Source organism: Peromyscus maniculatus, chromosome 19, assembly GCF_049852395.1.
Source record: "Peromyscus maniculatus bairdii isolate BWxNUB_F1_BW_parent chromosome 19, HU_Pman_BW_mat_3.1, whole genome shotgun sequence".
NCBI lineage: Eukaryota > Metazoa > Chordata > Mammalia > Rodentia > Cricetidae > Peromyscus > Peromyscus maniculatus.
Window position 1 is genome coordinate 33,695,196 of NC_134870.1, and position 144,179 is coordinate 33,839,374.

Here is a 144,179-nt window from a genome sequence, read left to right on the forward strand (position 1 = left end):
GAGTGGAGACAAGTGTTCCACACAAAAATTAGGGGATAATGTAAGTTAGTCCCCAGGAACCAGTGACCATATATCTACAAACAGCCTTGTCTTCCCGGTCCCATTGTCCACACTTCCTATTTCACAGTGAACAAAGATGGCTCCCAACTCTCAACAGTGTGAGCAGCAGGAATTTGCTCCACGTTTTTACACATGCTGTTTTTTTTGTTTTGTTGTTTCTAGAAACTTTGTATGGATCATATGAAAGGTTTCACGAAGATTTAGTTCATCTTTTGAACCCAGGTTAGCCAGTAAACCAAATTATGTAACACCTAAGATGAAAAAAAAATATATCCATTTATTCCTAGCCAAACCTGGAAGCTTGGAAAATCTCCTCACTTTCTAAGGCATTCATGTCCGGACTCAGTCCCATCATACAGAGTACAAATAATCATGGGTCAAAAGGTGGTAGGTGAGCAAAAAAAAGCAGTATGGTTGAATATTACAATAAAGTCAGCCATGATTTGGCCTACGATAGATTTCTAACTATGATAGTCTGAGTGCCTTCTAAAAATCATCGCTTCTTATTTCTGCATTTGGTCAAGCAGAAGCAGTGTCACTTAGGTGGAAAATGAACCAAGAAAATAGACTGGAAGAAATATTAATTCCTCTACAGATTTTTAAACAGAAATGCTATAGAGTCTTCTATCTTTGCTTACTTCTTTTAAAAAAAAAAAATCAGTGCTTTTAAAAGACCAAAGGGGGATACTTTTGAGTTAATATGTTTGTAAATAATGTTCATAACAGGGGTGTCATGCAGAAAGTCATTATGGAATATGGGATAAATAAATTCTAGCTACATGAAATATATAAACAGATAAAAATGATTGCACTAGAAAATGGACACTCAAGGACATCCAAACTTTTCATAGCTTTGTTCCAAAAAGTTAAGAGTATCCAAAAAAAATGCAGCTTCTGTCCTTAGTTTCTTCTGTAAATAGAAGAGCTGTTGAGGAGCTTTCTGTTGGCTTGTGTCCTGGGTTTGTGATGCGTGACATTCTGTGCAGGTTACTTTGGAATGCCTCTTGCCTGTGTGTTGGCATTCGCAGCCCCACAGGGGCTTGTTCCACAGTTTGCCTCCTGGTAAAACCGAGAGGAATTTGTCTATGATAAGCAGACTGTGCCTTCACTGTTGGGTAATTTTCAGAATTGTAGGACAAATTTCACAGATTGCATAGAGTTGGGAAGTTCTTGTCTTGCATTCTCAGACCACCTGACAAATGGAAAAAAGCCAACAGTAGCACCAGCAGACCTATACAGTGTCCCCTAGGGCCATACCAGGGCCAGGGTCTCTGTTCTGTCCAACTCACACAGCTGGTGAGTGGATGCAGCTGATGGATGTTTAATATCAGTTATTATCTGTCACAGAAACATCTAGTACTGGATAATGGTGCTCATAGGGAGCACAAGTTTTCATCAAGTTCTTTTTCTTGGCCTTGACAAGTTCTTTTAGAGAAAATCATGAGTTGTGGCCCAATGCCATCTCCCTTCAGGATTACTCTGTACTATGTGCAAAGAACTATCGTATAAATCCCGTTTCATGTTCTATAATCCCGTGGTAGATACAGTGTTTTCAGAGCCCTGAGTTTGACCTGTCTGGACCTGTCTCTGATGAAACACTAAGTTTGCTCTTTGCTGATCAGAAGCAGCAAATGGGAAAGGGGCTCCCTAGGGGAAAGGTCCACTAACACACACCCTTTCTATAGCAGAGAGGCAGGCTGCGCCCGAGTCCTGGGCATGAGCCGCCATCTTCATTTTCTTCAGACCGGATCGGTTGTGTGAAAGCGCAGAGGTTACTCCAGGCTTCCTGGCCAAAGCTAAGTACGTTGCCAATTTGAGCCCATGAAGCCTGGTATGTGTTTTAGCGTGAAACAATGAAAACAGGGTATTTTCGTTTCACCATCTTCTCCACCGCGTCTGCTTTTTTTCCGTTGTTGGTTGATCACAGATTAAATGTCGGCACGGATCATTTAATCTTTCCCCAAGAGGTCCAGCTCCTAGCAACTGCTCTGAGCATCCAAAAGTGATTTTGTGGAAATGATTAGGGACAGAGAGTTGTCGTGGTCACATGTCTCTTCACAGCAATAGAAACCCTAAGACAATGACTATCTTATATTTGTAGTAAACTGTACTACTTTCTATTTATAGTTGGGGCATAAAGTTTCTTTACTGCTGAGCTATCTCTCCAGCTAGATGTAAACTTTCTTCTAGAATTCAAAAGGAAATTATTGTATACATGTGGATGTTTTGCCTGCATGTATATCTGGCAAAGGTGACCATGAAGAATTCACCTCTGTAAAAAAGGTTCTGGTCTGAGCAACCATGTGGGCTTCAGGGGCGACGGGGCCTTGGGAAGGTCACTTGCATTTCCGGGGCTCAGGCCTCTTTTCTGAAGTGTTCATCAAGAAGAAACATTAAGGGCTGAATAACTCAAAATATTCAGAGCACTTTGAGCTTGTTAGTGTTGGGCCATTGAGACGGCTCAGTCAGTAAAAACACTTAACGTACAAGCCTGATCATTTAAATTCCATCCCTGTAACCCATGATAAGACTCCCCAAAGTTGCCCTCTGGTCTCCAAATGCACTCCATGGCACACGTACACCATGAGTGAACATACAACACAATACGCAAGAATAATAATTAGCACAATGATTTTTTTTGAAATCAGAGTTTTACCCCTTCACAGTGTTTGCTACATCCCACACCCAGCTATGCCATTAACTTACTTTATTTGGAATGATGGCAGTTCTCCTGAGTTAGTCCTCCAAGTGCTGGGATTGCAGTGAGAACTATCATGCCTACTTAACTGACTCCATTTTCACGGAGAACTTAATTTTAAAAGAAACTTGACAGGCCTTGAGAGATGGCTCAGGCATGAAAGCATTGGCCCTTCCAGAAGACCCAAGTTCAATCTCCAAGCACTCACATGGGAGCTCACAACCATCTGTAACTCCATTTCCAGGGGGTCGGATGCCTTCTGGCCTCTATGGGCATCAGGTATACAAATAGTATGCAGATATACATGCAGGCAAAACACCCACACGCATACAATAATTTCCTTTTTAATTTTAAAAGAAAGTTTACATCTAGCTGGAGAGATAGCTCAGCAGTAAAGAAACTTTATGCCCCAACTATAAATAAAAATTCATACAATTTGCTACAAACGTAAGGTAGTCATTGTCTCAGGGTTTCTATTGCTGTGAAGAGACACATGACCATGGCAACTCTTATAAAGGAAAACATTCAATGAGGTGGCTTACAGTTTCAGAGGTTTTGTCTATTATCATCATGGCAGGACATGGCAGCATGCAGGCAGGCATGGTGCTAGAGAAGGAGCTAAGAGTTCTTACATCTTGATCCACAGGCAACAGGAAGTGGTCTGTCTCACTGGGTATGGCCTGAACATATATGAGACCTCCACAGTGACACACTTCCTCCAACAAGGCCATATCTAATAATAGTGCCACTCCCTTTGGGGGCCATTTTCTTTCCAACCACCACAGCCATAAATTATCAATAGTGTCATTATTGGGTAACCAGCTATTACCAAGCTCATTAGGTTTTTTACCTCTACTTAAAAGTCGTCCCACTATTGCTACATAGATGGGCTCATTCTTGAAATTGCTCTTAGGTAGCTCATTTGGTTTCAGGGCTTCTAGCTAAAGTCCTCTTAGGGATTTTCTAGTTAACTCATTATGCAAAAGGTACAAGGTTTAATTTTCGCTTGTTTTTACTTTTATTTTATTTATTAATTAATTAATTAATTAATTTATTTATTTATTTATTTTGGTTTTTCGAGACAGGGTTTCTCTGTGTAGCTTTGCGCCTTTCCTGGGACTCACTTGGTAGCCCAGACTGGCCTCGAACTCACAGAGATCCGCCTGGCTCTGCCTCCCGAGTGCTGGGATTAAGGGCGTGCGCCACCACTGCCCGGCCTGTTTTTACTTTTAATATATCTTTCATCTTACCCTTACGGTACTTTCTCTATAGTTCCTAAAAAAAGTTTCTTTCTCCAATCCTTCTTTTGGTTTGGGTGTTTTAGTTTATGATATTATAAACTGTTCCATTTGTGTTTATTAGAGCTAGGTTTACTTCAAGGTGTCCATTGGTTGTGAAGTCTTCTGGGTGTAGACCAGATGCTTTATGGAGGTTAAGGTATGCTATGATTATTATAAGCACACTTTGCAGTATGTTTACCTTGTTATGACTTATCTCCTCTCATAAACTTGTTGGCTGGTATTATGAATTTATGTTCCATTCATTTATACCCCCCTCCCCTCCAAAAAAAGCCAGGCAGTAGTGGCACATGCCTTTAATTCCAGCACTTGGGAGGCAGAAGCAGGAAAATCTCTTGAGGACAGCCTAGTCTAAAGAGTGAGTTCCAGGACAGCCAAGGCTACACAGAGAAATAAAAAAATAAAAAATAAATAAATAAAAACAAAGGAAGAGAGAGAGAAAGACAGAGAGAGATAGACAGAGAGAGAACTAGTGTATTTACTGAGTCCTTAATGCTACTCACTCCACACAGTACTACATGGCTTGACTTGTAGTGCAGGATATTGGCAGGACCATGTTTCCTCCACACCTCTGGGCTGGATTCTCCCTTGCCTCTTCCAGCTTCAGCATCCCTAAGCAGTCCTTGCCTGGTAGCATCATTACTTCAGTCTCCCCCCCAGTCTTCATGTGACTTCACACGTGTGTCTCTACCTCTCCCTCTTCTTTAAAGGACACCTGTCATGCTGGATGAGGGCTTCACCCAGTTGACCTCATCTTAATTTCATGACATTTGCAAAGACTGTTTCCAGATAAGGTCTCCTTCACAGGTACCAGGGGTTGGGCTGCAAGCTATATTTTGTGGAATGTAGGAGAAGCAGGAAATACAATTTAATCCGCAATGTTTGCCCAATTATGATTTTTGAGCCTGGAGCAAGGAGCCTGCAAGTGTTGGAGAAGAGTTCAAGATCAGCACGGACTTCAGACTTTCTTCTTGTGCAACTAAGACTGAAGGAGCTGGGCCAGGGGAAGGGCAATGGCTTACTGTTTCAAAGACATGGGTGCCTACTTAATCACTGATACATCAACATCACTGAAAGTGGATTGATACAATAAAGATACATGGGAATTTTTCTAGCCTCACAGTCACCTCTCAGGAAAGGATGGCATCAGAAAACTAGGTGAAAAGTCAACCTCCCAAAACCCAGGGTACTGAAGGGACACTAGAAGGTACTGTGCAGAGCTGGACCGAAGTAGCAGAGTCAGAAAATACTCAAGACCTCAGGGGAATCCACACAGCAGGGGCAGCGGTGAGTAAATCATTTATTCTATTCCAGTGAGAACCTAATGAATAAAAAAACAATCTAAGACAGGTTGGAGAGGAAAGGGCGGGGAGGGAGGGCAGGAGTGCTGTCAAACCAGGGTGTCCTTGGGTGCTTGCACTGCACAGATTTCGTAGAGCTGGGGGGTTCTCATCTTGAGTTCTCGGGCCACCTGACAGACCGAGAAAGGCCAGCAGCAATGCACCACCATCCAGTCTTCACAGAGTGTCCCCTAGGGCAAGACTTGGTTACTATTGGCAATGATACAGGACCGTTGGTTTCTCAAGGGCCTGAGTAAGGTTACCTGCTGGCCCATCCCACCCTCTGCTTCCAAGATCCACCAACTCCTTAAGTCAACACTTAGGACACTGGAAAGCCCAAGTGTCAAGCAGTGGCTGGCCAATATCTGCACTTCAGAGCCCTGCCCCTTCGATTTGTGACACGTGTTTCTTACTGAAATCTCTGATTTTTCTTTTTAGTGTCTCTTAGAATCACCATATTTATCTTCTGTAGTAGATAATGAAAGGAAAAGTATCAGCTCAGGACCCCAAAACTAAGTTCTCAGCACAAAGATTTGTTTGGCCCAGAGGGACAGAGGACAAGGAATAAGAGAAAAAAACAAAACAAAACAAACAAACAAACAAACAAAACAAGAGATAGAGACCAGGGAGAAGGGAAAGGGAACAAGGGAGAAGGGCAGGAGTATTTATCCCTGGGGAGGGGCACAGACAAAGGACTGCCACTGGACAGGGAGAAGACAGACGTGACACATAAGAAAATGGCAGCTTTTAAAGGTAAAATGGAAAACCCCGTGTTAGGGTGAGGTGTTTAATTTTAATTGAGCACGTTAATTAGATGAGCCAAGGGGGCTTTTGATTGCTAGACTTCAATATTTTCAAAGCTGGACCTTGGTGGTCAGCCTCAGGAGGAGGAAGTGACCACATAAGGGAACAGACCTTGGCGGCTAGCTTTAAGAATGCAATCTAATGGCTTTTAGCAAGGCAGAGGGAATCAGGGAGAAGGGCAAGGCCTGCCAGAGCCACATACTCTAGTGGGCTAGTGTCCCTTCAGGTAATAAATAGAATGGTCCCAAATCCCCATAGTAAAAAGGTGTGAAAGTGAAAAGAAAATCTCCCCTCTCCTCCCCCAGAGCTGTCCCCAGCCACTCAACTACCTGCCTGGGGACAATCATTGGTTACCAGTTACATTTCCAGGCAAACTTTATCAGCCTAAACATATACACATATCATCCTTATGTGTGAATAGTTACACAAGTCTGTGTCTTGTTTTGTTCACATAGAAAGGTACTGTAGAGATCACCCCACAAAATACCTAAATACTAGGTGTGTGTGAGAGAGAAACAAAGAGAGAGAGCATCTGTCTGTCTGTCTGTCTGTCTGTCTGTGTCTGTGTGCCTGTGCCTATGTATCCAATGCAGAAGTTTCCCTCTGTGTCTGTGTTGTCACCCACCTCTCCTCACCCTCTCACAGACTCCAGTCTTGGCTCTACTAGAAGTTAAGGACGCCAAGGAACCACCAGAGTAAATTGTACATGTATCACATGGGCTACACTTTAAGTTGGACCTCACAAGTACTTAGGTTTGATTCCATCTGCCCTGTCTTGAAGTAATGAGACTTGGGTGTGGTTTTATTTTTGTAGATGGGAGGGAACAGTGGTTACAACCTCCTCTTTCTGTGCATCAAAGTATATCCCAGGAAGTGTAAGTTAGCCCGTGATCTGACCAAACCTGTTGACCAACAACCAGCATTATTATTTCTTTTTGGAAATATCCTTCATTATACAGCATTTCAGTTAAGTAATAACTTCTGGTAAATAATGAAATCAGAACTTTCATTTACCACAGTTTTCCATTAAATGTGAGATTTTTAGGCATCTTCACCACACACACACACACACACACACACACACACACACACACACACATTATATATATATATATATATATATATATATATATATATATATATATATATATATATATAATCTCCCCTCTCTTTCCCAATCACTTTGGGAAGTCATAGGTTTGAAAAGCATCTAAGTTCTCATAAATATTCACACATGCCTCAATTGCCCTTACCTGTATCTTATGTCTCTCTCTGGTGCCAATTCTCAATGCAAAGGTAGACCCTGGTAACAGTGGCCAACAAAGACACTCTCCATAATGCCTGGCAGTGTCACACTCAAGACACATGGGACAAAAGAGACCACAGAAACCTGTCAATTGCACATAAAAGGAAACCAGCATTCTCAGATATTCAGGGAATGACTTCCCATTTTAAACAGATTCGCAACCCTGTGCCATCAATTCAACACTGCATTGTCTGCCTGTAACCAGGGACAAAGAATGAATAACAATTCTCAAAACTTGGAGCTAGAAAATTGCCATTACCAAGCCACATCAAAACTGTGTTCTTTTGTTAAATATTGCCAAAGCTGAATCTGACACAATTCTGTTAGTGTTGATTATGGCAACTGGATTTTTTTTCTGTCAAAAACATTAAGTAATTTTTGAATCATAACTGATACTTGTATGCTTTTCTATCCAATTTAATCATGGACCTAGAACACTAGACTATTCTTGGATAACAGATATCCCTTTCTATAAAAATGATAGAAAAACTTTTGGGGAGGCACTGAATCTGCTTCCTTTTCTTACCAGGTTTTTATCCTATTTCTCAAGTCAGAGGTTATTCTAATTTTTTGTTAGCTTCACAGAGCCACTGACATTTGTCCATTTTAATCTGTAAACTATTAGGCAACTGGACCCTTGAGTGTCCACTGGAAATGGTTTCCACTTATTACTTCATTCACCATTCACTATTGGTATGGGTTGCTACACAGACTGAGTGGACTTTCTAACATGGATTCTATCTAATGATGTTTGAGGCCAAAGAGCCTTTTGGGAATATAATGGCTGTTATCAACTTGCTCCAGAAGGGAAAAGAAAATACACGCACGTGAGCAGGCAAATTGTGCATTCTTTTTCATGGAGTTCATAGAGTCATTGAAAACTATTAATGGGGCACAAGTTAAGAGCTCCTGTCATGCAGTTAAGATGTTACACCACCTGAAACTGCAAAAAGATGACAACCCCGATGACTTCAAATAATCAGGACTATGAGCCAACAAAAACGCCATGATAACCAGTCTTGGGAAACATACTGACTTATTTAGGGTTGTCATTGCTGTGATGAAACACCATGGCCAAACCAATTTGGGGAGGAAAGTGTTTATTTGGCTTATGTTTCTAAATTTTCTTCACTGAAGGAAGTCAGAACAGGCACTCAAATAGGGTAGCAACCTGGAGGCAGGAGCTGATGCAGAGGCCATGGTCGGGTGCTTCTCACTGGCTTGCTCCTCGTGGTTTGCTCAATCTGATTTCTTATAGAACCCCAGACCACCAGCACAGGGATGGAACCATCCACAATGGGCTGGGCCCTCCCACATCAATCACTAATTAAGAAAAGGCCCTACAGGCCTGCCTACAGCCCAATAATATGGAGGCATTTTCTTAATTGAGGTTTCCGCCTCTCAAATGATGTTAGCTCATGTCACAACAACAACAAAAAAAATGCAGCATACATGCTAAACATTTTAATCAAGGGGAATTTTATATATGAAAATGCACAAATCTTAAATGTTCACTATGGGTGGCATTAATAATCGCATTCATCAATATAATAGGAAATCCCACCCTTACCACCCCTACTTCTGGGAGAAACACAGCCACGACTTCTATCCCTATAAGTAAAGTTTGCCCTCTCTCAGCTCAAGAGAATCACATTTACTTTTGTAACTGTTTTGTTTTGGTGCAATATCATGACTTTTTTTAGGTTTACTCATGTTGTTATATGAATCTGTAGTTTTTACTGTTCAATAAGTAGCATCTCATTGTATGAATATTCTACAATCTGTTTGTTCTCCAACTAATCAACATTTTATTGCTCCATTTTTTGATATCAATACCACTATGCATACTCCCAGGTAAGACTTTATTTGGACATACCTCCAATTCTGTGTGTGGTTATATGCCTTAATTTTATTTGAGTAGTTTCCTGAGAGTGGAACTGCTAGGTCATATGTTTAATTTTACAAATATAGAGAAATAGTTCTCCAAAGCATTTGTACTATTCTGTACCCCCTCTGGCAACGTTCAAGACTTCCAATGGAATGACATCATTGCCAGCATATGCTATTGTCAGAATTTTAATTTTAGCCATTGTAGCATGTGTGAAGTGTTAGTCACCACAGCTTCCGGTGCCCCAGATACAAAGGTATGGTAGGTACCATGTAGCTCAAAGTATGGCCTCAAGTAATTCTGAGACATTTTAACCTAAATTAAAAAAAAAAAAATTCTGACTGGGGATATGGCTCCATGGTAGTGTACTTGCCTAGAATGTACAAGGATCAGTCCCCAGCACTAAAAAATAATTCCCAAGCAGAACAGGAGACTCTGTCCAGCACTGACAACTAGCCTGAACAATTCGGAAAACAGCAAAAGGTCTAGGAAATTTGCAGCAAGCACAGAGGGCTCCCAGCACCTGCAACCTTGAATTAGGGCAATTTGAAATCAATGGCACGTTCTGTGAAGATTATGAAATACCGTAAATTCCTGTAAATAAAGCAATTAATAAAAATTTGCCTAATTGTAAGGCTGGCAAATGAAGCACCAGATCAATTCTGTTCACACGTCTCTGAGCTGTACCACACCCTGTAAAGAAATTGATTGTGCCGCAGCATTTCTACACCATGTTAGGACCCACATGCCGGGTTTTTTGTTGGTTGGTTGGTCGGTTGATTTTTAATCTTTCTGTCAGATAACCATGCTATGTAAGTGTGCTTTTTAGATTCTTGTCTTACTTTTCTACTGAGGTGACAAAACACCAGGATTGCAGCAAATTCTAAAAGGAAACATTTAATTGGGGGCTCATGGTTTCGGGGGTTAGTTAGAGTTCATACCCATCATGATGGGGAGCATGATGACAGGCAGGCAGACATGGCACTAGAGCAGCAGCTGGGAGCTTACATCAGATCCACAGCAAGAGGCTGAGAAAGAGCTAACTGCGAATGATGTGGACTTTTGAAACCTCAAAGCCCATCCCTTAAAAAAAAAAAAAAAAAACTGGCCGGGCGTTGGTGGCGCATGCCTTTAATCCCAGCACTCGGGAGGCAGAGCCAGGCGGATCTCTGTGAGTTCGAGGCCAGCCTGGGCTACCAAGTGAGCTCCAGGAAAGGCGCAAAGCTACACAGAGAAACCCTGTCTCGAAAAAAAACCAAAAAAACAAAACAAAACAAAAAAAAAAAAAAAACTGACACCTCCTCCTACAAGGCTATACCTTCTAATCCTTCCCAAACAGTTCCACCATCTGGGGGCCAAGCATTGAAATGTGAGCTTATGGGGAGCATTCTCATTCAAACCACAATACTCAAATTCAACCACCTTGAACTAGAAGTCAGCTGTGGTTTTTTTTTGTTTTTTTTTTTTTTTTTTTTTTTTTTGGTTTTTCGAGACAGGGTTTCTCTGTGTAGCTTTGTGCCTTTCCTGGAACTCACTTTGGAGACCAGGCTGGCCTCGAACTCACAGAGATCCGCCTGGCTCTGCCTCCCGAGTGTGGTTTTTAAAAAAAAAAAAAAAAATGTATGAAGCTCAAACTTTTATTTCACAATAGCTAATGTTTATAAAGAGTTTGCTATGTGCCAAGCAAGCTCTTGCTGAAAACATTTTGCACATGTTAGTTCATTTAATCTTTGAAATAATCATATAAACTAGGCACTTTTTCTTTTGTTTAAACATTTTGCACATTAGTTCATTTAATATTTAAAATAATCATATAAACTAGGCACTTTTTCTTTTTCTTTTTTCTTTTCTTTTTCTTTTTCTTTTTCTTTTTTTTTTTTTTTTTTTTTTTTGTGTGTGTGTGTGTGTGTGTGTATTGCTGGCTGTCCTGGAACTCACTATGTAGACCAGGCTGGCCTCAAACTCAAGAGATCTGCCTGCCTGCCTCTGCCTCCCGAGTGCTGGGATTAAAGGCATGTGCCACCACTGCCTGGCACTTTTTAGATCTACATGATATCCTGCCCCATAACCACAGTACTTGTGGTACTGAGACAGTAGGATCATGAGTTCAAGGACAGCCTGGGATACACAGGAAATTCTAGAAGAGCCTGTGCTTACTAAGACCCTATCTCAGAAACCCAATCGATGCATAAAATAGGTCCTCTTACTAGCCCCATTTTATAAATGACTTCACATACTCTCCATAACTAAGTAATTGTCTCTAAGTTTATTAATATTATTAGTGAAGGGCAGATTTGAACTCCAGGAGACTGATACCCAAAAATCGTAGTACTATACATATGTCCATATGTTCTCACATTTTACATTTCTTTCCTATCATAATGCAAAAGGGTTTGTGTATTCCAGGACAGTATGCCCATTATATTTATCCCTGTGGGATGGTCTCAATTCATGTGAATATTTTCAGAAGGACCCTCTGAGCCAAGTGTCACTGCTCTGCATGGGGAGGAATATGGTCGGAGATGAGAACACTGAGACTAGACCCCAAGAAGGGATGCACAAGAGTAGAAGGATGGGATCCTTTTTCCGAAGGGGAGGCTCTGCAGTGATAGCGGAGGCCAGGGTAAGCATCTAGAATGTGGGAGGCACTCTTATAAATCCATAGATAAAAGAAAACAGAAGAGAAAAAAAAATGGCACAGGGCATGAGTGGGTAGCTTGCTGAGAAGGAAATACCAATGGCCAACAATAATGTCATTAGAAAGGCATATTAATACTATCAGAAGCCACTTGCTACTCACAAGAATGCCTCATTTTTAATGTATGTTTGAGGACATAAAGTAACAATACATGGATGTGGAAATTGGCCTAACCACATTAGATGATAACTTTGCTCAATCTATTAAGACTTAAAACACTCCAGGAATGAATAATTTCACTTATCAGTGCCTAGAGCAATGCTTATGCAATTGCACAAAAAGACAGCTGCAAGGATAGTCACTGCAGCACGGTCTGGATCACAAAATCTAAAAATGTAAATGTATGTCGGTAGGCTAAAGAACAAACAGAGCATGAGCAGGCAACCACTGAGAACGTGGTGAGAGGACTGGAGCGGTGGCTCGGTGGTTACAAATGCTTGCTGTGCAACCATGAGGACCTGAGTTTGGATCCCAGCACCCACGTCACAAGCCAGCATACATACCTGAAATGCCAGGACACAGAGACAAGAGGAGTGGCGGGGCTTGGTGGCTGCCTTCCTAGCTCTAGGTTCAATGAGAGGCCCAGTCTCAGAGGAGTGTAAAATGGAGTCTAATAGAGAGGATATCAGATGTCCTCCTCTGGCCTCTGTCCATGCACACTGGTACCCACACCTGCATACACCACACACACCACACACACACACACACACACACACACACACACACACACACACACACTTGTTTAAAAGAATGATTTTAAAAAATCAGTTAAGTACCAATATAGCTAAGCCTCTAAGACTAATTTGAATTTAAACAAGTCAAATTGCATAAGGGGTACAGTTTAATACCATTTACACTTTGCTTAAAGAATTATAAAGCAGTAACATATATTGCTAATGGATACACAGGTAAATACAGAAAAAATACCTGGAAGGGAATGTTCCCAACTGATTCTTGTTGCTGCTCTTGTTTACAACCCCAAATTGGTATTTACAAAGAGACAAGGATCCTTTTTCTGTAACATCTCATTTTTTATAAGGTGAATGTACCAACAGCATATTAGTCATATATTTTCTTCTTTTACGGAGCTCAAGGTCAATAGGGATTTGTGGCACACATTCAGTCTTTTCCTTTACTTCCACAGCCTACCTAAACCCAGGCCTGTTCTCTACCCTTGTGTGTGGAATGCCATTCTTCCAACTCACAGGCAAGTCGAGACAAAGACAAGAAGCCGTGGTGTAGAGGCCCAGAGAGCAGAAGTAAGCAAGGCGGGTGGAAACTTGAGCGCAGCACATTTCAGATCAGTTATTGCAAGGGAGCCGAGCCTTCCAATAATAAGATACTCTAGAGAGGAACAAAGCTCATGCATGCATTGCCAGTGGGAGTGTAAACAAATTCACCTTCTAGAAGGAAAGCCACTCAGCAACGCCTACCAGAATTTAAAGAGGCATGTTCGGTTTGGTCAGCAAGTTTACTCATTAGCAATTACCCAAGACAGATATCCTCACACTATGCAAAAATGGCATCTGAACAAGGACAGTCACACAGCATTGGTTTGCATAAACCACATAAAGGTCCACCAATAGGAGTTTCTGCATAAATAAACTGTGGTACAAAGGGATTCATAAAGCAATTTAAGAAATTAGCTCCAGATGTGCGTATGTGGTGGGATCACCTGAATGTGTGTGACATTAAAACAAAGGTGTCTAGCAATGTGCATTTATAATTCTTCCATTTATGTAAATTATGCATAAATATAAGGGGTCTGGGGAGCCGGTGCGGGGGAGCGGGGAGCACCAAAACATCCACACCTACAGATACTGTTCTGTCCTTTGGTTGTCTTTTTGTATTTTTCTTTTTTATGATCATTAAATGGTGTTTTTAAATTTTAAAGTATATTTTCTTTTAAAATCTCTCCATAGCTGCCTAAGTATGTGGACTCTATCTAGACTCTTACCATAGGAGTAGCTGGCTCCAGGGAGAACAGGGTAGACAGAAGGCAGGACACATACTGGCTTCTCACAGGTTCTTGGATGGTGACACCCAGCAGGTGAGATAAACAGAGGCTCAGTGTGCCTTTGCTCTGAGCCAGAGGTCAGTCCTGAAACTAGAACTTCTTGACAACTGAACCAGAGCCAGAAAAGGCCTCAGTCAACAAAGGAGGTTGTTAGCCTGCCATCTGGAGACATCTGCTGTAAATAATAGTATTTGTATCCTTCTATATTTTTCTAAATGCTTTCACTTCCTCCAGATGGAACTTGATGAACAATTTTGCACTCACTCGGCTTCTTAAACCCAAAACCATATGCAAGCCAGGTGTGGTACCATGCATCTTTAGTTCTAGCACTCAGGAGACAGAGGCAGGTGGATCTCTAAGAGTTCCAGACCAGCCTGGGAAGCACAGTGAGACCTTGTCTCAAAAAATAAATTAATGAATAAAAACAAAACTGTATGCCGGGCGGTAGTGGCGCACGCCTTTAGTCCCAGCACTCGGGAGGCAGAGCCAGGCGAATCTCTGTGAGTTCGAGGCCAGCCTGGGCTACCAAGTGAGTTCCAGGAAAGGCGCAAAGCTACACAGAGAAACCCTGTCTTGGAAAACCAAAAAACAAAACAAAACAAAACTGTACACAAAAGATCTTTTTATTCATTAAATGTACTCTACTACATGACTTTTCATGTAGTAGGTGCATAATAATTCAGTGGATGGATGCAATATATATGCTGTTCCAAGCTTTGCTACAGTAACCAATGCTTCAGTGTTAATGTTCATGGTAAATGTTGCACATAATGTATTTCCTCAGACTAAGCTCCTACTAAGAAATGTAGTTATCAGGTAAACAGCTACTGTAACCCTTGCTATTTTCTATCAGCTCACACTCTCCTATCTAGTGGACAAGGGAGCTATATGTATTTTTGCCAATAATGGATTGTACCATTTAAATTTTTAAAAAATCTTTGAAAATAGCAATTGTCCTGTGAATGGGTCTACATTGTTGAAAACCATGATTTTTTCCCCCTCACTCAGGAGTAGGCTTGAGACACCAGACTAGTCTAGTTCAACTGAAATCATTTACTTTCTGACCTTGTGCTGGGGTAGCTTTCCCACTTACTGATATCTCATGGGAGAAAATGGTAAGAAGGAGCGTGAGTGAAAAGGAAACCCGTACAGATTTTCCTATCTCTGCAGACACTGAAGAGGCCGGTGCTCCAGTCTCCACCAGTCTGAACAATAGCTGTGACCGTGGTCCTGCCGCTGGCTCCGCGGATAGGTTGCTTCACCACGGCACGAGCTGGTACTTGGCTCCTGGAGAGTCGAGGATGATGATTAACTTGTTAGCAAAGATGCTGAAGAATGATAACCATTGATCAAGACAGAACAATAAAGAAGAGATCAGAGACCCATGGTGCCAAGAGACTGATACATAATCCAGGCTGACTCCATCAGCCCCCTCTTTCAGCATGCCTTCTCTGGCTTTTTAATTTTTTTGGCCCATTAAGGACCAACCTGTCACTCAAGTTCAATGTCCAATCTATCACCTCAATGTTTGCCAGGGCTTCATAATAGCTAAATCCACAAACTTGAAACAAAGAGACATCAGGTCAGATGCCAGCATGTCCCTCCCGGGTGACATGGCCTCAGCTAAGTGGTTTACGCTCCTACTTCCTGTCTCTTCAGAAGGGAACACTATCTCATGGAGCTTATTGTACCAACTGAAAGACATATAATTAATTTACTGTCTCCAGAGGGTGCACCACAGGTGAAGTAAGCTATAACCCAAGAGTGGTGAGCATCTGCTAAAGAAAGAATGATGGGGAACTGAGAGAGCAGCTAGAACCGGGACTCAGCTACTGGAGCTGACATGTGGATGGCCCCGATGCCGAACACCCCACAACTTTAACTTGGAGCTGATTTTCCCTGAGGAGAATGGATGCTTCCACTTTTCTGCGATTCTAGGTTAGCCAACAAATGCTCAAGGGACTGGGATGCCACAGTGAAGGGAGGGAAAAACACGCTCCTCTTTCTGAGGTGGAAAGTCTGGCCTGAATCTCAGTCATGGAAATGGCAACTGTCATTTCTGTCGATGAAAGTAAGCTGCTTCAAGGTTCATGGGAGAGTTGGGTCAACTTGGAGTCCGTGGGGTGTAGAATGAGTCTGAGCCTGCACCATGTTGTCATTACCTTGTTGTATGACTCTCCTACAGCAAGCCTCATGAAACATTTGCACCTGATCTCTGATGTGCTGTGGAAAATTAAGGAAGGAACCTGCCTCACATTCACAATTAAATGAACAAGACACGACACCATTTCCCCAGGAACCATTGTTGCTGTCACCAAGTTCTAGATGCCCTAGAAGTCAAAGTGAAACAAGTCTGACCAATCATAAGATTGTATTGCCCTGGGGGTAAACAGCTGGGGAGCCCTCCAGATCCAATTTGGAGCAATAAAATCAATGAGATGTTATGATATAGTATGTCTTTTTCATTCCATTCAGTTCATGCTCTTGTTGTTGTTGTGTTGAAGGTCCCCAGCTGGTGGTGTGATTTGGAGAGGTTCCGGAAACTTTAGTTGGTAAGGCCTATTTGGAAGAAGTACTTCACTGGGATCACACCTTTGAAGGTTTTGCCTTATGAAGGGGGCTGGTCATGCCTTTGAAGGTAGCCTTTAAAGGGGCCAGAGAGCAGGCCCTCCTCCCTCCCTGCTTCCTGTCTATCCTACACTATCTTCCTTCATATGTTCCCACCACCATGATGAACTCAACATGGGCCCATAGTCCATGGGGCTGAGGAATATGGGTTGAAATCTCTGAAATCATAAGTCAAAGTACATAAGTCTTTCTTTCAGTTGTTTAGATCATGCATTCTGTCTCAGTGACAAGAAAGCTAATAGCTTGCCCAAGCATTACCGAACAGGACAACTTGTTGAAACAAGTTCCAAAGCCTTGCCCCAGACCAACTGCATAGGTCTCCAAAGAAGTCCAGAAGTTCCTACCATAACAGGTTTCCAGGGAATTCTTAAGCAAGCATTCTGCTACCACCTGACACCTGGTGGATTTGGAGGCCACTGGTGACTGCACTAGCTTCCAAGTCTTCACCAGCTAGGCGGTGTCTCTGCAACAGGACAGCAAGGAAAACAGAACAGGAGGTAGGCAAGAAGGGAAGATGCTTGAAACACACCTAGTCCAAAGACCCAGTGGGTCATCAAGATCCTAAACAAAGAGCTGGGAATGCTACACAAGAGCTCAGAAGGGAGGCTGGGCTGGAGTCTCGGCGCCAGAGCACCCCTCGTCTTTTTATCTGTTAGGCATTAGAGATAATACTTAGGATCTAATTACCAATTTAAGATCTTATGTGCTCTTAAGACTTGGAAAAACATGTAAAACAAAATTAATGCTAAATCAAACACCGAAAGTTAACATTATGTCCGTTTCAAACTTATGAATTCTGTTGTTGTTTGGTGTGTTTTTGTTGTTCCATTTTGAGACAGACTGATGTAGTCCTGGCTGGCTTGGAACTCATAGAGATGAACTTGCTTCTGCCTACTGAGTGCTAGGCTAAAGGCTTATGTCACCACACTCAGTCCAACTCACAAGTATTTTATTGTATTTGAAAATACGTTTAAGGTTTTTTTGTTTCTCAAGAGGCATGGTTGCTGAGAAGCAGCAGCCAGTGGCTAATCACTACTTATAACCAGATAATTTCAAAATACAATTGTAAAATACCCTTTTGTTTTCCACTCAGATGTATGTGAAGAAAAAGAGAATTATGGCACATGTATGTGTTGATGCCTGTTCTGAAGTGAGTTAGGGATTATTTCTGTGGACTGACAGATGTTCCCTGAAATCATATTGAGTCCCCAGCCCCCAGTGTGGCTGTATATGGAGATGACTCCTAGGAAGTGAAGTTCAGTGGGTCAGAGGGATAGAATCCTGAGTTAATGGGACTGATGAAGAGACACCAAGCAAGTACCCCGTGAGCCAGGTGAGGCCTCACAGAACCCAACCGTATTCCCCCAATCCTAGACTCCAACCTCCAGAACTCAGGGAATTAGTTGTTACTAACTCCACCTGGCCTGGGGTCTTCTGTCATAGCCATGTATGAACATTTGAAACTGGTCCTGAAGAACCTGCTTTCATACTTGTCCTATTTCATCTCCTTTCACGTGAGCTCCTTATTGCCAGGAAGCACATACTGTTGTTCCTCTTTGCATGCCCAGCATCCAGCACACTACCCTGAAACTGAGTGAGTACTTGATAAATATTTGCTGATTGGATCAAATAGATTCACTGTCTCTTCTATTGTCCTCAAGTCTTTCTCAAATCCAGCTCCTCTGGGCTAAATTACGCAACTTGAACTGCGTTTCAATTCTGTAGTAGAGGACATAACTCTCGGGTGTGAACTGATGAAATAACAGCAGAGGGTAGCCTAAAAGCTTTCTGCATCTCTACACAATCCAAGGCATTTCCTTCGCGGCATGATGCCTACCAGTGAGGGCTTCCATCATTATGCTAAGAGCTTCAATCATCTTTGATTTTAGTGAAGGGATTTCTGAGGGCTGAGCACCTGGAAAGATTTTTCCTCCCCGAAATGAACCATTTACAGCTTGCAGCCCTAGACAAGAATTTTCTGCTTCTATCTTAAAATTATGTGCATAGCACCTTTTATCACAGCAAGGAAGCCAGTCTTCTATCTACTCCAAATCAAATAACTGAGAAGCTAACTTTTACTTGTTGGAAACAATTACGTGTGTGTGTGTGTGTGTGTGTGTGTGTGTGTGTGTGTGTGTGTGAGAGTTTGCTTAATTTTGAACTCAATAAGAACTCTGTTCTAATACTCTGAATCTTTGGTGATTTATTTTTATTAAAATGTTTAGATTTATAAATGCAAAGATGTTTCAGTTCAAGCTTATTGTTCATCTGTCATGCTTAAAATAACAATGCCAGCCCTTCCCTTGGTACTTTTTATGTGCCAGGCATTTAGTAGTCCCATTAAAAACAGAAAGATGACAAGGTGTGACATAGCACACCTGTAATCCCAGTACCTGGGAAAATAAGGCAGGAGGATTTGAGACCAGTGAGGCCTACAGAGCAAAACCCTATCAAAACAGAATAAGAATGAGAGAGAGAGAGAGAGAGAGAGAGAGAGAGAGAGAGAGAGAGAGAGAGAGAGAGAAGGAGAAGCAAGAGCGGGGTGGGGGGGGTAGGGGGATGGCCTATCTTAATCTGGGACTGCTATAGATGAGATGAAGTAGTTACTGTAACTTCTTGGCAGCTTGTCTGCACATGACCCCCAAAGGATGCTTATGCCACCATGAAGAATAGGAACAAGCTCGGACATGATGGATACAGAGGATGCCACAGAACTGTGCCAAATCAGAGACGCTGTCCATTCACAAGCAGAAAGAGCAGATTTGTCCACACTGAATTTCAAATCCAACTCAGCTGCATTCTATTCTTTAAGCTTAAGAAAGATCCCATCACTGCCCTCAGCTCTGGTCTCTTCTTCCTCCTCCAAAAGCGTTTTAAGTACTCTAGCTCTTGGCTGCCATGAGCCTTCAACAGTATCATGTACTTGGTACATGGTAGGCATGCAGTTGATGGCAGCTAGTGTTAAAATGACTTTAACATCCAGTGTGTGACATGGGCATTCTTTACTTTTCTGGGGAACAAAGAAGGCAGAAACACCTGGTTCAGTTTTTTTTTTAAGCCAATATATCTTGAAATGCAGTCAGGATGATCCACCACCTCAATTTTCCAGGATAGAGGAAAGAGAACTAGGATAGAGAACTTTTGGTGCTAAAATCGAGATGGTCCTGAGAAAACCAAGGGAGATGCTCATCAAAAGCAGAGGGAAGCTTTAGTGGGAAACGGGGATGACAGCAGCCAAAGTCTCATGGGATTCTCCTATCTAGGAATGCTTCAGATTGGTACAATACACCATCCCTCTTTCTGGCTTCACTCTGTCCTAACTCCCTCTCCTAAAAAGCCAGGCACCCTCCCCACCAAATGTTGACGGTCCTCACTTTGAATGCGTCAGTCTGGGCAGTTTCTGTTCATTCTTCAATCAAACGGGCAGTGCTAAGAATTTATTGTACCTTCCACTCAGGCCTCTTTGTTTACTTCAAATTCTTAATCGAAGTCAAATCTCTGATATGTTTATGTCAAAGGCGTGGAAATCACAGGCAGTCACCAGAAATAGAGTTCTACTTGGCCAGGACAGGACAGTTTAAACTAAGAATGAAGAGATTTCCTTTAACTCAAGCGGTCCTTCTTTCACGAGCCAAGCACGGTTGCCACCTTTCCAAGTACACATGGGGCTAGGTAACTCCCACCCTCGCCACAAGCCGCTGTTCTTGCCTGGGCTCCTTTCACAAAGAGACTGGCTGGGTATTCCAACTAACAGCAAAACCTGGGAGAAAAGTCATCCAACTTCCTACCTCAAGTCGGAGATGAAATGCTCATCTTCAGATGACATGAGTGAGAAGAGTGGCATGTGTGTCCTGAGCAAGGAACTGTCCTCGTGGCACCTGGAGAGGTGATGCCCGAGCCAGCTCATCCTGAGAAGTGTCTTCTTGTCCTTTCCCTTGGACAACAAGGAAGACTGGTTCTCAGCTTGGAGTCACACCAAAGTGAAGCATGCCTTTAAAAGAATGTTGCCTTGATGTTCTGGAACCTGAGGTCATAGCAGTCTGATAGAGAGACACTGTATCTTTTTAAAGATGAGCACATGTCTAACAAAGATCCTCTACCTTTTTCTAATCTGAAGGGAGACTAATGGAGATACAATGTAAATACAAAATTTAAAAAAAGGGACTTATCTTTGATAGGAAAATCCTTTGCTTTAAAAGACACCTTTACTAAGTATTTACCTAGTTAAGTGCTACTAAGCACCATGTTGTCACAGAAGCTGCCGTTTTCTACCCTACTAGACAGCAAGGTGGCTTTATCATCAGGACCAGTGGTCCAATCCTGAAAGATCAAACAATTCCATAATATACTCAAAAGCAGGGACAAAAAGGTCTTCCAGCCTGGGGATTACTTATCAAAAAAAGGTCTTCAAAGGATCAGAAAACCATTAAGAAAATGATTGCGGACAGACTTATCACCAATGTATAGAAGTATTGAACCATTATTTCTAAATAACAAAGGGGAAAAAACACATACATGCCTGGAAAAAGCCAAATGTATCAAAAATGTGTCTTTACAATTGAAAGTTCTAAGAGTGTTTTTAGAAAAAAGGGAGGTCACCTGCAATGAAAGCTCCAGAAGTAGTGACTGTGCAGGAAGGAATCTCTGAAACAGAACATCCTGGAAGTTGTCACAAAGTACCATTAACAAGGGGAATTCTGGAATTTTTCAAGTTTAGAAACTGAACAAACTGAGATAATTTACCTTCAAATGGTACAATGAAAGTCATGTTTAGTCTGAATTTCAACAAACCTCTAGACATGTTGCTAATAGAAATACATTCTGAGCCATTTTAAACTCTGTTAGTCATTTGAAACAAAAGTAAACAGAAACAAGTAAACTTACACTTAACATATATGAGATCACACTATTTTGGCATTCAATCTTTTTTTTTTTTATGTGTGGGTGCATGAATGTCTGCACATTATAAGCATGCCTGGTGTCCAAAGGCCAGAAGAGGCCCCTGTGATCAGAGTCACAGACAGCTGTGACCTACCATGTGGGTGCGGAGAACAGAACCAGGTTCTCTAGAAGAGCAGCCAGTGCTCTTAACCACTGAGCCACCGTTCCAGCCCCTTCAATCCATATTTTAAAAATTATGATTGAAATATCTTGCATTCATTTTACATACAAAGACTCTAAGATCTGGAATGTAAACTACAGTTACAGCACATTGGGAGATGATGGCCCAGCTACATTTCAAGTGCTCTGAAGACTCCTGTGGCTAGTGGCAGAGCCCTGAACAAGAATGATGAGAGGAACAAATTACCACCTCCTCTTGAAAACTGAAAAAGCAGGAAAAAAAAATTGAAAAAGCAGTATTGATACTTTTTTTTGCCAATAGGCCTCTCTGCCGATGCAGCAATCCAAATCAGACCAAATTAGAAAAAGCCCAGGTTTAATGGGTAAAGCATTCCCAGGTGATTCCCCAGCCCCCACAGAGAGGAGACAGGGACAAGAGACTGGAAAACCAAGTGTCTGTTTTCTGGGATGCAGCTTAAAAACCCTGTGGGAATGGTCTTGAGCCTCTGTGTTTGACAGGTTTTGAAGGGGAGAGTTTGGGGAAAGCAATGGGGGAGGGGAGTTGAGGCAGATCTTCCACCAGAACAAGTATTTATTTACATTCTTTTTTTTTAAAAGATTTATTTACTTTGTATACAGTGCTCTGTCTGCATGTATCCCTTCATGTCAGAAGAGGGCACCAGATCTCATTACAGATGGTTGTGAGCCACCATGTGGTTGCTGGGAATTGAACTCAGAACCTCTGGAAGAGCAGCCTGTGCTCTTAACCTCTGAGCCATCTCTCCAGCCCTACATTCTTTAAGACCTTTAAATGTTGTCTTCTACCCTGGCTTTTGTGTGTGGTTTTCACCTGCAACTAGTTATTCTCTGTGTATAGTCTATCAGTGAACAACTGGAAACTTAATTATAATACTCCAAGTTTGGGGATATTCTTCTAACGCAATGGTTCTGAACCTGTGGGTCATAACCCCTTTGGGGACTGAATGACCTTTTCACAGGAGTTGCATATCAGATCTCCTGCATATCAGATATTTACATTACAATTCATAACAGTAGCAAAATTACAGTTATGAAATAAATAGCAACAAAAATAATTTTATAGTTGGGGGTCAGCACAACATGAGGATCTGTATTAAAGGGTCACAGCATTAGGAAGGTTGAGAACCACTGTTCTAACGTAAATGTGAAGTTACATCCAAGACACTAAGAAACACAGTGAACAAGTGATTAGTGCTAAACCTACACATTCTTTTTTTTAAATTTTATAATTAATTTAATTTTACGTATCAGCCATGGATTCCCCTTGTCCTCCCTCCTCCCACCCCCCAGCCTTCCCCTCGACCCACACATTCTTAAGAGTGTTAAAGGAATGTATTTTCAAGACATATATTGAAATATTAACAAATTAAGCCAGGCATGGTGCTGCACAGCTTTAATCCTACCTAGCACTTGGATCTCTGAGTTCGATGCACCTGGATCTCTGAGTTCGAGGCCAGCCTGAACTACAGAATTCCAGGCCAGGACTATAGAGAGAAACTCTCTCTGTCTTGAAAAACCAAAAATAATAAAAATAAGTATATATAAAATTTGTTTCAGAAATGTATAGTGACACTCTACTATTAAGTTAAAATACCCAAATTTACCCTGGAATCCAAGAATTCCTAGAAGAAGATCCCATTTAATTATCTGTTTCCAACTTCCTTCTCATTCCTATTCATAAACATCCTATGCTGAGCATCATCTCCCAAGCAAGCATGGGTCTACCATAGTTCTTCTCTACAAGTTTCAAGAGCTGGGAGTGAGGCCCTGCTCCTTCAGCTGCCCCTTCAATCCTGTCCTCGACACCACAGCTCGGCTGTGAAGTCTTCCTGCCTACAGGGCACGTAACATCTTCCGCTCTCACCCAACAGCCTGACAACACAGGGGGCAGACCACATTCTGTTCTCCAGGAACCCGTTCTGTCCACCTGCCGAGAGTGCAGAAGTGAACACAGAACAGGCAGCGAGTGCTCCAATTCAACCCTCCCATAAATTTGTGGGATTCTGAACACCCACTTCCACCTCCAGACCTGTCTCGTGGGGTCTCCTTGCTGCTCACTGCTTCCACAGGTAGCTCCATGCCCCTCTAAGAGCCTTTCTATTTGCTATTCCCAGGCATCTGCTAACAAAAGTGCATCTGCCCTGGAACCTATAAGCTAGCTCACATCTACAAATTCATTCTGAATCTTCACATTTCCAAAACCATTAGCCACATATTCATAAGGTTCTTCACCATGTGTCCTTTCTTTTCAGACTTATTACTTTCACATGTATGTGTGTGCCTGTACCGGTCTCTGTGCACTATGTACAGAGAGGAGCCTGAGTCCAGAAGAGGGTGTCAGATCCCCTGGAACTGGAGTTGTAAGGGGTTATTAGCTATCATGTGGGTGCCAAGATCCAAACCTCAGTCCTCTGCAAGCACAGCCAGTGTGGGTAGTTGTTGAAAGATGCACCCCTCCAGCCTTTCCTATACATTCTTTTTTTAATTAATTAAAAATTTTCATTTATTTTACACCCCGACTGCAGTTTCCCCTCTCGCCTCTCCTCCCATCCCCTCCCTGCTCCTGAGGACTTGCTGAGATACCCAGCGTGCAAATAGAAGTGGAATCTAGCCTAGCTAGGTGACTTCAAAGCCACACTGCCTGCCACAATATGCGATCTTCACTGGATTCCCCAGCAACAGTCACCTGACCTCAGCCTTAAGGTTCCTTGGGACTGTCAAAACCGGCCTTTCCCCATACTGAACCCTTCAAAAATGGAAATATTTTTCTCCTCTGCTTGTCAATGCCTTACATCTTTTCATTATATAAAGACAGATGAGGGGCTGGAGAGATGGCTCAGAGGTTAAGAGCACTGCTTGTTCTTCCAAAGGTCCTGAGTTCAATTCCCAGCAACCACATGGTGGCTCACAACCATCTGTAGTGAGATCTGGTGCCCTCTTCTGGCCTGCAGGAGTGTGTGCAGACAGAACACTGTATATATAGTAAATAAATAAATCTTAAAAAAAAAAAAAAGACAGATGAACACATGTAATACTTTCTAATAAAATAAAATGTTTATAAGTAGTATAATCTTTAAAGCTAGTTAGACTAAACTTTGCTAACTCTATCTAGGAGGAAAAAAATGCTAAACTTACTAGAGATGAAATAAGTTACAAGCTACTGATAGTGTCCCTGAACCTGGATAGTGACACACACAAGGCAGAACTAGGGGCTCTTTAAAGCTAGTTAGACTAAACTTTGCTAACTCTATCTAGGAGGAAAAAAATGCTAAACTTACTAGAGATGAAATAAGTTACAAGCTACTGATAGTGTCCCTGAACCTGGATAGTGACACACACAAGGCAGAACTAGGGGCTGGAGAGGTAACTCCGTGGGTGAGAGCGCTTACTAGCAAGTATAAGGAATGGAATTCAAATTCCCATACAAACATTGAAAAAACCTGGGCATCTGGCCAGCAAGATGACGCAGCAGGAGACCTGAGTTCAATCCCTAAAGCCCACGTGAAGGTGGAAAGAGAATACCAATATAAAAAGTTGTCCCCTAATTTCCATGTTCCCACTGTGGTACAAATACCCACCCACCCCCACACCACACATATACACATAATAACAGTAAATTGAAAAGCAAAAATATTTGCTTGGGCTCCATAACTGCCAGTGTAGCTTAGGGTCAGTGGCAGACCATGTCTCCTGGGAAAAAAGCAGAGAATGACACAGCAGAACACCCAATGTCGTCTTCTGTGTGGCACATGAGCATGAGCATAGAGTTCTGCACACTACATGCACATCTACTACACATGCTCACACCACACTCATAAAAGTAAGTAATGGAATGAGCTCACTCACTATTGTCTTTTTCTTCTCTCTCTTTCTTTCTTTCTGTTTGTTTCAAGACAGGGTTTCTCCATGTACCCCTAGCTGTCCTGGAACTCACTCTGTAGACCAGGCTGGCCTCGAACTCACAGAGATCCACCTGCCTCTTCCTCCCGAGTGCTGGGATTAAAGGTGTGCACCACCACTGCCCAGCTCTAAGCAGTTTAGCTAACTCCTTAAGTGGATATATGATATTATATAGAGCTGTGATGCTCCTTAACCTGCATAAACAGTAAAACTACACTTTATAAAAGGGACACACCGACAACAGGGCACAGTGGGACATGCTTCTAATCCCAGCATTCAGGAGATTGAGTCAAGAGGATCATGAGCTCCAGGGCCAGCCTGGGCTACAGTGAGACCCTGTCTGAAACACAAAAACAGACCAAAAAGGAAGTGGCCTAACAACTTTGTGTAAAGATTAAAAACTCCTAGGAAACAGAAATTACTTGTTAAACACAAATAATGTGGCACAAACCATTTCTCTTGGAGGCCCAAAGGTGAAAAAAATGCAAGTTTATTTTAGAAATCAAGGAGAACTGATATAACTATGATTACATACAGAATCCAACAGTTAGAAATGAAGTCTATGTAGATCTAGCTTGAGATTCTCAGGGCAGAAGTAGCTTAGAAACCATATTAAATCTCCAATTTGCATGAGCTCAGTGAACCAGATAGACCATTGTGTCACCAATATCCGTGCGTAGCCCATTCTCCGTGAGGTGAACTTTCTTGCTCACTAGATCCACATGAAAAACAGCATTTTCGGAAATGAGTGTCTTCTCACTGTGTTCTCTCCCTAGGACTGGAACTCGTCGAGGCCCCAGCAGAGGATCATCAAACCTCATCAGTTTCACTTTGGAAAGATCTAGAGCAGAAGAGAGCACCAACATGAGCATCTGCACACAGTCATTGATTGACACAATCCAGTTGTAAGAGCCAAACACAAGCACTGTCATCAGATTCTCAGGAGCCAAGCTAGCATCCAGTAAACTCATCCCCTTCCAGCTTTACGCCTGATTCCAAACAGTCAGAGAATCTGTGTAACACATCCGGAATGTAACACATCCAGAACACCAAACTAAGAGGGGGGGAAATAGTGGGTTTTTTTTTTTTAAGTGCCAGCCTATGGTTTAAATCATCTTTACATGCTTCAACAAACCTTTGGTGCTCTTGAATGTACTCAGCTGGTGAAGGGACCCTTTTTGAGCTATTTCTAGAGAATTCACTGTGAGAAACAGTACTACCTATTTCTTCTTTTGCTTAAGAGATAAGAAGTGCTTGCAGCACAAGCTGGTGAGAATCAAGAAGAGGAGGAGGAGCAGAGGGAGGCACAACTTTGAGATGAGCTCCAATCTGACCTGCATCTGGTCTACTATTGTGCAAGCTAGTGAAATGGCTCCTGACCAAAAACAACAGAAAACAAAAAACAAAACAGCAACCCAAAACCAAACAAGTACTTGCCCTATGAATAAATTTATGATTCAACAATCTGGTCAAAAAAATTTTATTTAACCAATTCTGAGACGTCTCAACATCAAACAGTTTTGTCACAAATGCTCGCTCTAGGACTATGCCGTTCCGAGCTTAGTGTGGCCAGTTATGCTTCACCTGCCCCTCCCCCAAAAGACATTTCCTACATCACTTCCAAGTTTTTCTAAAATAGATCACTGGGTGGTCTGTGAGCTACATCCCCTCATGGTGTCTCAAGAGGACAAAGCTGAGCTTTGTAAGGGATAAGAGATCAAAGAAGACATTAATGCAGCTGGCAGCCATACCCAGAGTACAAGTCTTGCAGGCATTCTCTTCTCTCTGGGAAACAAAGACTGAAAGGCTGCAAGTTTAGAGAAGAGCTCTCAGGGCTTACAGAGCAATTACCTGCATCTGCCATAAAAGCCAACCCTGCCTGGGGGTGTTCAGAGTCTCTGCAGAAACCAACAAAGCACAAGCCCTGAAACCTAACATAGGAGAGAGGCAGTGAGTCTTCCCCAAGCCTGCATCTTATTTGGGCGAACACAATTCACTGTAACAGCTATTGCAATTTCACCTGTACATCGGCGGCACCAAGTATTTTGCTATAGAAGCAGTAACAAGCTCTGCCAGCAGATTTTATACATTCACAGCAGCTCGCTCTCTAACAGTCTTCCCTCGTCATTTCAACCAATTCTAATTCGAACTATTTCAAAGAAACCTTAACACTCAATCAGCCTTCTAAGTGACAAAACACATTTGCTTTGATGTTTTGCCATGTAGTTCATTACTGCCAATAAATTCATAGGGCTTTCGTAGTGGCCTTCCTATCTATTCTTATCCTAGATCTCTGTCATCACCGAAAATGTTGAAATTTAAGTCTGCAACCACACAAGATTTAAGGCACTTAGAGAAAAGATAAAAGCGATTGAAAGCCCCTAGGGACTGATAACATGAAATGGAGCCTCTCACCTCCAAGTTAGTAGTTCATATGTGGCATAGGTGTGAGTGATTTAAAGTCATTATCATCAAGAGTTGCTCAGTGGCCTTTGTGGAGTGAAATGATGGTTTGAGTCTAGTTCCTCCTGGCCCTAGATCATAATCACCCTCAATACAATTGGCACTAATTGGACTGCTCGCTGGCTAGTGCAGCGGACAGACTATGAAGTGTGTTATTGAATTGAACTGTTTTTCTATCTTACATACTCAATATGCTCGGCCCCCATACATATCAAAGCAACCCGAAAGCCTACGGAAAGTACCAAGGTTAGATACTTCTGTGGATTCTCACGTAAATACCAATTTCAAACTTTGCTAATGCATCTATCCATTTTCCAGACTTAAAACACTATATATTATTCACAGTTTGTATGAGTAGAGAGCGAAAAACTGTACCAGAGGCTCCATGAGGAAAGACAACAAATAGAAAGCAATGCCAGCACAATTCTGAGGAACCCAGGCAGTGTTCTGAGGACCTTTAAATGGAAGTTGACTTAACATCTTAAAAAAAAAAAATTGCCAGGCAGTGGGGGATGCACACCTTTAATCCCAGCACTCAAGAAGTAGAGGCAGATGAATCTGAATTTAAGGCCAGCCTGGTCCACAGAGTGAGTTCCAGGATAGTCAGAGCTATACAGAGAAACCCTGTCTGGAAACCACTCACCCACAAATAAACAAAATTTATTAATTTATTTATTTTATGAGTGTGTGTGCATACATGCATTAGCATGCATGTGTAACTCAAAGGACAATTAAGTTTCTCTTCTTCTAAGACACCATGTGGTGTGGTGGCCCACAGGTGCCTCCTAGTGAGACCTTACTCAAGGTCAAAGAATCTGAGCTTGCTTTACCCAGCAGGGCTGCATAATGGGATGATTTGACCATGGGTCATGATTACCAGGTGTTTTAGAGGGTCTACACTGTACATTGTGCTTTGATCTTGAAAGGGGAAGTCTTTTGCCTCTCCCCTTGGCATTCTATAAAAAGCTCCTAAGAATAAGGGATTGGGCGACCGGGTATTGACCCAGGGCCCTCCTGAAGTATCCTGTGTCGCTCTTTCTCCTCATTGCTATCTTTCTTTCTAAAAGTTCCTCATTCTTCCCTCCTCCACCCAAGAACCCTTAGAAATGTGGGAGCAGAGTGGACATGGACTCCAGCAGACTCCCACAGTGGGGACCAAGGTCATCAGCTTGGCAACAAGTGCCTTAGCTCACTGAGGCATCTCACTGTCCCCGATTTAACTCTTCCCAATACAATTTTCAATGCAGAAACATGTTCTCTAGTATACCATAACCTCATAATAAGGACCCACAGGTCCCTACAAATACCTGTTTTCTTTAAAAGCCACTCTAATGTCTTCCAGGGCTACAAGTTCTTCCTACTACAAAATCTGCTTAAGACTGAACAAAAGCAATACAAATATGAAGAGGCTTCCTAGATATTCATACTTTCAAATTTTCAAGTCCTGCTTATTTGTTCTAAAGGCATACCTACCATTCTAGGCTATTTCACTAAGGAAACATAATAAATGCCTATATGGGCTAGAAAGATGGCTCAGTGGTTAAGAAACTTGCTGTTCTTGCAGAAGACCCAGGTTCAGTTCCTATCACCCAGTTACAGGAGGCTCACAACCACCTGTAACTCCAGTTACAGGAGATCTGACACCTCTTTCTGGCCTCCATGGATGCCTGCACTCACATGGTACACATACATACACTGAAGCATATACATATACACATAAAATAAAAAACAAATCTTTAAGAACATCAATGAATCTTGGAAAACTGTGTGTGTGTGTGTGTGTGTGTGTGTGTGTGTGTGTGTGTGTGTGTGTGTGTATGTGCGTATGTGCATGTATGTGGGTGCACTCACATGTGCATGCAAAAGCCAGAGGTCAATGCTGGGTGTCTTCCTCTGTCACTCTCCACCTTATTATTTATTAAGAACCCGGAGCGTGCTGTTTCAGCTGCATTGGCTGGCTATCTGAACTCCATCTGTCTCCACACACCCCTCAGCTTTGGGGTTACAGACACAGGTCACTGCACCTGGCTGGTTTTTGTTTTGTTTTGAATACAGGTGCTGGGGACCCAAACTCAGGCCTCCCATCTGCATAGCAAGCACTCTCCAGACTGAGCTAGCTCCCCATGCCATCCCACGGGAGACATTTTGCTTAGGGAAAAAGCTTAACAAGAAAGGAAAACTGCTGCTGGGTGAAGTGGCGCACGCCTGTAGCTCGAGCTGCTCAGGAGGCCAGGCAGGAAAACTGCTTAAGTTAGGTCAGGGCCGGATAACAGTGAGGAGTCACGTCTTTTAAGGAAAAAAAAAAAAAGTCTACTAATAAAATGTATCTAATCTTTAAAATAAAGTATAGATACATAGATCCTACTTCTGTGAAGTACCTAAATAGGCAGGGAGGTGAAGGGTGGTCACAGGGACTAGAAGGAAATAGGAAGAGGCAACAGTTACTAGACACAGGGCTTTGGTTGGGAATATGAAAAGTTCTGTGACTGAACAACATGAATACACTCAATGACCTGAAAATGACTTCAACAGCCAAGCATGGGGGGCCCCACTTAAAATCTTAACCCTTTTATATTTTTGGTTGTGAGCCTAGCCTTTAACGGCTGAGCTATCCCTCCAGCCTGCCTTTAATCCCAGCACTCAGGAGGCAGAGCCAGGTGAGTTCGAGGCCAGCCTAGGCTACAGAGTGAGTTCCAGGAAAGGTGCAAAGCTACACAGAGAGAAACCCCATCTCGAAAAACAAACAAACCCCATCTCGAAAAACAAACAAACAAACCCCATCTCGAAAAACAAACAAACAAACAAACAAAAAATCCTAACCCTCAACAGGTTTGGAAGCCCAAGGCCAGCTGAGCTACACAGTGACAGCCTCAGACAAACAAACCAAAAGAGGAAAAAAAAGTACATCTTATGTTTATAATAACTTACTATAATTACAAACTTTTTTTTTTTCTTCGAGACATGGTTTCTGTGTAGTTTTGATGCCTGTCCTGGATCTTGCTCTGTAGCCTAGGGTGGCCTCGAACTCACAGAGATCTGCATGGCTCTGCCTCCCGTGTGCTGGGATTAAAGGTGTGTGCCACTACCGCCTGGCTACAACAAACCATTTTCATAAAATAAAACCCCTTACTAGTCCACTGTGGCTAACCACACGTGTGGTGAAACACAGTGGGCGCTCTCCTCCTCCTAACACATTTCCCTTGCTCTCACAGGCCCAACTAGACAACATTTTCTCCATAATCACCACAGCTGGAGAGCTCACCTCCCCTGTGGCCTGGACTCAATCTTCACTTTTCTTATGGACTCAGTGGTTTCTCCCTCAATTACAGACAAGTGTTTCAATAGCCTAGTTCCCACCCTTTCACTCCAGCTCCTAATCAACAGTGCTCTAAGGAATCCTCAAACCCAGGATCAACACTTGTTCTTACACATACTGCAAGGCAGACTCTCAGCAGACATCCAAAGCGCAGGAAACAACCAACCAGAGCAGAAACAAAAACATATGTTAAAGTGGACTCAAGTCTTCTATTTTAATAGGATATGACCACTCAATACAGTTCTGTAAGTCAGGTTACTGTTGGCATTTATAAATACCGTTAGCAAATTTTTATGCTGGGCTGGTTAGATGGTACCGTGAGTAAAACTCTTGCTGCCCAACCTGACCACCTGAGCTTGATCCTTAGAATCCATGTAAAAGTGGAAGAAATGCCCTGCCTAATCACAGTAACTGTAAAGAAAATTTTTATATTGATTGAAAGTAGGCTAGTTCTTTTTTTCTGAGACAGGCTCTCACTGTATATCCCAGGTTGGTTCCCAGGTTGGCTTCAAACTTTTGATCATCCTACTCCAGCCTCCCAAACGCTGGGGATATAGGTATGTAACACCAAACCCAAGCTAATCCATTTTGATTATTATCAAAAAGAAAAGAGGGCCAGCAAGATGGCTCAGCAGGTACGGGTGTTTGCACAAGCCTGATGACTGAAGTCTGACAAGCTGGCCTCTGACCTACATGTATGTGCATATATACACATACATAATAAGTGAAAGTCATAAAAAATGAGATATAACTCAATGGGAGACACCTTGCCCAGCATGTACAAGAACCTGGACTCAAAACCTGGCACTGCAAAGAAATGAGGGGCTGCAGATGGCTCAGAGGTTAAGAACATGGGCTGTTCTTCCAGAGGTCCTGAGTTCAATTCACAGCAAGCACATGGGGGCTCCCAACCATCTGTAATGGGATCTGATACCCTCTTCTGGTGTGCAGGCAGAAACACTGTATGTACAATAAATAAATCAAAAAAAAAAAAAAAAAAAGAAAGAAAGAAAAAGAAATAAATACATAAAATTAAATGAGAAAAAGACCAATCCTGGGGACACCTGTAATTCCAGCAGTTAGGAGGCAGAAGCAGAATTGTCACAGGTTCAAAGCCAGCCTGGTCTACATAAGCAAGTTTCAAGTCACCTAGGGCTTCATGGAAAGAGCCTGTCTGAAAACACACACACACAGTGAGGGAGAAGAAGAGATGGGAAGAGAGGGAGAGATCGATATCCTCTAAAAGATGGACATTAACATTAGTCAGTCTTTATAATCCTAAAGTACTGGAGACACACTAGCCTGCCGCTTCTCATGTTTACTCCAGGACCTGGCTAGAGTGATGGTTAATCTTCACTAACTTGACTGCATTAAGAATCAAGGAAGCACAGATCTGGATATGTAAGGGCATTTCCACAGAGGTTTGTTTACCTGAGGAGAGACCTACTGCGAATGTGGGTGGCACTAGCCCATGGACTTGGGTCCAGACTGACTCGAAAGGAGAAAAGAGTAAAGACAGCTGAGCATCAGTGCTCTCCCACCTGCTTCCTGACAGCAAATGTACTGTGGCCAGCGCTTCAAGATCCCGCGGCAACAGCCAAGGGCTAGTCTCACTGCCAGGCCTTTGCCACCATGCACTACACCCTCAAACTGGGAGTTAGAATCAATCTTTCCTCTCTTAGGTCGCTTCTTGTCAGGTACTTTTTCATAGCAATAAGAAAACTAAAACACTTGGTACTGAAAGGGGAAGCCACAGCACTCAGGAGGCAGAAGCAGGCACATCTCTCTGAGTTTCAGGAAATCTGGTCTACATAGCAAGTTTCAGGCTGGCCAGGGCTGTATATATAGTAAGACCTGCAGGGGAGGGGAGAGGGTGTTTATACTGAATTTAAATCACAGAACATGTACTCTAGTCTAGATCAGAAATTGAGATTATTTATGTATTTTGCCTGGAAAAACACTGTTTAAAAGAAAAAAATAGAAACTTTGGAGTCCAACAGTTTGAATTCTAGGCTTGTGATTTCCCAGCTGAATAAACTTTGCAAGTTACTTTGTGAACTTCCACTTCACTATTGATACAAGGGGAATAACAATAATACATTGTAATTGTAAAAAGATTAAAAAGCTAATGCATGGAAGACAATAAAAAACTCCTTCTATTTTTCCTCTTTCCCTAGGAAGAGACCCAGCTGGATAACTTTGTCTAGAATACTAAGGGTATATGTTTCTAATTTTGAATTACCTCTAAGAAACATAAATCACTTATTGTAATTTTAGAACCACATAGGATACTGGAAAAATATCCAATCCAGAGCACTCATGACATTGAAAGAAAAGAGAATTGGCTTGGCACTTAAGCGGCACAAAGTTACAACTACCTAACCCCAAACAAGACCAAAAGAATCTAGGTCCCCAGTATGGGGTCCATTTCTCTTCCCACAGCTGCATAACACCGTCCCTTCTACTTACAACTCATAAACACACGCGCCTCTGCTAAGTGGGCGTTTCAAGGACACTATTTTACCTTTGATTCCTCGGTCCATTTTCATTAAGCGTCTGATGATGGACTCACAGCTGTCTCCTTGCCTGACATCGATTTTGGTTGAGAAGTGGCCATTGGATGGCTGGGGATTTACTAGGAAAATTGACACACCAGGCTAGGAGAGTAAAAATATAAGTTATGACACATCAAACTTGAACACTGCCAAAAATAAGGGCAATCTCCACTGTATTTTTTTTTCTTTTTCTTCTTCTTTTTTTGGTTTTCCAAGACAGGGTTTCACTGGCTGTCCTGAAACTTTCTCTGTAGACCAGGCTGGCTTCAAACTCACAGAGATCCGCCTACCTCTGCCTCCTGAGTGCTAGGATTAAAGGCATGCATCACCACACCCAGCCCCTCTTCTACATTTTCAATACCCACTAAAGACATTTCTAATTCTGCATAAAATCATGAGCAAGACACATGAAAGAAAAACTGTAAGTTCATGTTTACACCTAGATGTCTTGGTAAAATGGATTACAACTGTATGTATCAATGCTGGTGACAGACTATAACAACAACAGCATTTTCTCTTCTCACAACTACTATCATTTGTTCAACTTCTCTATTACAGATCAGGCACAGGAAGAAGCACTTTATAGACATGACTTTCATATCCACACAGGGAAAATTAAAGCTGTATAAAACACATTGTTTCATTTATTCACTTCTGCAAGCCACACCACGAGACAATGAAAGAATTATTATAAAATTCAGGTGTGATAAACTCAGGTCTCCATGATATGATTACCTTACTCTTTCAAAATAGACCAGTTTTCAATTAAATATGGTCCAAATAACAACATGTCTAAGTCCTATATTAGAATATTCTATGCAGTCATAATTATAGTCCAAATCTGAATGGATTCTTGGAGACTAAATAGAATCTGTAAGACCTTTATACTTCTACCAATAATGACCAAAAAATAAGGAGGAGGCAATTCCAGCATTAATTAAGATGATGAACCTGCCTGGTTTATACCGAAAAGCAAAAAGCCTTGCATAACAGATAGTTAGAATAAGACATTTGAAAGTTTTGTCATGGTTTAAAAGTCTTACCCATAGCTAGCTTGTTTTTATTTTTTGTTTTTCAGTAAAAACCAGGTTCAAAGCTGGGTGGTGACTACACATGCCTAATCCCAATGCTCAGGAGGCAGAGGCAGGTGGATCTCTGTGAGTTCAAGGCTAGCCTGGTCTAAAGAGTGAGTTCAAGGACAGCCAGGGCTACACAGAGAAACTCTGCCTCGAAAAACCAAAAATAAATAAATAAAGAGGTAAATAAACAAACAAATAAGTAAATAAATGGTCCAGAGCCTCTTCCTTTGGTTTTTAAAACTACAAATAATAAACAACACTACCATAAGGCATAACCAGTACTGCACAAGCCAGAGCAACAGAACACCTAAGTGCAGCCCCATTTTAACCCTTCCTGTTCAATTCCTTCCACCTATGAATGACGATGTTGCTCTTGTCTAGCTAGGCCTAGAGCAATGATTCAACATGACATCTTCAACTTACTTCTGTTCTGAAAACATTAAGCGGCTTCCCAGGACAACATTCTTCCCTGACTTTATCTTCAGCTTCAGAGGCAAACTTGACTTCTATATGTTCTAGCTAAACGGATAGGGAAACAGAAGTCATTAGCAGCACTTAATATGGCTGAAATCAATCACTACCTCATCTCATTAAGAGCAAACTGGTTTCTCCACTTAATATGAAATGATCTGTACAATTTATTGTTTTCCTTACAAACATGAAGTGAAACGTACAATGTTATCAACATTCATTCATCTTAGCTGTTTCATGGCATTGTTCTTTACAGTTGTGTGGGTCACTTTCTATATCGGAATCTGACCTCTACCCACACATAAGAAAGAGGAAAAGCAGCATGAAAACCTTCCACCTAAACAACAGAAGCTCCAAAGTTTATCATTTGAGAAGTACATAAGCAGAATAGTTCAGTAACGAAACACACTGCAGATTCCTGAATCTGACTCTGAGGTGTGTGCCTACTGTCCACGTGAAAAGACTAAAAGGAGTTCCTGACTGTTGAAAATGTATACATGAGCACTTAGAGATACACATAAAACAGATGTCTGCTAATCTTTGACTTCGTGATCAACAGGCCTAGCAGGCACAGGCTCTGGGCTCAAACACCAGGGACAAATGCACAGTGACAATGAGTTCTCGTGGAGAACTCTCCTTCAGCTGTGCTCAGGAAACAGTTCGCAGTCACTCTAAACCCACATGGTTTTCAGTGTCTTCATTATCATTAGAGCCACATTCTGAGTCTTCTAACAGTATTCTGCAGCAAATTAGTTTTCCTTTTGCCTCAGCTAAGGGAAAGCATTTTTAGATTCTGTGTAAGTTATACTGAAAATGGACCAGGACCACAGATTATAATTAAGTCAATTCTGTAACTCTGAGGTCTGAAATTGGGACAATTAAAGCCTTCCTATTATGCCACATTCTAAAAGGCATCTAAATACAAAAAAGTGTCGCTCTGGTTTGGGGCTATGGGTTTTCTTTGTGTGTGTGTGTGTGTGTGTGTGTGTGTGTGTGAGAGAGAGAGAGAGAGAGAGAGAGAGAGAGAGAGAGAGAGAGAGAGAGAGAGAGAAATGTGCTTCAGATTCTCCTGATTGCTTTAAAGACAATCTAGGGAGAATCCCTAGCCATATATAGCCCATGTTTTACATATAAGATAACTGATAAATGAATGAAGTGACAGATCATTTTCTTTCTGCAATTTTTATATCCACTCATTTGCTTTCATCTGAAAAACATTTATTAATTATTTAGTAAAAGTTCTAAAGACTGAAGATGAAGTTTATGGAAAGTATCCTAACAGGCTGCAGAGCTGGACTGGTTTATAGGAAACCACAGTAATTAGCTATGCAATCCCCGGCCCTCTTACCTCGAGAGAATTGGTTAGGTAGACTATGTTCTCCATAAGTACTGCCAGCTCATCAAATTCCAACTGTAAATCCAAGACTCGAGGCCCTTTCTTCTCCATATTTTCCTAACAGCCAAACGGTTTTGAAAAACAAAATCATATTAAAAACATGTTTAAAAGGCTCTGTTTTTCCTAAGTAATCAATCATTCTCTCAACTAATAAAACCTTTACATTTCAGCAGGTAAAGGAAAGGCCTTTGACTCATGGGTTTCCCTTATCTTGCTTGTTAATGCAAGTACTTGCTCAGAATAATTGCCATTTAAAATAAGATTTAAGGAAGAAGGGAAAACACTGGAAGGCTTGGGATTTCAGGCATTGAAAAATAAATGTGGTTTTAAAACTGTGTGTTTAGATGATTTACTGTACAAATGGATTCATGAAAAAAAATTATGAAAAAAAAATCTCTTCAGTTAATTTTTTTAAATTTTCCAAGATAATAGTAAAAGTCCCAAAGATATTCCTGCAAAGCTTAAAGAAAAACTGACACTGTCATGCTATATAAGTATTCATATAATCTTGTGATATTAAAAAAACAATTTCTCATTCTTAGTTTTCTTCAACATTAAACATCTGCTACTCCAAACATAATCTTAGTGGTCCTTCTCCTTAGGTGCACCTACAGCTGTGTAACAATGCGTCACACTCCTGGGAAAGTGGCCCCACATTGTTCCCACTCTGCACAGGCTGCCATCTGCAGTTGACTGGCACCTTTCTATAGGGAGCATCAGCTACTGATCCCAGTGCACTGCGGGTGCTCCTCACCCATCCTTCCCCCGTGGTGACACAGCACAAAGGCAATCAATCGGGCAGGGGCCAGTGCTGCTCTTAGCCTCCCAACCTTCAGAGCCACAAGGCAAAGAAACTCCCGTGTTTATACAAACTATCGTCCAGCCTTGGCTAGGGATGTCACATGGTAGGATGCTTGCCTAACATGTGCAAAGCACTACATTTAATTGCCAATAATACCACAAAAAGAAAGAAAAAATTATCCAGTCTGTAGTACTCTGTTATAGCAGCAGAAAATGGACTAAGATATCACCTATGTTCTGTTTCCTTTCCCATAAAGTACAAGAAAGGCAGTTTCTTTAGAACTGCCTCATTTCCATATAGTCCAGATTGGTTTTCAACTTAATATGTAGCTGAGGAGTGCCTGAAATTCTTATCCCCCTGCCTCCACCTCCCAAGTACTGGAATTATAAGTGTGTACCACCACACCTGGTTTAGTGTGGTGCTGGGATCAAACCCTGAGCTTTGGACACAGTAAGCATGCTCTCGACCACATGAGCCACATACCCAGCCCAAGAAAGCTATTCTCTTATTCTCAGATCCATCGATCATTTTCAACATTTGCAAAACCACTGATTTTTTTGCTTGGCACATCAACAATACTATTTAAGAATATATTACTGCTGGGCATGGTGACACACACCTTTAATCCCAGCATACAGGTGGCAGAGGCAGGAGGAACATTTAATTTGAAGCCAGCCTGGTCTACAGAGCAAGTTCTAGGACAGCAAGGACTACACAGAGAAATCCTTAAAAACAAAAACAAACAAACAAACAACAACAACAAAAAAAACAGGCAGGAGATCTCTGTGAGCTTGAGGCCAGTCTTATCTACATAGAGTTCCAGGCTAGCCAGGACTACAAAGTGAGACCCTGTAACAAAAAATTAATTAAATGAAAAATAAGCAGCCAGGCAGTGGTGACACATGCCTTTAATCCCAGCACCTGGGAGGCAGAGCCAGGCGGATCTCTGTGAGTTCAAGGCCAGCCTGGTCTAGAGAGTGAGATCCAGGACAGGCTCCAAAATACACAGAGAAACCCTGTCTTGAAAAAAAAAAGAAAAAGAAAAAAGAAAGGGAAAATCTGATACTGAGATCCTGAAGAACTCAAGTCTTTCATAACAAAGAACTTACTAGCCCAATACATCAACAGCCACTGTTCTATCCACGAATCTAGCCATAGTCACTGTAGTGCATGCTGCTCAGTTACCCACAGAAATGTGGAAATGTCATTCCAGTCAAAGGATCCACTAACAACACCCTAACATGAGCCAAAGAACGTACTTTCTTCCTCAAAATTGGAGAGGAAGAAAGGCAGAGCATGGGAATAAGTCAGTGCAGCAACTCTAAGCCTAATTTTCTTCTGGAATACATATTTTCATATATTCAGCAATTGTGCAAGTAAATTCAAAATCTGACTGTTCATGTCTCACAACCACTGACTGAAAAGTGCTATTTTAGCATGTCACGCAGGGAATTTGGGAAGGCTTTTCTCTTCCCTTCCTCTGTCCTAGCTAACCATTTCTTAAGTGGTCATAGCTGTCCAAGGTCCATACTCACTCACCTTAATCATGGCAACAAATGGCATAACTTTCTTCATATATTTCTTCAATTCTGGCAAATTGCCTAGTTCACAAGCAATGACTTTGTTATCAGGCAATTTTCCACCGTTGGCCTAAAAATGGAAGCAGGAGAGGAGTGTAAAGAGAAATATTTAAAGATGATGCGAGACCACAGGTATGCCTGCAGGAACTGTGCCAGATATAGAGGGTGGCTGCTGGAGAGGATGCTCAGCCTAGCATCATGTAGTGCAAGTTCAGGGGCTGATGCAGAAAGATCCCTTTCTGAATAGAAGAGGCCTGCTTGTCAGTCCAAATAAGGAACACAAGTGCGGTGCACCGAATATTTGCCTTTCTTAATAAAGGCAGCCCCTCCTGGTAAAAGACTGACGCAGTCTTATAAAGATCTTGTCCTCAAGTTCAAAGATCTTATCATTTCATTGGTCATGTTAAAAAGGAAAGCAATACATTGCTTATATAAAACTTATATATGACTACTTTGGGAAGATTTTTCCCCCATGACTGTGTGAGTGAGAATGTATGCATCTGTGTGTGAGTCTATGTGTGGGTCTGTGTACATGAAAGCAGGTGCCCACAGAGGTGAGAGGTATCAAATCCCCATGGAGCTAGAGTTGCAGGCAGTTGTGATCTGCCTGATGTAGGTGCTGAGAACCAAACTCAGGTCCTCAGCAAGAGCCATCTCTCTAGCCCTGAAATATGATTGCTTTTGAATAGTCTCCTGGGGGGGGGGCTGCGGTAGGGAGAGGATTCCCTAGTTTCTGATGCTAAAAATAGTGTCATTTCTATCTACTCAAAACAAAACAAACAAACAAAAAAAGTTATCACATATCACCAATGGACAGTCATGTAATGGTACACAGACATACACATATGCAGGTAATATACACTTAAAATAATATACATATACATACTATAATCATACAGATAAAAAAATTAAAAAAAGAAAAGTTAGGGTCAAGAGTAGTGGCACACCTTTAATCTCAATACTCAGGAGGTAGGGGCAGGCAGACCTCTGTAAGGGATTGGCTGACCAGGATTAGCCATAAAGATGTTGGAGGACTGAGGAAGTCAGATAGAGAGGGACAGGAAGAGAGAAGGGAAGGTGGAGGGAGATTTCGGGGGTTTTTGGATGGGGAGGATTGGACGTGGAGAGCAGGGTCAGCCGATCACTGATTCCATCCTTGATTCAAGGTGGCTTTCTTGGCACAGCCGATTGACAGTGAGAACAATCCTACCACAACAGTTCTGAAGGGAAACAACATCACCTCAAAGTGACTTCGCAGGACCGACAGGGTGACGTGCTGCCAGAGAGGGTAGTTCTTTGCCACGTAGATGGTGCAGTGTGAGGGCCTCTGTGGTGGTTGCTTGTCAGTCTTCTGCACAGGAGAAGAAAAGAGAAATATGGGTCCTGTGTAAACCAAAGATGGGAACACTCAGCACCTAGACTACCACCCTTAACAGCTGGAACATACATGCTTCAAACATTTAACAGTTAGAACAAGCATGCCTCAGACATTTAACAGTTAGAACATGCATGCTTCAGACATTTAGCAGTTAGAACATACATGCTTCAGACTGCTAACAGAACATACATGCTTCAGACCTTCAACAGTTAGAACATACACACTTCAGACCTTTAACTGTTAAAACATACATTCTCCAGACCTTTAACAGTTAGAACATACATGCTCCAGATCTTTAACAGAACATATATGCTCCAGACCTTTAACAGAACATACATGCTTCAGACCTTCAACAGTTAGAACATATATGCTTCAGAGTTGTATCCATAGTACACATAGGACTACCCATTTTAATCACTTATTTTTCACTAGTTTGTTATCTGACCACATGTCATAAGTAATGATCTTTTTAAAAACTGGGCTAGAGAGATGGCTCAGTGGTTAGGAGCACTGGCTGTTCTTCCAGAGGATTTGGGTTCAATTTCCAGCTTACAACTGTCTGTAACTCCAATTCCAGGAGCTCCAGACATACATGCAGGCAAAAACACCAATGCACATACCATAACATAAATAAATAATTAATTTAAAAAAACAAAAAACATTTGAAGGATAACTTTACCTTCCCTTTAGCAGGCATCATGTAATTCTTGAGACGTAATCTAAGGTCATGTGCTACTTCCATGAGATACTGTGAGGAACGGATCAAAGATTCATCCACAGGACCTGCCACAGGCCATGAGGCATTCATAATTGAATCAGGCTTTAAAAAAAAAAAAAAAAAAAAAAAAAACACGACTGAGTGAGATTAAACACTTGCTTTCCAGGCCTTGCTTACAGTTTCACACCATGGCTACCATCTGTAATCGTGTGCCCCAAGTTCAAACCTGACTGCACATAGCACACTTCTCCAGTCCCTGATCTAATGTTCCCTAGAATTCAAGCTGTGAAGTCTGACTCTACATTCTTAATTAGCATCCATTTGTACAAGCATATTAATACCCACACACATATGCTCACTTTCAAAGAAAATTATGTAATGCTAATTTGCCTAAATTTAATCATTATTATATAAATTATGCATGCTCTCGGTTTTTATCCTATTAATACATCCAATATTAAAAGTATAGCTATTCAGCATATAGCTCACTAGCACACTTCCGCATGTGCTCATAGACTGGAAAACACAAACACCTGGCTAAGGAGGCTGGAAAGGAACATGAATCAGGCCAATCTACTGATCTCCAAGCCAAGGAGAGACAAGTGAATTTATCTTCGTACTATGAATGTGACATAGCATCCTGACATGTAGCCCTATATATGCAAGGAGTTTTATATAAAACAAGAACATTTATGTAAATATACTCTTATATCTTTGTTCATAAGCACTTCATTCTGTTAATTATAGCTCTCTAAAATATTTCCACCTTTTTAACCACAGGAAGAACCATATTACACATGCATGCAAATGTACATCTGAACATATGCAAATACAGATGGGAATTAAATAGTAGACAACATGCACATGATCACATTTCTAACACATACATATGTGTATGTACAAATGCACATATATGATCTCTCTTTCAATCTGATGATGATGAATCTAGTATTATTCCTGAACTTCTCATGAGTAACAGCATTATCACAACACTTATTTACTAAGGCCAAACCATACTACCCACAATATTTAAAACCCAATGATATGTGTACCTTTCCCAGCAGTGTCCAGATGTGCTCACACAAATGTGGACAGAAGGGAGCAAGAAGAATTGTCTGAACTTCAATAAACCGGAACACAAGCTCTCTGTGCATCCCTTCTGTGGCCAGTTCACGGTATTTATCTTTCGAAGCCTATACAAAATTTCAAAATTATCATTTTCCTCACCGTCTTTAAAATAAAAATGAAATGTTCAGTTTCTTGGTTTTAATGCATTAAGTCTTTTAAAAATTCCATAAGTTATTATAAAGATTTCACTTTATTTTTAAAACTCTACAGTATAAAAACAAGCTCTTGTCCAGAGAATATTATATCTTCATATTAATGATTCTCAAGAAAGAATGTAGCTGAGTAGCAAGAGTGCATGCCTAGCACATGCAAGGCCCTGGGTTTAAAACAAACCAGAAAATTGTTTCAATTTTCTTGACTGCAAGAAAAATAAAGAACAAAAACAAGTCTCAGAATTTTGTCTGTTTGTCTACCTGGTTTGGGGTTTCTGAGACAGGGTTTTGCTATGTATCCTACGCTTGCCCTACCTCTATTTTTATGACAACACTCTTTGATCCAGGCTAACTTCAACTCATAGCATTCCTCCTGCCTTAGTCTCCCAAGTGTTGGGATTACAAGCATGAGACCATGATGGTCAGCTTTTTTATTTTTTAAGGTATTTTAAGGCACGTTTATGTCGGTGAGGCATAAAGCTAGATCTCTGCACTGTTTTCTAAGATCAGGCTTTGAGCAGCACCCAGAGCAACACTAACATAAAGGGCTATGAATGCAAGATGTCCACGCTCAGCACTTGGCCTTATTTAACCACATCTGAAAACCAAGTTACATAAATCCCAATGTAACATTTACAAAACTGATTGAGTAAAGCTACATGTGGCCCTTGAAATGCCAAACTTGGAAAAATACTGACACCTTGTGGAGAAACTCAGAAAGCATTTGCTTTCATGTTTATGGCAATTAATTATACTTTTGCCTTCATATTTATCAATTTAAAATGCTTTTGTGCAGTGGGACACAGTGGTACATGCCTATGTGGAGGCAGAAGGACCTCTTCTTAATGCTCCTGGGTAAAATAAGAGCAGAATTTTCTATACTAAGATACCACAGACACAATGTCAAAGAAAACTACTTTAAAATCACAATTTATCAGAAAACTCAGAAACTCACTGAAAAGATTTTCAGTCTGTACTTTGGACATGCAATTATTTCACAGCAAGAAGAAAAAGGAGGAAATACACCATATTAATGCTGACATGTTTTAGATACCAAAATAATAGCATACCTGAAACTCAAAAAAACCTGTTTTCAAAGCTTCTTTAAACATCATTTTTTCATAGTTTTGATCTGTTTTTATAATTCCTGCATTCATTTCACTATTGAATAGGGAAAGAAAATCTATTCAGTTTAAAGGCAACTATATATTTTATGTATTTTAAAGTATTATTGTATACTTATATTTATGTTTTATATATTTATATGACATAGAATTGTACTTATGTATTTTATATATATATATATATAAATATATACATACCTAATACATAGATCAATAACCAGCAAAATGAGTATGACACCAAAAATATTACAAACTGCTCAATACAAGGGCCAGGAGGATGGCTCAGTGAGTGAAGGGCTGCCATACAAGCTTGAGGGCTGAGCTCAGATGCTCAGGGCTCAACTGAAGCCAGATGATGTGAGATGGGAGGCTGAGATAGGGGAATCCAATGAGGCCCCCAGGCAAGCTAGCCTGCTGTACACAAGGACCAATGCCTGAGGTTGTTCTGACTCACACACACACACACGCGCGCTTTTAAATTTTTTGGTCTTAAAAAAAATTGCCCAATATAAAAACTGCTTTGTCCCCCTTAAAACCGTACAGTTCATTTGTCTACCCACTTGTATGCAATGTCGGCCTTCACTATCCAGGGCTCCTATTTATAGTAACAGACTTAACAGGGTTTTTGTTGTTGATTGTTAAGTTTCTTGGTGGAGCTGAGCATGGTGGCCTGTAATCCAGGTACTTGGAAGGTTGAGGCAGGATGATATTAAGCTCCAGGCCAGCCCTAGGCAGTGTGAGACCCTGTCTCCCCAAATACTTCCTCATTGAAATCATTGTTAATGATCCTTAACACGCATGAAAATCACCTAACTAAGGCGGCAGCCAGGATTTACAGATGTTAATAGATACCAGCTATTGGGAAACACATCTCTCATCATTCCAGGTTTAATTTGGCCTGAGCTGGCCCTGATCTCTTTCATGTCTTAGCTCTCACCTACATACACTGTACTTCAAATACCATACCCTTCCCAGAGATTGTATGTGTTTTCTCCCCTCTCTTCAAGACTACTGTCTATTTTTCCAAGAAGCCAGCATTCCCACGTCTCCCCAGTCCTCCTCACTCCTGCTACCGACTTCCCAGGTAGTAGGTGCCTTGTCCTCCCAGCAAGTCTGTGCCGTCTCACTCATCTCTCCCAACAAGGCCAGCAAGCATCTTGAATTTTTTAAAGGTCCTCCTCCTTTTCTCTTAACCTGTTCACCTATCACCATTTTATGCTACTGTCATGGGAAACCGTGAGAGAAAGATTATACAGAGGTTTTGGAGATACAGACAAATTCACATCCCAAGTTTCCTATTACTACAGCAAGGCATGTAACGAAATAACTGCTAAGCCTCAGCTTCTTCATCTGCAAAGCTGAGCCAGCTACACTGTTAGCGCACGAGGTAGCTTTGAGGCTAGAGTCTGATAGAAGTGTCTGGCACAGAGAGGCCTCAACAAACAGCAGTTACTGCTATCATTTAACTTCTTTTAGAAAAAGAGGAGAAAACCAGGAGCACCCGGCCACTCCCAGGGCATAGCGCTGGCCCAGGGTTACCTGGCAAACACACGATCATTGAACGAGCTGGCAGGTCCACTTCTGAGGCTGTCGCAGTTGGCGAGCATTTCTTTGACCCACTCTACCCATGTGTACAAACGGAGGATACCTGCGTCTGCCATGGCTTCCACAAAATTGGCATCTTCAACAGTGTCGCCAGCATCAGCCAGAGCCAGGCGCATTCCTGAAAGAAAACAAAATCGGTCACTTAAAAACATGGTTACTGACTGGGGGTGGTGGCTCACATCTTTAGTCCCAGCAATCAGGAGGCAGAGGCAGGAGAATCTCTGAGTTTGAGGTCAGTCTGGTCTACAGAGAGAGTTCCAGGACATCCAGGGCTACACAGAGAAACCCTGTCTTGAAAAACCAAATTATATATATATGATTACATATGATTACTAAAGGCCAGGCATGGTGGCAAACACCTGTAATCCCAGCACTTGGGAGGTAGAAGCAGAAGTTCAAGGTCATCCTTGGCCAAATAGAAAGTTTGAAGCCAGCCCAAGCTATATGAGATTTTGTCTCAAAAAGGACAAAACAAAGCACACACTCACATTCTAGGAAAAAATTATGCATCCAGTTGGGTACACTGCAATCCTTACATATAAATTAAGAAATAATAAATGTTATATATGACTGTCCTGGATCAACAGCAAAAGTAAGACTCTCAACTATTTACAATACTTTTTGTATCCTTTGTATCACATTTGTCTTCTTTTATACATTTGTATCAGTTTTCACACACTTAGGACAAGGTGTTTCTTCCCCAGGCATGTTGAGATGATAATGGTACTGAGGCATGGTTCTTGTTATACATAGTGAGACAAGCGATTAAGGCTGAGCCTTAGGATTAGGAGTGTCTGTGAAAGGAATCCCAGGTCAGCAGTCTTCATTTATGTGGTATGGGGTGGCATGCCTGCTTGATGAGTGGGGTCTATCACATGAATATGAAGATGCCCTGAAAACAGTTAAAGGTTTGGAGGAAATTTTACAGTCCTTGAGATCAGTGCACAGGAGTCGAGATTGTCAAAGAGCAGCTGAGTTTGCCTGGCCTCTGCTGTGTGTAGTTAGAGATGCATCTGAGTCCAAGATGGCAGCCAAACAGGAAGTTGTTTGTATAAAGGAACAATTACAACAGGAAAGGGAGATGTGGCTAGCACCTCTGTGTTAGCCTCTGATTTGGCAAGTAAATTAGGTAAATGAGAAGATGAGATGGAGGTGCTGGCTTGCCGATTCTTTTTAAAGATTTTATTTATTTTGTATACAAGGTTTCTGCCTGTGTGTATGCCTGCAGGCCAGAAGAGGGCACCAGATCTCATTACAGATGGTTGTGAGCCACCATGTGGTTGCTGGGATTGAACTCAGGACCTCTGGAAGAACAGCCAGTGCTCTTAACCTCTGAGCCATCTCTCCAGTTGGGCTTGCCGATTCTTTTTTTTTTTTCCTTTTTTTTTTTTTTTTTTTTTTTTTTTTTAATATTTGTTTATTATGTGTACAGTGTTCTGGCTACATGTATGCCTGTTCGCCAGTAGAGGGCACCAGATCTCGTTACAGATGGTTGTGAGCCACCATGTGGTCACTGGGAATCGAACTCAGGACCTCTGGAAGAGCAGCCAGTGCTCTTAACCTCTGAGCCACCTCTCCAGCGCCCAGGCTTGCCGATTCTTAAGGCTTAGGTGCCAGAAGAAAAAGTGAGTACAAGTTAGATCTATGCTCAAAAGCCCTTCCTTGGATCCAAGAACTTGGAATCCATGGGAAGACTGAGAGAGTGAGGAGGAAGGGGAGAACATGGTAAAAGAGATAAAAGATACCCCTCAATTCCAACCTTTAATAGAAAAAGCAATAATCTATAATCCAGTATGCAGGTGGGGGCATTAACAATGGTCCAATGCAAAAAAAATTAGTGTGATCAGGACTGTGGAATTCGGAAAGATTTTTAAAACAAGCAATGAAAGAGCCTGTCTCAGGCTGGCTTGGGGGGTTGTGGGACAGTGGATGAGATCAGTCTAAGTGCTATGAAGACAGAATAACTGAGTGATGTAACTTTTCATCCTTTTTTTTTTTTTTTTTTTTTTTTTTTTTTTTTTTTTTTTTTTTTTTGATTTTTCGAGACAGGGTCTCTCTGTGTGTAGCTTTGGAGCCTGTCCTAGATCTCACTCTGTAGACCAGGCTGGCCTCGAACTCACAGAGATCCACCTGTCTCTGCCTTCCAAGCACTGGGATCAAAGGCATGCACAGCAGCCGCCGCCGCCACCACCCAGCTCTTCTCATCCCTTTGAAAGGAAAATGCTGCATAACCTGTGACAGTGTAAGGGAAATCAGTCCCCGATGGATTGGCTTATCAAAGCCATTAGGAAAACTTGGTTATAACTGTCTGAAGTCCCCATAAATATCGGGAGTTGGAGGACCACAGAGGAAGGGCAGACACTATTGAGGAACTAGGAATACAAGAAGCTGTGTTTGAACCCCAGTTCGCTGGACCAGAGAGAACTGTGTTCATGGAGAAATTAGAGAAAAGGCTGACCCAGCAAGGACCTCAAGGATGGTGTGGAGCTTTAGCGGTTTTGCTCAGTTCTTTGGTGGAACAAGATCTTCATAAAGTAGGAAAGGCTCTGGTGGCTCCCCGACTTAGACCAGCATGTGAAAAGTGTCCGTAGAGGAAAAGAACAAGCTAGAGGAAATAAGGAAAATGCAAAACAGAAGGAAGGGGTCTGTCTGGGTTACTCAGAAACAAATGTGGCAAGATGTGTGTTGAGCTGAAGTTCCTAAGAAGAAAGCTGACAGGAAGCCAAATTGTGTGCTAACGAGCTTCTCGGAGGCTTTAAAGCCTGAGGGCAGTCCACAGAAGACATCCACAATGGAACACCACCAGAGAAGATCAAGCCTGTCCCAGGGTGGAGAATTATTCTCCCAGACGAGGGAAGGCTCATTTCCCTCCAGCAAAAGCTTATGCTAGGAGTAGAGATGGTCTGCCTAGTCATGAAACTCCTCTAAGAGCCAAGTGTGGAAACGGGGAGGCTACAAGCCACTGTGCCCACCCAGGGCCACTCACACCAAGGGAGGTAGCAGGTACACAGGGAAAAGCAGGGTCACACTTGTTGGCCCTGCGTCTGAGCAGATTACGTCAGGCCCACTAAGTTTATCAGGTTTGGAGAACTGTAGGAAGACTCCATGGATGAGCTCCAGGCTATGGAAACATAATGGCTCAGAAGGAGCTAATTAGTCTCTCCTATCTAAGCTTTCTACCCAACCTTGATGTGTGGAAGAAGCAACTGATACAAATGGATGGAGCCTTTCTGTGCTGTATTAAGACCTTGCTTATGTTTGACTTTAGTATCTTCTTAGCTGTGAGCCTATGGGGTCACCTGACACTTGCTGAGAACAGGTGACAACAGACTTTCAGAGTACTTCACCAGGGTTATCTTTTAGCCCCACTATTTGTTATGGAATGGTGGCTCGGGATGTTGCCTTGTCCCGCCCAAGGTTTTGTTATATAGATGACACAATGCTAACCTCTAGGGTTTTGCAGATTTGGAAAGCCATTAGAAAGACAACCAGGCATAATGGTACTTCTCACTACTCTGCAAGCCTACTGGGGCTGGGTTAATTGAAATAAAACAAAACAAAAAATTCCAAAAGGATCCTACATGGGTGAAAAAGGACACTTCCAGGGGCCATAAGGTTACTGAATGAAAATTTCAGTACTAAGAGGGGGATACTTTCCTGTGAGTTGTTGGCCAGGAAAGCCCCTCAGGCCCCACAAATCATAAAAGCTATTGCTATTTCTGTTGGTTGTATGCCAGGACTAGACTGTAAGATGTTATTGCCAAAGGCACTACATGTACATCCTTTGACTGTGGGACATGGAGAAATTAGCCAGGACTGAACTAGAAACTCCCACCCTGCTGACTGGCTATGATAGCCTATGAGGGCGCTATGTAGGCTGCTGGTGAAGAACTGTCACCAACATTCTTGTTTGGCTATGGACCCACGTATGCTAAAATATCAATATGCCAGCAAGATGTACCTGTTTGTGCAATAGTTGCTCAGCTATCATGGATAAGGCCAACAGCCTTCCAATTGGATTTAAGATCTGCTCTAAAAAAGGAAATTCACATCTGGTACTGTAAGCCAGGACAAAACCTGTGGCTTGGAAGATCAGAAGCCCCAATGGGGAAGCAACTTCTATAGTTTTATTTGATGGGGGTCGTATGCCTGTCAAACTGCCTTCTAAACACCCACAGATCACCGTTATCAGCCTTAACTCATAACCACTGGTGAAGCTTTTGAGAACAAGTGACTGCTACTGTGACATGTAGCCTATTTCTTAACCATAGGTGGACATCGGTAGTCACCTCCTTCAAGGCTCAGGGATCATTGCAAAAGGGGGCAGAAAGGATGCAAGAACTGAAGGAGGCTGTGGAGTGTTGTTTAACAGTTTCTTGTGAGTTGAAACATTCTATCCTAGAGAAGCTCTTTACACAGGAAAGGGAACAACTCAAAATACCTTCAGGAAGTCCCTGAAACTAACCAGATTCCACTAGGCCCCTCCTGCCAGAGAAAACAATAAAAGCTGAGAGTCCAATCAGACAAACTGAAGCCAAGCTGCAAAGAAGATACTCATAGGAGAAAAGTTGCAAAGATGACTCTGAGACCAGATCAGCTGCCTAGATGAGGTTTAGGCCAACTGAGGCACTTGGGAAGAACATTCTCCAACCTGCTGAGTTGTGCAGGCTGTGTACTGTGCTCCAGGTTCCCAGCTTTGTAAGCTGCCACATATGCTGGGGTGGGCTTTGGTGATAGAGCTGTCTTTGAGTCATTTCTGCTCCTGTAAGTAATACCAATAAACTCATTGGGTCACCAAAATCTAGTTTCCATATTTTGGAATATGGAAGGTATCCACATCTTGGTTTGTTATGGAATCCCTATCTAGAGTGAGCAGATGTGTGTGTGCTGAATCTCCCCAGAAAACGTTTTGTCACACAGCAGGATACATTGAGGGACCTTGTCCCAAACAAACAAATATTCTAGGCCAGGGAAGACCCCACACACACACCACCCCCATTGGTCATCTAATGCCAAGTAGCCAACCCTGAAATCAAATACATAAAGTAACATCACACAGACTAAGCAGGGTATATCTATATATTAAGAAATATGGCCAGGCAGTAGTAGTGCACACCTTTAATACTAGCACTTGGGAGTCAGAGGCAGGTGGATCTCTGTGAGTTCAAGGACAGTTTGGTCTACAGAGTGAGATCCAGGACAGCCAGGGCTGTTACACAGAGAAACCCTGACTTGAAAAACAAAAGAAATATGTATGTAACAACAACTAAAGGAAAGAAAGGTCATGAGTGTGAGACAGAGGAGGGGTGAGGGTGCACATGGGAAGGGTCAGAGGGAGGCGTGGAAAGGGAAAATGATGTAACTGTATTTTCATTTTAAAAAATAAAAACATTACAAAAAAACTGTAGAGCTGTCAAGACGGTTCCATAGGGTAAATGCTTGTCATGCCTGATGACCCCAAAATCCCCAGAACACACATAAAAAAGGCAAATGTGGTGGCACACATCTGTAATCCCAGAATCACTACAGTGAGACGAGAGGGGGAGACAGGAGAATCACCCCGAGTTTGTTGGCCAGCTAGTCTGAAGCACACAGAGAAACAAGAGACCCTGCCTCAAAGCAAGGTAGAGAGAAAAATCAGCTCTGAAAAGCTGTCATCTGTTCGTTGAAGACAATGCTGTGAGAAAACAAAGCTGTCATCTGATCTACACATATGCACCACAGTATGAGCATGCTCACTCACACATGCATCATACATAGATGCACAAAAAATAAACATCTTTATAAACATTGAGTTTTTTTAATAGATTATATCATCAATACTCCTGTTTTAACTTATATACTGTGCTGCTTATCCACAAAGAAAATATGAGTATTTAAATTTCTGTTAATAGCAAAAGAACCTATCTTCTGCAGCCCTATCTGAGTAACAGCAAGGATAAAAAACATGTACTCACCATCAGCTGAAAATTTGTCAACAGCTTGGCTCAAAGTGAGGAAATTGCCCGTAGATTTTGACATCTGAAAAAGAAAGCAGTGATCAGGCATTAATAAGGATATATATAAATGAGCAGGGTGGTGGTGGCGCATGCCTTTAATCACAGCTCTCAGGAGGCAAGGACAGATGGATCTCTATGAGTTTGAGGTCAGCCTGGTCTACAGAGTGAGTTCCCAGACAACTGGGTCTACACAGAGAAACCCTGCCTTGAAAAAAAGAATATACACAAATAAGACAATCCAAATCCAGTTAATCAGACTGGTGGTGAGGAGTCAAAGAACCAAAGCATCTGAATGAGAAGGACAAGGAGGTGACATGACCGAGAGGCAAGCACTGAAGCTGAGGCCATTAAGGATCTGCGTGGGTTCCCAGTCATCAACACTTAGGACAGGGCCTCCCTGTGACCTCCTTAAGGCTGGGTCACAGAACTGACTCGACTATACTAGGGGACACTGGCTGCTTATACAAGGGAGAGCCTTGCTGACCTGGAGTCATTAGAAACAGAATAGGTTCCCTCACGAGGGTAGAGTGAGGCTTTCGTGACCTTCAGCAGCACTTAGAGAGCAGCATTCACAGCAGACCAAGAAAATGCTGTATTCCAATAGGGTCTAACCATGTAGCCCTTGCAGGCAGAGCTCATAGAGAGTGCTAAGATGAAAGGTGGGCACCACTACACCCACCCAAGGAGAAGAACTTCTAACATTCACCTTTCGCTTCTGGGTACTGGCTCTTACACCGTATACTGTAATTTATACCATCTGCTGTTTGTTCAAATCTGTGTCTATTTCCATTGTAACACTTCTAAAGACTGGTTTTCATTTGTATTTATTTATGTCTATGTGAGGATATGGATGTGTGTGAGCATGCACATGCCCAGAGTCCAGAAGACAGCATGAGCTCCTTGGAGCTGTAGTGACAGGGGTACTAGGAGCTTCGAGGTCTGAGCAGTCCTCCAGTTCCTGCTGTAACACTCAGAACAGCAGCCCTGCCTGCCATTACTGTTCTATTGATTACACCAACACTGATTGGTTAGCCAATGAACCTAACTTATTAATTTGGAAGTAAATGCAGTCACTTTTGAAGGTTTGTGTGTGTGTGGTTTCTGTTGAGCAGGCATTAGAGGGACAAGTAGGGAGTCTGCATAGCTGACTTAGTGAGATAAATCCTACAGAGCCAGCAGAAGGGACAATATTCCTAAGGGTGTTGGGAGAGCAGTGTATGCGGGAACAGCATTACATGATACATGAAAACCCCTAGAGCTCCCAATGTTCTTGTTCCTCAAGAGCAGTAAGTCACAGCAGCAAACAAGGAGCAACAGGCATTCTCTGCACGAGGTGAGAGGCAGCAGATGGGTCACAATGCTAAGATCTCTATCTATGCTTCCTGTCCCCCCTCCTTTCTTCAATGCTCTCCTCCAGTGAGTGCCAATACCATAACAAACCTGTCCTGCTTACTCAGAAGATGAAATCGGAGTTTATGCTATTAGTCCTAAAGCGTTTACTCTAATTCATATTGCTGTTTACTTCTGTCCTCAGCTGAAAGCCTTGCCCAGAGCCTCACCTTCTCTGAGTTGAGCAGCAGGTGTCCATTTGCTCGCACAGCCACGGGCCACTTGTCACTTCACAGGCACACGGTGCAAGACAGAGAACAAAAAGTAAAACAGGATTACAGTTCCCCATGATACCCTGAGGTGAATGTTAACAATGAGCAGACTGTTGAGACAAGGCCAAGGCACTGCAACTGTGGGTGGCTTCTGCTTTGACGTTCTAGGGCTCAAAACCAGGGCTTGGCTCATCTCACGGAAGTGCTCCCTGTGCTGTGCTCCTGTTGCCAACAGGAAGTAACTGAAAAGAACCAAAGGACTAGGCTGGGCAGTGGTGGCGCACGCCTTTAATCCCACCTTTAACTCAGGAGGGAGAGCCAGGCAGATCTCCATGAGTTCCAGGCCAGCCTGGGCTACAGAGTGAGATGGAGGACACGCACCAAAACTACACAGAGAAACCTTGTCTCAAAAAACTAAAAAAAAGAACCAAAGGACTAGCTCTGTGAGTTATGAAGACAAAAACAGAGCAACTGTTTTGAAACCATAGGCAAGGCTCAGGTATGAACACAGGAAGATCTTGAAAATATGCTATATACTGTGGTTACCTTTGCATGAATACAAATATAGCTAATTCCCAGAATACGCATAAACATTTGTTCCAAAAGAAACCAGAAAACAGGCAGGTGATGGTGGCATACACCTTTGATCCCAGCATTTGGGAGGCAGAGGCAGGAGGACCTCTGTGAGTTCAGGCCAGCCTGGTCTACAGAGTGAGTTCCAGGACAGCCAGGGCTACAGCAGAGTAGAGTAAGCACAAAGGTGGGTGAGAGGGCATGAGCAGCCTTTTATCTTTATACACTGCATTATGAACTTGTCTTAAAATTGCTGCATTCCTGCAACAAACAGATCACTATCCCTTGAGAACCTGAAATAAAAAACACTCTGTGGGCTGTCAGTCCAGAAAGAAGTGCACATTCCACTTAAGGCATACTGTGACAAATCCAGCAAAACCCTCCATAGCCATTCCTTAAGATACTTGAAGTCTTAAGGTACCTTACTGACCATCAAAAAACACATCCCACCCAGACTTGAGTGTTCACCTTTGTTCCGGCCACATGGCCACATGGTTGTAAATGTAATACGAAAGATGATTTGGAATCAGATCTTTGCCAGAGGCTCGAAGGTCCACTGGATACCAGAACTCAAACTCCTGCTTCAGCTGATCCAGTTTTTCCTTTGGAATTTGAGTCTTAGGAAATGGAGCATCCTTGAAGAACACATAATCCCAAACTTCCTTAGTCATCTGCTGGGGTCTGCATTGAAATAAAGCAAACAAATGAACGATTATTTTGAAAGAATCAGAATTTTCACCTACTCATGAATTGAAGTTTTAATTAGTTACAGTATCAAACAGGGACAAACCACTCCCCTGTGAATCGAGAAGGCATGAATGCACAGGACGGGCTACTTAACCACCTTTATCAGTTGCACAGTACAAAAGCGAAACATCACAAAATACTGCTAACTCCCCCCAAGAAAGACAGGATCGCACTATGTAGCCCTGGCTGTCCACTATGCACACCAAGCTGGCCTTCAACTCACAGAGAATGGCCTACCTCTGCCTCCTGAGTGCTGGGATTAAAAGCAAATGCCTCTTGCTAGCCAAACTGAGAAAAATAAATATGAAAGAATCAACTTCTAAATATGTAAATCAAAATGTCACCGTATGTGCAACTGACCATGTGCATAGTTCTTTTCCTTAACTATGTACCAACCTGATGCCCAGTGGAGACTCTGCCTGCCCTCGCAGGTCATTCCCCTGCAACAGGTGTGCTACTGTGTAAAATGCCATGTAAATAGTGGAATCTGACAGTGACTCAATCAACCACTGCTCATCCCAAGGCAGACGAGTGCCTGCAACACAGAAAGGAAAAAACAATGATGAATGAAGCTAAGAGACGCCTGCCGGAAGGAGGCCCATCTTCAACGCTACTATCTAGGAAGTTCTGCTGCTGTTCGGAGTGTGGGTTATTGCTATTGTTTTGTTTGTGGTGGTAGGAATTGTGCCAGGGGCCTGCACATAGTAGGTCAGCACTCTACCATTGTACTACATCCCCAACCCTAAGAAGCAAAAATTCTACTTTAATAATTTGTAAAGATAAAACAGATAAAAAATAAAAAATGGGTGAACCTCTGGAGTCCTTTAATAAAAATGCCATGGGGCTAGAGAGAGGGTTCTATAAGTAAGAACTTACCTGCCCACACATAAAAACCAGAATTTGGATCCCAACACCACGTAAAATCCTGAATCCCTTGGCTCTGGCACTATGGGGGAAACCACTGGGGCTTGCTGCCTGCGAGCCTAGCTCCAGAAAGTGACAGAATGGGACACCAGACCTACTCCACTGGCCTCCACCCAGGCATACACATTCTGCTCACAAATGTGCCTAGGCCATATACACACACCATACTCACATACACAGGGTAAGTACATCTAACTAGCAGATCATACTATCAAAGGCATGCGGGTTGGACAGGACATACCTAGCATTAGGTAGATTACAGAGAGCCACATCCTAGTTTTTCTCGTCCTCTAACCAAAACCTGTCACTTCCAAGGTAGCAAACACCAGAAGAAAGGGGGAGGGAAGGTGAAAAGTGCATTCTCTATCTAACAAAACCATCCGATCCCAAGTGCGGGAAGTCTGCTCACCTAAGCCGTACGTTCTTGAGCAAGCATGTTCTTGCAGCCAGTCTAAAGAAGCCTCAAAATTCTTCCTGCTCTCCTCGCAGTACCTAAGAACAAAGGCCAAAGCGTGTTTTTTCTTTGATCAGCCTCCACATTTCTCACTCCCACGCCCCTCTCACTTTCTCCCATCTTACGTTTCCATGTTCTTCAAACACTGAAATGTCTCTTTCTTCCAGCTCTCGTCTCCATAGTCCAAGTACCTGGGAGGGAACAAATGAAACTTTTCTTACTGTCAGAAATGACCACAGTGACTGACGGAATCTTCTTGTCATAAGAGGGACTAACCACTGGTCACACAGGGCCACGACACATTCATCTGAAGACCTCGACATCACTTGTTTTTCTGGTTCCATGTAGATAAGTGCATCCCCCTAAATGAAGGTAAATAAAGACATGGCAGATGTCACATCCAGTTCAGCCCTTATTCTTCAGGGACAGAAGCCTTCCCCTCCCCAGGCTTGACAAGGTCTGCTTTTCTGTGCAATACCTGCTTCTGAAACACTTCATCAAGTGGACCACCTTACAGGCTGCTCATCATTTCAGCACTTTCTAATCTTAGGATTTGACAGGTGGGGCTTCTTATGACGCTTCTTATCTTTGTTATAAAAATACAAAGAAAAGCTCCTTCCTTTCTCTCTTCCTCTCTCTCTTTCCACGAGGCTGCACGCACCTTTGCTTTCTCTCTTTCCCTCTTTCTCTCTCTCTCCCTCCTCTCTCTTCCCTCCCCTTTAATAAAAAAACTTTCCACGTGGGAAAAAAAATAAAGAAAAATTTAAAAACTAAATACATAATACCACTGTTTTTAAGAGAAAAATATATAAACATGAAAAATCTTATCATAAGATTTAGAGTCATAAAAAATTCAGTTTCAAATAGAAAACTGAACACAATTTACTTACTTTTGATTTTTTGAGGCAAGTTTTCTTTTAGCCCAGGCTAACCTCAAACCTGCTATGTTGCAGAGGATGATCTTGAACTTCTGATTCTCCTGCCTCTACCTACCAAGTACTGAGTTAGGTATGCAACACCATGTAGGCTCAAATCTCATTTTATTCTTTAACTAGATATAAATACCTCTTAGTATATTGTAGAGCCAAACTCTTTAAGTTAGGAATTTTTTTTTCTTTTAATTTTTTGAAACAGGGTTTGTGTAGCACTGGTTGTTCTGGAACTAGTTCTGTAGCCCAGGCTGGTCTCAAAACTCAGAGAGGTCCACCTGCCTCTGCCTCCCAAGTGCTGAGATTAAAGGCATGCGCCACTACCATCTGGCAAGCTAGGATAATTTTTAAAATTAAAATCCAATATTATCATTCAAAAAATGACTCACTGCTCTCTACTTCCAATGCAGTTCTTCAATCTAAATTAAAAAGCTATGCTTTTGGTTTGTAAACAGTGGATCAGAAATAAACATTTAACTCCATCTAAAATTCCAATTCCAACTGACAATAAAAAGATGGAGAGATGGACTGACTCTACAAAGATAAGTAGAGACAGAAACATAGAGGTATGACAGATGGAGATCAGTATTAAAATAAGCAACACAGTTGAAAGCTGTCCTCTCCAAAGAGAAATTAAAAAGAATGTGAAAGGACAGAGTAAATGGCTGCTTTCTGTTGCTATTGCATGCGTGTGTGCACATATGTGTATGTTTGTGTGCATGTAGAAGTCAGATATCATTCTTTAGGTGCCATCTATCTTTTGTTTTTCCTTTTGAGACAGGGTCTCTCACTGGCCTGGAATTCACTAAGCAGGCTAGTGAGTGACCCCCAGGAGTGTGCCTGGTTCCACCTCCCCATTGCTGTACAATGGTATGCACCATCATGCAAGTCTTTCCCAGCCTGTTTCTTTTTGGAACCAGCATCTTGGCTAATGGCACACTCATGTTTCTCGAGCCTCTGCCTCCTGGTTACAGACATGAATCAACACACTCAGCTTTGCTTTTGAATTCAGTAAACATAAAGACCACTGTCTATATCGTGGGTCAGAATGATTGTCAAAATCAAAACTTTAAGAAGTAGCTAAGCAAAGTTCTATCAAAGAAGGAAAAAGGAAGTGAAGAAAAAAAATACAGAGGTAAAAAGCAAAGCAGCACAGAGAAAGGATGCAACCACTGTACAAGGCCATGGTCAGAGACGTCGCCAGAGTCCTCTGGTTGTGCTCAGCACATCAGCTTTGGTTTTGTTTAGGTTTGACTTCTTGTTGTGGGGGAGAGGGTGTGTTGAAGACACGGTCTGCATAGCCCAGGCTAGCCATGAAGTTGAGATCTCCCTGCTTCTGCCTCCTAAATGCTGAGATGACAGGCACACACCCACATGTGGCACATGTCAGCCTTAGGGCACAACCTCATCCCTATTACAGGACATGTGAGTTAAATGAACTGCAAACAGGCCTAGTTCCTGCCTTAAAGCTATGCTATCTTCTTTATACAGTGTTAGGTTCCACTATAAAACGCACTGCTAAAAATACTTGTAGGTCTATTAATTAGTTAAGTGCTCTTCCCAAACAGCCCCCAGAGGACAGGCTACCACATACAGAGTCAATCATGTTTTTCTGAATAGTCTTCTTTACGTTTTGGATCTTCTGTCCTTTAAATCCATCCACCAACATTACCTACAAGGATGAGAGAGGAAACATATAGAACAATTAAAATTTGCTTCAAGTTTCCCTAGCTAAATTTACTTAACAGACCAAACCAAAAAAAATGTTTAGAGTAACAGTTATCCCATTTATAACTTTATTTTAATACAGCTGACACAACTGATATTCATATACTTATTTCTGTAAGTGTAACTGGGTCTAGTACAGTTGTCTTTCCGTAGCTGTAGCTAATGTCTAGAAAGATACACTCACTTCCATGCTCAAGCTTCCACATGGAGATGAATCATTTATACCAGTGGTTCTCAACCTGTGGGTTGTGACCCCATAAGGGTCACATATCAAATATTTACATTACAATCTATAACAGTAGCAAAATTACAGTTATGAAGTAGCAACTAAATAATTTTATGGTTGGGGTTCACCATAACACGGACTATATTAAAGGGTCGCAGCATTGGGAAGGCTGAGAACCACTGTTCTATACTATAATCATTCCTGGTGGTTTTAGAGGTAACCAAGTATATTCCACTCAGGCATCTCTTTCCAACCCTGCCCATTAGAGTTCTGCTATAGGCCTAATGTCCTCCAACTTCTTACTTAGTGGGCAAAGAATTAACTCACCCTTTGTTCCCACAGATTAGGCCACAGGCCTTATAAAGCTGCCTTGGGTAAAAAGGTCAAGTTTTTTTGTATGTCTGACTCTGTGCCACTAACGAGTAGTTCCCATTTTAGGTGGAAAAACACACACCGCTTTTGCTCTTCAAGTTTCTAACATATTGATGCTTCATTCTCTATAAGTATGAAGTTAGAGTCATGATCATCACTGTGCAGGACCAGATCATGGAGCAAAGCTGTCAACTCTGAGTCCCCATTCTGCCACAAGCTACCTGGCTGGGCTTGAGTAAAACACGTAGCCTCTTTGTGCTTCAATTTCCTTCCCTGTTAGTGGAGATGATACTGCCCACTTTGCAGCATGATTTTATGAATTAAGTTAGTTAGTAATGGATCTGGACAGATGGCTCAGCAGGTAAGAGCACTTGTTGCTCTTACAGAGGATCTGGGTTCAGTTCCCAGAACCCACATGGTGGCTCACGGGCATCTGTAACTCCAGTTTCCAGAGATCTGGTCTCCATGGGCACCAGGAGCATATGTGGTACACATACATGTATACATACAGGCATAACACACATACATATAGTAAATCAATATAGAAATAAAATTATCTTTCCTTTTAAGTTAATATATTGAAGTATTGGCTCTTATTATCATTCAAAATACTGTCATGGTTTGACAAAGAATGACCCCCACAGGCTCATATATTTGAATGCTTCAGCACAACTTGAAAAGGACTAGGAGGTGTGGCCTTGTTGGAGGAAATGTGTCACTGGTGGGCTTTGAGGTTTCAATAGCCCAAGCCAAGCCCAATGTTTCTCAGCCAGCAAATCAGGATGTAGGTCTCAGCTACTTCTCCAACACCATGTCTCCCTGCATGCCACCATGCTCCCCACCATGATGATAATGGACTAAACCTCTGAAACTGTAAGCAAGCCTCATTTAAATTCTTTCTTTTATAAGAGTTGTCTTGGCATTAGGATCAAGGTCCATCCCTGGTGCATGAACTGGCATTTTGGAGCCCACTACCTATGGTAGGACACCTTGCACAGCCTTAAGGCAGGTCTAAGAGGGGCTTGGACCTGCCTCTACTAAGTGTATGAGGCTCTGCTGACTCCCCATGGGAGGCCTTACCTTGTTGTAAGAGGGAATGGAGGGTGGGTTCAGTGGGGGGAGGACTGGAGGGGCGAGAGGAGGGAAGAGGGGGATCTGTGATTGATATATAAAATGAATTAAAAAAATTTCTTTTTTTTTTTTTTTTTTTTTTTTTTTTTTTTTTTGGTTTTTCGAGACAGGGTTTCTCTGTGTAGCTTTGCGCCTTTCCTGGAACTCACTTGGTAGCCCAGGCTGGCCTCGAACTCACAAAGATCCGCCTGCCTCTGCCTCCCGAGTGCTGGGATTAAAGGCGTGCGCCACCAACGCCCGGCCTAAAAAAATTTCTTAATTAAAAACAAAAAAGAGTTGCCTTGGTCATAGTGTTTCTTCACAGCAATAGAACAGTGACTAAGACAATACACAATTCACTTAAAAAAAAAAGAGATTAAACTAGTTTTTGTTTATCTAGGAAAGGGGAAATACAAAATTAAAAGAACACTCTCAATGGTGTCCTTAAAACCATTCACTTCGCTGGGCGGTGGTGGCGCACGCCTTTAATCCCAGCTCTCAGGAGGCAGAGGCAGGCGGATTTCTGTGAGTTCGAGGCCAGCCTGATCTACAGAGCAAGATCCAGGAAAGGCTCAAAGCTACACAGAGAAACCCTGTCTCAGGGGAAAAAAAAACATTCACTTCAACCTTAAGTGACTGGGTTTTCTCTAGGTCAGCCTTCCCATGAAAATCTAAGGCACATTAGCACAGGCAGAACTGAGAGAAGAAGCTCAGAACAGCTTTGTTGTCCTCACTTGGCATTTAGTAGGCATCAACAAGTAAATTAATAGACTGAATAAAATGGCTTAAGCAGGCTGGAGAGATGACTCAGCAGTTAAGAGCACTGGCTGTTCTTCCAGAGGTCCAGAGTTCAATTCCCAGCAACCACATGGTGGCTCATAACCATCTGTAATGAGATCTGGTGCCCTCTTATGCCCTGCAGGCATACATGCAAGCAAGACACTGTATACATAATAAATAAAAAAATAAAACACCTTAAGCAAAAAATGAACTCTATTATGAAAAGCAAAAAGAGAAAGCATTCTTGCCGGGCAGTGGTGGCACATGCCTTTAATCCCAGCACTTGGGAGGCAGAGCCAGGGCATCCGTATCCATCATCTCTGTGAGTTCGAGGCCAGCCTGGTCTACAAAGTGAGTTCCAGGAAAGGTGCAAAAGCTACACAGAGAAACCCTGTCTCAAAAAAACAAAACAAAAAACAAATAACAGAACAAAACAAAAAAAAGCATTCTTTTTCTAAAATTTTAAAGATGTATTTATTTATTTTATGTGCATTACCTGCATGCCTTTTGGATCCCCTGGGGTTACACTGGGGTTACAGTCAGTTGTGGGCTACCACGTGAGTGCTGGGAATCAAACCCCTGTCCTCTGTAAAAACAGTAAGTGAGCTTAACTGCCAAGCCATCTCCCCAGCCCTGGAAAAGGAATTCTTGATGCAGCCAACCTTTAAAGTTGTATTTAATAACAGGAACTGATTTTTAAATATCTCAAGAAATTCTTAGAGATTCCTAGAGCACACCAAAAAAATATATATATAATTCTAGAAATGTTTCTAGAAATGACATGATAAAAATTGGAAATTTAGAATAAAACGTATATCTCGTTTTCAAATCAAAAACTACATTGAATTTTTCTTTTTCTTATTTTTTTAAGTTAAAATTATTAACAGGAACACCAGAGCATATAGCTACAAATAAAAACAATAAAAATTATGACTTACGCCATCATAAAATCCTCTTAAATACAATTTCTCCTTTGCTTCTGCAAGTTTTTCACGGTCATTCTGGCTCTGAATTTTCAGCTCATCACAAAGGGTCACAGCAGGCAGAGTTCCAATCCCTGGGATTTCAAGGACCGGCACCTGCAGAGAACAGTAACACCAGAAGTGGATTCACGCTGAAAGGCAGACACAAATCAGCCGTGTGGACATGGTCCCTTTGCCCGGTAAAGCCACCTTGGCTCTTACCACCACCGGGCAGGGACATACACTCGGTGCTCAAAGACCACCGACCTGAAGATGGGAATGTGTGCACTCCCTTACCACGGGAACACCACATGCCACCCCAGCTCTCACCCCGACACACAGGTCACTGAATAACTAAGGCTGCAAGAAGCAAAGCAATGTCAACTATTGTTGTGGATCGTTTCAAGTTTATGTCAAACTTTTGGGAGTCTTTTCCCCCAGTGCTAAGGATCACACCTAGGGCACTGAGCATGCCCACACTCACTCTCCTACACTCTTCATGAGAGTCATTTGCTAGTACTGTTCTGACTTTTCTTCTGCAGGTACTACATGAAAACAAGGAACATTAAGCAGCACTGCAAGGCTACAAAATAAATATTCCTGAGTTAAGTACGGTACGATGTTGACAAATTAGTACAAAACCAAGGAGGATTAAAGGCTGTTCCCAGACTGCAGGTGCCAGGTGGAAAGAAAATGCGTATTGTTAATTTTTCTTTTGCTTTTATTTACAACAGTAAATTATCAAATTAAAGTAAGAAAATTATTCCCTCTCTTATTTTTAAACTCTACCAATTATTTATTTTTGTTATAAGAAAAACATGTAAGTGTCTTTTCGCCTCTGATAAAGATGTGTGAAGCCTGTGAACATTCACATACTCACCGGCTCAAACGGCAGGACCATGTCATCTCTAATTCCATACTTTGCTCGGAATGCCTACGGAAAATTCATAAGCTAACATTAATGCTCAATTGTATTACTGATACAATCAGTGAGAAAGCAAACTCATTTTTTCTTTCCTGAGGCAAGGCTTTACTACAGTAGCCTATGCTGGCCTTACACTTCCTGCCTCAGCCTCCCTCTCCCCTGGCTTCAAACTTTTATTCCATTATTTGTTCTCTCCATACAGAACATTTTTAACATTATCAAATATTTCAATAAGGGATCTGTGATCTTTTAAAACTCAACAGTTTACTTTAATGTGAGTGGCCTTCAGATATATTCAATATTTTGCCGTTGTGACAAAACTTGTCAACTATACAGTTCCCGATTAAGAGCTATGCAACCAACTTACAAACAAAACCTTGTGTTTTCAATAAGTTTATGATTTTTCATTGAGCCTCATCCAAAGCTATCCTGTGACACATGGAATCACACAGGCCACAGGTTGGAAATGCCTGTAGGAACTGCAGTCAAATGCAACAGTACACACAGACATCTAGATGTCACCCCAGGTAAGGGTAACATTCCCGCCTGTAATGAAATATGAATATAAAGTTTTTCTGGGGCTGGGAGAATGAATCAGTGGGTGAGAGGACTTACACAGCCTGAGGACCGGAGTTCAAATCCCCAGCACCTATGTGAGAAGCCAGGCATACTAAAACCCCAGCACTACACCAAATGGAGACAGGGGGATCCCTGGGACTTGTGGCTACCAAGCTAGCTCTAAGTCCCATGAGAGACTGTCACAAGAGTGAGGAGGAGAGTGGTAAAGCAGGACACCAAATGTGCTGCTCCGACCTGTGTGGCGGTGCACAGAGTTAACACACACACAACCTTTTCAAATGTGTCACAGAATTGTATTTAAAATTCCAACCACAGAAACATACAAATACTGAAAACCAGGTCAGAGAGAATAAATAGTTCAGACACAAACATGTATGCCCTCAGCCTTGTCTCACAGCTGCTCAGTAGTGTCCACTAACATTATGCTGAATTTAAAACAAGGATATGGGCTAGTAGTGGTAGCATATGCCTTTAAATCCCAGCAGAGGCAGGTGGATCTCTGTGAGTTCAAGGCCAACCTGGTCTACAAAGGGAGTTCCAAGAAACTTGTCTTGCAAAAAAAAAAAAAGTAAGAAAGAATAAAACAGGGACTTGAAACAGATACTTGCTTGCTTTTTCTTCAAGTCTCTGAGCGCTGCAAGATCATCCGGGGAATCAGAAGGAACGCTCGTGACCACACCAGTGCCTTATAGAAGAAAGAATAAAATAACTAACTAATACAACCAGAATGTGGTTAGCAAAGCATTCTAATAGCAAAGTCTGTACCTTTGTCCTCCTTAATGGTGAGCATAGGGAGAACGTAGACCACCTTATAGCATGTCAGGGGTGCAGAAAGTGAAGCCCCAAGGATTTCCTGTAAAAGAGGAGCAAAAAGGTGAAGAAATACAGGTAGCTGCAGTGACAAAACGTTAAAATAAATATTAAATTTTAAGGTCAAGAGGTTACTATTGAAAACTATACAGGAATAAACTCCTGAGAGCTGTATCTGCACAAGGCAGTTGCTGCAGTTAATGACATGGTGTTACACAGTCGAAAATCACAATGATTTGAAATGTTCTCACATCAGATGTGGGAAATCTGAGGTACTGCTTCTTAATTAGCTTTACTTAGCCATTCTACCATGAATACATATTTCAAAACATCATGCTGCTCACCATAAATGTGCACAATTTCTCCACCAAGTACACAAAATAAAATACATAAAAAGTAGCCGGGCGGTGGTGGCGCATGCCTTTAATCCCAGCACTCGGGAGGCAGAGCCAGGCGGATCTCTGTGAGTTCGAGGCCAGCCTGGGCTACCAAGTGAGTTCCAGGAAAGGCGCAAAGCTACACAGAGAAACCCTGTCTCGAAAAACCAAAAAAAAAAAAAAAAAAAAAAAAAAAAAAGGAAAAAAGTAGCTGGGTGGTGATGGCACCCACCTTTAATCACAGCACTCGAGAGGCAGAGCCAGGTGGATCTCTGTGAGTTCAAGATCAGCCTGGTCTACAGAGTGAGATCCAGGACAGGTACCAAAGCTACACAGAGAAACCCTGTCTCAAAAAAAAAAAAAAAACCTGCTTCTAGAATAAAAGACAAACCATTCAGATCATTCAGATTTCTATTAATTATTATAGAGCCAAACAGTGAAAATTTGTGTAGTTATAACCAATAACAAGGAAGCTATTTTGGTAGTGACTGGCAAGACACAGTAAGGTAAAACAGAAAGCAAGATATAGTACAATATCCATATGCATTTGCCTATAACGTATGTGTTGTTAAACTGTGAAAATATTTCTGGAAGAACACACAGGACATAGACATATTTAACTACACCTGGAAAGGAAAATGTATGAACATGGATATCTGCTTCCCCTGTGGTACTGGGGACCAACATCAGGGCCTCACAACACCAGCAAGCTCTCTACTAATTACACCCCTGCCCTGAAGAGCTATCATTTTTATCTTTCTGTGTCTTTTGACTTTTGAATCCTGTAAAAGTTCACAAGACATTAGGTGAGCATAGTGGCTATAATTCCAGACTTAGAAGGCTGAAAAGCAGAACTGCCACAAGTTCAAGGCCAGGATAGGCTACAGAGTAAGACGTCTTAGAAGAACAAAATGGCTAGAGCTGTAACTCACTTGGTACAGTGCTTGCCCAGCATGTACAAAGCCCGGGGTTCAATCCCCAGCAACATATGTGTCATGACACGCATGTAACCCAACCCTCAGAAGGCAGAAGCAGGAAGATCAGAAGTTTAAGGTCATCCTTGGCTATGTAACAACCTTAAGGCTAGCCTGGGCTACATAAGACCCAATCTCAAAAAAAAAAAAAATTACAACATAAATAATAAATAAAAATTCAACTGAAAGGGAGACAGTAGTCTGTCATATTTTTCTTTTACAGCTTATTTATCAAGAAACCAAAGATAATATTTATTAAATGGTAGAAAAGCAGCTCTTATTCCAATCTCAGGAACAAAGGCAATGTTTTCAAAAACGCTATTCTCATAGACCTATTAACCCAAAGAAGAACTGTGTATTTTTTTCAACCAAGTACTTGCTGAGTTGAAACAAAACTTAAAACTCTATTGTAGGGATAATGCAGTGACTACCACACAGTAAATAAAAACAGGCAACCTGACTGCTTGGGATTGGCTAGACACACAGGACGACATACAGAATGATTCCATTAGGTCAAGTTCAAGAATAGCAATTATTGGGCTGGAGAAATGGCTCGGCAGTTAAAAGAACTAGCTGCTCTTCCAGAGGTCCTGAGTTCAATTCCCAGCAACCACATGGTGGCTCACAACCATCTACAATGAGATCTGGTGCCCTCTTCTGGCAGGCAGGCTTAACACTCTATTCGTAATAAATAAATTGGGGGGAAAAAAAAAACAAAAACAGCAATTATCATGGATATGTCAGGGCAGAGGCCCCTTTGAAGGGGTGCAGATTCGGCATGGCAGAGCCTTCTGGAGAACCCTGACAGTTCTGTGCCTTGCAAAATACAGATGCCCTGCATATATTATCCCATGTGCACTCTAATTGCAAAGTTTTTTGATGCTTTTCCAAGCTCTACTGCTAATACTTTCCTCTAATTTTACAATGAAAATCCAGAGTGTGCTCCCCAACTTACCTCCCCCATTAATTCCTTCACAACAGGCACCACTCCATTGTGCTTGGTGAAGCCTTGGTATGACATATTCCTGGCCGCTCTCTGGGTGCAGATGAATATATCACCATTCGCTGTCTCAAACCCAATGTACTTCATATCAGGCCGAACCCAACAGTTTGTCTGTCCAAACATAGTCTCAGGTCTAAGGGTAGCAGCTACTAGGAAGAGATTTTTCCCTTTCAGGCCACTAAGAAGAAAAAGCACATATTTATATTAAAAATGTAGCTTCCCTCATAATTACCTGATTGTTCAGAAATGATAAATCAAGCCAGGCATAGTGGCAACTTCAATCTCAGTACGCAGAAGGCAAGTGCAAGAACACTAGGCTGCAAAGCAAAACCCTGTCTCCAAGAAAAGAGGGGGAAAAAAGGAAAGAGAAAAAGGAAAAAAGGATAACGAAACAGTAATTTTTAGAAAACCTACCTTAATTTTGATGGGTACGGTTCAAGCACCTTCAGTTTAACTAGGGTATATTCCTGAGGTCCAACACCCTAGACAAATAAACAAGGGGAAAAACATGGATTCACTCTGCTAATCTATGCAAGAATCTACTTCAAATTTCTAACATGGATTCTTGCACATAGGAATAATTCTTCCTTCCAATGAAGAGAGTGCCATTGGTCATAATAAAGAGTATTACAGTGACTACTCGGTGTCCCAAATACTCACCTCTCCAGTTTGTCTGTCATGATCCATGCAAGGTTGTCCATCTTTTGGAGAATAGATGGTGTACCTAGAGGAAGAAAAAAGGGCAATAAGCAGCAAATATTGTTATATTATTCAAGTTACATCATAATGTATCAGCGAGTATCACTAATATATTACAAGTGTGAGTTGTGACTAACATCCTCAACTAAGCCAGTGCCTAAATCACTCATGCTTTGATGAGTAGTTCTGAAAATGTAGTTATTAATATCTCCACCTTCATGAGAGAAAGTACTACTGAAAACTATGGATTAGCCTTAGCTTTGCAGTAATGAAACGTAAGAGTATAAGATAAATTCACATAGCCAGGCAGTGGTGGAGCATGCCTTAATCCCAGAGTTCAGGAGGCAGAGGCAGGGAGAGCTCTGTGAGTTCAAGGCCAGCCTGGTCTACAGAGCAAATTCCAGGATAGCCAGGGTACACAAGAAACCCTGTCTCAAAAAAAGAAAAAAAAAAAGATAAATTCATATATAAAGTGTAAGTTGTTTTTACTTGATCTACATAATCAAGGAAGAAACTTAGCAACTTATAGAAGTATAAGCTAAAACACAAATAATTTTGTTAGTGGTTTGCTAGGAATATTGAACAGAATCATCCCATTCTCTCTGGTTCTAGTTGTCAAAAACACAAAATAGCTCAGAGAAGTCAAGACACTGCGCAGCAGCGAGGAACTGGGAATGCAGCTCCGTGACAACACATTTGTCAAGCAGGTGCAAGCCCAGAGTTCAACACAAAAATGAAAGTAGAAACAGGCAAGATTAAAGGAAAACAAGAGCTGCAACAGAACGAGATGAGAGTGATGAAAAAAAAAAAAGACAGACAGATAGATGAATGGGTGGATGGACAGATAAGAGAGAATAAGAAAATACAGGGTACAGGTACTGAACTCCAATGCAAGAATTATGATTTTTAGTTTATTATACTGAAACAAAACAAACTCACCGCTTCCCAAATTTTATTTTGTTTCTTTCTCTTAATGTTAAAAACTGCCACCTGACAAAAGAATCATAGTAAGGATTCACATCCGTGGTGATGAATGAACGCCGCCAGTCTACCTATAGAAAGAAAAGAAAAAGGTAATTTTTATAGATAAGGATTCCAATGAGTCAACTATTTACCTTTCTACTATTTATTCCAACTTAAAATTAGATCAACTATTAAAGAAAAAAATCTCTAGTTCCACACATTAAACACATATAAATCATTAAAATAATTTGTTTAATTAATAGGTTTTAAAATATACACACTTGCTGAGCAGTAGTAGTACACGCCTTTAATCCCAGCACTCAGGAGGCAGAGGCAAGTGGATCTCTGAATCTGAGTCCAAACTAGTCCACAGAGGGAGTTCCAGGACAGCCAAGCCTACCTAGGAAAACTGTTTCAAAAACCAAAAAAACAAAAAACAAAAAAAACACACTTACATATTAGCTAACATATAAGATTTATAATAAATTTAAAAGAAATACTTAAGTAATACAGTCAACATACTCGAGTTAAAGACACTTTGGTGTCTTCATATTCTTTAAATAAAACCCCTTTCTTACCAACTGTTAATAAATGTATTCTGATAAGACAAATATTGAAGTTTTCTTCCTCACATTGAGTCCCACTAGTTGCCAACAAATAACATCCAAAATTTTGGTGACATTCAGCCAGAATAACTGCTGTAAATTTAAAAGTTGTTCCCTATATTTTTAAGTGATATAAAAGTTAATGCCTTTCACTTGTTAACACTGACGGCGACGGCATACCTTCAAACCTATTTTCTTCAGATCCTGAACAGCCAGTGGTGGGAAATAATCAAGCCAATGTTCCGCTTCAGAGAACTTCACTATGTCTTCATCAGAAAGCCCAAGGGATTTCATAATGTCCCACTGGTACTTGGAAGATCCTGTTTTGGCAGCAGCTTTACTCTGAAAACAATTAAACACAAACTCCATTAAAGCACAGCCAAAAACTGTTCAGCATCCCAGGACCACAGTAACTTAATTCAGTAATCCCACTTGGTAATTCTGTTTCTTTTGGAAACAGGGTCTCACAATGTAGTCCTAACTGGCCCGAAACTCACTATGTAGACAGGCTCTCTCACAAGGGATCTGTGCTCTGCCTCACAGCAACACTGCTACAAGGCCACAGAAGGCAGGGATACTGTTTTGTCAGGATGTCCCCCAGGAAACAGACACTAGGGACAACAAAAGGAAGGACCACTTAGGAGCACCATCATGACGGTCTTAGCATCAAACTCTTTCTTTCAATAGCACACATGCCCTTCTTAGGTCAAAGTGAAAACTGAAGCACAGTCTATTGAACGGTTTAAATGTTGGCCCCACTGTAACCATAGGAATCTTGTTCCCCATGTAACAGCGTTAAGAGGTAGAATCTTAATGAGGTTCTGCCCTCAAGACTGGAGCACTGCTGCACCACAGAAGACAAACCCAGCCGCTCCTCAACATGTTACTTCCTCTCCCTCTCCCCCTCCCTCTCTCCCTCTCCCTCCCCCCCCCCCCCCTCTCTCTTGTTCTACTACTATTTCTTTGCCCTTCCTTGACAGATAACCAGCATGAATTGCCTCATCAGGTACTGAACTCTCAACATAAGCCTTCCCAGCCTCAAGAACAGTGGGTCAAAAAATTTCCAGTCAATATAAATCACCCAATCTGTGGTATTATCGCTGCAACACAAAAACAGACATGACTTTTTTGACAGTCAATAAATTCTGTATCTGAATAATACTCCATGTCAAAAATCATAGAAGACAACAGTATAGTGTGGATTCTAGATTGAGTCTTTTTCTTTTAAATTTATTCACTTTTTCTTTATGTATATTTTAGGCTGGAGACATGGCTCAGAGGTTAAGAACACTGGCTGTTCTTCCAGAGGTCCTGAGTTCAATTCCCAGCAACCACATGGTAGCTCCCAACCATCTGTAATGAGATCTGGCGCCCTCTTCTGGTGTGCAGGCAGAACACTGTATACTTTATGTATATTTTGCCTGCATGTATTTATACATATCATGTGTAGGCCTGGTGTCCTCAGAAGTCAGAAGAAGCCATTAGGTCCCCTCAATCTCTGAGTTGTGGATGGCTGTGAACTATCACGTGTGTGGGTGTTGGGAACCATACCTGGATCCTCTGCAAGAGCAACAAGTACTCTTAACTGCTGAGCCACCTCTCCAGCCCCTGCACCCCCCACTCCCCAACTGGATCTTAAAACAGAGAAAAGCCATTAGGAGAAGGATGGGGGATATCTTTCTGTACACTGTGAATATGTGTTGCTCTGATTTGGTTGATAAAGAAAGCCATTTGGCCTATGGCAAGTCAGGTTATAGCTAGGCGGGAAATTGAAGAGAGAGACAGGAAGAAGAAAGGCAGAGGGAGAAAGATGTCAGCCACCACCGAAGGAACAACATGCCAGCAGAACGGTAAGATTAATAGAAATGGGTTAATTTAAGATATAAGAGTTAGCTAGCATAGTATTGTAAAATAAAAAAAAAATTTAAAAAAAAAAAAAAAAGAGTTAGCTAGCAAGAAGCTTGAGCCATAGGCCATGGCCATGCAATTTGTAATTTATATAAGCCTCTGTGTGTTTACTTGGGTCTGAGCAGTCGCAGCACCAGGCAGGGCACAAGCATTTTATAAATGGCTGTGGGACCTTGGTGCTGGGAGAGACAAGGAAAACTTCTAACTACAGAGAGTTAAACTTCAAATACAAGGTCAGCAAGAGGACTTATTATGGGTCCTATTCTAGATCCTACAGGATGGCAGGAAGAACCTACTCCAGAGCTGTCCTCTGACCTCCATAAATATACACCCACTAGTAAGCTTGCCCACACACCTCCATAAGCATGAGCCCACTAGTAAGCTTGCCCACACACCTCCATAAGCATGCACCCACTGGTAAGCTTGCCCACACACCTCCATAAGCATGAGCCCACTAGTAAGCTTGCCCACACACCTCCATAAGCATGCACCCACTGGTAAGCTTGCCCACACACCTCCATAACCATGCGCCCACTGGTAAGCTTGCCCACACATAACTCCATAAGCATGCACCCACTGGTAAGCTTGCCCCTACCCCCCTCCTACATACAATTTCTAATTCAAATAAGGAGGTTAGAGAGAAAGCTCAGCAATTAGGAGAGCACACTGCTGTTGCAGAGGACACATATTAGGTTCCCAGCAACCACATCAGGCTGCTCACAACTGCCTGTAACTCCAGCTCCAGGGAATCCTTCTAGGTTCTGTAAGTACCTGCACATAACAAACCCACACAAAGACACACACATACACACATAACTAAACATAGAATCTTTTAAAAAGTGAGGTCTCTTAAAAAACTTCAGATGAACTCTATAATTTAGTACACAGCACTGAACTAATGTTAGCTGCTGAGGTAGGAGAACTGTATCAGTTACAAAAGAGTAACATTAGGGGAGGTGGGCAAAGGTTATGCTGGAACGCTGTACTATCTTATAACTCCTTTAAATTTAGAATATATCAAATTAAAGTGAAAAGATAACAAGAAAGCCAGACAATATTTTGATTTGATGTGTTTTTTTTTTATTTTTATGTATATGAGTATTTTGCCTGCATGTATGTCTGTGTACCATATGCATGCAAGTACTCAAAGGGGCAAGAAGAGGACAGCAGATACCCTGGGACTGGAGTTACAGTCAGTAATGAACCACGATGTCAGTACTCGGAAAGGACATGGGTAAACAGTGCTGTTAACTGCTGATCCACTCTCCAGCTGATCTGATGTATTTTTCATCTTTGTGGGTGTATATATGATGTATGTTTATGTGTGCACGCTCATCAGTAACTATGCTGCACATGTGGAGGTCAGGACAACCTCCAGTAGCATTTCTTGGTTTCCAGCTTGTTTGAGGCAAAGTCTCTGTTGTTCGACACTGTGGCTCCAGATTAGCTAGCCAACAAGCTCCTAGGGATTTTTCTGTCTCTACCTCCCATCTGGAGGGCTGGGATTTAGAGAGACGTGCTTACCCAGAAAGCTCTTTACCACTGACCCATCTAAGCAGCCTTGATTTGATAGTTTCTTAAAATTACCAAGTACCTTTCATGTGCCAGGCACCTGCCAGTGTTGGGTATGTACATATAAACCAGAGAGGGGAAAACTTTAGCCAAGAAACTGAAACATAAATAGCCACCAGACCTTTTTTCCTTTGGCTTTATCCTTCATTATTATATCTCCAGGCTTAACACTGCTGTCTTCCTCTTCCTCTTCTTCCTCTGGAAACTCAGGAGGGCAGCCATACAGCTCTATTTCTCTTTTCAGCTTGTCAGCACACGCCTACAGCACAACAGGAGAGAGAGCCAAGTTCAGAACTCAAGGAAATAAAGCTGTTTCCAAGACCAACTAAAATGGACTTTCTCAAATTGTGTGCAACTTCTATACATACATATTCTATATGTGTCACAATAGAAAACCCAAACGATGCAAATCACACACCTCAAAATCCTCTAATATAGTTTGTATTTTATTAAATATCTACAGTACTCAATGTAGCATCCTGATACACTAAACAGCAGAAATGAAAAGATTCATAAAACACAGTATGTCACTTTGGGTAATAATACTAAAGGTTTCTCATTTTGAAGATTATCTTTGTAGTGGAAGGTAAATTCTTACCCTGTTAGTAATCAGCACTCCTGTTAGGCAGACAAATACTAAATTAGAAAATAGCCAGGAGGTGGTGGCACAGGCCTTTAATCCCACCCAGCACTCGGGAGGCAGAGGAAGGCGGATCTTTGTGAGTTCGAAGCCAGCATGGTCTACAGAGCGAGATACAGGAAAGGCGCAAAGCTACACAGAGAAACCCTGTCTTGGAAAAAAAAAATAGAAAACAGACACTGACATGAAGTGATTTATCCAAGACTATAAGCTACAGAACTGAGCTTTCCACCACAGCTCTTCCCAGCTATACCATGAGTTAAAACATTGAAGAGTTTTAGTTAATAAGTAAGACACAACTAAAAAGGTACTACTGACACACACAGATGTTCTGGGGGTTGAGGCAGGGGGATTACAAGTTCACGATCATCCTGGGCAATATAACAAGACTGTCTCAAAGTAAAAATTAAATAAAAATATGGATATAATTCAGGTTTAGAGAGACTATTTACATAGTAAAGCAAAGCCCTGCCTCCAAGTCTAGTACTGAAAGGGGAGAAAGCCCCACCATTTGGTTTGAAGATGTGACCCAGAGTCACAGCACTTGGCTACCATGTTTAAGACCCTGAGTTCAATTTCCAACACCACATACACAACACAAAACAGTCATCATTTTGCAACCACACATATAGTAATTAAAATAAGCCAGGATTATCAAAAGATGTTAAAACCACTGAGCTACTGAATTATAAGCTATTCAGAGGTTCTTAATATAGTCCCCACATGCTACTTTTTAATTACTAAAGAAGACACCCTTAGAATGAGGAACTCTGACATGTATTAACTTAATGTTACTAAAATGGGACAGGCTGCCATCGTATGCTTTCTGATGTGACACAATGGGAAGTTTATGCCTCATCAATAAAGTATTCTTTTCAAAGTATCTAAATCCAAACATTAATTAACATGACAAACAACTAAAAGGTCTAAAGGGAACTACATGTGAAGCACAACCCCTAGAAGAAAACGTAAAAATGCAACCAAGAAAGACATCTTGAGATGACCAAGGAACTACAGAGAAGATACAGGTAATAATATCGCATCAACACTTAATCAAGAGGAGATAATGTGACTACAGTGGTACACAGAATGCCCCTGCTCTCCAGAGATGCACGCTACAGAGGAAAGAAAGATGCATGCTACAAAAGAGATGAAGACTACAAGAGAGAGAGGCATGCTGCAAAGGAGATACACACTATTAAGGAGATGCACTATATAGAGAGAGATGTGCACTAAAACCTCCAGGTAGATAGCATAACATCTGCAACTCACTTTCAAAAAGTACACAGAATAACTACAGAAAGGCATGGGTGCCTAGGTGTGAGCTGACAGAGCTAAAGCAAAGGCAACAGACTTCAAGTAGAACAGACTAAACATTCCCAGTACCACCCTTTCACCTCTTCTGCAAGTCTGACAGCTGCCAAGACAACAGGCTGGAAAACACAGGTTCCTGGGCTGGGGTACAGCTTAGGCATCACAGTGCTCACCTCACCCACATAAAGTCCCGATTCTAGCCCCACACCATACACACCAGGCATGATAGCACAGCCTATATTTCCAGGACTTATGGGATGGAGGCAGGTCATCCTTGGCTACACAGCAAGTTCAAGGACAGCCTAGGCTACATGAGACCTTGTCTTAACAACAACAAAAATCCTAATTCTATTACTTTTAAAATCTTTTCGGGCTGGAGAAATGGCTCAGAGGTTAAGAGCACTGACTGCTCTTCCAGAGATCCTGAGTTCAATTCCCAGCAACCACATGGTGGCTCATAACCATCTATAATGAGATCTGATGCCCTCTTCTGGCTATTATCCATAACAAATAAATATTAAAAAAAAAAAAGTAACTCTTAGAATTAAAGATCAATACTGAAGAAAGGAGGTTAATAAAAATGTCATAAATTGTGTTCAAACTAAGGGTAGATGCTGGAGAACTTAACTCTTAAAAAAAAAAAAAATCCTTTCAGCAGAGTGATAGTGGCAAACACCTTTAACCTCAGCACTCAGGAGGCAAAGGCAGGTGGAACTCTGAGTTCAGGCCAGCCTGGGGGGAAAAAAAATCAATTCTCGTTTTCTGATCTATTTTTCATTGAGAATTACTTCTAAAATAAGCTTTTATTTTGTTTTGTTTTTGAGAGAGGGTCTCACTATGTAGATCTGGCTTGCCTAGAACTCTCTATGTAGACCAGGAGACCAGGCTGGCTAAAAACTCAGAGATCTGCTGGCCTCTGCCTCCTGAGTGCTGGGATTGTATTGCTTTTTTGAGACATGGTCTCACTATGTAGATTTGGTTTGCCTGGAACTCACTATATAGATCGGGCTAGCCTTAAACTCATAGATATCCACCTGCATCTACATCCCAAGTACTAAGATTAAAGTTGTGCATACCATGCATCAGCAAATGAACTTGCAAAAATGATCAAAATAAGACGTGCATTACTGTATGTGTACAGATATACATCGCTGTACATTTTACTTGTTAGAAATAAGTACCTAATTCCAACAGATATGAATATATAAATTATTCAAAACACATTAAAAATGACATAGAAATCACTTGTGCATCAATGTGTGCTTTGTGTTTTTCCTTTTTCCTGAAACAGTCTCACAGTGTAGTTCAGATTAGCCTCAAACCCTCAATCCTCCTGCCTCAGCCTCCGAAGAACTGAGACTATTGTCCTGCCACAGCTGGCTAATGTATACTTTTACTTAAGCCCTTCTTTCAATAAATTTGCATGTACCCATGCATGTGCATACATGTGGAAGTCAGAGGACAGTCTCAGATGTCAGTCCCGGCCTTCCGGCTTAAGAGAGGGTCTCTTGTTCACTGCTCCATATGCCAGGCTAGCTGACCCTGAGCTTCCGGCAACTCTTCTGCTTCCCATATCCTAGTAGGGGGACACTAAGATTACACATTTGCATGCACTGCTGTGTCTGGCTTTCAGGTGGATTCGGGGCTCTGAATTCAGATCATCAGGCTTACTTGGTGTGATGATATGAATAAAAATGGCCCACCGCCAGGCGGTGGTGGCGCACACCTTTAACCCCAGCACTTGGGAGGCAGAGGCAGCAGATCTTTGTGAGTTCGAGGCCAGCCTGGGCTACAGAGTGAGTTCCAGGAAAGGCACAAAGCTACACAGAGAAGCTCTGTCTCGAAAAAAAAAAAAAAAAAAAAAAACAAAACAAAAAACAACAGCAACAACAACAACAACAAAAAAAAAAAAAGGCCCACCTAGGCCCACAGGGAGTGGCACTATTAGGAAGTGTGACCTTGTTGAAGTAGGTGTGCCCATGTTGGAAGAAGTGTGTCACTGTGGAAGCGGGTTTTAAGGTCTTACAAGCTCAAGTCTGGCCAGTGTGGCATACAGTCTCCTTCTGCTGCCTGCAGATCCAGATGTAGAACTCTCAGCTACCTCTCTAGCACCATGTCTGCCTACATGCCACCATGCTTCCCACCATGAATAAACCCCTAAACTGTAAGCCAGCCTCAACTAAATGTTTTCCTTTGTAAGAGTTGCCATGGTCATGGTGTTCCTTACAGCAATAGAAACCCTAAGACACTTGGCAAGTGCTTTACCCATTAAGCTATCTCCCCAGTCCTTCAAAAATTCTTAAATTAGCCAGGCGGCGGTGGTGGCAGCAGCAAATGCCTTTAATCGCAGCATTCAGGAGGCAGAGCCAGGCGGATCTCTGTGATATCGAGGCCAGCCTGGTCTACAGAGTGAGATCCAGGGCAGGCAAAACTACACAGAGAAACCTTGTCTTGGAAAAAAAAAATTAAATTTATTTTCACTATAACAAATTTAATTCATTTCATCGAACATTTTAACATAATATGGCACAAGTTAAATCCAATTCCAAGATCATAAATCAGGTATTGTTGGGGAATATTATTTTAAGGTGTGTTACCTTTGCTTATGTTACATTTGTTTAACTCTGTGAAGCTGTGTTACTGTGCCTGTCCAAAACACCTGATGGTCTAATAAAGAACTGAATGGCCAATGGCAAAGCAGGAGAAAGGACAGGCAGGGCTAGCAGGCAGAGAGTATTTATAGAAGGAGAAAACTGGGAGAAAGGATCTAGTAGCCAGAGGAGGAGGAGGACTCCAGGGGCCGGCCAGCCTCTCATCTACACAGCAAGCCACAGAGTAAGAGTAAGATTTACAGAAGTAAGAGAACGGGAAAAGGCAAAAGGTAGACAGGATAAGTTAAGAAAAGCTGGCAAGAAATAAGCTAAGCTAAGGCCAGGCATTCGTAAGTAAGAATAAGCTTCTGTGTGTGATTTATTTGAGAGCTGGGCCCCTGAAAAGAGCCAAGAAACAACAACAAGGTATAATTGTTTACTCTAAGCTTAAGAGTAGAAACCAAGGGCTGGAGGGATGGCTCAGAGGTTTAAAAGCACTGGCTGTTCTTCCAGAGGTCCTGAGTTCCATTCCCAGCAACCACAAGGTGGCTCTCAACCACCTATAATGAGATCCGGCATCCTCTTCTGGAGTGCAGGCATACATGCAGGCAGAACATTGTATACATAATAAATAAACCTTAAAAAAAATTAAGGAAAAGAAGAGTGGAAGCCAATCCTCTAAGCAATCTTACCTTAATAGGCATACCGGTACAGTGTAACCCAAAGGGAAACAGACAACTTTTTCCTTTTAATCTCTGGTATCCAACTGCAAACTACAGGAAGAGAATCAAGTTTAAATTATAAATATAAATGGTAGATGTACATAAAACACTAACTTTTGATGGCACTAATTTCCCTCTGCCCAGCTTTAGAACAGACACTCTATCACTACAAAATTCTTCTCCACTATCTTTTTTTGTTGTTTTTCACCAACACAGAAATTCTGAACATAAAGATGTCCAGAGCCCTGAACAAATATGCACATGGCATGGAAACAAAAGTATAAAAATTACACTATAAAAATTATTCTTAAGCCGGGCGGTGGTGGCGCACGCCTTTAATCCCAGCACTTGGGAGGCAGAGGCCAGCCTGGGCTACCAAGTGAGTTCCAGGAAAGGCGCAAAGCTACATAGAGAAACCCTGTCTCGAAAAACCAAAAAAAAAAAAAAAAAAAAAAATTATTCTTTAAAAGAAAGAATTTGAATTCCCTTAAAAGGAAATAAATTTTACGCATGCAATTTTATACAAACTGGTATTTATTATAGCCCCCCCCCCATCCCACCTTAGAAAACACAAGAGCATTACCTCACACTTGGATAAGGAAAACGTGTGTCCCAAATGAAGGCGTCCATTCATGTATGGATATGGGAAGGTGACAAAGTATTTGTCCTTGCTGCAAAATAATCATGTGAAAAAGAAAGTACGGAAAAGAAAATGTTAAATTTCTTTCACAATAAACAATGGAACAGAAAGGATGCCTGGTCATGCAAGTACTGTTCAAAGTCTAGTGTTTTAAGGAGCTGGAGAGATGACTGTGTTAAGAGCACTTGCTGCTAGAATAAGAGGACCCACATGACAGCTCACAATCATCTGCAACTGTTCCAAAGGCTCAAATGTCTTCTTCTGAACTATGCAGGCACAGCACTCATTAGTATACTTACATGCAGGCAAAACAACTCATACACATAATACAAAAATAAAATCTTTTTAAAAACAAAATAAAGTCTAGCTATTAAAAGGTAGCAAGTTTGGGGTGGACTTGCCTTTAATCTATCACTCAGGAGCCAAAAGCAGGTGGATCACACAGCACATGCAGTGGAGAGATTTCCTAAATATCACTGAATAGCATGTGCCTTGGAGAGATTTCCTAAATATCACACAGCATGTGCAGTGGAGAGACTTCCTAAATATCACACAGCACGTGAAGTGGAGAGATTTTCTAATATCACACAGCATGTGCAGTGGAGAGACTTCCTAAATATCACACCGCACGTGCAGTGGAGCACCTTATTAAAAGCTGTTTCATTTCTCAGATGATCTTCCATTTTCATAAGAAGTATTTGTAACATGTATTTATATCACACAGCATAAATGGCACATTTGTAAGTGTTAATTTTTCAGCTAGGATGGAAGGCAGAGACAGGGAGATCTCTGTGAATTCAAGGTCACTCTGGTCTACATAGTGAGTTCAAGGCCAGCCAGGGCTACATAGTGAGACCCTATCTCAATAAATAAAACATTCATTTTATTACGTCGTGTAACATAACTGAGCACTTACAAATGTACCCTCCAAGTTATAACTCAGTGAAGCCAAGCATGTGTGCTCTCTACTCCCGACAAGGGAAAACCAATAACTTCCACCTGGCTTTGTCATTCTCTTCCTTTTCCATAGTTTACAAATAGTGTGGCTCACTTGTGAATTTTTTTAAAGCACAGTATATTTCACAAAGACTTTTGCAATTTGATCTTCACAATATTAATAAACTTCTTCAACAAACTACATATCTCAACCGGTCATTCTTTTACTGAGCCAAGCATTATTGTGGTTCATTTTTTATTAAATTTATTTAATGTGGACTAAAAATTCTAAAAACAAACTACAGAAGCAACAAACCGTAGTTTAAGGTGTAACATTAGATACTGTATGCCAGCAATTTCTCTTTCAATTTAAATATATCATACTACATACATCCCACTAGAGTATAGCTAAGTAGTAAGGTAAGACAATAGAATTTTAGAATTAGTAAGCCCTATAAACAGCCTACAGTCACACCTTAAGTTCATCTGCTCTTAAAAACCTGGTTAATTGCCTGGTTAATACTTGGAAGGGCAGAGCAAGGAGTAGTCCTACATGCCTTTAATCCTAGCCCTTGGAAGGTGAAGGCAGGGTGAGTTAGAAGCCAGCCTGGTCTACATAATGAGTTCTAGGACAGCCACAGCTACATAATGGAGAGACCCTTCTTTTTTTTTTTTTTTGGTTTTTCGAGACAGGGTTTCTCTGTGTAGCTTTGCGCCTTTCCTGGAGCTCACTTGGTAGCCCAGGCTGGCCTCGAACTCACAGAGATCTGCCTGGCTCTGCCTCCCGAGTGCTGGGATTAAAGGCGTGCGCCACCACGCCCGGCTTGAGAGACCCTTCTTAAAAAAAAAAAAAAAAAAAAAAAAAAAAAAAAAAAAAAAAAAAAAAACTTAGAAGGACAGAGGTTTAAAAGACTCATACCCTGTGAATTCTTATCAACTTTGAGAAGTTTGCTTAGCCTCTCTGTATGTTTCACCATCTATAAAATGTAGCTTAGTAAAAGAGAGAGAGAGAGAGAGAGAGAGAGAGAGAGAGAGAGAGAGAGAGAGAAAGAAAGAAAGAAAGAAAGAAAGAAAGAAAGAAAGAAAGAAAGAAAGAAAGAAAGAAAGAAAGAAAGAGAAAAAGAATGAAAATTTGTTTACCAGGTTGGGGATAGCTTAGTTAGTTGATTGCTTGCCCAGAATACACAAAGTGCTGGGTCTGAGCCCCAACACCACATAGATCAAGCATGGTGGCACATGCCTATAACCCTAGCACTTAAGAGGTAGAGGCAGAGGATCAATTCCGGTCATTCTCTGCTACATGGCAAGTTTGAGGCTAGCTTGGGATAGTATGAAACCTTGTCTCAAAAAGCAAAAACAAGCATTCAATGTAAAGGTTATTAGGAAGCTAAGCGAGGGACTGGAGATGCTCAGTGGTTAAGAACATCTGCTGCTCTTCCATCAAACTCGAGTTTAGTTCACATACCTACACAGCAGCTCACAACTGTCTGTAATTCCAGTCCTAAGGGGCCTGATACCCTCTTTGGAGCTTTATATGCACCAGGTGCCCACACGGTGCACAGGCACACATGCAGGCAAAACACCCATAAAACACCATTTAAAAAAATAATAATAATAAATAAACATAATAAAAAATTCTTACAATTCAATGAGAATATTGAATAATATTCCTAGAATAATATTCCTAGCACACAGTAAGTTCACAGTTAGCCACCACCACACACATTTTTTCTTTTGTTTTTGTGTAGGCCAGGCTGGCCTGGAACTCAAGGATCTGCCTGCCTCTGCCTCCCAAGTGCTAGGATTAAAGGTGTGCACCACCGTGCCCTACTTGAACAAGGTCAACATATCCAAACTAAGGGTTCCACACTAATTTAACATTTTTGGTTTTTTGAGACAGGGTTTCTCTATGTAGTCCTGGCTGTCCTGGAATTCACTCTGTAGATCGAGTTGGCCTCAAACTCGGGGATTCACCTGCCCTGGCCTCCTGAGTGCTAGGATTAGAGGCATGGCCACTGTGTCCAGCTACTGCAGCATTCTTTTTGAGGACAATTACTTTGCTTTTGTTTTTCCTCCAATAATCACTGTCTACAATTTGCCTCAAGATTATTATCTTAGGGGCTAGAGAGATGGCTCAGCTGTTAAAGGCTAGGCTCACAACCAAAAATATAAGAGTTCGGTTCCCAGCCCCCAACAGCTGCCTCTCTAGCCACCAAAAAAAAAAAAAGGAAAAAAAAAGTTATCTTAGTATCAAAGCAATACAGTATTTATGAAATAAGATCAACAATAACAGTGCCCTTCAAAATTTTATTCTATATTGGAGTAATATCAGTAAGAATTTCCCAAAGAAAAACTTTCCTTTTATTAGTCAGTAAATACAAAACTTCAAAATACTCTCCTTTATAAAAATGTGAAAAAAATAGTTTTAAAAATCTGTATGGCTGGAAAGACAGCTCAGTGACAAAGGCTCAAGGTCAATCCTCAGGACCCATGCAGTAGTCATCAATTGATTCCTGTAAGTCATCCTCTGAATTCCACACAAGTATCATGACACACTTGCAAATACATACAAATAAAAAAAAATTTTTTAAATCTTAATATGAACAAAATCTAAGAATTACGTAGGAAGCGTCTGACTTGAATACATGGTGGAACTCAACTCCTTCAGTCCACCTCGTATTACACACACTTTCTCACATTCCTCTTCCTGGGGCAGCTGAACGTGAGGATCTCACCAACTCACCTGGTCTGTTTCTGCTTCTCCAAATGAGATGCATTGAGTTCAAACACTTTCTCGGCTTCCCATTTCTGCTGGACTTCTTTCTCAATCTTCTTCAAGAAGTCGACTTTGGCTGTTCCTTTTCTTTCCTATTAAATACAAAAGGACACAGAATGGCTTGCTTTAAGAAATAAGAGCCAGGGACACTACTGCATGCCATAATCTCAGGATCTAGGAGGTGGAAGTAAGAGCATCGAGATTCAAGTTCACCCTCAGCCACATAGCAAGTATGAGACCCTGAGTGAAAAACCAAGAGGAAAAAAAAAAGTCAGGCTCACAAAGAACTGAGCTGTTCACTGACAGATCAAATTCCTCATGCCTACCTCAAAATATAAATGAACAAGATTAAAAGTTAGTTATTGAACCCAACAGTAATGCCACAGGCCTTTAATCTGAGCACTCAGGAGGCAGAAGCAGGCGGATCTCTGTGAGTTCCAGGACAGCCAGGGCTACACAGAAAAACCCTGTCTCAAAAAACCAAAATCATAATAATCTACCTGAACTCACAACAACAAACTAGAGGAAAGGAGTCAGACTGCTGTCACTATAAAGGAGCTATACTTGAGGAAATAGATATTTCACCCAATCACAACATATGCATGCATTGAAACATATGGTAGGTACCTCATTAATACATATAATTTCTATGAATCAAGTAAAAAAAAGTTTTTTTGTAAAAAAAAAAAAGTTTTAATTGAAGAAAACAAAAAAAAAGAAAGAAAAAAAAGAAAGGCAAGAAATAGCATTGAAATTGATTCAAATCGTGTTTAGTATCTCCAAACAATTCCGTATCCTCAACCCCCAGAACATATCATATTGCCCAAGATCCTTGGATTGCTTGAATCACCCAGGCCTCTGCCTGATGACTTAACTCACATCATTTGACAGGGTCTGACCTAGAGGATGTTTGTCGAATACATAAATAGATGAAGAAAGTTCTGCTCATATAGAAAAAGAAAATTAGACTTATTAGCTATCTACTTCAAATCAATATATAAAATTTTTGAAATATCTTTTTTTTAAATGATACAAACTGGGTATGGTGGCACATACTTGTAATCCCAGCACTCATCAGGAGGCTGAGGCAGGATGATCACCTTGAGTTTGAGGCCTGCCTTAGCTACATGGCATGTTCCAGGACAGCTAGGGTTACAAAGAGAGACATTATCTCAGATAGACATACAGACAGAGCATAGATCTAGGTAGATGACAGAATAGTAGAAATGGAGAGTATAGACAGATGATGGGTAGACAGACACAGACAGACAGAGCAATAGATAGATAAAATTAGACACTACAATGTAATACTCTCAACATACTGCTCCTATTTAATTGGACCACATGAATAGTTACAAAAGTGAAGGCAATCCGACACAAAAAACATAAATTTGCTTTAAAAGCTAACATTTTTTATGTTATTTTTGGTAACTGGCTTGTGCAATTCTTGAGCACAAATTTTGTAGATGATAGAGTCATGTCACAGTATCAGAAGACTGGAGATGCCTGAGACTCTCATTTACTCCAATTTCCATTTTCCCTACTTTTGCCCATATCCTGGCTCCACCACTACCTAAACACAGCACCAGAAACACAACAGTTCTCTCCTGGTTTTCAGTCTAACAGTTCGGTACCCTCTTGATGCGCCAGTCTATTTTCGGCCCAACAGTCTTTTGTAAACTGCAAGGTGTACTATGGATCAAAGTATATTACTTTTTACTTACAGATATTTAACCTTGCACGATCAGAAACACACACCTCAAGAGAATAAAACAGAGAAATTAGTTCCTGCCTCTTTTCTTGAGGTTTTTCCTAGCTGGCTCTCTCTCTAACACTACTTCTCCCATAACGATGGATATGAATAGCCATGGAGATAAACACTTCAAATGATATTACTATAACTATAAATAGTCCTTTCAAGGTGGGTATGCAACATAATGGTAGGCCACTGGCCTAGCTTGTGCAAGGCACTGGGCTCAATTTCAAGTAAAACTTCCAGAAAAGGGGGGGGGGGAGGAGGAAAGAAAAACCATGATCTTCTGAAGAGCACAGATGAGTTACTTTTAAGCCAGACAGGATATTGCACTGCTGAAATCCAACCCCCTTAGAGAAGGAGGCAGGAAGACTCAGAGTTAAAGCTACCCAGTGAGTTTCAGGGCCACCTGGGCTACATAAGACTAAGGTTAAAGAAAAAATCCTAGCTCCAAAAATTCTTCAACCTTAGAGGGACCTTCTACTGATAATGGATTGATTCCCTTTTTCACCAATCCTTAGCCTGCCAGCCCACCCAGTGCCATCTTTCCACTGCCTCTCTGTGTCCACTTGTGCAATCGCTCTGGTTCCAGTTACTCTTCCTCACCATGCCTACCTGGAAATACCCTTCCCAGTCATCTCTGCTCCTCCACCTCGGTAGGCGAACGTGGCAGGAGGAAAAACCGCCTGTTCCCAGAGGCCTCAAGGAATACCTCTCATTTCTGAAAGTCAGTCGCTCCCTCCTGCTAAGCTATTGAGGCCGTCCCCCTCCCCAGGACCGGAGATTGAATTCAGGGTCTTGATCATGCTAGGTAAGAACTGAGCTATCTCGCCAGCCCTTTTCACTTTTCACTTTTCATTTTGAGACAGCTTTGCTAAGTTATTCGGGTTGGCTTTGAACTCATTCTATAGTCCACGCAAGCCTTTAATTTTCAATCCTCCTGTCTCGGTCTCCATAATAGCTGCGATTACTAGACCTGTGCCACCGGGTCCAGCTGCTTAATTTTAAATTAAAGTATATTTAAAAATCAGTGCCCTCGGAGACCTTAAACACATTCACAGTGAGGTGCCCGATGCTGGTTGTTGAAACGTTTACATACTCTTCTCTACCCCTATTTTAATTTGAAGCACGATGAAATTCCGTATTCGGAATTCAAGTAGTCCGTGTCCAGTGAAGACACCGGCTCAACTAGCGAGGAAAGCAAATGATTCTCCAGGAAATCCGTGCCTCAAGCGAGGGAAAGGCAGCTTTCAGGAAAGGAGGTTTCCCTTCCCGGCGACGGGCAGCATGTGGAGAGCCCAGAATACCCAAACAGCCGGGTTCCAGGGCCCGAACCTGGGGACGCTCTTCCCGCCCAAACTCACCGCCATGGTGCCGCCCAAATGACTCAAGATCCAGCACAGTGGTCCCGGTGATACCCTCAGAGAAGTGGCTCCAACTTTTCCCTCCCACTCGGGGAAGCCTAGCCTCCCAGGACACTAGAGCACACACTCCACACTTGCTGAGGCAATCTCACAGCTCAGCGACTACAACCGGGGGCGTCTCGCGGACAGCAGGGAGTTGTAGTTCCCAGACCATGAGTACTGAGAGCCAACTGGCATCTGTGAACTACAATTCCCAGAAGACAACGGGATGCCGGAAGTTGGTCGTAGCCATAGGCCCACTCCCAGGTGACACCGGCAGTGATGTCACCCGCACGTTGAACTACAAGATCCGTGATGCAGTTCAAGATGATGGACAGACGCAAGTGAGTACTAAAGGAGGTGGAGTTAGGAACGTGAACCTTCTCACCCCGTGGAGCTGTCCGTCTGTCAGGATGCCAGCATGCGGAATTGATTGCTATTCAGTGAGTGAGGTGCTAATTATGGCTTGCCACTATGCACAGGTATATATTACTACCAGTGGCGTTCAACAGCTCAGCATGTAGACATTTAATGGCGTTTATCAAACAATCTGCACCTTTAGGAGAGAGATCAAAAACCCACCTGTTCGCTGAAGCTTGGCTCAGACCACGCCCAAGCCACATTTCAAGTGCTCATCCGTCTATGGCTACCAAATTGGTTGGTGTATATATGCTAAAATATTTCCATCGGCACGAAAATATTCTATTGAACAGACCTGATAATAGATGGCTTTTACTCTCTAGTGCTCAGATTTGTTCATGCATTTATCCATTAATCCAGTAAACACTAAGCGTCTGCAGAGCTCTTTAAGAGAGGCGAACAACTCAAATATGTGCTACCAACAGTACTAAGGATTTTTTTTCACAAGTAGTTGGAGGTAAAATTTAATGATGGTGTAATACATGCCTGGAGTATAATATGAGCGCAATAAAAAAATTGTTGGATGAAAGAAAGAAGGAACCTTAGGCTATAAAGAAGAAAGCTCCGGCTTTCCTAAATAAGGGCTGCACACACAAATACACTCCCTCGTTTTCCACACCTTCTTGTAACTAGTAACAATTTAGAAATCACTTTTTTTTGTTGTTATTTGTTGTTTTGTTTTGTTTTGTTTTCAAGACAGGGTCTCACTGTATAGCCCCAGCTGTCCTGGAACTCACTCGGTAGACCAGTTTGGCCTCGAACTCACTGAGATTCACCAGCCTCTGCCTCCCCAGTGCTGTGATTAAAGGCATGCACCACCACTGCCAGGCTAGAAATCTGTTCTTAACACTCCACGTCTGGGTTAAATGTCTCTTATATATTCCCTGAAGTGCTTCGTTTTCTCTCTCCCTTAAAAAAGAAAAAGAAAAAACATCTAACTAAATTTAACTGCCTGTTTATCGCCAGACTTCAAGCTTCGTGATATTAGGACTACACCTAGCAATATGTGGCACATGATAGGTGCTTTATAATAATTTTGAATGAGTGAGAGAATCTCATACTCCACAGCTTTTATAGCTGGTTGTACTTTCCTGTTACAATTGTGACCTAACCTGTACCATTTGTCATCACAAACCACACTGGCAATTGAAATCTTTCATGTAGCAAATACTTACTAAGCACTTCGAGTGAACCTGACATAGAACTAGAATCCAGCAGAGAACAAAACAGACATAGTTGCTGTCTCGTGGGGAGTATCCTTTAATGAGCATGAGATATTAAAGCAGAACGTAAACAAATGATTCCGTGAATACAAACTATGCAAAACCGCCTTCGTGCCTCCGAATTTATTCTTATTTCCTATTTAAATGACTCAAATCTATCTTTCTAAAGAGGACTAGGGTTAAGTGCTTGCTTAGCATGTGCACGGTCCAGGTTTGTTCCCTAGCTCCACAAAAGAGAGCAACAGTCTTTGGGATTCCATTCATTCGACAACATTCATCTTGCATCCTTTATGTATATGACACTCTCATGCTGGAGAGACACTTAAACAAGATGAGAGAGTTATGTCTTTCATGGAGAGTAGAGACTAAAAAAGAAAGGTAGACATCAAACCAGCAGGAGCAATGAGAGCCCACTCAGAGGCTTTTAGAAGGGAAGGAATGTGGTCCTATTTATGTATTACAAAGATCATTCTGAAGAAGAATGGAAAAGAATAATAGTGAAAACAGGAAGCTACTACTGTTGTCCGGAAGTGATGGTGTCTTTCACTATGGAAGCATCCATTAAGAAGGAGAAAGAAATTAAGAAAATAAAGTTTGGAGAGTGGAGGAAGCCCTGAGTGAATGAAGTCCTGAAGCGAATGTGTGTTGGTGACATGGCCTTGGTCACATTGAGGACTTCAATGCCTCAGCCCCACAGAAAGGTCAAAGCCTCCCTCCCCAAGCGTGAGGCTTAAAGACATTGTTAGGATCCTGTACATGCGCTGCTTGGGGTCTTGCATTTTATGTCATCAGGGGGCACTGGTGACTACATGGTTATGCAATCTGTGCCTTAAAAAGCTGGACACGGACCCCCACCCTCTCTCTCTCTCTCTCTGTTCTCTGCTCTCTCTCTCTCTGTTCCCTCTCTGCTTCCTGCTCTCTGCTCTGGTCCCACCATCTCTCCCTCCCCCAGGCCTGGCTCTCCCCCCTCCTATCCCCTCCTTCCTTCTGATAAAGCTCTTTGTAACTCTGGTAGTCGTGGCCGTGGCCCGTGACTTTTCCGCTAGTAACCAGCTCGGCCACCAGCGCCGTTTACCTATCAGACATGACAAAGCTTTCCTGTGATCCATGTGCTTAAGACATCCATCATAACTTTCTCCCCTAGACATTTACAGTCTGAAGACTGCTTCCCTGCAGAGACTGTACCTACTAAGATTAGCTAAATCTGCCTCCTTGTTTAGCTGTGCATAATAAGCCTGCCTCCTTGTTTATCTATGTGTAATAAACATGCTGAACCACCAGGATGCTTCAGAGGAGCCCAGTCCACCCAATCCCGGCTTTTATATATATATATGTGTGTCTATGTGTTTATCTTTTCTTCATTCCCTGGCTACCCCCGGTCTAGCCAAGTCCTTGGGAACAAGGAAAGAGTCACAATAAAAGAGTTAGAGAGATGGCACAATGATTAAAAGCACTGGCTACTCTTTTATTTATTTATTTTTGGTTTTGTTTGTTCATTTATTTTTTGGGACAGAGCTCCTCTGTGTAGCCTTGGCTGTCCTGGAATTTGTTCTGTAAACCAGGCTGGCCTCAAACTCATAGAGCTCCTCCTGCCTCTACCTCCTGAGAGCTGGGATTAAAGGCTTGTGCCACCACCACCTGACTTTATTTTTTTTTTATTTTTTTGAAACAGGATTTCACTATGTAGTCCTGGCGCTCCTGGAGCTCAGTATATAGACCAGGCTGGCCTCAGACTCAGAGACCATCCTGCTTCTGTGCTGGAATTAAAGGGGTTCACCACAACCATGAGACTTTGGGGGCACAGGTATGAAGAGCATTTGCTATGCTTGCAGAGCCCCAGGAGCCAGTTCCCAGCACTTACATGATTGCTCACAACTACCTGTAACTCCAGTTCCAGGGGATCTAACACCCTCTTCTGGTCCCTGAGGGCACCAGGCATGCACATGGTACACAGACATATATACAGACAAACGCCTATACATATCAAATTTTTAAAAATTAAAGAAAATTAAAATGTTAGTGAGGAGCACTCTGACTTTTTGATTGGGAAGTACTGATTAGACCATGTGGCCTACCCTCTATCAGTAAATGTAATTAGGAAGGTAGCGCTGTGGGTAAGAGCTCCAGCTATAAATCCAACAGATCAATGTCATCATTTCCCGAGTGATCTCAGGGAATTCCACAAACTGCTCTTTAAAGATAATAATAGCATGTACCTCATCAGATTGCTATGAAGATGAAAGGGGTGATGTGTGAATGGACCCTGTTTCTGTGTGCACGTGTGTCTGTAAACATTTTTAAATGTTAGCTATGTATGGCATTAGGAAAATGAATCTAAAAACATTAGCCCGCTTTAATGGGAAAAAGCTTTACCTGTGCTTCTGAGAATCTCTCCCCCAGCTTAATTGAGCTTATGATCTCATAATTGTGTGGCACGCCTTTTCTGATTGCCAAATCATATAATGCTCATACTTCAAAACTCAGAGTAGAACTCAGTTTCTCTCTCTTTTTCCTTCCTAAACTTGCCCCATCGCCTAGGTCATTCAATTTAGTACATTTTCTAAAGTAGGATTCATAAGGTTATACTTAATTTTGACTTGTCTTTGAGTCCTTCCGTGTTTTTTTTTTATGCCTATTTACCTAACTTCTCTATTTTGAAATGACAAGGGATTGTGAGGAAAAGATTGTAGGCATTTTTAAAAATTTATTTATTTATTTATTTATTTATTTATTTATTTGGTTTTTCGAGACAGGGTTTCTCTGTGTAGCTTTGTGCCTTTCCTGGAACTCACTTTGTAGACCAGGCTGGCCTCGAACTCAAAGAGATCCACCTGCCTCTGCCTCCCGGGTGCTGGGATTAAAGGTGTGCGCCACCATCGCCCAGCCATTGTAGGCATTTTTCAGGATAGCTGCCCAGGTACATGATACTCAATGAGTATTTCATGGTTAGACAGATTTTTGTTGTTGTTGTTTTGTTTGTTTGTTTGTTTTTCGAGACAGGGTAGTTTTGGTGCCTGTCCTGGATCTCGCTCTGTAGTCTAGGCTGGCCTCAAACTCACAGAGATCTACCTGGCTCTGCCTCCCAAGTGCTGGGATTAAAGGCGTGTGCCACCGCTGCCCATCGAGACAGCTTTAATTTTTAATTGGTGTTCTCTTAGATTCATGTTCTACCTTTACCTTTACACTTCTTCAATTTTTTTTTTTTTTTTTTTTTTACACTGGCTTCATTAGGCAACCCAGGCCGGCTTCCAGATCACCTCGCAGCCAAGGCTTGCCAAGAAGGCATGATTCTACAGCTTCCACCTCCCAAGGCCTAGGATCACAGGTGTGAATCATCACACACAGCTGAACATTTTTTCCCCCATGATCCAAGCTATAAGAAGAAAAATAAAGAGAAGGAAGAATAATCCTTTTAGGACTTACAAGCTTAGTTGATGACAACATTATTCTGTATGCAACTTCCAACACAGTTCATGAGTCAGCTGAGGTTGGGGGTGTGTACAGTGGTTACTTTTATGGGCTTTGGAATCAGGTGCCAAGGTCTGCATTGAGGTTTGTCTATCTCTGTGACTTTAGGCAAGTTCCTTCAACCTAGGACCTCTGAGTACTCAATATAAAATGTAGATAATGATCAGACTTACTTCCTTAGGTTGCTGAGAGGATATGAGCTTGTGCCATACAGGGGACATATTTACCAGTGTCTGGTACATAGTTAAATGCTCAAGAAATATGGAGGAGGCAAGCAAGCAAGAACAATAAACACTACGGAAAGCCAGTGCCATCACTTACAGGAAACTCGAGACCTGATTGCCACAATCTGGGGACAGTCATTAAGTTAATGGAGACTGTGTCTTATTTTAGACAAATGCAACCGAATTAGGGAAATTATCGTTCTCAGGTACAAAATGGCTGAAAATCTTGTCGGCATTTCTTTTAAAGCAGTGATACCTGTAACTCCACCAGTCGCTTATCTAGACACCACCAGTCACTGATGCAATGATTCCAGACTCAGCATCCGCAAGGTGAGGCTGCCATCTTAAACATTCCACAGAGCACTGAGAGCTATGTCATGGGCTTATAAGGGCAATGTGACACCTGAGTCACTACACACTGCTTTTGAGACAGATGTGGTGGTCCAGCAGGCCTGTCATCTAGTAGGAAAGGCACGGGCAGGAAATGGAGAGCTCCAGGCCAGTCTCGGCTGCAATGCTAAGACGCAGCGGTAAAACAAAGAAATATCAGTGCCTGGTGACATAGGTTTATAATCTCAAGTACTCAGAAAGCCGAGGAAGGAGAATCGCAAATCCAAGGCCTGCCTGGGCTACACATCAAGTTCAGAACAGTCTAGGAAACATCGTAAGAACTTGACTTAAAATTTAAAGTTTTGAAATGGCGTCAGAAGTATTTCATGAGTGGTGAGTCCCTAGTTCTATCTCTAAGACAGAGAAGAAAGAAAGAAAAAAAAACAAACCACTTCTTGCCACCTAACAAATTACCCTAACCCCTGGTGGTAACAAACCATTCATTATCTCCCAGAGTTCCTGTGGGTCGGGAATTTGTACACCTTGCCAGTTTGAGTGCTTTCATGAGTACACAGTCAGGTGGTGATGAGAAACACAGTAGGAGCAGGAGAGCAGTGGGTTTGTTGTTGTTTGGTTCATTTTTTAGACAGAATCTTGGTATATAGCTCAGGCTATCCCAGAACTTTCATTCCTCCTCCCTCAACCTCCAGAGTGCCAGGAACAGGCATTTGCCACCACGGCCCTGCCCTACAAGCCATTCTTTAAACCTATTTTTTCCCCATTCCAGGCCAGTTTCTCAGGCCAAACACGTTGGTGTCAATCTTGACTCATATATGTCTTTTATACCCAAATTAATCTGTCATCGAAACAAATTGACTTTATCTTTAAAGTACATCCAGAGTCCAACTGCTCACCATTCACCTAGTCTAAACTTGCGTTCTCTCCTCTTGCTGGCTTCCCTACCTCAACTTCTGCCCACCTCTCTAGTCTGACAGACATGAAGCAGTCACAGTGACCTCATTTTTAGAAAAGATTTTATTCATGTATTTTGATTGTGATATGTGTGTATATAAGAGTCTTTCCTGGCTGAGCCATCTGGATAGCCCAGGATTCCTTTTCAGTTTGGTTGGTTTTTCATTTGTTTGTGAAGATGAAATAATGTTTATTTTTTTGTATGTATGTGTAAGTGTGTGCATGTATGCTGTGTGTGTGTGTGTGTGTGTGTGTGTGTGTGTGTGTGTGTGTGTGTGCCCATGGAGGCCAAAAGAGGCAGTCTAGTTCCCAGGAGTTGGTGTTATAAGCAGTAGTGAGCTGCTCAATGTAGGTGCTGGGAACAGGATGTGGGTCCTCTGGAAGAGGGTGTCACATTCCCTGGAGCTAGAGTTACAAGCAATTGTGAACCATCTATTGTAGGTGCTGGGAACAGAACCTGGGTCCTCTGGAAGAGCAGTAAGCACTCTTAACTCCTGAGTCATCTTTCAGATCCATCTTGTCATTCTTATCTACCACCCCAGTCAAGGTACAAAAAGGTTGCACTACCACATGGTTGCACCTCCCATTCAGTCTCCACTTTTAAAATCATGTTATTTTCAAATATTATATGAATAGAAACAGAAAGTATATAAATTTTGGAGACAGGATTTCTCTGTGTAGCAGGCCTGGCTGTCCTGGAACTATTTTATAGATTGGGCTGGTCTCAAACTCACAGAGATCTGCCTGCCTCTGTCTCCCAAGTGCTGGGATTAAAGGCATGTGCTACCACTGCCTGGCAACAGTTTTAGTTTTCAAGAAAGTGTCTATCTGCTTTTCAGAAAGGCTCTGCCATATTACATCTCCATCAGCAAGGTGTGAATGGTCTAATTCTTCTCTGTACCTACTATATCATTCAGTATTATACATTCAAATACACAAACATAAATGTGTGTATATATATGTATATATTCTAAAATGTATATATTTTTTAAATTTTTGAACCCCTTAAAACAGAGTTCTCTCAGGGAAACAAATCTGTTTTCAGAATAAAGACACTATTCAAGTTGACTCATTATTTGTCTACCAAATCACCTTGTGTTTATACAACTAAGATTCCAGCCACTCTTATTAAAATGACTTTTTTTTTCTGAGTCACATGAGTTGATCCAGGTGACCCAGACTCAGAACAAACTGAAACTTTAATTTTTTTTAATGAATTGCATATACAAGTTCTGCATTTATATCCTTTCTCCTCCCCTTTCCTTTTTCAATACCCTCCCCCATGATGCTTCCCCTCTCTCAAATTCATGGCCACTTTTTATTGTTGTGGTTTTGTTGTTTTTGAGACAGGGTTTTTCTGTGTGGCCTTGGTTGCCCTGGAACTCTCTCTGTAGACCAGGCTGGCCTCAGCCTCCCAAGTGCTGGGATTAAAGGCATGTGCCACCACACTCGGCTCCAATCTTACTGTCTTTACCCAAGAATAGTAGCTAATGGATGGTAGTATGCTCAATTCTGTGTATTACACAGACTACACAATGTTGAATGAATTTTGAAGTAACCACACAGCTCGGATTATAATGTTTGTTATCAAGATAATTTCATGACATAATGGAATATGTCATGAAATTATATTTGTTTTTATATATAAACATATATATGTTTATATATAAATATATATTTATATTATATATATGTCATGAAAATATTATTTCATGACATAATCATGGAATAAAAGGGGCATAGTTGAGGATGGATCCTTGTGTTGATTATTTTGTAGACTTTCTGGTTTGCAGTTTTCTTGCCTGTGACAAAGGCTTATATATTTAAGGGTGTTTAGGGGTAGTGTGAGAATGAGAGACTATAACAGTGTACTGAAACAGTGTACTTATCACAGGGTGGGTATAGAGTATGGGACTTGCTTCTAGAAGTTTCTATTTGTCACTGTCTCTTCTTCTCTGGTACTGGGGATTGAACCCGTTGGCCTTATATATGGGTAAGTGTTCTACTGAGCTATACTGACTACTTACAAATATAAGAATGAATATAACTTCAAATTTTCCTTTGTCTCTGGCATGTGGAAAGCAGCACCAATTATGTATCTGCATGTTGAATTAACATATGTATATACTGCAGTCAAGGTAGCCTAGTAACTGCATGCCTTGAGTAAATGCACCATCCATCCATTCATGAATTGCAGGTGAGTCAGTTCTTTATACACAATGCATGCTACCAAACAAAATCAATGGAAAAATTCTGGCTCATAGCTCCTGAATATATCTAAACCATCTGGCAAATTCAGTGAGCCAAGCATGGAGGTGGAATTGAATACATTGGTTGGACAGACTTACTCCCGTGAAAGCAACTGTTCTTTTTTTTTAACAAAAAACATAGAAAAAAATCCAAAACACCCCCTTAAAAACCCATTTATTTATTTACTTATTTGTGTATTTGCGTGCGTGCGTGCGTGCGTGTGTGTGTGTGTGTGTGTGTGTGTGTGTGTGTGTGTGTACATGAGCATGCTCCATTGTGCGCAGTGGAGCTCCATTGTGCGCAGTGGAGGTCAGAAGAGTCTTGTAGGAGCTGTTTCTCTCCATGTGGATCCCAGGGATTGAACTCAGGTTGTCAGGCTTGGCAGCAAGCACCTTTACCTGCTGATTAAACTCAGGTTGTCAGGCTTGGCAGCAAGCACCTTTACCTGCTGATTAAACTCAGGTTGTCAGGCTTGGCAGCGAGCACCTTTACCTGCTGAGCTACCTCACCTGACCAAACCAATTCTGTTATATGGTATTTATCCAAGAGACGGTTTACTATGTTCAAGAACTGGTCCTAGTGTTTATAAATCTTCACACACACACACACACACACACACACACACACACACCAGGTATATATACATGAATCAAATACCTAAATTAACCAAAGTGATTATGATAACACTGAAGCAGAGAAAAGAAGAAAAGTTAGGCAGAGGCAGGCAGATCTCCTTGAGTTTGAGACCAGCCTGATCTACAAAGAGAGTTCCAGGACAACCAGGGCTACAAAGAGAAACCCTGTCTCAAAAAAACAAATAAACAAATAAATAAAAATAAAGGGCTTGAAGTTTAAAAAAAAAAAAGAAATTAGGTTGTAAATTTGTTCAATAAATACATTAAACATTTTGCTGTTGTTGTTTTCAAAACAGGGTTTCCCCGTGCATCTCTGGCTGTCCTAGAATTCACTCTGTAGACCAGGCTGGCCTCGAACTCACAGAGATCCTCCTGCCTCTGCCATCCAAGTGCTGGGATTAAAGGCATCTATCACTATGTCCAGCTTTTGTGTTTGGTTTTTAGAAAAAGATTGATTCATTTTTATTTTATGTGCATGTGTGCATGCCTGAAACTCTGTATGTGCACCAGAAAACGATGTCACGTCCACTGGAACTGGAGTTCCAGGCAGCTGTGAGCCACCAGCATGGTGCTAGGAGTGCCCCTTGGCCCTGTGGAAGAGCAGCGAGCACTCTTCCACTCTTAACTGCTGTGCTATATACTCTTGTTGTGGTTTTTGTGTTGTTGCTTTTTTTTTCTTTTTTTTTCTTGTTTGAGACAGCATCTCTTTATGAAGTTCTGATTATCCTGGAACTCCCTACATAGACTGGACTGGCTTCAAATAACAGAGATACACCTGCTTCTGCTTTCCAAGTGCTGGGGTTAAAAGTACATGTCATCACACATAGCTTGTTGTTTGGTTTTGAGGCAGGGTGTTATTATGTAGCCCAACATGGAAGTGGCCTGAGACTCATCACTATTCCATCTCTGCCTCTAAGTGGTGGGGTTACAGACATGAACCTCCATACCTTGCTCACACCTTGCTTATACCGTCAAGAATTAGGCCTGATCAAGTCACTTTTTAAATATTATTTATTTGCTTATTTCTTTTCTTGATTTTTTTTTTTTTAAAGGCAAGGTTTCAGGCAGCCCACCCTGGTCACCAATTCACTAGGTAGCTGATACTGGCCTTGAACTGCCAATCCTTCCTCCTCTACCTCACAAGCATGAGTGTGAGTGTGTAAGCGTGAGTGACGACTGCATTAGGATTTGTTCTTTAAAGCTTGTGTCGTTTTTGAGGGTAACACTGTCATTGCTGAAGTGAAAGAAAAACATGAGGAAGCATTAAGGGGGGGGGAAGGGAAGAGGGAAGAGGGAGCAGTGGGATGTGGGAGGGTTCTGGAGGCTGTGATTCCGGAGAAACCAACTCCTCTCTCTGGGCCTTCCCTCTTGTTGGTAAATAGGCCTCCCATTTTGTTTCTCCTTATAAGGGGTATGCAAATGGAGGCCAGGAAGCCAAACTCCGCCCGCACCTGACTTCTGCACCTGTGAGATTACAGTGCCATTGACATTTTTAAGTGATTGAAAAAAAAATTGAAAAGAATAATATTTTATGAAATGGAATCAGTCTTGATGTCCATGAACAGGCGAACGGATAATGAAAATGGGCTACATACTCACGATGGGATTTTTATTCAGCTGTAAAGACAAATAAAATTATGAAATTTGCAGGAAAATGGATGGGTCTGTGCATTATTATATTAAGTGAGGTAACCGAGTTCTGAAAGGTAAATATTGCATATTTTCTCTCATTTTCAGATCCTAGCTTTTAATATTTACATACATGGGCGTGAGTGAGGTCCTGATAACAGAAAGGGGGTCATAAAATGGAGGAAAGCCACACTGAGGAAAGGGTGAGGATAAACGGACACTTGTGAAACTCGTGTGGCATGAGAGACTTACTAGAGGTATAAGAGTAAAGGAACAGGCTGGAGGGGGTGGGGGAGAAGAGAGAAGAAGGTGGAGTAACAAAAACAAACTGAAAATGAAATAATGATGATAACATTGGGTGCAATTTTTTTTTTTTTTTTGGGCAGAGGCTGGAGAATAGAGATGAGTCTCAGGCCAGTTCCAAGACCCTGTCTCAAAAGCCAAGAAAAATAATACTTTATGATACAAAAACTTGGAATTGACAGTTTTATTCATTAGAAATTTCAGGCTACTGGAACACAGCCACGATCACTTGTTTACGTATCATCTATGGCCAGATTCATGCCAAGTCATTTCATGTCGAGTAGTTGCCCACATTGATCTCAAAGTTCACATAACCAGACATGTTTACCATCATCTGGCTCCCTTTATAGAGAGCAAGCTAGTTCTCTATAAAGGTACCTGTTCTATGTACGGTGTATTTAGTACAACTGCTTATTTTGTGTTGATCCACCTCTTTTATGTGAGATATGTGCTCATTAGGTATTTTCCAAAATGTTATTATACTACATAACTCCACAAACAGTTCAGTTATCTAGAAGAGGAATTTCCCCTCCAATGGACGCTAATGCTTTAGTGTAAGTACATAACAGGGTCTTCGTATTTGTTACTGAATCAACCTTTTAACACCAGGGACAAGCCACTATTTTAAGAACACCAACAGGAATTTCTCATCTAATAAAAACTCAGTAACCTATTCTTGGCAATTTCCAACTCTCCTTTGCCATTATTTATTTATTTGTTGGTTTGTTTTTTGAGACAGCCCAGCTTTGCTGTTATTTTTTAAATGATGTTTGCTGATCAAAATTCTCCCCGAAAAAGAGAACAAAAACAAACGAGAGAGAGAGAGAGAGAGAGAGAGAGAGAGAGAGAGAGAGAGAGAGAGAGAGAGAGAGAGAGAAATTGAGAGAGATTTTTATAGCGCCAGGTGTGGTAGTGCACGCTTTAATCCCAGTACTCAGAAGGCAGAGGCAGGTATCTGAGTTAGAGGCCAGTCTGGTCTACAGAGAGTTCCAGGACAGTCAGGGATATACAGAGAAACCCTGTCTCAAAACACACACACACACACACACACACACACACACACACACACACACACACACACACACAGAGAGAGAGAGAGAGAGAGAGAGAGAGAGAGAGAGAGAGAGAGAGAGAGAGACTTTGTGTAATTGAAGCTTAGCAGCAGTAAAAAAAAAAAAACCCAAAATAAATAAACAACAACAAAAACAACCAACCAAAAAAAAAAAAAAAAAGAAAAGAAAAAGAAAAAAACCAAAAAAACAAAAACCCAAACAAAAACAGAAGCGTGAGCGCCGATCATCAAAATGAGTGTGTAATGAAGAAAAAAAAAAAAAAGCAAGATCTTGCTTCTTTGCAATGTGTCCAGCGTGAACGCATTGCACGTTGTGTTGCAGATTTACTACAGCTGAGTCATTTCGGGACACCGGAGTGAGTTTCCAGGGAAAAAACGAGCGGAAGGAACCAGGAAGAGGGGCTCTCCGGGTTCCCCCAGGCACTCCTAGCAGTAGACACCGGTATTCCGGGCGTGGGTGGCGGCGTGGTGAAAAGAGGCGCCGCGGACCCTTTAAGAGGCACAGCACCTTCTCCAAGATACCATCTTGCACCGGGAGTTCACTGAACTCTCCACCTACCTTGCTAGGTCCCTCCGCCCTCACTGGATACGGCCGGCAGGCGGGGCGGGTGGGCCTTACGATTGGCCCATCGCGCGCGGCCCTCTCTCGCCTATTGGTGAGTGCGCCCGTCACTCCACGTTACCTCCCGCCCCCCGGAGCCTCCAGGCTAGGTTGAGTGGGGCTCTTGGGTTAGTTCCTGTTAGGCCCCGGCCCAGGGAGTAGGTGAAGTCTCTAAGATGCCCGGTGGGTCAGGGCACCCGGAGCTGTGAGGGAACGTGAGGCGGCGGCGGCGAGCGGAGACCCGCGGCGGGCCTTAGGAGGAGCGGCGGCCGAGCCCGCCTTCCCTGCACCATGCTCATAGAGGATGTGGATGCCCTCAAGTCCTGGCTGGCCAAGTTACTGGAGCCGATGTGAGTGCGCCGGGCCGCGCCGGGCCGGCGGCATGGGCGTTGGGGACCCGCGGGGGCGTGGGGGAGGGGAGGCGGGAGCCCGGGCCGCCCGCCTCGTACTCGTCCGAGGTGGTGTGAGGTGTGTGTGTGTGTGTGTGTGTGGTGGGGGGGAAAGGGGCCGGGCACGGGCGGCGGGGCTTCCCCGAGTACACTGGGAAGCCGGCCCGGGCTGCAGGCCGGCGGGAGGACTGAAGGACGCCGACCTGGGAGCTGGGGCGGGCGGCGTGGCTGTCGAGGGATTTTTAAATGTGAAAGCTGAGGTGCGGGACGGCGCGGCGGGCTGGAGGACTTCGCAAACAGTGGCCAGGAGCCCGGTGTCGAGGGCCTTCTCGGAACAGAGGGGGCCGGGAAGGGAGAGCAGGGGGTCCTGGAGCTTAGTCGTAATTATGGGTGAGCTCCGAGGGGGATGAGGCTATTTGAAGGGTTTGAAAGATGGAGTGCTGAAGTGCACATGGGCGCATGGAAGGGTTTTGATAGATTATCCGGGAGCTCATGAGCAGGAGAGCAAGGGTACTCAGGGATTTTAAGGTGTTCTTGAGGAGTTGATGGTAGAATTGATAATTTTTAGATACCATAGGATGTTGGGGGAAAGAGTCGAGATTTTTAATGTTTTATCGAGGGTTAAAAGAACCAGTGTATAGTATGGATGATGAGGTTGAAGCGGGTATAGTTGCAGCATCTTTTTAAAATTTTTATTAAAGATACAGGTATTAGACGAATAAAAGGGGCACAAGAAGGACCTTGTAAACATTGTTGGAAGATGATAGGGCAACTGTAATTGGGGCGTAGGGTGACTGTTGAGCGGCAAGGAGAATGAGAGACCTGTCCTCTGAAGATGTTTTGAGTAGTGTCAGTTGTGGGAATCTCATTGAGAGCCTTGACAGGGACAGCAGAGGCGTCAACTTCTTGTTTTAAGAAAGTAGAGGCTGCGTGGAGTGGCTGGAGATACTCGGGTGTAGCTAGTCTCTGGCACAGACTTGTGGGGAGGAAAGGATGGAAGGCAGGAGAGACGAGTCTAGCCGACTTTGAAGAGAGCGTGGGAAACGGAATGGGAGGGAAAGAAGCATTTCCTGCGCGCTCACTCTCCGTCTCCATCTCTCTCTCTCTCTCTCTCTGTCTGTCTGTCTCTGTCTCTGTTTATTTGCCTTCTAATTACCCCCCCTCCCCGGGTGGTTCGAAGAGAAAGGCTGGCCTTGATTCATGAAATCAGATTACTCTAGTTAAAAAAAGAAAAGAAAAAGGTGTTTTTCAGGGGATGGAAATGGGAAGTAGTCCCAGAGGTGTGGAGGTATGATAAAGTTGAGGCTGTTGGGAGACATTGTCATGCTTGCTTTCCTGTTCATCTATTATTTCCTCCCCACCCCCACCCCCAAGATACTTGGTTAACTAACTTTTTGTTTTTGTTTTGTTTTGCTACTTTGTTTTTGGAGGGGTGGGGGATGGGAAGGTACCTCAGGAGGAGGGTCAGGAGGAGGGTCATCTGCGGAGGCAGGATGGTCAAGGAGGCTGTCTGAAGAAGTGATACTTGCATTCTGAGAGTGAATGAGTAGAGCATAGGTATAAATGAATGAATGAGTAAATAAGCCTGCAGTAAGGACTTCTCAGGTTTAGATGAATGGTAGTCAGTCCAGTTAGAATGAAAATGACCTCTGAGCATACTTGAAAGTTTGGTAGAATAATATTTGCATCCTTTTTCTACATTGGAAAGTTTTAGAGCTCTAAGATGGAAATGGATTGTGATGTGCAATTTGGAAATAAGATAGAACTAGGTAAATTTACCATACATGAGGAGAACTAAAAAAAGGGGGAAAAGTCTGTATGCTTTTAAAAATCATTTGTATTTTTCTCTTTTGGTTTTTCGAGACAGGGTTTCTCTGTGTAGCTTTGCTCCCTCGAACTCACAAAGATCCGCCTGGCTCTGCCAGTGCTGGGATTAAAACGTGCGCCACCACCGCCCGGCTGTATTTTTCTTAACACGGCAAAGAGTGTTCTGAACACCAGCTGTCCTGTTGTCTTTTCTTGCATTGTAGGATATTGAACCCAGGGCCCGACCAGTGCTTTGCTGAATCACAGCCCCAGCCATCCCACCTTCTTTTTTTTCTCCCTCCTAAATTTTCCCTGGTATAAGCTCTCATCCTGTTGGTTAGTAGAGCTCTTTATTATCTTTTAAAATTTAATCTCTTAAAAGTATTAAATGTATGTTCTGTGTATTGGGTAGATAGTAACAACTTTTAGCATTATAAGTCCTTTTATTTAGTTTTTTGAAGCACCCTAAAATGTTTTACTAGATAGTGAAGGTACTAGCTAGTACTTTTCTTTTTATTTTTTCATTTATTATTATTTTTTTATTTTTCAGGACAGGGTTTCTCTGAATAGCCCTGGCTGTCCTGGAACTCACTCTGTAGACCAGGCTGGTCTCCAATTTATAGAGATCTGCCTGCCTCTGCCTACTGAGTGCTGGGATTAAAGGCCTGCACTACCACTCACCAGCTCTTTTCTTTTCTCTTAAGGTAAAATCTAGTGTAGGAATGTCATCTTTCTTACTAATGATGTTTTTGTTGGGGTGTTTTGTTTTTTTTTTCCTGGACTGACAGTTTTAATTATTCTGTAGTCTTGAATGAAAATTACATTTTAAAATGAATGTTTGAGAGATGGCTCAGTGGTTAAGAGTATTTGCTAGGCCGGGTGGTGGTGGAGCACATGCCTTTAATCCCAGCACTCTGGAGGCAGAGCCAGGTGGATCTCTGTGAGTTCAAGGCCAGCCTGGTCTACAGAGAGAGATCCAGGACAGGCACCAAAACTACACAGAGAAACCCTATCTCGAAAAAACAAAAACAAACAAACAAAAAAAAGAGTATTTGCTGCTCTTCCAAAGGACCTGAGTTTGGTTTCTAGAACTCATGTGAAGTTGTTCAGTCTGTAACTCGGGCTCCAGGGGATTTAACATCTTTGGCATCTGAGGATACCTGCACTCACATGTACATACCAAAATGCAGACATACACCTACAAATAATTAAGAATAGAATAAGAATAAATCTTCAAAAAAGTAAACGAATTCTTGAAAGCTAGGCATGGCATTGTACACTTGCAGTCCAGCACTCTGGAGGCTGAAGCAAGAGGATTGCCATGATTCCCAGGCCAGCCTGGCCTGCATAGTGAGTTCCAGCTTAGCTAGCACTATGTAATGAAGATCTTGTCTCAAAAGAAGAAAACCAACCAACCAAACAAGATTGCTTGATTTTAGTGTTAAAACTTAATTTGTGTTGATTTTCAAGTCAAATTGAAACACACAGCATTCTTTGTTTTTGTTTTTGTTTAGAGACAGTATTTTCCCATGTAGCTTGTAGCCCATGCTGGCCTCAGACTTCTGACAATCCACTTGCCTCGGCCTCCTAAGTACTGGGATTAAAGTTACTCATTGAAGATTAGAAAAGAAAAAGAGTTAAGCTGGCGTCATATGCTAAGCCATATAGCATATACTTCCTAATGTATGCTAAACCCTGAGTTTGGTCTCTAGCATACAAACATAAGCTAAGTAAGAAAAAAGACTTAACATTACTAATTAGACTAACAATGTGTCTTTGCTATGAAAGTTTAATTTTTAATTTATAGTATTGGTTTTAGAAAGAGATGTTGATAAAAAACAGTAAGTGCAAATGTCATAGATCTTCATTCCTGGTACACTGTCATGGCAGATTACTTTTTGTTTAGATATTCTAAAAACATAATAAGTATATGCTAGTGTGGGTTGTGTTTGTAAGTTTACTTATTTCATATTCTAGATTCAAGAACACTTCATGGCAGATTGACATGTTATTACAACATAGCATTTCAGAGCAGTTGTCAGGCTTTGAGATAATGTAGTTGCAGTGGTTAGGTTGGAATCAAGCTATGGCTGAGCACATGAGTTCGGTTGTACTTTTTAAAAAGATTTTATTTTTATTTTATTGTATGGGTGTTTTGATTTGCCTCCATGCATATCTGTGCACTTTGTTTGTGCTTGTGCCCATATATGCCAGAGAGGTATTAGGTCTCCTAGAATTGGAGATAGAGATGATTGTGAGCCATTTAGGGTCCGGTAGAAGAGCAGCCAGTATTCTTAACCAGTGAGCCATCTTTCCAGCCCTGGAAGGAATAACCCTTTACCTCCCTTAGCTTTCTGGGAAAGACCATTACCACCATTTTTGATGGCAGTACACTAAAAGGGGAGGAAACTAGGTAAAGAATTAAAGACAGACGAGACCAACAAATCTTGGGTCCTTATTTTTCTTAAAAAGAATCGTAGACATCCTTGTCAGAGATAGCATATAGGCATTATGTATAAATTATGATGTTATGGCATCATTTTATCAGAAATCACTACTCATTTTAAGAAATTAATTTGTGTGTGTGTGTGAGCATGCGCGCACATGTATGATTCTACATGGAAATCAGAGGACAACTTGTAGGTGTCCATTCTCTCCTACCATGTGGGTTCCAGGGATCCAGTTCAGGTTATCATGTCTGTTGGTGGGTGTCTTTATCTGCTGACCTATCTCTCTGGGGCCAAGACAAGCATTTTTACTTAACACACCTGCATTTCTACCAAAATAAAAAAGATTTAACTTTTTTCTTTTACAATACTAAGATTTGAACTTGGGACCTAGTGCATTCACCGCAAGTACTGTACCACTGAGCTCTCTGAAGGGAAATTTTAAACATTTGTTGCTTCTTGTTTGGCTTATTGCAAAAGTTTGTCTTAGTATGTTTCCCTCCCCCTCTTGTTTTTTTTTTTTTTTTTGGACAGATCTTACTATATAGCACATATTGGTCTGGATTTCACTGTTGCCCAGAGTGGCCTTCAATTCACTCACAATCCTGCTGAATTCTAAGTGTTTTGATTACAGGTTGTGTGCCATTGGTGTGTGTTTTTAAAAGACTGGTGAGGTTTGTAAACTTCCTAGACAGTTGCTTCTGTCTGTGTATTATAATGGAACATTGTGTGAATCAGGGCAGTGAGTTTCTACTTCTTTATCTGTCTGATTCATTTTGATTTTGCAGAAATTATCGTTCTCCTCTTAAATATTAACGTTTTACCTATCTTACAAATATAGTGTGGTAATAATGCAGACTCTCAGAAGTGTTCTTCATGCATTAGGTACCATACATTTTATTTTATGAATAGGAAGATACACTAAGCTTTGTAGATATTTTGCTTATTAATGTTAGGTACTGCTACCATCTTTAACAAATGTCCATTTGTCTTGTGTATAACACAGCCAGTGACTCATTGCCATCCTATAAGTAAGAATAGGGCTTGCAGGGCTGGAGAAATGGCTCAGGGGTTAAGAGCACTGGCTGCTCTTCTAGAGGTCATGAGTTCAATTCCCAGCAACCACATGGTGGCTCACAACCATCTATAATGAGATCTGGTGCCCTTTTCTGGCATTCATGCATATATGCAGGAAGAACACTGTATACCTAATAAATAAATAAATCGTAAAGAAAAAAAAAAGGAGTTGCTAGTGAAAGTCATGGACTTGGCATGTAGTTTCTGTGAGTTCTGACCATTTCAGAGTCTTTCAAACTATAATAGGAAGTACATTATTTTGGAGTATGATGGAAAGGACAGCAAAAGCTTCAAGAGTAGGATTATTTTATTGGTTCATATTTATTGGTTCAATAGTCATGGCAGGTATGGTTCACATCCTGGAGTAGGCTGGCAATTCTTAGGACATTAAACTCTGGCTAGTTATCATTATAGTTGCTCAAATGGGAGGAAACATGAGCGATTGATCACTAGTTCTGATCTAGGGTGTAATGAGTATTTGGGATGCTGTTCTTTTTTTTTTTCTTTTTTTTTTTTTGTGTGTGGTTTTTTGAGACAGGGTTTCTCTGTGTAGCTTTGGTGCCTGTCCTGGATCTCGCTCTGTAGACCAGGCTGGCCTCGAACTCACAGAGATCCGCCTGCCTCTGCCTCCCAAGTACTGGGATTAAAGGCGTGTGCCACCAACGCCCAGCTTTGGGACTCTATTCTTAAGATGGAGAAATATTCCGAATTTTCTAAAGTGCACTAGTGGCTTGGCAGAATCCTTGTGCCTATAGCACGGCATGAGACTTGTTTAAGGTGACCTTCACAGGCTTATAGGACGGGTTATTTTGCCAGATGACTTGTTGACATATTTTGGTGTACTAAGTTAAGAGCATACTTGTTCTTATGTTCTTGTTTTGCTTCCTAAATATGTCTGACTTCATTCTTGCTGGCCTAATAGCTATAGACTAGAAGCCAGAGTTGCTTTTATAGCCCTGCATTTCCTATCACTGTGCTCTCTCATCCTCGTACAGTGCTTTTGCTTTTGTAGTTAATCCATGTCTTTTTGTACCATATGTGATTTTGTTCTGTAATTTTTTTCATAGTCATCTCCTAGTCATGTGACTTGAAGAGCAAGGTCGGTTTTACTAAAAGTAATCCAAGTAATCAAGCAAGAGACTTGGCACTAAGCTAAGTGGTGGTGGTGGCAAATGCCTTTAATACCAGCATTTGGTAAGCAGAGGCAAGTGGGTCTCTGAATTTGAGGCCAGTCTGGTCAACAGAGCGAGGTCCAGGACAGCCAGGGCTACACAGAGAAAACCTGTCTTGAAAAATCAAAAAAAGAAAGAGACTTGGTACTTAATTTCAGTAAATGTTGAAATGAATAAACAGCCTCATGTGTATATTTTGATTGCTAGACAATTAGAAAATTAAGCTCAGACTGGGAGTGCAGCTTAGTGATAGAGTAATGCAGAGGGCCTTGGGTTTGAGTCTCAGCATAAAAAAGATTTGTTTTTTGCTAATTTAAATTTGTGTATATATTTAACTGGTAGTAGCTGTTCTAGGATCCATAGTTCAGATAGCAAAGTGGCATTTGGAGCTGACAGATGGATGTGTATGTCATGCATATCATCCAAAGCAAAACCAAAAACAAACCTGGAGGTATCTCTTCCATATTTTAATTAAGAGTATTAATTAACCCCTAATTAAGAGTAAGATGGGGGAAAAAAAGAGTAAAAGGAAGCCAGGTGTGGAGGCACATGCCTTTAACCCCACCATTTGGGAGGTACAGGCAGGGGGATCTCTTGTGAGTTCCAGGACAGCCAGGGTTACATAGTAAAAACTGTCTCAAAAACAAACAAACAAAACAAACAACAACAGCAAAAACAAACAAAACCAAAAAAAACAACCAACAAAGAATAAGATGAGCTAGGTGTTGTGCACTCCTTTAATCCCAGCACTTGGGAGTTTGAAGTCAGCATGTTCTACATGCTAGCGATGGCCATGTAGTGAAACCTTATCTCAAACAGGGGGTGGGTAAGAGGAAAGTGCTGCAGTCTTGATGTTAATGTCACCCAATATTCATGTGTTGAAACTTAATCCCCAATGTGAGGGTATTAAGAGGTGAAGCCTTTATTAGTGCACTATAGAAAATAAAATTATCAGTGTTTATTTTCAGTTTCTCCTTTATGTAGGAACTTTGCATAAACACTCACTGTGACATTTTCTAGCTTGATTTGTATTTGACATTATGTCAGAAAAGCATTTTCATATTTGTGTGTTACTTATATAGCCAGTCGCACTGTGCATGCCTAATATTTCCTACATCGTGGTTTCTCTGACTATTATTATTATTTGGTTAGAAGTAATGCTATCTTTCTATAATAAACAGATTTTTTTTAGTGTCTGAGTGTTTTCAGTGTTAACCTTTGTTTTTTCTGTCTAGTTTTTAGTAAATATGGATATTGGTGGCTGTTAATACACATTAGGAGTAGGAGACCTTTACCCTATGATTCATTAGCACACTTATTAGTGGCCTTATCTCTGAAACAGATCATACTAAGAAGTTAAAATCAGGCTCAAGTTAAGAAAAATGTAGATTTTGCTTGAAGTGGAAGGAGGTCTAGTAGACTGTCTTCTTCCTGAAGCAGAAGACTGTAATGGCTTTTTAGTGGTGTCAAAGACCCTTGACTTTTTCATTTGGGATTAGTATATGTCTGAAATCAGAAGCTGGTGTGTTAGCTGTGCAGATAGTAATGTCTGCAAATGGGGAATTTATCAAAAGAGAAAAAATTCAAAGTTGAGGGCTTTGTACATGTTTGTAGGTCAGTATTTCTGTTAGCTTTTCCTAATAAAAATTCTGATTTTTCTCTTTCTCTCTTTCCTTTTCTTTTTTTATACTGGGGATTGAACTTCGGTCATCACACATGCTAGGCAAGCACTCCATCACTGAGCTGTATCTCCATTTTTTAGTTTTATTTTGAGATAGGGTTTTGCTAAATTGCCTAGGCTGTTAGTTCACTGTATTCGAGGAAGGCCTTAAAATTATAATTCTTCTGCCTCAGCTTCTCAAGTAGGTGGGACTTCAGGTCTGCTGTGTAAATGATCTTGTTTTTTAAGATGACTTAAAGATCATTAAACCGTATTATACAGGATGTGAATTTTAATGAGTCCTTGTATTGGTAACACACTGTTTTATTTCTTTTGTTATTATTTCAATTAAAGGTAACTACTGGTTGAGGTTTATAACACATTAATTTATCTTGCAGATATATGTTAGAAAAGTATATGTGATGTGAAATACATTTTACTTGCATGGAGTTACAGCCTAGTTTTACTTCCAAAGGAGGTAAACATTTTTAAAATTTATTTTATTTGTGTATGTGTGCCTGTGCATGTGTGTGTGCATTCTATGTGTATGTGTGTTGTTTGTATGGACATTGAACTCAGCTCCTCAGACTTGGCAGCAAAGGCTGTTAACCCACTGAGCCATTTCACTAGCCCTTCTCTTGAGTGGAGTGCAATTTTAGTGTTAGCTTTTTTTTATTTTTAATCTGTCTGCTTGCCTATCTATCTGTCTATCTATCTATCTATCTTTCTGTCTGTCTGTCTGTCTGTCTGGTTTGTTGTTTTTAGACTTTAATCTGTCTGTTGGTCTGTCTGTCTGTCTGCCTGCCTGTCTGCCTGCCCGCCTATCTATCTATCTATCTATCTATCTATCTATCTATCTATCTATCTATCTATCTATCTATCTATCCATCCATCCATCCATCCATCCATCCATCCATCCATCCATCCATCCATCCATCCATCCATCCATTCATCTTATTTGTTGTTTTTAGACTAGGTCTTACTATGTAACCCTGGCTGGCCTGGAACTCACTATGTAGGCCAGTCTGACTTCTAACTCCGAGATCCACCTGTCAGCCCCTCTTACCCCCCTCCACTCCTCCTCTGCCTCTCTATCTCTCCCTCTCTCCTTTGCCTCTCCTCACTTCCTCTCCTCCTCTGCCTCCTCCATCTCACTTTCCTCTGCCTCTCCACCTCTCTCCCACTTCCTCTTCACCTCCTCTTTCTCTGCTTCTCCCCTTCTCCTCTGCTTCTCCCATCTTTCTGCCTCTGGAATGCTGGCTGTTTTGTTTTTTGAAACTGTGTTTCCTATAGCTGAACTGAACTTGACCTCTGATATTGTACCCTGATCTGCCTCCACCTACAGAGCGCTGGAGCATGGGCCACCTTTCCCAGCCCAATGGAATAACTGAAGATAGATGTTAGAAACTTTTATAACCTTTTTAACAGAAACCCATTTTTGCTGGGAAATATACATGTCTAGTGTAGTTATGGACATAATAATTTTAAAATTTCTTTCTAAACTATGCTGTATCAGTAGTCAAGCAGAATCTTTGAGCTTGGTTCCGTAAAAGTAGCCAAAGGCTTTGTGTACTGTTGCTGCATACTACTGCTGGGTACAGGAAAGGAAAAATCATTTTGATAGGACAAGGATGATTTTGTATATCAAGGATCTTAGGCTGTTTCTGTGATAGTTCTGGAAATCCTATTGGGCTACTATTAGTTTAAATATCAGTACCATGCTACTGTGTAATAATTGTGAACTTTTAAAGATTATGTAGTAGGAGCTGGTGTGTAGAAAGGATGAGTAAAACTTAGAAAGGTCTAAACATTTGCAGCACAAGACTCCCAGATGTCTTTGTTTCATCTTTCACTTAGTGTGACTTGGTGTTTCAGACTGATGGTTTCCTTGATAGCCCACTTTATTGGCACATATTGGGAGATGACAGATTTAAATGCTCTTATTTCTTTGGATGTAACATGCATTTGTGTTCAGTGTAAAATTCTATTAGGTAGTAGCAGTCATTCATTTATTTCCATTAAACAAATGCTTAAACTGTGATCACCTTTCCTAGAGTCTTTTTACTCTTTTATCTTAACTATTCATCTTTTAACACTATTACACCAAAGTGTGTTTCATTAGATCTAGAAGGGGTATTGTGGTACATGCCCAAGAGCCTAGCACTAAAGTGGGTGCAGCAGGAAGGAGCACAGCTACAAGTGTGAGGCCAGCTTGGGCTACATTGAGATCCAGGCTAGTGTGGGCTACATATTGATAACTTGTTTCAATACCCTAAAATGTGTTTCATCAAAAACAGCTCAATTCTGTATGTCTTTTAGTCCAATTATGTAAAAGGTACCTGGGTTTGTGTAACTCAGTAACTAGATATTTTGCCTGTTTCTACTAGAAGCTTCATTTTTTTTGGGGGGGGGGTTGTTTGTTTGTTTGTTTTTGAGCAGGGTCTCTAAATAGCTCTGGCTGTCCTAGAACTCACTGTGTAGACCAGGTTGGTGCTGAACTCACAGACATCCTCCTGCCTCTGGATTAAAGGTGTAAACCACACTGGGCTTCATATTCTAACTTCAGAATTATGCTTGTCAGATCATGAGACTAAAGATTTTGATAACAGCAAAAAATAAATAACGTTGCCATTTGTTCAATTTATTCATTTATTCAAATATTCAAACATTTATTCAAATATGTTATGTGTATGAGTATTTTGCCTGTTCATGTATATGTGTATCTTGTGTTACCTAAGGAGGCTAGAAATAGGAGTTGAATAACCTGGAACTAGAGTTGCAGGTGGGTGTTGGGAATCAAACCCAGGTCCTCTGCAAGACCTTAACCATTTAACCATTTCTCTGGTCCCTTATTTATTTTTCTGTATCCTTTTTTATCTGTGTTAGAGACTATCCTTACCCGTGGCTGGTAAGATGGCTTAGCAGGTAAAGGTGCTTGCCACCAAGCCTCTTGACCTGAGTTAAGTTCCTAGAGCCCACGTGTTGGAGGGAGAGAACCAATCCGCACAGGCTGTCCTCTGATCCCCACCAGTGTGCATGTACACGTACACACACACACACACACACACACACACACACACACACACACACACACACGTAAATGTTTAAACAAGAAGTCTGATTTTATGTCAACTTGACACAAACTGGAGTCATCAGAGAGGAAGGAGCCTCAGTTGGGGAAATGCTTCCATGAGATCCAGCAGTAAGGCATTTTTCTCAGTTAGTGATCAGTGGAAGAGGACCCAGTCCATGGTGGGTGGTGCCATCTCTGGGCTGAATGGTCCTAGGTTCTGTAAGAAAGCAGGCTGAACAAGCCAGTAATCACCCCACCCCACCCCCCACCCCCCGCCTCTGTGACAGCTCCTACCTCCAGGATCCTGCCCTGTTTGAGTTCCTACCCTGACTTCTTTAATAATGAACAGCAATATGGAAGTGTAAGCCAAATAAACCCTTTCCTCCCCAACTCGCTTTTTGGTCATGGTGTTTCATTGCAGCAATAGAAACTCTAACAAAGATCTGAGTTTTCTTTCTTTCCTTCTTTTTTTAAAAGATTTATTTATTATGTATAGTGTTCTGCCTGCATGTATGCCTGAATGCCAGAAGAGGGCATCAGGTCTCATTATAGATGGTTGTGAGCCACATGTGAGCCATGTGGTTGCTGGGAATTGAACTCATGACCTCTAGAAGAGCAGCCAGTGCTCTTAACTTCTGAGCCATCTCTCTGGCTCCCTTCCTTCCTTTCTTTCATTTTTTGAGATACAGTTTCTCTGTGAAGCCCTGGCTCTCCTGGAACTAGCTCTGTAGACCAGGCTGGCCTTGAACTTAGAGGTCCACCTGCCTCTGCTTCCCAAGTGCTGGGATTAAAACTGTGTACCACTACTGCCCAGCTGACTTTCTTTTAAAATTGTGTATTATTGTAGTATGCAAATAATAATACATATTCATTCCTAGCACACTTTGACCATTCCTTCAGATTTTGTAAATTAGCTCTGTGTTTTATAGAATTGACAATGAATATATTTTTTTCTTTTTTAGAATTAGGTGCATAGTCTGTCTCTGTCTCTAGTATTAGGTGCATGGTCTCTCTCTGAGCATGTGTATGTGGAAGCCAGAGGTCAACATCAGGTGTTCTTCTTATATCTCTCTCTTACTGAAACTTGCTGATTGGCTACATTGGTTAACCATCAAGCTCTGGGGATCTAACTGTCTCTGCCCCACTAATACTAGGATTACAAACACACGACCATAACTCTTTTTGTTTGTGCTAGGGATCCGAAGTCAGTCCTCATGCCTGTCCTCCAGGTGTATAGGCTCTAGGGAATCCCCTTCCTTAAGACAGTATTGGCAAGGAAGGAAAGTTTTGCTCTTTTACTAATGTGTAGGTTTTTGTTTAGGCTTATTTGTTTTAAGATAGTTTCCTTGAGGGGTTGGGGATCGAGCTCAGTGGTAGAGTGCCTAGCAAGCACAAGGCCCTGGGTTCGGTCCTCAGCTCTGAAAAAAAAAAAGATAGTTTTCTTGACCAGTATGTCCCTAAACTCAGTGCCCTGGTCTCCCGAATCCTGGAATTTTAGGTTTGAGCCATAATTTCTGAAGTAGAGGTACTAGTTTTCCTTTTGTTGGAAAATGTGATTGATAGTCATAAGTTTAAATGTCTTAGGTTTTCTCTTTGACAGAGGAGGCCTAAGAATTATCTAAACAAGATTATATTGAACGCTGGGCGGTGGTGGCGCACGCCTTTAATCCCAGCACTCGGGAGGCAGAGCCTGGTGGATCTCTACCTGGTGGAACTCACTACCAAGTGAGTTCCAGGAAAGGCACAAAGCTACACAAAGAAACCCTGTCTCGAAAAACTAAAAAAAAAAAAAAAAAAAAAAAAAAAGATTATATTGAGTAGCACTTTATAAAGATTTGATCACTTTGCTTCCCCGATGATTTAATTTACTATCATCCTGAATGTTCATTTTACCTTGATAAGAACAAGGTGTAGCACAGCAAAGGTAGCACACACCTCCAGTTCCAGTAGGCAAAGGCAGCAAGATTTAAGGCCACACAAAATTCTAGATGAGTGAGGCCCTCTCTCAGCGATAAAAGAAAACAAAAAACCCAAATAACTCTGAGGCCACATGGGATTATGTGCTACTTAAACATGCATGTATTGGGAAATATAGTCTATTTTAAAAATACATAATATGTACATACAACATGTAAACTTTTAGTGTAATATGACAGATCAAACATTATTAGGTCTGACAGATTGGTCAGGAGTCAGCAGCCAGAATCATATCTCTGGCATAGGAGGTGTTTTGAGTATCAAGCAAACGAGTGTTCTTTCTGCCACCTTTCAAGCACTTGTAGACTTGTTTTTAGCTCTTGGCGCTTTCTTTTGCTTGCAGCGGTGAAGCCAGCTAACCAGTAATGACTAAAGAACAGGGTGAGGTTAGTTAGTGGTAGGTTGAGTAGCCAATTTTGGATGTTGGTCCCTGTGGCTTTAGGGGAGGGTACTCTGAGAAGAGGAATAATCTGTCCATCACTTTCCCTTCCTTGCTTTTTCTCACTGGTCACATGAAACTCACAGATCCTGGGGGTATTAGTGGTGCCAGCATTGTAGGGGCTACCCTTTCCCTGTTGCTTCCGAGAAAGCAAGTAAATGTCCTGGTTCAGTGTTCTTGGTGTTACTAGAGCCTTGGAAATAGGAGGCAAATTAATTATTAAAACAAATAAACGGAAAAGGAAAATCTCACTTGGAGTACATATATGCTACTTGTTATGATAGCTGCCTGTGTCTGAAGTCACTTTAAATCTTTGATCTTTGATTTTCTAAAATAGGGGTAATTTTATTAATAATGTCACTGTTTACAAACAATGTTTATGATTTTAATTTTCCCTTTGTCTAACTAGATGTGATGCTGACCCTTCAGCCCTAGCCAACTATGTTGTAGCACTGGTCAAGAAGGACAAACCTGAGAAGGAATTGAAAGCCTTTTGTGCTGATCAACTTGATGTCTTTTTACAAAAAGGTAATTGTTTGGGGCCTTCAAGTATTTTAGGTAAATATTTGTAATTTAAAACTTCCTGAAAACAGCCAGGAGCAGCAACACAACCAAACTTCATGAAGGTATAAGCTTGAGGGGGGTAGGGGCAGGGGACTTCGGAATTTGTGCGTAATCCATCCTCGCATAGTACCATGTTAATCTCTGAATCATTCCAATTCTACTGTATGCACTGATGAAGTGAGACACTTTACAGTAAAGTAGTCACAGTCCTTTGAATCCTTCAGTATGCCCATTCATGTGTGTGTTTAGGAAGGACAGATTTTCCCGTCCTTTGCTTCTTTCCTGTATTGAGACAGTGGCTCTAATACTTGCTAGATTCTTTGCAGCTTTGGCAGTACTTGGCTAATGGTTGAGGGATAACTATTTTAGGCAACTGAAGTTGCTTTCTAGTGTGTGTGTGTGTCTGTCTGTCTGTCTGTGTATGTATGTATGTGTGTGTGTGTGTGTGCACCCATGCATATTTATCATGTATGTGCAGGTGCACGTAAGTATTTGTGGTGAAAGTAGGTCAACTCTGGTGTCATTTCTCAGGAACCTTCCGTCTTATGTTTCTTGTCTCATTGGTCTGGAACTTGTAAAGTAGGCTTGGCTGGCCAGCAAGCCCCAGAGATCTTCCTTTTCCAGTGCTGTGACTACAAACACGTGCCACCGTGGCACGGATTCTGGGTTCAAATTCAGGTTCTTAAACTTGTGTAGCAAGCACTTCACTTCAGCTGTCTCCCCAGCCCTGAAGCTGCATACTCTTTTTTTTTTTTTTTTAAGATTTATTTATTTATTATGTATACAGAGTTCTGCTTGAATGTGTCCCTGCAGGCCAGAAGAGGGAGCCAGATCTCATTAGATGGTTGTGAGCCACCATGTGGTTGCTGGGAATTGAACTCAGGACCTCTGGAAGAGCAGTCAGTGCTCTTAACCTCTGAGCCATCTCTCTAGCCCGAAGCTACATACTCTTGCTGTTAATACAGAGAACAAATGTTCTTTTTCTTTCTTGTCTGGGGCATTTGAGATCCAAGAAGAATGGGTATGATTCTCCTCTCTCTGTACCTTTAACTTCTCATCTCCAACTGGCTATGAGGTGCTTGCCTGTGATTCAGCACTTGGGAATTGGAAGCAGGAGGATCAGAAGATTGGTTGTCCTTTGCTACATAGCCTGGGCTGCATGAGACTGTCTCCGATTTCCTTTACCAACATCCTCCAACCATACAGAGCTTGCAGGAAGTTTCTCTTACTGTTTTCTTGATAGTTCCTGTCCCATCCCACCTCTACCCAGTCCTCTAAGCCACACTGCCCACCTCCCTGTCTTTGTCATTGAGTGTGTCCTTTCTTAGAGCCTGTGGACGTGTTTTATGTTTGCCTGGAGGAGTCTTTCTCATGTCCTCTGGGATCTCTTGAGATGTCATCTTGCATAGTTCTCCCCAGTGTAGTTTATAGTAGTCCATGCTCTAGTTACCCTTTTTTTTTTAAAAAAAACCTCCTCTCAGCTCTGCTTTATTCCTTTTTTCTTTTCTTCTTCTTCTTTTTTTTTTTTTCTCGAGACAAGGTTTCTTTGTTTAATAGTCTTGGCTGTCCTGGATCTCACTTTGTAGACCAGGCTGGCCTCCAACTCAACACCTGCCTGTGCCTCCTACATGCTGGGATTAAAGGTGTGCGCTGCCGCCGCCGCCACCACCACCACCACCACCCAGCTTTTTTTTTTTTTTTTTTTTTTTCCTATTACCAGCTTGATACAGTACAAATTTTTATCCTAATAGTGAAATGTTTCATTGAGGCTTGCCTAGTAACTGAGTAAAACCAAAACTTATAAGCCACAGTCAACCCTAGGGTCCCCCCTGCTATATAACCTCCCTGGTTCTGTGGGTTGCCGTCTGATTGTTCTTTGCTTTATATCTAGTATCCACTTATGAGTGAGCACATGTTTGTCCTTCTGGGTTTGGGTTACCTCACTCGGTGATTTTTTCTAATTCCATCGATTTGCCTGCAAATTTCATGCTGTCATTGTTTTTCTCTGTTGAGTAGTACTCCATTGTGTATATGTACCATATTTTTTTTATCCATTCTTCCGTTGGCGGGCATCTAGGTTGTTTCCAGGTTCTGGCTATTATGAATAGTGCTGCTATGAACATAGTTGAGCATGTATCTTTGTGGTATGACTGAGTATTCCTTGGGTATATGCCCAAGAGTGGTCTGGCTGGGTCTTGAGGTAGCTCAATTCCCAATTTTCTGAGAAACCGCCATACTGATTTCCACAGTGGTTGTACAAGTTTGCATTTCCACCAACAATGGAAGAGTGTTCCCTTTGCTCTGCATCCTCTCCAACATAGACTGTCGTTAGTGTTTTTGATCATGACCATTCTGACAGGTGTAAGGTGGTATCTCAGAGTCATTTTGATTTGCATTTCTAAGGATGTTGAGCATTTCTTTAAATGTCTTTAAGCCATTTGTGATTCTTGTTTTGTGAATTCTCTGTTTAGCTCTTTAGCCCATTTTTTAATTGGACTGTTCAGTATTTTGATGTCTAGTTTCTTCTTGAGTTCTTTATATACTGTGGAGATCAGTCCTCTGTCAGATGTGGGGTTGGTGAAGATCTTTTCCCATTCTGTTGGCTGTCTTTTTGTCTTACTGACTGTGTCTTTTGCCTTGCAAAAGCTTCTCAATTTCGAGAGGTCCCATTTATTAATTGTTGTGCTCAGGGTCTGTGCTGTTGGTGTTTTATTTAGGAAATGGTCTCCGGTGCCAATGCGTTCAAGAGTGCTTCCTACTTTCTTTTCTATTAAGTTTAGTGTAACTGGATTTATGTTCAGGTCTTTGATCCACTTGGACTTGAGTTTTGTGCATGGTGACAGATATGGATCTATTTGTAATCTTTTACATATTGAGATCCAGTTATGCCAGCACCATTTGTTGAAGATACTTTCTTTTTTCCATTGTATAGTTTTGTTAGCCCGTTTTTTAATTGGATTGTTCATTATTTTAAAGAAAAGGTCTCACTGTGTATCCTTGGCAGGCTTTGAACTTATGACATCTGCTTGCCTTGTGTCTCCTAAGTACTGGGATTAAAGGCAGGTATTCTCTTTTCATGGTGCTTGTAACACTCTGCTGTATATTTGCCAGTTTATCTGCCTTTTCCTTGTTTGCTTTTCCTTTTCTTGAAAGTAGAGACTTGGAACCAACAGTATTTGGTATATAGACTCTGAAAAAGTACATTTATTTATTTATTTTGCGTGTGTGCGTGTGCCACAGCATGCATTTGGAGGTCAGAGGACAACTTTCGGAGTGGGTTCTCTCCTACAATGTGGGTCATGGAGATTGGAGTCGGGTCAGCAGGGTTTGTGGTAAGGGCCTTTACTCATTGAGCCATCTCATTAGCCTTGTTTTTGTTTTTATTTATTTGTCTCTCTGTTTATTTTTTTTAAATGAACTGTCTTTCAAATTACAAAATTGATCCCTGTGAAAATACAATAGAACCGAAGAGTCTAATCTATTACTTTAAAGTTATATGTAACAGTCAGCAACAGTTAACAGTTTTATTTATTCTTACATGTTTTTCTTCTTTGTTGATAGGGACTCGTATAGCACAGGGTATATTTGAACCTATCATGTATTGGAGGATAACTTCTGTGAATTTATGGTCTTCTTGCCTCTATCTCTGAAGTATTGGGATTGTAGGCATAAACCACTAAGCCTAGCTTACTATTGATTAAACCCAGGATTTTCTACATACTGGGCAAACACTCACCTATTTCTCCAAATCTATTTTTAATTTTTTGAAAGTTATTTTTATTTTAGGTGTTTGAATGTTTTGCCTGCATGTTATTCCAGTGTACTGTGTGCATGCCTGGTGCCTGTAGAGGCCACTAGAGGGCACCAGATCCCTTGGAACTCAGTTATGGATGATTGTAAGCTGCCAAGGGGTTTCTAGACCCAAACCTGGGTCCTCTAGAAGAGCACCAAGCAAGCTCACTTAACTGCTGAGCCATCTCTCTAGCCCCTGTGTTGTGTTATTTATTTATCCTTTGATTGGAGTATCCCTCTAGTGCAGGCTGCCCTGGAACTCACTAAGTAGTCTAGGTTCGTGATCCTCTCACCCTGCCTCCTGATTACAGTATTATAGCTATGAACCACCATGTTCCACTTCAGCTGACAGTCGTATACCATTTTGAAAAAAAAAAAAAAAAAGTTTGCTTATAAAATTAGTAGTGTAAAGGAGTTTGTCTGAAGATGCTTTTCTGAGGTAAAAGTAGTTGGCATTTTAGAAATGTAAAATATGTAATAATTGAGCATCAGCAATGCTCATGTGATACCTTCAAAGTACTCAGCCCTCCCATATGTTGGGGATTGAACCATCAGGGCAAGCCCACTGCCACTGAACAGTACCCCTTTAGGTGTTCCCTAGGACAAGACCAATGAAAGTTACTTACATTTAACTAGAGTAAAACTAGAAATATTTTGATATTTGTGTTTTTCAGCAAAACTACCTGTTTCTCTCATTCTGTTTGTCTGAGGAAGTTTCAGATAGGCTATAACATGGATTTGAGTCAAACACAGATATTGATTTCAACACATTCAAACATACCTAATTCAATCTTTGAGTGGGAGTGCATTCTATCCAACACGTAAGATTATACTGTGGGATTACTTCCTCCTCTTCTACATATGCTTCTTTCCCCCCCATAGTACAGTTTGTCATTTCAGTTTCTTTGAACAGATAAACACATTATTAGTTTCTGTCTTTACAGCTGATATTCTTTGTAGGTCAAGAGAAATTTTGTAATCTCTTATTTGATAGTTTGTTAGTCTCTTGCTGATAGGAACTTTGTTTCTAATCTGTTGTTCTTAACTTAAGCAACAAAATCTTACATTTATATCATTTGCACACATGCAATTATGTTGGAAAGATTTAAAAAGAAACAAAACTTCTAGAAGTGATGTTTCTTCCTTTAAGGTAAGTCTTGGTTTTAAAAACCTGACAGCAGTGGTAAAGATCCCTTGTTTTTCTAAAGCATTGGCAACAGTGTTTAAACTTTCCATTTTTGTTTGTATAACATTTCAATATTTTTTTCTCTTCAGAGACTTCAGGTTTTGTGGACAAGCTCTTTGAAAGTCTTTATACTAAAAACTACCTTCCACCATTGGAACCAGTTAAACCTGAGCCAAAACCACTAGTTCAAGAAAAAGAAGAAATTAAAGAAGAGGTAATACACTTCTTAGATTCTGTTACTAGGATTCTTAAGTTGAAATTAGTTTTGTTTCTTTGTGTTTTTTTTTTTTTTTTAAGACAGGGTCTTACTGTGTAGCTATCACTGGCCCTGAACTTAAGAGATCCACCTGTCTCTGCTTTCCATACTGTGGTTAAAGGTGTTGTCACTATGCCCTTTTTTTTTTTTGTTTTGTTTTGTTTTGTTTTGTTTTTTTGTTTGTTTTAAGACAGGGTTTCTCCCTACACCTAGAGTTGGATTTTCTTAGGTAGGCTACAAACCAGCCGGCACTAGTAATCCTTTGCTGATTAAAGATACCAGGCTAAGGAGCTAGAAAGTTGGCTCTGTAGTTAAGAGGTTACGAGTACATACTGCTCTTGCAGAGGTCTTGAATTTGGTTCCCAGCACGTATATTTGGTGGCTTATAACCATGTGTAACTCCAGCCCCAGGGGATGAAATGCCTTTGATGTCTGTGTGCACCTGCACTCATATGTACATATATACTCTCACAATATAATTTTAAGAAGATTTCCAACCTAATTGCTTGCTTGAACCAATAAAGGAATAATATAGCTTTCTTTCATTTATAGTTTCTTTTCTATATAAATCAAGCAATATTTGATAAGAATGTGGAAAAGAGGTGGGTTTTTTTGTTTGTTTTGTTTTTTTTTTTTTGTTTTTTTTTTTTTGGTTTTTCGAGACAGGGTTTCTCTGTGTAGCTTTGCGCCTTTCCTGGAGCTCACTTGGTAGCCCAGGCTGGCCTCGAACTCACAGAGATCCGCCTGGCTCTGCCTCCCGAGTGCTGGGATTAAAGGCGTGCGCCACCAACGCCCGGCTGTTTGTTTTGTTTTTTTGTTTTGTTTTTTTTTTTTTTTTGTTTTTTCAAGACAGGGTTTCTCTGTGTAACCCTGGCTATTCTGGAACTTGCTCTGTAGACCAGACTAGCCTTGAACTCAGTGATCCAGCCTTCATATTAAAGGCATGCACCACCACCACCACCACCTGGCTATGGGATGAGTTTAAAAAGAGATGGGGTCTCATATATCCCAGGCTAGTCTCAAACTCACTATGTGGCCAAGGATAACCTTGAAAACTTGCTATTTCTGTCTCCACCTCCAGAGTGCTGGTGTCATCGACATGTGTCACCACACTTAGTGTGGGACCTGCCTTGTGTATGTCAGGCAAGTGCACTCTGAACTACACTCCCAGCACACAGATCACTATTTAAATTAAACTTTTAGTCCTCTGTGTTGAAGGAGAACTCATAGAGGTCCTCCTGCCTCTATCTCTGGAGTGCTGGGATTAAAGACATCCATTGCCACCCCCCAGTTGGAAAAGAGATTTTTATGTACACATATAGGTAGTCTTTAATCCTGTACCAGGAACAGAAATATTTTCCAGCTTTTTAAAGAAATATTTGTTTTTATTTTATTAGCTGTCAAGTTGGCTTAGTGGTTAAGAGTGCTTGTTCTTGTAAAGGATCTGGGTTTGATTCTGACTGCAAACATAGCAGTTCACAATCATCTATAACTATTTCCATGTTGTACATGGTACACAGACATACATGCAATCAAAAAATTCATACATATAAAGTAAATACATCTAAAAATGATTTATTTTTATTTTGTGTATGTGAGTATCTACCTGCCTGTATGTCTGTGCACCATGCGCATGCCTGATGACTATGGAAGCCAAAAGAGGATGTTGGATCCTGTGCTGGCTAGTTTACTGTCAACCTGACACAGGCTGGAGTCACTGGAGAGGTGGGAACCTCAACTGAAAATTGCCTCCATAAAATCCAGCTGTGGGCAAGCCTCTAGGGCATTTTCTTAATTAGCAATGGTGGGGGAGGACCCAGCCAATTGTGGGGTGGTGCCATCCCTGGTGGGTGGTTCTAAGTTCTATAAGAAAGCAGGCTGAGCAATCCATGATGCACAAGCTAGTAAACAGCACTCTTCCATAGCATCTGCATCAGCTCCTGCTTCTAGGTTCCTGCCCTGACTTTCTTCATTGATATACCATGATGTGGAAGTGTAAGCCAGTAAACCTTTTCCTTCCTAAGTTACTATTGGTCATGGTGTTTCATTATAGTAATACTACTCCTCACTAAGACGGATCCCCTGGAACTAGAGTTAGAGACAGTTGTGAGCTGCTATATGAGTTCTGGAAACTGAACCTGGGTCTCTGCAAGAGCAGCAAATGCTCTTAACAGCTGAACTATCTCTCTAACTCCCATTTTCCAACTTCTAGAAATTTACTTAATTCTACAGACAAAATGACTTAAAAATCTCTTATTTAGCAGTAATTGTAAATTTAGATCAGAATTATCCAGGTAGCACCCACAACACTCATGATGCCTACCTAGATGTGTTATTGATGATTTGCCTCACTTACTTTCATTATATGTCTGCACCTTAACTTTTTTTTGAGTCATTGCTCTCATAAACCATGGCCCTTCATCTTTTTGCATTTTCTAAGAATAAGAATATTTTTTGGGAGCTGGAGATTGAGCCCAGTCTGTAGAGTGCTGGCCAAACACCTACAAAGTCTCAGGTTTGAGCACTAGTACCATATTAAATCAGGCGTGATGGTGCACATGTCTGTAATCCCAGCAATTGCATGGCAAGAGCAGAGGAATCAGAAGTTCATGGCTATATAGTGAATTGAAGGCAATAAATAGGATATGTGAAATGTGGGATACATGAAATCCTGTCTCAATAAAAAGCTGGAGAGATTGTTCAGTTGATAAAGTGCTTGCTCCACAAACTTGAGGGTCAGAGTTTGATTCTGCAGCCGCAGAACCCTTATACAAAACCCTAGTCCTTGTGCCTATAATAACAGTACTGAGAGGATGCCTGGGGCTTGCTGGGTACCAGTCTGGTGGTACCAGTGAGCTCCAGGTTTAGAGAGAGAACCTGTCTCAAAGAATAAGGTGGGGAGTCAGAGGAAGACACTAGACATAGACCTCTGGTGTCTACATTTATACACACATGTGGTATGCCCACCTGTGTACACACACATACACACACATGCACGCCATTATCGGTTTCAGTATAGTTAACCTTCATACCATGTACTGTCTATTTCAGTTTTATTAGTTTTCCCAGCATTGTTCCTTACTTATAGTCTGTTCAGTTCCTTTTGTATGGAATTCATTCTGAGATTTGTGTGTTGTTGTCATTTCTGACTCACTTTAAACATTTTTTTAGATTTACTTTTATTTTGTATATGGGTATTTTGCCTCCATGTATGTCTGTGTACCATGAAGAGAGCCTTGAAACTTGAGTTAAAGACAACTGTTAGCCATCATGTGGGTGCTGAGAATCGAACTCAGGTCCTCTGGAGCAGTCAGTGCTTTTTTTTTTTGGTTTTTCGAGACAGCAGTCAGTGCTTTTAACCAAATATTATTATGATTATGATTATGATTTTTTAAACACTCATTTATTTTGGGTAGATGTATGGTACTGAGGGGTTTGAACCTGTAGCCTTGTGCGTGCGAGGCAAGTGCTCTGCCACTGAGCTGTATCTCGAGCCACTTAACCAAATATTATATAATTGAACTGATCTAACAAACTGTGACTGTTTTAAATTAAGATCAGCTGACACCATTATCACTTACCTTTTTTTTTTTTTTTTTTTTTTTTAAAAGTTTTCGAGACAAGGTTTCTCTGTGTAGCCTTGGCTGTCCTGGAACTCACTCTGTAAACCAGGCTGGCCTTGAACTCACAGAGATCCACCTGCTTCTGCTTCCTGAGTGCTGGGATTAAAGGCGTGCACCACTGCTGCTTGATTTTTCTTTGTTCTTATATAATTTCTTTTTATTTATGTATGTACTTACTATTTTTTTTTTGTAGTATTTCTTTTATTTTATGTGTTTGGGTGTTTTGACTAAGTGTGTGTCTGTACACCATGTGAATATAGTGCCCTCAGAGGCAAGAAGAGGGTGTTGGATGCCCTGGGACTGGAGTTACAGACAGTTTGAGTTGCCATGTGGGTGCTGGGAATTGAACCCAAGTTCTCTGCAAGAATAACCAGTGCTTTTAACCACTGAGCCATCTCTTCCATCCCCAGCTTACAGTTTTTGAGGCAGGGCCTCATGCAGCCCAAAGTGGCCTTGAACTCTTGATCCATCTGCCTTCACTTCCCAAATGCTAGGCTTCAGTGTGTATACCGACCCCTGAGCCTGGCTCATAAAGTCTTTAAAAAGTAGGCCAGTGAGGTTTTTGCTATGTCTTTTCAAGTAGGAAAAATGAAGACCTTCCTTGCATACAGTTGAGAAATTTTTCTTTGGTGCTTTATGGTATATAATTTATGTATTTGGTATAGGTTAAATATTTTATAACCTAATTTTTAATGACAGGTAGCCCTTTTCTGTAGTTATAGCAGGTACAAACTGACTTCTGAGAATCTAATGGCAATTGATATGAGTATTAACAAAATACTGAGCTGAAAGGACGATGGCTCAGTGGATAGGCATTGCCATTGCTCATGAGCTTCCCAGCTCCCTGGTGAGAGGGTACAAACACCTGCAGCTCCAGCTCCAGGTGATCTAGCCTCTAAGGCACCAGCCCCTCACTTGGGACATACTCATATATGCAGAACTCACACAAAAATCAATCGTTTTTTAAAAATTGTTATCTTGTTTGAAAAGAACAGTTTAAAAAATCATTACAGGGTCCCATTTGTAGTATCTTTGTAATAAAGTCTAATTTTGAAAACTGAAAAAGGGATAATGTGAGCTTAGTTCTAGAGCTCTCCTGATTGACAGTTGTCTGGCATTTCTTGTTGCTAAGCTTTTATGTTTCAGTTCATTGTGATTACTGGTATAAATAGTAGTTCATATAGTCACACGTACATGTAGTGGTTTAATTCCTGACTTGCTCAGTTGCTGCTTTTGCAGCTCGAAGCTTGTTCTGAAACAAATCTCAGGACCAGCCGCCTTGACTTCTTGAGCCTCAGCTGCATTGCACCGTCAGTTGTTTTTATAATTAGATTATTGGCCACGGGGGAAACAGACAAGAGAATTTGGACCATTGATGCAGCTCTTCTGGTGCTGAAAAACAATAGAAGATGTGTGCTGAAGTTTATGTTGCACACAACATTGTTCCTTTTTACCAAAACGTTCCCAAGATTTTGTTTTGTGAAGAAACACTGTTTGTTCTGTGGGGTTTTTATTGTCTAGATTCAGCTTGTTGCTTCTTGGTGGATTAATGCATCATTTGTGTTCCTTGTAAATTGCTGGAGGAAACGGACTTTTGAATCCAGTTAGATGAGAGTGTTCTCTGCTGCCATATGCCTGCCACATTGTGGTTGCCATTATTATACCGTCTGCATTTTATTAAATTGTTACCTTCTGGTCCATTTCCTGATTCTGATATTAATAAGGAAGGAGCTTCTCCATTATTTGGAAATTTGTTTAGTTTTTTACAAATTTGATTCATTTGTATGCGATGCTAAGAATCAAACCCAAGACATTGTACTTGCTGTGCAGGCATTCTACTATTGAGCTAGGCTCCGAGCTCCACAATCTTTTTTTTTTTTTTTAATTTTGAGGGTCTCATGATATCCAAGGTTGCCTTGAATTCATGATCCTTCTGTTTTAGTCTCCAAAATGCTCAATAGGATTGCTTTTACATATTACCATACCAGGCCCAAACTAACCTATTTATTTATTATTATTTTGAGACAGGGTCTTGCTATGTAGACTGGGTTGGCGTCAAACTCACAGAGCTCTGTCTGGCTCTACCTCCTGAGTGCTGAGGTTAAAGGCTTGCAGAGCCACACCAACCCAAACTTCGTTAATTAGTTTTTATTATTTTATTTTATTTTATTGAGGCAGGGGCTCTTTGTAGTCCTGGCTGTCCTGGAACTTGCTCTGTAGCCCAGGCTGGCCTCAAACACAGAGGTCCACCTGCCTTTGCCTCCTGAGTGCTGAGATTAAAGGCGGTGTGCCACCACCAACAACTGAGGATTTGATCTTATTTCTAACAAATCTCACAGGTATTTCAAGAGCCAGCAGAAGAAGAACGAGATGGTAGAAAGAAGAAATATCCTAGTCCCCAAAAGAGTCGTTCAGAATCCAGTGAACGAAGGTTTGTATTTGTCTCTGAATAGAAAGTTACTGAAAGCCACTTTAGCATGCAAAGTTAGTTGCATAGCATTTATGGTCTGTGTCCCAACGCCCTCTCTAAAGCTCCGAGGGTGAGAGTGTTTGCCTTCTTTCCATTCTGTCTTTTGCTGTTGTCTCAGCTTCTGTGTCTAAAAAACAGTCATTATTTGCTTTCCCCAAGAGCACAGGGGTGGGAGCAGTCTCCTCAGAGAATTATAGTGAAATGTTCCATTTGTTTAGGGGTGCTCTGTATTAAAATTATCCATGCTAGCATAGGCCAGAAGGGTACAGTTTGGCAGATGTTCACCTTGGATCACAAAGTGCTCTTGGTTTAGGAAGACTTGTTTTGAGACTTTCCCACTTTCTCCTTCTGATTTCTGTCTTCTCCCCCACTTTCCCTCATACTTTGGGTTCACCTCTTCCTTTTCATTTCTCCCTACCTTGTGTACTTGAAGTGGAAAACCCTTCCCCCTTTTAATAATGGTTAGAAGAATTAGTGGTAGTCTTGAGACATTCTAAAATAGACATTATGAATTGTGGTGACTTAAAGAGAGGTTTTTATTCTCTGGACTTGTGCACAGATCTCATTTCTCGAGTCTCCGTATGGCTTTTATATCTGTATATTATAGGACACGCGAGAAGAAAAGAGAAGATGGCAAGTGGAGAGATTATGAGCGGTACTATGAGCGGAACGAGCTGTATCGTGAGAAGTATGACTGGCGAAGGGGCAGGAGCAAGAGCCGGAGTAAGAGCCGAGGCTTGAGTCGGAGTAGGAGCCGAAGCAGGGGCCGCAGCAAAGACCGAGATCCAAACAGGAACGCCGGTGAGGAGGCGACAGCCCCGGCTGGGAGAAATGGGAAAACTGGAATTGTCTCCCAAAGCTGGATATTGATCTTTTTACAGACAGTGCTAATCTTGTATACCCTTGGAATTAAGGCAGTTTTTTTAGAAGTTATTCTAAGTTATTATAGCGTATATCAAGATTTAAATCGTTTTTATAATTGATACAAATGTTTTTTTAATTAGTGACAACAGCACTTGAGTAAAAAGGTTGCCTTTTTTTTTTTGTTTTGTTTTTTGTTTTTTTTGTTTTTTTTTGTTTTCCCTGGGAGTAATAGAATTGACTTGCTATGAGGTTGCCCAATGTTCATAAAAAGAAAAATCCTAAAATGCCTGTGGAAAACCTGACTGAAATTCTGTCAGTGTACTTGTTGATAGTGTAAAATTGTTTTTCACAAGTCTGTTGAGATATACCGAGGTGGCGATGTTCCTGCTTTTAGAATATACTGCTAGTGAATGTGTTTAAGCTGTAGCTCTCTCAGTAAGCGTAGGCTACTGTTCTGAGACAAGAAGTGTAGCTTAAGCATGTAAATATGTGACCTCTCTTGTTTCTTTGTCTCTAAAACAGAGCACAGGGAAAGATCCAAGTTTAAGAGTGAAAGAAACGACCTGGAGAGCTCCTATGTGCCTGTGTCTGCTCCACCTCCAAACTCTTGTGAGCAGTACTCCTCTGGGGCACAGTCTATTCCCAGCACTGTCACTGTGATTGCACCTGCTCACCATTCTGAAAACACCACCGAGAGCTGGTCTAATTACTATAACAATCATAGCTCTTCCAACTCTTTTGGTCGAAACCCACCACCAAAGAGGCGCTGCAGAGATTATGATGGTAAAGACTGCCTTCTCTTTTGTCTGTGCTGTTCCCAGCTAGGAAAGCAAGTGTTGCAGATACTACATGGGTGCTCCCCAGCAACCTGCCTTACTTTTTTATGTGAATTGAATACTAGTGTTTTCTTTTCTTCATATACCATGTAATGTTTTTTTCACTTACAGTTTCCTGAAAATACCCCCATACTGACATGTAAAGAACCTCAATTGTTTTTTGAGGCTCTTACTTAGTATTCTATATGTTTAAAAATATGTTTAACCCATTTATCTTAAATATGCACTTAGTTCTTTCTGGTATTTTCAGTTATAAGCACTTATACAATAAATAGCCTTGTCTTCTATACCTTGCCTACTGGAAATTTAATGTTAAAATATTGTTTAAATTGATGCATACTATTCATACTTATAGCATATAACACGTTTTCAGTACATGTATACTGTATGTAGTAATCAAATCAGGGTAACTAGCATGTTTATAACCTCAAACCTATTTTTTGGTGTTGGAAACGTTCATGATCTTTTCTACCAACTATTTTAAAACAACTGTTAACTATAGTTATTTTATTATATTCTAGAACATTACCTATCTTCTATCTACTTGAGTATTTTAAATTTAAACCATATACAGCAAGAATGGTTGCTTTAAAAAATATTATGAAATAGATCATTGAAATGAAATTATTAGTTCAAGGCTTATTCTTTCCTATCAAACCTTTGATAAATGGATATTTGGTAAAATATCTAGTTTTTATTATTTAAAAAAAACTTTCTTTTTTTAAATGAGTCTTATTATATAGCCTTGGCTTGCCTCAAATGTGCATGTAACTCAGGCTGGCCTCAAACTTGAAATCCTCCTGCCTCAGCCTCAAGAGTGCTAGGATTACAGGAGTCACCACCACACCTGTTTCTTATGAAAATTTAGCAACTTGGTTAAATTTAATAGTAGCTACTTAGTATCCTGTTTGACCCTGCTGTTGTAAAATTTCAATACGTCATACTCTCATAGAGAATAGAGAATATGCTTGCCTCTACCTCAAGATTATATGGTTACTAACAGGCGAGCCCTAAGGAGATTTTCCACTTCTTAGAAAAAAACTTCAATGTAAATTAGGATGTTGAGTTTTCTGGAATTTGTTTTATTCTTTTAACTCTAAGTAGATCGTAATAAGGTTTTTGTTTTTGTTTCTTTAATTTTAATTCTTACAGAAAGAGGATTTTGTGTACTTGGTGACCTTTGTCAGTTTGATCATGGAAATGATCCTCTAGTTGTTGATGAAGTTGCTCTGCCAAGTATGATTCCTTTCCCACCCCCTCCTCCTGGGCTTCCTCCTCCACCACCTCCCGGAATGTTAATGCCTCCAATGCCAGGCCCAGGCCCAGGCCCTGGTCCTGGCCCTGGTCCTGGTCCCGGCCCAGGCCCAGGCCCTGGCCATAGTATGAGACTTCCTGTTCCTCAAGGACATGGTCAGCCTCCACCTTCTGTTGTGCTTCCCATACCAAGTAAGTATGTGTCGGTTGAATCTTGTTCTGTTGATGAGTTGTATTTAGAAGAACCTCATCCCCTTTGCTAACTAATTTAAGATGTTTGAAAAACAGTAATGGAATTTAAAATATTCTTCCATAGTTAAGATGTTCTTACTTTCTGCCATTCTTTACCATACCTGCAGTGTGCCCTTTGTCTGTAGTAGCCTACCTTGTATTGATCTGGAGACGAAACCTTGTTAGTATCTTAAGATGTTAGCAAAGAAACATGCTGGTAGGTTTGTGGATTTTCTTAGTACTTAAAGAAAATCTCTTCAAGATTATTAAAGTAACTTGAGATTTTTTTTAAATTATAGACTCTTTAGAGGATGAATACTAACTTAGGCAGTATTTGTCTAATTGGCCTCAGTGATTATCTATTCAGTCAACTTTGATTTAACTCTGTCCTCATAGTGTTTTAGGTTGATTTGTTTTTGTGGGAGTAAATTCTAAATACCATGTCATTGTAACTGTGTGTATTTCCATGTGGATTTCTTTACTGAAAAAGAGTTTTTATTTGTGTGTGTGTGCACTTTTTTAAATTGCATTTATTGTATCCACCCCAATCAAGAGTAAGACATGTTTTAAAATGGCCATTTAAGGGCCTGGGGAGATGGCTCATCAGTAAGAGTGCTTGCTGTGCAAACTTAAGGATCTGAGTTCAAATCCCTGGTGTTGACATTAAAAGCTAGACATGGCTGTATGCCTATAGCCCATCTCTGAGGGGGTAGGGTAGAGACAGGAGGATTGCTGGGGTCGTCTGCCAATCTAGCTGTGGGTTCAGTGAGAGTCTAGAGGGAATAAGGTGGCGAGTAATAGAGCAGGACATTTGACATCCTTCTCTGACCTCTGTACACATGGTGGGTGTGTGTGTGCCCTAATACCTCCCACACAAACTTAAGACGTATTAGTGGTTGCTGGCTGGCTGTGGTGACACACTCCTGTTATGCAGCACTCTGGAGGCTGAGCAGACAGTCGAGGTAAGTTTTGAGTATAGCAAGAACAGGGATAAGACTAAATTTTTAAAATTCAATTGGAAAAGTTTACAGAATGAATTATTAACATACATGTAATGGTCTAAGAAAATATCTACTGACATTTAACATTGCATTATTAAAGAATAGCAAATTGTTATCTTAAAAATTATTGCAATTTAAGCAATATTTCTCTGTTCCCGATACTAGGGATAGAACTTAGGGCTTCACTCGTGCCTAAGCAAGTACTCCCCACTCAGGTTTACTCTCAGCCCCTTTCGATTTATTTTGCATCAGGGTCTCAACTAAGCTGTCCAGACTAGCTTTGAACTAACTATAGTTCAGGCAGGCTTTGAGCTTGACATCTTGCTCAGTGTAGCTCTTGTGTAGCAGGGATTACAGGCCTGAATCATCTGGCTCTCTCAGTCTTTTTCTTCTCCCAGTTCTGAGGGTTGAACCCTGTTCTTCATGCATTTTGGGCAAACTGTCAACCTCTAAGCTATATCTCCAGCACTATTTTTCTTTTTTTAAAGCACTTTATTTTAGCGCAGTGGTATAGCTCAGTACTACAGTGCTTGACTGTGACTTATGTGTCCCTGATTTTTGTCCCCAGTGCCAAAACTATAACCAAAACCGTTAGGAAAAATAATGTAGCACAATCCTGTGTACCCATTGCTGAGCTTCCCTGTAGTGAAGTCTACAACACATTAAAGTTGGTAACAAAAGGGCTGGCGGGATGACTCAGCAGGGAAAGGTGCTTGCTATGGAAGCCTGGATGTCCAAGTTCAGGAGAGAACTGACTCCATAGATTTGTCTTCTATCTACCGCCACATGCACACTATGGCTAACCTCCCCTCCTCTAATAGTAATAGTAATAACATTAATCATAAAATGTGCCATGAGATGGCTCGGCAGATCAAGGAGCTTGCCACCTAGCCCAATGACCTGAGTTTGATCCTTGGTATCCATATGGCAGAAGGGGAGAGCCAACTCCCTCAGCATATCCCCTGACCTCTACATGTATTCTGTAGCATGTGAGCTTACAAAATACATTTTTAAAAGTTGGTAATAATACACAAGGATTTAATATATAGATTTTTTTTTTCAGCTTTGCTTTGTGGGAATGATGGTGCTAGGGATCGCACCTCACAGGGCTCTGTGTATGCTTTCTGTCCTAGTTTTCCTTGTGCTGCTAGATAAAATAGTGACTGAACCTGGGGTTTGTTTCACTGTGGCGCTTACAATCAGTCCATCAGTGAGGGCAGCCAAGGCAGAACTGAAGCAGAGACAAAGGAGGAATGCTCAGTACTGGCTTGTTCAGCTACAATTCTTATACAGCCCAAGACCCAGAGAGGGCTGAGCATCCTGCTCAGTTAACAGTTAAGAAACTCTCCCATAGACATGCCTGCAGACCAGTCTTCATTTGAGGTCCTCTCTTCCCAGGGGATTAGTTTGTGTTAAGTTGACAGAAATTAACCAGTACACTAGGCAAGCACTTTACCATTTAGCAGCATCTCCAGCCCTTAACTTAGCAACTGTGAATATTAAATATTGATTGAAGGGAGTCAAGAGATAACTTAGCAGTTAAGAGCAGCTGTTGCTCTTCCAGAGGACCTGGGTTCAGTTCCCAGCACCCACATGGTGGCTCACAACCATTCATAACTAGTTCCAAGGGATCTGACACCCTTTCCTACCTTTACAAGTACCAAGAACAATTTTATGTGATGTACATACATGTGGGCAAAAATATTCATACATGCAAGTTAAATAAATGTTAAAAAGTAATATAAAAATATAGCATATAACTCAAGCTTAGGAATAAAACACATTGCCTCTACAATATATGTTGAAGTGATTTTATTCTCTTAAGCTTCTCTTTATTTACCTATTTTAAATTTAATTTGTTATTGGGGTACGGACAGTTGAACTCAGGGTCTTGCAAATGCCAGGCAAATACTAGAGGAGACCACTGAGACCCGATCCTTATCACCCTTATTCCCCTGTTTATTTATTTAGAAACAGGGGATCTTTAATTTCTTATCCTTCTGTTTCCACTTTCCAAGGGCTGCAATTGCAGACAAGTGCCATCATGCTGGGGATCCAGATCAAAGTTTTGTGCATGCTAAACAAGCACTCCACCAGCTGAACTACATCTCAGCCCTAGCTCTCCACTTTTTTTTTTTTATGACAAAATTCTCTGTATAATCCTGGCTGGCCTAGAATTCCTATGTAGACCAGACTGGCCTTGAACTCACAGAGATCTGCCTGCCTCTGCCACTCAAGTGCTGGGGTTAAAGTCACGAGCCACCATGGCCCAGCCTCACTATATCTTTGATACTTTCCATTTGTCCTCACAACCACAGATTAATAAGTATATTTATTGCCCACTTATGCTTAAGCCATCTACTGTACCTCAAGTCCCTTCCTGCCATTCTCGTGTCTGCCTGCAGAGGCACCCAGCCCCACCTCCCTTTCGTTTGTGATAAGCTTTGCCTCTTGGAGAACTAGGACTGTCATCAGGATTGTTAAGTCCGAATAAATTAGTATTACTATCATGTTCTTACTACTAATTATTATTAATCCTGTACTTCTCACTCGTTTTTGATTTTCTAGGACCTCCCATTTCACAGTCAAGCTTAATAAACAGCCGTGACCAGCCTGGGACAAGTGCAGTGCCCAATCTTGCACCAGTGGGAGCAAGACTACCTCCTCCTTTACCCCAGAACCTCCTTTATACAGTGTCAGAAAGTAAGTAATGTTACTTCAAGAAGTTCTTAGATTTTTGCTTTTTTAATTAAACAGATCAGTTTTTCATACACAGGACAGGTGATGGGCTGTAAGTGGCTGCAATTATGGCTTTTGGGCCTTGTGGGACAGGGGACAGGATGTCTTTCTATGTTCTGACGAAGACCCTGTGTGTAGCTTCTGGGGATGCATCCTGTAAAGGATGGCAGTCCAGATTGGGTGGTGTACAGTTCCAGACCCTTAGTGTGAGCTGCTTTGAGTGTAACTTCTAGTCCAGTCATACAGTTCTGGTCCAAGGCTAGGGTTTTGGATTTGGGGCTGCAGCTCTATGGTGTCATTTCTGCCTGGCCTGGTGTCAGCATGATGTCGTGTAGGGCAGTCTGGGGATTTGAAGGGAGACAGACCAACCCAAAATGTGCTTTTGATGGGTTGTCAAGATATGGTGGGTAAAGGCAGTTGCCACCAAACCTTAGGACCTGAGTTTGATCCCTGGGTTCCACATGGTGGAAGGAAATTTGCAAATTGTCTCTGATCTTCACACATGCATTGTGATACTGTGTGTGAGTACACCAAAAATGCTATTGTTGTTGGCCATGGTGGTGCACACCTTTAATCCCAGCACTTGGGAGGCAGAGGCAGGCAGATCTCTATGGGTTCGAAGCTAGCCTGGCCTACAAAGCAAGTTCCAGGACAGCAGGGCTCTTACACAGAGAAACCCTGTTGGGGGGATTGGGGGAGGAGAAAGCTTATTCTTTTTTTTGGGGGGGGGGGGCGGTCAAGACAGGGTTTCTCTGTGTAGCTTTGTGCCTTTTCTGGATCTTGCTCTGTAGACCAGGCTGGCCTCGAACTCACAGAGATCCTCCTGCCTCTGCCTCCTGAGTGCTGGGATTAAAGGCGTGCGCCACCACCACCCGGCATAGAAAGCTTATTCTATTGGGATGCATAACTGTAAAATTGTATTCATATTCACAAAGCAACTATGTCATATGGCTGTATTTTAATTTTGTGTGCTGGGTGGGGAGAAGCAAGGAGCCCTCTGCTGCTGTACAGGGTAGAGTCTCTTCATAGTGACTGCTGCAGTCACAACATTAAGCTTTTGCTAAAAGAATCTCTAAAACATGTGGCCTGTCTTCTAAGAAGTATACAAGAGTCAGGTAAAATATATCTTAATAGTTGAAGTGAAATAGAAAACATGTGAAGTGCAGTGTTTTAGTGCATTTTAAACATTGATGTTTTAAGTATTTCCTTTGATTTATACCTTTCTAAAAACCAAATGCCTGGTTGATTTTGTTTTTGTTTTTTGAGACAAGATTTCTCTGTGTAGCACTGGCTGTTCTAGAACTTGCCCTATGGACCAGGCTGGCCTCAAACTCAGAGATCCCTGCCCCTGCTTCCTGAGTGCCAGCCTGACTTGATTTTATACACACACACACACACACACACACACACACACACACACACACACACACACACACACATTTATTTAAGTTATTAAATTATTAAGTTATTAAAACAGAAATATGTTTTAAAAGTTAATTAAGCCAGGCATGATGGCATACTCCTTGTAATCCCAGTGCTGGGGAGGTAGAGGTAGGAGGATCAAGAGTTCATGGCCAGTCTCAGCCACATAGCAAGTATGAGGCTGCCTTGGGCAACTCCAGCCACTGTCTCAAAAAACCAAAAGCATTAAAAAAAAAAGTGGCTGTTTTACAGTGTCAGACTGTGAGCTCTTCCTTTACAGAAATGATGGCATGTTCACTTTTTGTGTATCTGTTCTTATAAATTTGCTTTGCTTCGGAAACGTGTCCTCATCTCTTCCATGTCGCAGAAGCAAGCAAGTCAAGTAGTCGGGCCTAGTTTAAGATCCTGGTGCTTCACCTGTTCTTTCTCATCTAGGCCAAGTTAATTAACTTCTCTGTTCCTCAGTTTCCTTTTCATTACTATTCCTCTGAAGAGAAATGAATTTGTTTGTATTCCTGTAAGGCATCTAACATGTTTTTGGCATCTAGTAATCTGTAAAGGATTAGTTACATTCTATGTAGTTTCTATTTTCTAGTCATATTTTAACCTCTGAGAATAATGCCTGTTCTTAAATCTCTGCCTCTGCCCTTGTCCTTGTCAATGGGTTCAAGATCCAGCTACTTATAAGGACATCATCGTATGAGTGACACATTGTTGCTCTGCCACCCCCACCCCCCAATGATGGTGGGCTGCAACATGGGCCTCTAGCATGCAAGACAAGCTCAACCTTGCTTTGCTTTTTACAAAACTTAGTTCATCCAAGTCCTTTTTCCTTTGAAGATTCTCTTTTGCTATATTTCCACCAGAACCTCTACTTTTATTCACATTTGCTCACTGCATGCACATTTGGATCGTTGGACACTATTATGCTTGTCTAAGCCCCTTCACCAAGGTATGGCACATAATATTAGTTGAGTGAATAGCTATCCCTCAGGCTTTTGTCATGAGAGCTCTTAGTGAATCATCAGAGACTCTTTTCTCAGGCTCTGACTCTGGCTGAGGTTTACTGCTTTCCTAATCCTTTTTCACTATTTCCCAACTTGTATAGTGCCTGTTCTCCTGCTGTGACTCAACTTGCCTTTTCTTCTTTCCTGCTTTATAATATGCTTTCTCTTCTGCTTCAGGGGTCAAGTCTAAAAACTTGAGAAACATTCATCTTCTGTTTCAGATTCCTACATAACATACAAGCATTTGTGTCATAACAGTGCATGCTTACATATATAGTCTGTTTGATTTTCCATTTATGAATATAAATCAGAAATCTCTGACATTTTCTCTTGTCTCATGGTCTTCTGATTAGTATCTTGACAGTGCAGGTTTGTTTTATTGTTGCTAACAGTGTTTTTACTTATGATAACTATCAAATAGACATAAAAATGAGGAGACTATTATAATGACCTGAGGTATACGCAGTATAACAAAGATCCTTGTACCTGTTATCCAGCTTTAGTAGTGACCAGCGTGCTAGTTAACTCTTTTTTCTATATTAGTCAGTTGTTAACAGTTAAAAGTGGCTTTTGTACTTACAAATATGAAAACCTGGATTTATTGCAGTCTATGGCAAATGGCATAATTTTATATTGTTAAATTTAGTGTTGAGTCATAGTAAAAATTCTGCTTCTTTAAAAAAAAATCTGGCAGTTGTCCATTTGTTTTTATACCAAATTGTGCATTTTGACACTATAAATACTCTGCTTGGTGTTATTGAGACAGGGTTTTTCTACATATCCCTGGCTGCCCTGGAACATACTGTGTAGACCAAACTGGCCTTGAAATTAGAGCTATATGCCACCACACTCAGATGGTGTTAATTTTTAAAAATTAGGCAGTTGCCAGTAATCCCAGTGACATAGCTTAATATTCATAAAATATTTGTTCAGTGCTTACCATGTACTAGGCATGTGGCAGATGCTAGGGAGTGAGATGTGTAAGATCATAGATCTCAGGGGACATTTTGCTCGTGTCTTTAAAAGAAAGAGGGTAATGTTTTAAAACAGAAATTCCAAACATTTGTTTTCCAGAGGCTGGTAATAGACCTAACATTATTAGGACAACTATAATTATCAACTTCTTTGTCAGAACAGAGGACTGCATAGGAAAATAGCTAGTATCATTTTCATCTTAAAAATACATTTTATGCCAGGCAGTGGTGGTGTACTCCTTTTTAATCCCAGCATTTAGGAGGCAGAGGCAGGAGGTTCTCTGAATCTCAGGCCAGCTTGGTCTACAGAGAGAATTCCAAGATAGCCAGGGATATACAGAGAAACCCTGTCTCAAAAAACAAAACAAAACAAAAGCCCCCAAATTTAATACACAAAAGATAAAATCTTAGAATAAAAACAATCCTTTTTTGATAATTACCATTTTTGTCCTCAAACTAGTAAATGTGATAATTTTCCATTGGTATTTGTGTTTTACTACTTTATAGTCTTAGATATTATATCAATATTTATAAAGAGAATTAATTTGTTGGCAAATAGAATATTAATATTGGATAAGTCACAGTTGTGTCATTAAAGCGACTTTGTGAATTTCCTTCCTTTCTTAAAAGCCTATAATTTGATTCTAAATATATAGGAGGAGCAGGGGATGGTTCAGTAAAGTGCTTACTGTGCAAGCCTGAGGCTCTGGGTAAGAGTCAGGGCCGGAGTGGATGCCTGTGGCTCTAGAGCTGCAGGGGAGGAGACGGGTTCCTGGAGCACATGATAGGTTCAGTGAAAGACAATGTCTCAGAAATAAGAGACAGGATGGGATGTAGCTCAATTGGTAGAGTGCTTGTCTACTTTGAGTGAAGCCCTGGGTTCCAGGATCAGTACCACATAAAACCAAAGATGATGGCACATGCCTGTAATCTCTGCACTTATGAAGTAAAGGCAGGAGAATCAGGAAGTCAAGGCCATCCTTATTTACATAGTACATTTGTGACCAACTAGCCATACATGAGACCCTGTATCATTTTTGAAAAGGAAAAAAGGTAAAAAGCAAAGCAATATAGAAAGACATTGATGTCAGCATTGATGAAGACATGCTGTGCCCACATAAACATGTACATATACTATACACATAGTTTATAGAAAAAAATTAAAACCCCAGGGGATGCTATCTGGTAGCCATCTAAGCATTTAAAATACAATTTCAGGGGCCTGATGAGATGGTTCAGTGTGACCTAAGTTTGATTCTCAAGACCCTTACATGCAGTGGGAAGAGAAAGCTAGTATAAGTTGTCCTCTGATCTACATATATTTGCATGTACACACACACACAAGCACACACACACTAAATAAACGTTATACATTCTGTGATCATTGTCAGTACATTGGTCTGCAGTGGAAATCACATGTGTAAAAAAAAAAAATTGAAGGGGCTGGAGAAATGGCTTAGTGGTTAAGAGCACTGGCTGTTCTTCCAAAGGACCTAGGTTCAATTCCCAGCACCCACATGGCAGCTCACAATTGTCTGTAACTCCAGTTCCAGAGGATCTGGCACCCTCACATAGAGCAAAACACCAGTGCACATAAAAATAAATACAATTTTTAAAAAAATAGAAAATTGGAGATACATGGGGAGGTGGCTCAAATGGATAAAGTACTCACTGTACAGCTATGAAAACTGGAATTCAGATTCCCTGAACGGTTAAAGCCAGATGTGGTAGCACAATCCAGGTAGTGTATGCTCCTGCAGTAAGAAGACAGGCAACTCAGCTGGGCGGTGGTGGCGCACGCCTTTAATCCCAGCACTCGGGAGGCAGAGTCAGGCGGATCTCTGTGAGTTCGAGGCCAGCCTGGGCTACCAAGTGAGTTCCGGGAAAGGCGCAAAGCTACACAGAGAAACCCTGTCTCGAAAAACCAAAAAAAAAAAAAAAAAAAAAAAAAAAAAAAGAAGACAGGCAACTCACTGGACTCTTGAGGAACAGTTGGATCACAGCATGAGACCCTGTACTAAACAAGGTGAGAAAGCAAAGACTGATACCCAAGGTTGTCCTCTGAGGGCCCCCCCCCCCACATATACACCCAGTGGCACACAGTGCATTGACAAGAATACATAAACACAAAATATACACATAAAAAACCTTGAAGAATATAATAGTTTCAGTAACAGATTTTCAATATCTTTTTATTTAGTTGATTTTAATGTAGTTTTTTTTCCGTTCTAAATACTGTCTTTGAGACATAAGTTGAGCCCTTAAAATTGTTCAAGTTTTCATTTGTAAATAATATAATTGGTAATTCTAAACAGTATAATTTGGTTTGTTCAGAAAAGTAAAGAGCTTTATGTATATTTTTAGTGTATTGGGAAATTTGAGGGGTTGGAGAGTGCTCCTTGGTTAAGAGCACTGATATTCTTTGAGCACCCATATGGCAGCTTACAACTGTCCCTGACTCCAGGGTATGCGACACCCTTTTCTGCCCTCCATAGATACCAGGCATGCGTCTAACCAACTCACAGCCACCTTTCTTAACGTTTGAATTGCATGTTGTCTGTGGTTTTAAAAGTACACATTGTATAAGCTTGTCCTTTAGTCTAGTTATTGGTTACATATACTAGGCAGATTTGTGCTGCATCGTCAATTTAAAGTCATCATACTGATTGGCATTACATTTCTTTTGTTTTCTCTTGAGCGTTGCGCCTCTTTGTTATTTTTCACAGAATTCTCTGTTGTAGGACATGATTAGGACTATTTAGGACTATTTTCTTTTTTTTTTTTTTTTTTTTTTTTTTAAGAGTCAAACACACTTTATTCAGAGGCTTGGGGGAAGGGTGGAGAGGTCCACGCTGTCTGCTGTCCTCCACCGGGCAGATCTTCGCCGTCGGCCGGTCGCTAAGAGGATTAGGACTATTTTCAAATGATTGAGGATATATTACTGTTGCAGTGTACTGATTGACTCCTTTAAAACAAATTTTGAAAGGATTGGTGTTAAATATGTAGTTACATCATCTGCTTTGTAGTGAGGTTTGTTATCTCTTTTTCTCCATACACGTGGACAGAGAAGATAGGAGATTTTAGCCTATTTCTTCTTACTATTATGAAATCAAGTGATTACTTTGTGGCCTGTCTTATTTGTGTGTGTTACAAATCTAAAGGAATTGTACAACTTGTAAAGACATTTAGTCACATATTAAAAATTTTCTAACTTTGCTTTATTATGTCTTAAGGCCTTGTGGTATAAAATGTTAACAAAATCTTACAAATTTAAGTTTCATATGTTGTCAGGAAATGGTACTAAATAGAAACCAAAGGAAGGTTTTATTCTGTAATACTTTGTAATTTTCTGATCCCATTGTTTAGAATTTGTGTCTGTATATATGTACATACGTGTGTGTGCATGCATGTGTGTTTGTGTTCCTCAATGTACTTTATTTTAAAACATGGCACCTAAAATCCAGAATTATTTCCTATATCTAGTATTGATCTGTTTGCATTTTTCTTCATATCACTCTCTCTGTGATGATAATAAATTTCCACTACCTTTTGAATTTTCTTCTTGTGAACATTTCTTAGTCTTTGTGAGGCTATGGGTATGGTAGTTTGTTTTTTATTTCTTATCCCCCCCCCCCCCCCCCCCCCCGCTTTTAGATATGCCAGTATATTTTGTGCAGAGTTGACATTTTGTTTGTGATTAGAGTGGCATGTGCATGACAACCTTCATTATCTGCACAGCTCGTCAAGTATCAGATTCTTTGTGAACTATAGCTCAGGGTGCCTTTCTGTGACTTGATTGGTTCATTGTTCAGCTTTAGATAAAATTAGCATACATTTACTCCATTTAAGATTCAAAAAATAGAAAGCCAGGTGTGGTGTTGCATACCAATCCCAGCACTTGGGCCATGGAGGCAATAGGATCAGGAGTTCAATGTTAGCCTCAGCTATGCACTGATTTTGAGGCAGGCATGGACTTTACAGAACCCTTTCTCAAGAGGCAGAGAGAGAGAGAGAGAGAACATTCTAAAAGGCAGATTATGCAATGCTAATTTCTTTGTACCTTGATGCATCCTAACTAGTTGCATGTCTGTGCTTTCTTGAGTTAGACTCTCAATAATGTCTTTCTCTGCTACTTGTTCCTGTTGTTGTAATTTCTCTGTTCTTGGCTCACAGTCTCAGGAAGTACACCATTGCCTCAGAGAAGCAAGCTTGTGACTCTCAATCCCAGCTGCCCTCCTATTCTTTCCTCTGTAGGACAGCCCATGTATTCTCGTGAACATGGTGCTGCTGCATCTGAGCGACTTCAGTTGGGGACACCGCCTCCTCTGTTGGCAGCTCGTTTGGTGCCACCTCGAAACCTCATGGGATCCTCCATTGGGTATCATACCTCAGTCTCCAGCCCCACCCCTCTGGTCCCAGGTAAGCTTTACTTCAGATAGCCATCCACCTCACTGACCTTTTATACCTTAAACTGGTCAGCCTAACAGATGACCTGGCACTCTGACCTGTCCAAAGTTCCCATTAAAACTCTTAGGTAGAGTTTTTCTGTTTCTCTGCTTCTATGGTTTGTCCCTAGTGGTTGTTGATGATTAGGCCCTCTGTGTGTGTCCGTCATCTCTGTTGTCCTGTATATTTACATTCAGTGCCTTGGCAACAGTCACATCTTCCTTGAAATAGATAGGAAGATGGTATTTGCTTGAGTATTTTCTAGTTAATTACTTACATATTATGAGAAAAACTAGGGTAATTTTTCTTTGAAATAAAACTGCATTTCTGGTTTCTTGCTGGTGGTAGATAAACATAGTTTCTCCCTTCTCCCTATTGTATGGACAGATTGCTCATAATGAATGTAGTGTTTTTGAAAGTTATTTCACCCTATTGACATATGTTTTGAAGATTTGTGCTATGCTTTGTTGGTATCTTGTTAGTCTCTTTATTTAAACTGATGTTTTCCTCACTTTGCTTTTAGATTCTAGTTTATAACCAAAGGACTTTTTAAAAAACAAAAAAGGGTCACTACATAGCCCAAGTTAGCCTTGAACTTGGAATCAAGATTACTAGGTTTGCAGGTGTGTGCCACTATGCTTGGCCTGACTGCAGAACCATGACATTTATTGGGGCTCTGTGTACCTAGAACATAGAACAAGATCATTTGATTGTGTAAATTCCGAACCTTTTTGTGGCCTCAACTGTAGGAGAGTTTTTGTTGCTACTAGGCAATAATTGAAAACTTTGGACCATACTTTGTTGATTTGCTTAAAAGTTGAAGTAGTGTTTATTTTGTTAATTTTTAGAGTTGGCATGTGTCTTAGGTAGGGTTACTGTTGCTGTGATGAAACACCGTGACCAAAGAAACTTGGGGAGGAAAGGGTTTATTTGGCTTATTCTTCCACATCACAGTCATATCATCAAAGGAATTCAGGACAGGAACTTAAGCAGGGCAGGAACCTGGAGGCAGGAGCTGATGCAAAGGCCATGGAGGAGTGCTGTTTACTGGTTTGCTCCTCATGGCTTGCTCAGCCTGCTTTCTTATAGAACCAGACCAGCCGAAGGATGGTACCACTCACAATGGTCTGGGTCCTCCCCCATCAACCACTAATTAAGAAAATGCATTATAGCTGGATCTTATGGAGGCATTTTATCAATTGAGGTTCCCTTCTTTCAGATAACTCTAGCTTGTTGACATAAAACTAGCCAGGACAGCATAACTGTGGAATTTGGTATTTTACATATCATCCTCAAACTATTGCTCAGATATTTAACATACTTAAATTTAATGAATAGATAGGATTTGTTTTTAAGCTATACTCCACTAAAGCACATGTCTCTTGATAAGTAATAATTCTGTCTAGTTGTCTTAAATAAGCAAAAAAATTCAGGGCATGGATCATTCAGCATGACGCTTGTTCCCAAATCATGACGAGCTAAGTCTGAATCCCCAGCACCCACATAAAAAAGCGGGCATGGTGACATATACCTATCATTCTGACACTAGAGAGGGAACTCCTGGGGTTGGTTGGCCAGCCACTGTAGCTGAACATTCAATGAGAGACTTTATCTCAGGAAGTAAGATGGTAAGGGATTGAGAAGAACACTGAGCATTGACCTCTGTCTTCTACATGCTTGTGCACACATGTGTACTAGTCTGTACACAGAGAAACAAAAAGTTGTAAAGAAGAACTTAGAGCAGGAGCTGATGAGATTCAGTATGACGTCCAAGAATGCTCTGGCAGATTAACTATATGGGTAACGCACTGAGATGGAGTTTGGTTGTATAAAGCATTATCAGAAAGCTTTAGGCTGAATATAAGCCTTGAGAATGAATGTAAACTCTGTAATAGGAGCATCAGTGTTATAGTAATTTATTAATTTTCCTTAGCCATTCTCTGATGAGGGACCACAGACCACAATGGTGACTGATTTTCAAGATCATTTATGGTTTTATTATAGGGAATAGTTTCTAAACTACTGATGTTCTGTACCACACCATGACCTGTTTTCAAAAGTGGAAGGAAAGAAAATGAGGGGATATATGGGTGAGAAGAAACATTGGCCAGCAGTTCTAGTTCTGATGCCATATGTCTCAGTAGGTTGCCCCTTAGTGGCATTTAATTGTTCTAAACTTGGAGTTGGTGTTTTGTACAGGGAGAGAATTTGCTCGTGGAACCTGAAGTTGCGGGGGAAATATAGTATTCAGGGCAAGGTTTAATCTAAGTAGACAGAGGCTTCAGAGTCATGCTTTTAGAATTCAGGAAGTTCCTAAGGGGGATTGTTCATTTTAAGAATTTATTTTATTTTATTTGAGACAGAGTCTCACTATATCACTCTTGCTAGCCTGGAACTTAACCATGTAGATCAGGCTGGCCTCAGACTTACGAAGATCCACTTGGTCCTACCTCCCAAGTGCTGATATTAAATATGTGTACTCCCACACCTGGCTTATTTTATTATTTTTTAATTGTGTGTGTATATGTCTGGGTGTGGGTATATGCAAGTGAATACAGGTGCCCACCCCACCTAGAAGAGGGTGTTGGATCCTTTGAAGATGGAGTTGTTCACATGTGATTATGAACCAATCCGTGTATGTGCTCAGAACCCAATTTGGGTCTTCTGCAAGAATAGTGTGCTCTCTTATCCACTGAGCTATTTCTAGCAAGTGGATCATTTATGAGCTTATCCTCTGTATCATATAAGTGGCAACCATAGTAAAGATCTGAATGAACTTGATTGTGTAGCTTGAACTTTATATGAATCATTGAACACATTTTCCATTAAGAACAAAAGGGAAGAAACACAAGAACTTCTGAATCATAACTATGGAAAACATTGTCTTCAATCTGTCTTACTCTGATTTGATGTAGAGTGAAGGCGTTATGTGCCATTTGGGTTCTCTGTCATTTCTTTCAGAATTGCATTTAACACTAATAAAATAGTTACTTTAGGGTTAGAATTTTTTAAATGATTTTTTGTTTTAGAAAAAAGAAGTATAAGAAATATGATAAAAGTACATTGGTAAATAATAGGGTGGTAATAAGATAATTATGAATACCTACTCTTTTTATTTATTTATTTATTTTTTTGTTTTTTGAGACAGGGTTTCTCTGTGTAGCTTTGCGCCTTTCCTGGAACTCACTATGTAGCCCAGGCTGGCCTTGAATTCACAGAGATCCGCCTGCCTTTGCCTCTCGAGTGCTGGGATTAAAGGCGTGAGCCACCACTGCCGGACTACCTACCTCTTCTATTTGAAATATGCTTTGGATAGGAAACCAGCTATTCTTTTTTCATCTTAAAAAATAAATTTATTTGTTGATTACAGAAATACCTAGAAATTGAGACACAAAACTCAGTAATCTTTGAATGAACAGTGTGTTCATGTATGTGAAAATTGATAATGAAAATATGTATTGTTATTAGACTAAGTGATTGGTATACAGGGTAGACATGACTGAGTGGATTGAGAAGTAAACTTCACTGTTTGAATTTGAATGCTTGTATGTTTGTGATAGTAGTACTGTTTCCTTTTACTCGTAAAAGGAGTGTCTGGTAGAGCTCAAAGAGAAGTGTATATGGTTTGATGTCATTATGTTTTTTTGAAGAACACATAACTTGAACAGCTCTTTATTTTTAGTGGCAAAGGAATAGTTTGAGCACTCTCTGATTTTCTAAGTGTTTTTCTTCAGATACATACGAACCAGATGGTTATAACCCTGAAGCTCCTAGCATCACCAGTTCCGGCAGATCACAGTACAGACAGTTCTTTTCAAGAGCACAGACACAGCGCCCCAACCTGATTGGCCTCACATCTGGAGATATGGATGCAAATCCAAGAGGTGAGAATGCCCTTTTCTGATGATAAACGCCATGCAGCACAGCAGTTCATCAATAGCCAATACCTTTGTGTTGCTGCTCTCACTTGAGGAAATCAGACTACTTAAACTTTTCAAAGATATTTTATAATTATCTCAATAGTTTTATAATAACTTCACTTCTAAATTTTATTTTATTTTATTTTTATTTTTATTTATTTATTTTTTTTTTTTTTTTGGTTTTTCGAGACAGGGTTTCTCTGTGTAGCTTTGCGCCTTTCCTGGGACTCACTTGGTAGCCCAGGTTGGCCTCGAACTCACAGAGATCCGCCTGGCTCTGCCTCCCGAGTGCTGGGATTAAAGGCGTGCGCCGCCACCACCGCCCGGCCCTAAATTTTATTTTAATGGTATAGTTAGAATATATTTCTTTTTAGACACAGAAAACAGTAATACTTTTTAATCGCTTTTTTGGATAGGACTTCAGAGCATTTTAGCTGTGTGCTGGGCACAGTGCTAGAGTTTAGATACAAGAAGGTGAGATGATTGGTCCCTTTCCTTCAAGAACTGATCAAAGGTGTATTCTGTATTTTGAGATCTGTAGCTTCAAACCAATAATGTTACAAGCCTAAACACTGCAAGTAAATTAGCATTTTATCAATTTACTCCTTAAGATTATAGCTATATACTCCAGCCCAGTGGCACATATTTTTTATCTGTGTGGAGGCAGGAGGACCACTACTGAAGATTATCTTTATATAGCAGGTTCAAAGCCAGCCTGTGCTGCATGGGCCCTGTCCAAAAACAGAAAATAAGCAAACAAAACCCCCCAAAATTACATCTATGAGGATCTGCTTCAAAGTTTTTAAGTCACAAACCTTAAAAAGTTAGGCCATGACAGTTGTGGTGGTACATGCTTTTAATCCCAACACTCAGGAGGCAGAGACAGGTAAATCTCTGTGAGTTGTAGGCCAGCCTAGTTATATAGTAAGTTACAGGCCAACCAGGGCTACAAAGTCAGACCCTGTCTCAAGCTGCCCCACAAATCAAGCTAAGATTCAATAGAAGCATATACCTTTAATGTGAGTTCATTCCCCTTCTCGCTAATTTGTATTTAAGATAGGGTCCCATATAAATACATAGCTAGGTGTAATCTGACACCTGTAATCCCAGTCAGTGCTCAGCAGCCTGAGGCAGAGGATTGCTTGAGATCCAGGCTAGTGTGGGCTACACAATGAGACCCAATCTCAAAATAAAGAAAACAAGAACTGTAGAGATGGCTCAGAAGTTAAGAACACTGGCTACTCTTCCAGAGGACCTGAGTTCAATTTCCAGCATTCACATGGCAGCTCACAACTATCTATAAATCCAGTTCCAGGGGATCCGGTACC

General features: G+C 41.3%; 3 protein-coding genes across 8 annotated transcripts in view; 1 reads left to right on the plus strand and 2 right to left on the minus strand.

The window, feature by feature from the left end:
* Positions 1–5,339: 5,339 nt before the first annotated feature.
* Positions 5,340–21,524, minus strand: Plac8l1 (PLAC8 like 1). The gene is made up of 4 exons (XM_076555115.1): positions 20,526–21,524; positions 15,260–15,396; positions 7,454–7,590; positions 5,340–5,587 (listed from the first exon to the last, which is right to left on the minus strand). The coding sequence occupies exons 1-4, from the start codon at positions 20,642–20,644 to the stop codon at positions 5,447–5,449; spliced, it is 534 nt and encodes a 177-aa protein (XP_076411230.1). The 5' UTR covers positions 20,645–21,524; the 3' UTR covers positions 5,340–5,446.
* Positions 21,525–26,211: 4,687 nt separating this feature from the next.
* Positions 26,212–85,374, minus strand: Lars1 (leucyl-tRNA synthetase 1). Its single transcript, XM_076555117.1, has 32 exons — positions 85,061–85,374; positions 81,911–82,035; positions 78,175–78,262; positions 77,562–77,642; positions 72,446–72,583; positions 69,025–69,186; positions 68,216–68,328; positions 67,238–67,301; positions 66,992–67,059; positions 66,530–66,755; positions 64,179–64,266; positions 64,022–64,098; positions 62,790–62,843; positions 61,886–62,026; positions 58,326–58,403; positions 56,079–56,164; positions 55,928–55,993; positions 55,758–55,840; positions 54,821–54,959; positions 54,146–54,358; positions 53,063–53,120; positions 51,462–51,525; positions 45,439–45,622; positions 43,846–43,936; positions 42,548–42,688; positions 41,457–41,597; positions 40,640–40,750; positions 39,359–39,469; positions 36,970–37,074; positions 35,574–35,669; positions 34,041–34,173; positions 26,212–26,578 (listed from the first exon to the last, which is right to left on the minus strand). Exons 1-32 carry the CDS (start codon positions 85,064–85,066, stop codon positions 26,373–26,375), a joined length of 3,537 nt encoding a protein of 1,178 aa, XP_076411232.1. The 5' UTR covers positions 85,067–85,374; the 3' UTR covers positions 26,212–26,372.
* A 12,955-nt stretch (positions 85,375–98,329) lies between these two features.
* Positions 98,330–144,179, plus strand: part of Rbm27 (RNA binding motif protein 27) — a 68,081-nt gene continuing 22,231 nt past the window's right edge. The window contains exons 1-10 of one of the 6 annotated variants that reach the window (XM_042263693.2): positions 98,332–98,576; positions 112,676–112,794; positions 117,898–118,022; positions 124,027–124,118; positions 124,765–124,958; positions 125,544–125,804; positions 127,010–127,303; positions 130,912–131,046; positions 138,740–138,904; positions 142,666–142,815. In XM_042263693.2, the coding sequence (XP_042119627.1) occupies positions 98,518–98,576; positions 112,676–112,794; positions 117,898–118,022; positions 124,027–124,118; positions 124,765–124,958; positions 125,544–125,804; positions 127,010–127,303; positions 130,912–131,046; positions 138,740–138,904; positions 142,666–142,815 (1,594 nt within the window). In that variant the 5' untranslated portion in view covers positions 98,332–98,517. Of the gene's footprint in view, positions 98,577–112,675; positions 112,795–117,897; positions 118,023–124,026; positions 124,119–124,764; positions 124,959–125,543; positions 125,805–127,009; positions 127,304–130,911; positions 131,047–138,739; positions 138,905–142,665; positions 142,816–144,179 lie in introns of all 6 variants that reach the window. The other 5 variants (XM_042263696.2, XM_042263694.2, XM_076555119.1 and 2 more) reach the window with 5 other exon arrangements.

What these genes read in the sequence shown, in the direction of transcription:
- Plac8l1 (XM_076555115.1), bottom strand. Translation starts at nt 20,644, where the DNA reads ATGAGCTGGCTCGGGCATCACCTCTCCAGGTGCCACGAGGACAGTTCC. An exon ending in CTGCAGAGATAGGAAAATCT is followed by an intron (nt 7,591 to 15,259) that starts GTACGGGTTTCC and finishes TGCAATTGACAG; the next exon opens with GTTTCTGTGGTCTCTTTTGT. An exon ending in GAGAGAGACATAAGATACAG is followed by an intron (nt 5,588 to 7,453) that starts GTAAGGGCAATT and finishes GTCTTGCCCTAG; the next exon opens with GGGACACTCTGTGAAGACTG.
- Lars1 (XM_076555117.1), bottom strand. An exon ending in TGCTGCTCAACTCAGAGAAG is followed by an intron (nt 51,526 to 53,062) that starts GTGAGGCTCTGG and finishes TTTCTTTTTCAG; the next exon opens with ATGTCAAAATCTACGGGCAA. An exon ending in TCTGGACACTGCTGGGAAAG is followed by an intron (nt 41,598 to 42,547) that starts GTACACATATCA and finishes TTTTTTTTAAAG; the next exon opens with CCTGATTCAATTATGAATGC.